The sequence below is a fragment of the Melospiza georgiana genome, chromosome 4 (genome assembly GCF_028018845.1).
Source record: "Melospiza georgiana isolate bMelGeo1 chromosome 4, bMelGeo1.pri, whole genome shotgun sequence".
Taxonomy (NCBI): domain Eukaryota; kingdom Metazoa; phylum Chordata; class Aves; order Passeriformes; family Passerellidae; genus Melospiza; species Melospiza georgiana.
In genome coordinates this window covers 15,612,679-15,756,857 of record NC_080433.1, presented here as the reverse complement: position 1 = coordinate 15,756,857, position 144,179 = coordinate 15,612,679, and the positions used below count along the sequence as shown (strand labels likewise).

At 36.9% G+C, this 144,179-nt stretch overlaps 5 protein-coding genes across 7 annotated transcripts; 2 read left to right on the top strand and 3 right to left on the bottom strand.

Moving 5' to 3' along the window:
* Positions 1 to 2,232: 2,232 nt before the first annotated feature.
* On the top strand, positions 2,233 to 15,320 carry DRAM1 (DNA damage regulated autophagy modulator 1). The gene is made up of 7 exons (XM_058023137.1): positions 2,233 to 2,366; positions 8,624 to 8,691; positions 9,867 to 10,009; positions 11,794 to 11,971; positions 12,523 to 12,581; positions 13,868 to 13,960; positions 15,276 to 15,320. Exons 1-7 carry the CDS (start codon positions 2,233 to 2,235, stop codon positions 15,318 to 15,320), a joined length of 720 nt encoding a protein of 239 aa, XP_057879120.1.
* A 25,895-nt stretch (positions 15,321 to 41,215) lies between these two features.
* On the bottom strand, positions 41,216 to 56,348 carry WASHC3 (WASH complex subunit 3). 3 transcript variants are annotated; one of them, XM_058023023.1, is made up of 7 exons: positions 56,245 to 56,348; positions 54,696 to 54,794; positions 52,389 to 52,454; positions 50,967 to 51,095; positions 49,307 to 49,417; positions 45,963 to 46,027; positions 41,216 to 42,987 (listed from the first exon to the last, which is right to left on the bottom strand). In XM_058023023.1, exons 1-7 carry the CDS (start codon positions 56,293 to 56,295, stop codon positions 42,903 to 42,905), a joined length of 606 nt encoding a protein of 201 aa, XP_057879006.1. In that variant the 5' UTR covers positions 56,296 to 56,348; the 3' UTR covers positions 41,216 to 42,902. The 3 variants fall into 3 exon arrangements, with proteins under 3 accessions (XP_057879006.1, XP_057879007.1, XP_057879008.1); XM_058023024.1 differs by having other exon boundaries at positions 49,307 to 49,414; XM_058023025.1 differs by lacking the exon at positions 41,216 to 42,987 and adding an exon at positions 42,996 to 44,283.
* A 4,205-nt stretch (positions 56,349 to 60,553) lies between these two features.
* Positions 60,554 to 81,735, bottom strand: NUP37 (nucleoporin 37). The gene is made up of 10 exons (XM_058022644.1): positions 81,723 to 81,735; positions 80,024 to 80,243; positions 78,273 to 78,397; positions 77,220 to 77,292; positions 73,524 to 73,618; positions 65,470 to 65,560; positions 63,128 to 63,309; positions 62,189 to 62,239; positions 61,684 to 61,777; positions 60,554 to 60,899 (listed from the first exon to the last, which is right to left on the bottom strand). Exons 2-10 carry the CDS (start codon positions 80,177 to 80,179, stop codon positions 60,786 to 60,788), a joined length of 981 nt encoding a protein of 326 aa, XP_057878627.1. The 5' UTR covers positions 80,180 to 80,243; positions 81,723 to 81,735; the 3' UTR covers positions 60,554 to 60,785.
* Positions 81,736 to 82,783: 1,048 nt separating this feature from the next.
* PARPBP (PARP1 binding protein) lies at positions 82,784 to 119,152 on the top strand. The gene is made up of 10 exons (XM_058022413.1): positions 82,784 to 83,178; positions 88,915 to 89,142; positions 90,013 to 90,120; positions 91,569 to 91,739; positions 93,352 to 93,506; positions 103,756 to 103,939; positions 108,062 to 108,240; positions 109,448 to 109,529; positions 117,988 to 118,129; positions 118,800 to 119,152. Exons 1-10 carry the CDS (start codon positions 83,029 to 83,031, stop codon positions 119,102 to 119,104), a joined length of 1,704 nt encoding a protein of 567 aa, XP_057878396.1. The 5' UTR covers positions 82,784 to 83,028; the 3' UTR covers positions 119,105 to 119,152.
* A 95-nt stretch (positions 119,153 to 119,247) lies between these two features.
* PMCH (pro-melanin concentrating hormone) lies at positions 119,248 to 121,238 on the bottom strand. The gene is made up of 2 exons (XM_058022326.1): positions 120,271 to 121,238; positions 119,248 to 119,945 (listed from the first exon to the last, which is right to left on the bottom strand). The coding sequence occupies exons 1-2, from the start codon at positions 120,681 to 120,683 to the stop codon at positions 119,636 to 119,638; spliced, it is 723 nt and encodes a 240-aa protein (XP_057878309.1). The 5' UTR covers positions 120,684 to 121,238; the 3' UTR covers positions 119,248 to 119,635.
* Positions 121,239 to 144,179: the final 22,941 nt, after the last annotated feature.

Sequence of the window (144,179 nt, the reverse complement as noted above, 5' to 3'; positions counted from 1 at the left end):
ATTGTTAAAAATGCATCATTTAAAAATTATTACAGATCACTGCTCAAATTTTATAATAAAATTATAAAGAAAATGAAACATCAAGTGAGCTGCAATAATTGTTTACATAGCAACGAGAGCCTTTGCTAGTGATCACCAAACAGTCAATTGCCACCTGCTTGAGCCAAACGTATCCATTTCTTTCACTCCAAATAGTGTTCAGGCATTTCAAAAAGTCATGTGAATAATGTAAATACTCAACTCACACTTTAGAGTAATTTATTTACTACTTACAAAACTAAAGGTAGTACAAGGAACTTGCAGAACTGTTGATGGAACATTTTTCCAACAGTGTGACTTAAATGTTGATGCAGTAAAATAAAGTGAATTCTGTCTTATTTTTGCAAGGGACCAAACAAAAACACTAAATTACTGATATACTAAAAATTAAAATTCTACTATTCTATAAATATAATTACCATCAATATGTTTCCGCCATTTATTTACCAGAGAGACTAGATTTCATTTCTGTATGTTATTTCTTTAATTTTCTGTTTCAAGAGGAAAAAACATGAAGATACCTGATATTGAGGCACGATTACATAGAATTTTTTAAACCAGCATATTAAGACAGCTCAAACATTATCTCCCTTCCATTATTTTTGCACCTTTAACATAAAGAGAAATATCCCTGTTTTTCAGTCAGTAATTTCTGTCACTCAGATTTACTAGAAGGCAGATTAGCTGTGGAAATGTGAAGTACGAATTTGGGGCATGGTGTGAACTGTTATGCTCAATTTGTATGTTAAGAGCATGAGCAACTTGCTACTGGCAAGAAGAAGGGCATCAACTACCTCCAGTCTTAGGGGTTGAATAATTTTTTAATTACTTTTCTCTACTTGTATTAAGATATACTATCCCTGGTCCTTTTATGTAATTTCTATCTCCATTCCCAAAGCCTTCAAAGCATGGGAAATACTCACCTTGTGTGCATCCAGCACAGGGAATGTGCACTGAAGGCAAAGCCCTCAATACATGCTCAGGGAGAGGGGCAGAGCATGCACACACACATCTTTGTAGCAGAACAAACTCATGACCTCGAGTTTGGATGTTGGTTTGGAGGGCTGATAACTGCAAACAATCAAAGGAAACAGAAACACCCCTGGCAGAATGTCCGTGGCTTCAGGCTAAACAAAAGTGAAAATGCTGAACGCAGCATGATTTTGAATTAAACTATGGTTCCCTCTAAGCATGTGAGAAGTGAATTTCAGGGGAAATTTCGAGATCAAGGCTACATTAAGTGTTTGAAATGAAAGTCCAGGGCGGGTGAGGTGTGTGCAGGACTCTGGAATGGGATTTGCATGGTTTCTGACTTGGTTTCTATGCCGGTGTGAAAAATGCCAATCACTTGTTTTTAAAGTTTTAAAAGTTTAATAGTAATAAAGTGGTTATAAAAATAGTAATACAATTGGAGTAATAATAATTTGGACAAATTGAATTAGGACAATATGAGACAATAGAGACAAAGAGTTATGGACGTCTGGGTACTTTTTTCTGGGCAGTGTCAACTTCTTCTTCTTAATCTTCACACCGCCTTCGAGGTGGGAAGAAGTTAGTTTCTTCGGATAAGAGGGCAATAAACTATTTTGTTCTGAAAGATATAGGTGTCCTGTGGCTGCTCTCTGGTGCTTTCTTAAAAAATATCCCACTTACAGAGGTCTTATTTTAACTGCAAAAGTTACCTTTTAACTACAAGACTACATTTATCATATTGTCAAGATGTTAATACAGCACTACATTAGTAGTTAATACTACTAATCAATACATCAAAATACATATAGTAAATATCTGCGTAGAGCCATATAATATGCACTTTGCAGCACATACAATATGAGCTGCAAAGAGCCCAATGGACCCATTTTTAGCCCTTTTAAAGAAAACTGAAGGCACGAGCAGTCGGTGAGCCGTCCGGGCAGCATCTCACCGCCCGCCTCCCTGCCCGGACGGGGCGTGTGCGGTGCGAGAGCCGCAGCACCGGGACACGGGGAAAGTTCTGCGGCCGCAAACTCTGCGGATCGCGCAGCGGGGACGGGCGGAGGGGCCGCGGCTCTTCTGGGGGCGGGGAGCGCCGCGGAGAAGCGAAAGTGAAGGGAAGGCAGCGCCCGTCGCGGCGGGGCATCCCCGGGCCGGCGGGGCAGGCAGTCCCCGGTGCCCGGCCGTGAGCGCAGCCCCGCTGCCCCGGCCCCGGGGGCGATGCTCTTGTGCTGCATGCCCGGCGTGGCTTTCGTGCCCACCCTGCTCGTCTGCTGGTCCTCGGCCGCCTTCATCATCTCCTATGTGATCGCCGTGCTGGCGGGCCACGTCGAGCCCTTGGTGCCCTACATCAGGTGAGGCGGGGGAGCTGCGGGGTTCGTGCGTGTGTGAGACCGTGGGAGGTGGCCTGAGGGGCTCCCCGGAGGGAAATTGGGGTCCCCAGGGGCCTCCGTGTGACAGAGGGACACGCTGGGCACCCCCGGCACCCATCACATCTCTGGCAGCTCCAGGAGCCACAGGACACAGACACCATGGAAAGAAAGGACATGGAAGTTTTCTGCTGCAGTCGGCGCAGGCCTGATGCTAGAAAAAGTTTACAATTACGTGGTGGAAGTGTAATTTTGTTTGTATAAGTACAGAACTAGGCCAAAGTGCACCAGATGGTGACTGGACTCAAAGCCCTGTGATGGCTTTTGCAGTAAACACATCCCCACAAACATGCATTTTTTATATTTCATTATAGGACCAATGGGTTTTAAAGACTTCCCAAGAGATGCCTGGCATCCTTTTTTCTCTAACCTTTTCCATTTAAGTGCAATTATGTGTAAATAATTCTTTATGCATACCTTATGTTAACATTTAAATCTAAACTATGAAAATGTTAGTATTTATCTCTCAATAGATTGAAGGTTAACCAGAAATCCAAGACTGTCTCTGATTCTCTTGGAAGATCTAAACAAGGTTATAAAATACATCTTTCAAGATGTGTGACCATGTTCACAAGGGTCAGAGGATGAGGGAAGGAGATGAGAATGTTGACTCCATGTTTCAGAAGGCTTGGTTCATTATTTTGTGATACATATTATGTTAAAACTATACCAAAAGAATAGAAGAAAGGATTTAATCAGAAGGCTAGCTAAGAATAGAAAAAGCAAGAATGAATAAGAAAGGTTTGTGTCTTGGACAGAGTCTGACACAGCTGACTGTGATTGGCCATTAATTAGAAACAACCACATGATACCAATCACAGATGCACCTGTTGCATTCCACAGCAGCAGATAATCATTGTTTGCATTTTGTTCCTGAGGCCTCACAGCTTCTCAGGAGAAAAAATGCTAAGGAAAGGACTTTCCGTAAAAGATGTCTGTGACAAAAAAGCATCTAGACCTAATTCCTTGAAGGACTTTTTGGGCATGCAGAATTTCAGAAGACTGCTAACCTGATTGGCACATAGAAGAAAATGTGATTGAAAATTAGGGTTTGTCATCATAGGCAAGAGAAAATGACACCACAACCCACAAGATAGCTGAGCGTCATTGAAATTGAGCCAGAGAAAGCTGGGCTTTATGTTTATGTTAGCAAAACTTTTTAAGACTCTCTGTACAAATCTGGAAAGCTCTTGGAAAGCCTTGTTCTTGTACTTGAACAAATACCCTACTGCTCATCCTTGATTGCACACAAAGCTTTACTAACACAAAAGTGCTTGCGATCAGTGCAATTTATCCAGTATTAGCTAACAAAAATTAATCATTTGACATAATTATACATGGTTTGTGTTCAGAAATATTTAGAGATCCTGTAGCAAGAAATTTGACAAATTATGTTTCTTATGTTGAAGCCATGTCATAGAATAAAATATATGAGAGAGCGGGATGTGGTTTTTTATGTATAGTTTTGTTTGCAGTTAAGTTTTTGACAGCCCAGGTATCTTAATTGTGTCATTCTTTCTAAAAGGGAGGGACCAAACCTTTAAGTCACAACTCTAAAATTCTAGGGAATGTATCACAGCTGCCACAGTTATATCAACTTAATGGAATAGCTCCCATTAAACATTGTTCTTATCCTTTAGCTATGGAATCACCATAAAAGTCCATATGCCCTAAAAAACCTAAACAAAGCAAAAACATAAGAGGCTGCACCAGTGATTCCCACTCAGTGCCTCTGCATTTACTGGTAAAGCTTTTTAAAAGTCTTGTTTATGTTACATCCTTTTAACACCACATTTGGACTAAGAATATATGTTGACTATTGGTGAAGCACCTGCAACAATTCTAAAGGCATGAGGTCTAAGCATAAGAACTTCATAGAAGATGCATTTGGGAATAATACAAGGTTTTTTCTAGGTACTCAGGATAATAGTCATACCATATTCATATTCTTAATTTGCAGGTCATTGCTTTAGCCTAAGAATATGAATCATGTGATTGAGAATGTGATTTAGTAAAACTAAGAGTGTTAAAAAAAGAGGAAGAATGTTGCAACCTTTCAGTTGTGCAATATCTTAAAATGAAGTATAAAAATTAAATAGAGCTCATATGGGGAAATTCCAGTTACACAAAGGAGAAGAATACTGACATACTTGAGTTCAACATTTCTGTAATTCTTATGCTCATTCTCCAAGTACTCTGTGTATGCCTTGAAGTAACATTAATTTTATTTGCTTACAATGTAGCAGCTGTTACAGGGAGAGACCACACCTAAATTTGTCTTTGAGGCTGTGCTAATGTCCCATCAAACAAACCATATAAAATTCAATTACGAGGAGTCTTTTGGGCCTAAAATATTTATTCCTTGTCTCCTTCACCTTCTTGTCTTTCTACTCTTGAGAAGACTGTTCATTTTTAAAATTTTTCTGCTTGAGATTGGGACACAAATGCTGTCATTTTCATACAGGGTTCCTCATCTTTTCCATGGAGGTTAAGCTCACCTATGCATCAGCTCAAATAAGTGAGCACATTTTTGTTTCAAATATGCAATTTCCTTTTTAATTTTTTCATAAAAACATGGGGACTGTCACTGATACTTTTTTTGCTAATCTTTTTTTTTTCAAAGCAGCAGACTTCAAGAAAAATTAATATGAATCCAAGTATTCATTTAGCTTTTAAAATGCAAAATATAGCATTAAGAAGATTGTGTCCTTAAAAGTCCAGTGCAGTACTTTGTAAATAGATTGTGATATAATATTCCTGGTATGAATTTTCTTTACAACATAATCTAAGATTGAGTTTAAAAATCCCCAACAGCAAAAATCACCTATAAGCCTTTATCTTGAGAAAATACTTTGTTAAAAAATGGAGCTCAGTGCAATTTCAGGTTATTTGGTTTGCTCCTACAATATGTTCCAAGAACTCCAAATGGCTTTCTATGTGTGTGCCAATTCCATTCTCTGCTCACCTAAAGCCCTTCAAAAGCTTTGAAGTGATTACAGTACTGTGCTTACCACAGAGTGGTTTCTGATTTGAAAAAGTCCTTGAAGATTGTCACAAGTGGCCCACATTTTAAATGTGCTCCTTTGTTGTGTTAATAAAAACACTCCAGAAACAAAAGGAAAAGATGAAGTTCAAGGTTAAAAAATGGGCTAAATGAAACACAAATTAAGATGATTTTCAGGTGTGTCAAACAAACAAACAAACAATAAGACACAGTTTACTGTTTTCATCAATTTCACTATCAAAGAGAAACAAGATTAATGCAGACTACCAGCTGGAGCAAGTCTTCAGAAAACATTACAACAAGAAAGTTGAGGTGAATAGGGATTCCCAATGCCTGACAAGTTGTAAAAACTTGTCAAAAAGCTTGGTTCAAACTTTTGTTGTCTGAGAATTTGGAACCAATCTAGTAAAAAGAAATATACGTATTTTCTCTATTTTTTTCCATCAGCTTTCCATCAAATCCTACTTTTATCCTAAGCTTCCTCCTGTTTCTGATAAATCATCTTAGCAACTTTTGTTAAACAAATCCTTCTATAACATAGAAGGGGTTGGAGAGCAAATATGAATTTCTAAAATAATCAAGTCATTTGAGATGGTCATACTCTTCTGTCCTGAACTTCACAAAATTACCAAAATCCTTGAGAGTGATTGCTAAAGTAGAGAGTGCTTTCTCTTTTGCGTGTGGAGAGCATTCATGCTGAGGTCATTTTGGCTGTACTCAGTGGTAGCTTCAGAATCTTAGTGCTGAAACCTAATCCAGCCTCACTGCTGGAATGAAGAGTATTCATCTTATTAAATGACATAAAAAATAGCCCTAGCTAGTACCTACTTGTCTCATTATACACAGAATCACAGAATCAACAAAGGCTGGAAAAGACCTCTGAGGTACTGATTCCACTGTGACTGAACTCCATGTCACCCAGACCATGGCCCTAAGTCCAGGCTTTTCTTGAGCATTTCCAGAGATGGTGACTCCACCACCTCTCTGGGCTGTCCATTCCAGTGTCTAACCACCCCCTCTGTGGGGAAATTTTTCCTAACATCAACTTTAAATCTTCCCTGGCAGAACTTGAGGCCATTTCCTCTTGTCCTATTGCTTGTTACCCAGAGGCCAACCCCCACATGGCTACAGCCTCCTTCCAGGCTAAACACCCCCATCTCCCTCCACTGCTCCTTATCAGACTTGTGCCCCAGACCCTTCCCCAGCTCTGCTGCCCTTCTCTGGACACACCCCAGCCCCTCAATGTCTTCCTTGCAGTGAGGGGCCCAAACTCACAGCAGCACTTGAGCTGCGGCCTCACCAGAGCCAAGAACAGAGGGACTGTCGCTGCCCTGCTCCTGCTGGCCACGCTGTGGCTGACACAAGCCAAGATGCCACTGGCCTTCTTGCCCACCTGGGCACACCCTGGCTCATTTTCAGCTGCTGACAAACAGCACCTCCAGGTTCTTTTCTGCTGGACATTGTTGTGGCCAGTGTTGGACCCAGGCCTTGGTCTTGCTGAACCTCCTTCCACTCATCTTGGCCCATCAATCCACCCTGTCCAGGTCCCTCTGCAGAGCCTTCCTACCCTCCAGCAGATTAACACTCCCACTCCAGGAGAAAGGTTTGTTCTCAGAATCCTTGCTCAGTGTCCACTAAGCTTTGGCATTAGCTAAAACCCTCATGTATTCATATATTGTCACAGACATCTTTTATGAAAATCCTTTCCTTAAGATTTTTCCTCCTGAGAAGCTGAGATGCCTCAGGAACAAAATGTAAACAATGGTTATCTGCTGCTGTGGAATGCAACAGGTGGATCTGTGATTGGTCTCATGTGGTTGCTTCTAATTAATGGCCAATCACAGTCAGCTGGCTCGGACAGAGAGTCCAAGCCACAAGCTTTTGTCATCATTCTTTCTTTTCTATTCTTAGCTAGCTTTCTGATGAAATCTTTTCTTCTATTCTTTTAGTATAGTTTTAGTATAATATATATCATAAAATAATAAATCAAGCCTTCTGAAACATGGAGTCAGATTCTCGTCTATTCCCTCATCCTGGGACCCCTGTGAACATGGTCACAACATATCTGATAGCAGAGTTTTTGGGTGTCTCTGTTCAAACACACTATCCTGCCTCTTGGTACTGCCCAGTAACTGAAAACTTAACTCACACTCAAATTATGTAAAGATTGAAGAACTAGATGTTTTCCATTGGCTTGACCAACACAACTTGATCAAATACATATCAACTGGTTGTATGTTAAGCAAGAAAAAAATGAACATCAGAGAAGAAAAAATAGTAAAAAGAGGTGGCAAGATCATAGTACTGTTCTTTCAATAGAGCACTCACCTTCCATAGAAGAGTTCTGCTTGAGGGTCTTGAGCTCACATACTCCCAGGAGTATTTCTCATGGGATTTCAATTATCTCACTTATGTTTCACAGGTCTCAACTTTCTGTGAGGAAAAGGCATTCTCTGGGGTGGATGTTTGCACTTATGTAGGGAAAAGAGGGGAAAGGACTCTATGGTAAAGGTGTTCTTTTCTCTACAAAACAAATGTTTTGTGTACATTATGTCTTTCATTTATATACATGTGCATATAGATATGTATTTAAATTCTGTAGATATCCTCACACCCTTGCTCCCTCTCTGTCCCAGTGAACTTCTAATTAAAGGGGAAGTGTTTCATCAGAAGAGACTTACAACACCTTGGAGATAGAGTACTCTTAAGCTGTATCTACATTAGTAAATTAAACAGTTCCTAGGAACATTTCTGGGCATGGAACACAATTTCTCTTATAGGGTCAAGTCCTTTTAAAGAAATTATACCAAATTCTCTCACATCTTAAGATAGTGACTGTCATTAGATATATTTTACTCTACCACAGTGTTAATTCAGCAGATAAAAGAAACATTAATTCTGAAATGTTATTTATGTAATTATGTCATTCATGAGAAAGTACAGGTCTGTCACATCTTTGCATATTGCATACAGAAAAAGAAGAAATACAATTCAATGCATATACTCTTAAAATATGCTTTCTTTTTGAAAAGAGGGATTCTCTACTACAATTGGTGCAGCAGAAGGTGAATTACCTTATACACACAGAAGAGGTTCTACTTCTCATGGGATTTCAATTGTCTCATTTATGTTTCACAGGTCTCAATTAACTTTTAATTTGTCTCTCTTCCCGCTTTAGTGACACTGGAACTAAACCTCCTGAGAGCGGTGTCTTTGGTTTTATGATTAATATTTCAGCACTTCTAGGTATGTATAAGGTATTTGGGTTGAACAGAATGAAGAAATGAGAACTAGTGAAAAATTAGTGCCTGCTTTAATTACAGAACTGTATTTAGTATTCTGCAGAAAAACTTCTCCACAGTCAAATGGTAATATCAGATGGATGTAAGTAATACCTGGAGTGTTGGGTCCTTAGGAGCACTTAGTGCAGGCTCAGAGGCACTTGTGTCTCTTCAGAGCACCTTATCAAAGTAGTCAGCACACTGGAAATAAAAATGGAGCAAAGATGACATAATTACTCTTCAAAAACTCTGATGTGGGGAAACTTCAGGTTCTGAGATGCTGCAGTAAAGGGAAGAACAGTGTTGAAGCAACACCTGGTTTTCTCCTCAATGTGCCTCCTTCTCTACAAAATAACTGATGTGAATCAGGAAGTTTGGCATTTTCTATTACCTTTCAGAGGATGGAGGATCAAGAGCTGTGTATCTCTGCATGATGGCCTTAAGGCAAAGTAAACATATTTTACCTTTCATAAGAGCCTCGTTCAGTCACAGTCTTGTAGTGTTTAATGTAACCTCACAGTGCCTGGGCAAAGTTACCTGATTTCTTTTTCCAGCTGTAGATAGGCTGAAACTGTGTTCTGTGTTATGGAACCGGGGAATTCAGTCTACAGTTTATTATATCCCAAAAAAACTCCATGATTTCCTAATTCAGTACAGGTGTTTTCCAGGAGTGAGCTGCATTTTATGCAGTGACTCTACAAAAAGGAATTAATTCTTCAGACCATCCATCAGAAGGAGATGTAGTTCTGGCACAAGACTGCATCTCAGAGCAAAATAAGGCCTCCCACTTGCAGCTTATGGTTCTTATCTCCCTGTAACATCTGTTCCTAATGTGGAATGGCAATGCCTCTGTGCCCAAAACACCCAGGAGAATGGGATTTAAATTTGTGCTTTTCTTGAACTGATGTGCATTCAGTTCAAGATAGAAATAATATGCAATTTTAAGACAAAAATAATGAAGTTCCACCTGAAAGTTCATCTGAATTAACTTCTTCATTCCAGCAGACTTAAAGATGGTATTATTTATTGTATTATGTTTATAATTTTGTTCTGCATGTCCTGTGTTACAGGAAAAGTTTGTTAAAATGTAATCAGTATGTGAACATTGAACATAACTTTTTTTTGTTTTGTTTTTTTCAGCTTCAATTACAATGTACATCAGATATTTATTAATAGAGAAGCAAAATGAATCATCACACTTTGTTAGGTCTTCATGCAATATGTTTACATTATGTGTGGGATTGATGGGCTGCACTGGAATGGGCATAGTTGCAACTTTTCAGGTATGACCATAAATTTCATAACAAAAATGAAAATAAAATAAGATTGCTTTGCCATTAAAAATTTCAACTAGATAACAGTGATTAACATTATCCCCATGTGGACCCTTGAAAAATGGAATAAGAATGCCTTTCTTGTTCTTGCCTTTTTCAATAGTTTTCAGGAAGAGACTTGTTTCCTCCTATACAAGAGTATTTGCTTGTGCAGTTATGCCATTAAGGAGTTTTCTGTGTGCTTGTCTTGTAACAGGTCTGTAATATATGGATTTTTCTGCTGTAAATTTTTTTCTGTGAAAACTTGAATGTAAAAAACTTTGCTATTCCAAGTTTAGTTTGCTTATAATCAGGTAGGGCAGAATAAATCAGACTAACAAAAGCATCAGCATTTTTTGCTGAATGATGGCATACTCACCAGGAGAATTTTCTACAAAATAAATTAATCTTATCTGACAGGTTAGAAAATTGGGCACAATATCAGCCTGTTAAACTTCTGAGTCTGTAGGAAATGGCATAACAACATGTTTTATCTTTTGATAGGGACATGTAGAACTACTGCTTACTTTGCCAGAAGTAAGGATGTCATTACAAACCAAAGTTCCCCCACTCAATGTCTGAAAGAAAATTCAATACGGAGAACTTCAGCCTAGAATCAAGTTAAATTTAATTGGCAGGAGGCTTGAGATGCTGCCTTAAAATCTGTGGAAACAGCTGCATTATTTCTTTTAAAGGATGGTCTACCTTGGAACATTTTTTTAAATACAATTGTGCTTATATAGTGACATGATGACATATACAGAAATTGAAAATAAAAATTGTTGGGCCTTCAACAGCCAGTACAGTTTTACATGTAATGGAAATGGCATTTTCAGACAAAAAAACCTCTCTGTCTTAAGATGTAACTTGCCCTTTTTAGCTTTGCATCCAGGCAGTGTGTGTGGATTGCAAACACCACAGGTACTGTAGTCTATTCTAATCATATTTTACTTTAAAATATCCCTGTTCTTATTGATAAGATTTATATGTGGCACAAAAAATTTTTGGATGATGCCTCACTGAAATAGAAACCAAATTCAGGGAGAAGACAAATCAGGAATGCAAAATAATTAATGAATGGTGTAGTCTCTGTATGTTGCTTCTATGGAATATCTCAAAAGTTGTGTCAGTGCTTTGTGTTTTTAGTAGTCTTCCTTTTAGGCAGCTCCTTCCTAAAAGGAAGATGATGGATGGGATGCAGAAACTTTGATCCTAATGTTTCCAAAGGGATTCCTTGACAGTTATAACACTGGTTCTTATCTAATCTCTGTTGTGTCTCTTTGCCAGTCCATAAAATCCTTCCTCACCTAATTTCTATTTCCTCTGCTTTGAGCCTGCTTTCCATGTTAAGGGCAGTTTGTAGAAAGGGTTCTGAGCATAATAAGGATCTAATCTAGCTAATAAGCATCTGATCTAGCAGATTTTCAAGCATCCTTACTTATCCAAGAAGATGGAAATGGTGGCTTGCAAGCCTTCAGTCTTTTCACTGTATATGCACAACTAATGAACAGTACATTCTGATCCCTATTTGCCAATAGAATAACTGAAACATGAAGAGGATGTGAGATTTGCTCAAGGTCAGGTGATGTTTCAAGTCAGGAGACCAGAGCAAAGCTGGAATTAGAAATTATTCCCTTAGTACTCAGTCTAGTTCCTCTTATCAGTGTGTCGTGCAGAAAATTTACATTCATGTGCACTACCTGCCAGTTTCTTCAGGTCATAGCAGCTAACCATTGTGCTGATTCCCTTTCCAGGAGCTGGCTGTTCCCAGTGTCCATGACATAGGAGCTCTGGTGGCCTTTGGCTCGGGTGTTGTGTACATCACGCTTCAGTCTATAATCTCCTACAAGTCCTGCCCACGATGGAACACTTACTTTGTGTGCCACATAAGGATGGCCATTTCTGCCATATCATGCATTGCTTTCATTCCCAGTATCCTTTGTGGTGCGTCCCATGGTTCTCCCTTTATGTGTTCATGGCTTTCCTTTCTAGTTAAATCATTGCTGATAAAAAATAAAGACGAGGTCACACTCTTTACTTAAGGCTCTCTAATGTGTATAATACAGCATTTTGAGACACCATCAATAGCATTAAGATAAGTTTTGGGAGCTTCTAAAAAGCTTTATCTCTTATTTCAGTGGTATATTTAAAACCAATGTCCCAGTGTTTTTCACAGAATCATGTGAAACCTAAGTTTGGAGTGTCTCCCTTATTGTCTATACTTTAAAAGAACCTACAGAAACCTTAATTCGTGCAGAAATGTGTTTTGATTGCTATTACCACCTGCCTTGTAATAAGGTGATTCATTTAATTATGTTCTTAATACCTTGATTTGATATTCTGGCTGTTCAGGGTCTCCTGTGCTACAGAAGGGGAAGATGGTGTTTTTTTTTTTTTTGTTTTTTTTTTTTTTTTTTTTTAAGCAGACATTTTCATTTTTACTCACTAATATTGCATAGTTTCCTTTACACTGTTTTTCCCAGTGATTGTGTTTGCTTCAAAAATTTCCATGACAAAAATTGATTGGACTCCAGGTGAAAAGGTAAAATCTTACTAGGTAGCCAAATTACCTTGTGTGACATTATTTGGGGAATGCTGTTATATTTATCTTAAAGCACTACAAACATGTCAGAGACTTCAAATAGCACATTATCATGAACAGATCTGTGCAATGCTGGTTTCCAGTCACTTCTTCATTAGGAAGATGTCTGTGGTGTGGGTGAGAAAATTTGTCATAGGTGATCAATCTTGAAAGAGTTAGACTTTCATTTTGACCAGCAATGTGAGAGTTTCCCATAGAAAAAGACTACAAAAAAAAAAAAAAACTGGTAATTAGTTCTACTTACTTTTACAGTCAATTTTCTTGAAAATTAACTTTTCACATGAAACAATAAGTGGACCAATTTAATTCTGTAGTTTTTGAGGTTTTTTTCTCAGCTTTTTTATTATTCTTTATTTAATAATCTTTGATACTGTCACAAATATTTGGACTCTGACCTAAAATATCCTAAAGTTAATTTTAGGTATTTGAATCCATTTCGATGTTTTCAGAATGAAACTATGAAAACGAATTTTTCTTTTTGGGCGAATTTTGCTAAAAGGAGGTATTAAAAAAAAAAAGGTAAATAATGCAGAGAGTATATCCTGCTTGAAGAGCTTAATAATATCACACTTAGCAAATGTACTACAACCAAACAGTGGCAAGGCAGCTGTGAGATAAATCTTTGCAAATTAGACAGTCTTAGTCATATCTTTGGGGGTTTTGTGGGTTTTTATGTGATGCAAAGATGAAAAAATAATTTTACTGAAACAGATGGCATCTTAGGTGATGGCATGTTAAGAAACACTTTGCTTTCTGTTTGTGTCAATTGACACAGGTTTTCAGTGACAGTCTTAAAAACAAAAGTCTTGTCAGGAACTGTCATTAAGGGTGGCTCTCTATTTCAAAACATGGTAAGGACTTGGTCAGAATTGCTGAGCTCAGTGGCTCAGAGTGAAGGCTTGGAGCATGGGCACATCAGTAATCTTAATGCAACAACTGCATGTTTTCAGGTTTATATTACATTCAACCTCTGTTTTGATCCTGTGCTAATTGTGGTTTTCTTCTACTGCCTTCAATGGTACTGCACAAGACAATGTTACACATGCACCTTGATAAATTTACTCACCATTCTATAAAAACAAAATGTGAATTTAATTTTATACAACAGAGATGACCAGTCATAAATCTTACTTGTTGAATTAACAGAAGGAAATGTCTATATCATTTTGCCTTTATTTTATTTAGCTGTTTAATCTGACAATTTGTTATCTATCTCATTCCATCAGGATTATACTTACCATTTTATGAGTGCAATCTGTGAGTGGACAGTGGCCTTTGGTTTCATCTTCTTCTTTTTAACATTCATTAGAGATTTTCAGGTTGGTATCTACATATTTTAGCTGTGACTAAGTGCTGTGAATTATATAACAATGTAATAGAAAATTACCATTCTTTACCTAGATAGATGCATCAAGGCTATACAGAAACAAAGGTTACCAAGCACAGAAATGATCTCTGTCTACATAAGGAATATTCTCCCCCTTGATTATTAAACATAAAATTCAGTTTAATAGTTCGATGTGTTTGATCTTGAAAATTAATAGCAGTCAATTATTACCACTCTTTTTGTAGAAAGAGGCCCTCTAAAGGTGACATAATAACAAAATAAATGATGCAACTAAAATTTAATTTCTTTTTGCCTGAGGGATTTTATATAATAATCCAATCATTGATGTTTTACACATTTTGCTCTATGTTTCCTCACAGTGCAAAAAAATATGAAATAATTTTTGGAAAAGTATTTACACAAGACCCTCTTGGTTTGAGTAGCTGGATTCAGAGTTAACATATATTTTGCTAACCAACAGCAAACATTTCCATGTCTGTTTAGTTTTGACTTAGTACTGAATAGACCATTGCTATAGAGCTTCTCCTTAATTAAAAACAAAAATTAAAAAATAATAAAATAAAATAAGCTAGGTTCACCAGAAAGAAACACTTCTTTCAGAAAAAAAAATATGTTCCAAATTACACAACACATGATCTTAAAGGTTTATAATTGCCTTCTATAACTGATAGAATTATTGAAGAACCATTCCAAAATGTCTGTATCACTTAATGCATGGTTTCTGGGGGGAGGTATTTATTGCCAGTCCATCACTCTCTGAGATCTACCTATATGATGACATCTCTTTCATCAAAGGTCAGACTTTTCCCTTGGAGACAGAGATTTGCAGGACAATGCAGTAATTCTCAGCATATTTATCAACAATCCTTAGTTGAGAATTCTGCTACAGACACATAAAAAACTTTTACTAAATATAAATATTATGAAAATAAGAGACAGTGACGAAATTAAAAAAAAATGGAATTGTGGTCATTTTAAATTACAGGCTATGAAATTAATCCAATGTTAGTGTCTGACAATAACAGAAAGATTTTTTAGATTCTGTTGTCTTTTTGTCATAATCAGTGCTCAGAGAAAACCAAATTATGAATTCAGTAAAAAAGTCCTGCCACACTCAAAGAAAAATAAGATTTTTTCTACTTTTCCTCCAGTATTTATTTCACTTCTACACTTTTGTCTTTTGCTTTGTTTCATCTCCTGTACTTTATATCATAGAACTGTAAAATTAAATTATCTTCCTTTATTTTTCTTTATTTTAAGCTGATCTTCCTTTATTTTTCTTTTAGAGATTTTCTGTAAGGATATCAACAGAAATACATGAAGAATTGTGATAGTGAAAGAACAATATTTTATATCTATGAATATTCTAGGTTTCTTTTCACTTATAGAAAAAGTAAAAGATGCACAAGGATTGATGAGGTTGTGTTAAGAGCCCATGCACTTAACTCTGCACCAGCAACCACTAAAAGATGTTAAAAACTTGGAGCAAGGTTCCTTCCAATTTTTTGCAATATTTTGTAATTTTTATATAGTTTGGTATATTAAAAATACTGTAATAAAAGCAATATTTAGAAACACCAGAAAATCACCCAAGGACTTGATCTCCTCAGCTCTTCCATTTTGGACATATCTGTACTTTTTAATTTGCTTCAGTGTGATCGGTGGCATTAGTTTTAAACTCAAGAAAGTACATTTTGCAAAGAGAGAAGTGTAAAGGCAATGGAAATCACTGGGACTGAATTCCTACACTGTTAAGTTGCAAAGGACTGGAGAAGATGGTGAGAGCAAGAATGAACATCTTTGTTTAAAGAAATTTTAGTTGATGGCAACACTATGCTACATATTTCTGATACTGGGCACTGCAATGCAAATGCAAATCCTAAGAGAAATTTAAACTATATTGCTTGAAAAATGTTTTTTAATCATCACTGCAGTACATGTTGTAAAAATCCACCCCTTTTTCCCTTTTATGCACTGATGGCCACAGGAAACAAAAGATGGAAGTGGGAAGAGAAAGTAAATTTACATTTAAGCGTGATGTAATAAACAGAAATCTTATTGCAATTTTGTTAATATAAAGCAGAATTTTCCAGCCTGTGGTTTAATCTACAATGGAGTGAAGAAGGTGTCAAAAAAAAGTATTGGGAATGAATGGAAAATAAGAAGAGGCAGTAGTTTTTAGGTACTTAGAAATAAATGTATTAGTATTAGATACATAAAAGTAAATTTAAAAACAAACCTGGAGAGCATCTGGAATGAAGATATTTGCTGCTATAGACTTTCTTCTGTAATGAAGGACATGGAAAGGAACTAATTGAGAAGTCAGATGTTACAAGTATCTGCAGGCAAAATGTTCCTTCATGTACTGATTCACCACCTCCATTCAGTGCATTAACCACTTGGTTGTGAATTATGTTCTCTGAAAATGACATTTTCCACACTCTATCACAGTTTATGCAGAAATATTGATGATTTTCAGTTGCTAACATCCACTAACTAATGTGTTTGGAGAGTGATGTTTTAAAATTAGTCATCTGTTAATATTTCTTTTAATGTGTATTTTAAACTATTAAATTCAGCTGTTTCACAACTTAAGGAGTTGATGTTTTGTTTATAAATTCTTCCAGATAAAAACAGTAAAAGTGTTTGTTCTTCACTGAAAGATTTGCTTTCCAATGTATTCAGGTTATTTGCAGAGGTTTATAGCTACAACCAAGTTAAAAATCAAATCTAGTACTGACTAAAGGAAGGATCTTATGTCTTGCTGATTTGGTATCCTGTAAGGGACACACATTCCTTCAACTGAAGATCATAAAGGAAATGTGTATCTACCACAAAAAGTGACATCATGTTATTTTCAAGGCTGTGTTAAGAAAAGACCATATTTCCTAGTGCATTGTGTATTAATTTTTATTCTTAGCTTTCATAAAGTATAAGAGGCAAGAAGTTGTTTTTTTAAATGATAGCCAGCCTTTACAGTGCTTACAGTATCCTAAAGGGAAGAAAAAAAAAAATCAGAGAAAGTGGCTGAATGAAGATCTCCTTAGTCCCTGAAGTCAGGAGGTAAATTTAAGTACTGAATTAAATCCTTCCCATTTTCCTGAGCTTTATTGTGATACATTTTAATGTGAGTTATATTCATGACCAAAAGAATGCACCAATAATGCACCTTTTATTAAATCTGTTAGACCTAACAGACCTCAACTTGCATTGACATGCAGACAGAAGTACTGCACATTTTATTTGTGCAGTGAACAACTGTTGAATACATTTTGATTATTCTCTGGATCCAAGCAGATTTTCAGTCAACTATTTTTTTCAGCTGAAATGTGAGTTGACAAGTTGCAAGCAATTGCCAAAATAATATTCTAGCAAGGTATAATTTAGCTGTGGCTGACTCTTGTTAAATACTACATTTTAAGATTTACAGGCAAGTGATCTCTAGAGGTTAGCACAGATAATGTCACAGCACATTTCTGTTGCTTTGCTATGGGTCCTTTTTTCTATATTTTTATATTTCTTAGCAACAAGAAATTGCTTTTTTTTTTTGTTGGAAGCTATGCTAGAAGTATTTTCATCATCTACTCTGCATGATGTTCTATTTGTCAGCATATCAGGAGTGATTGAGAAATTCCTTTTGCATAAACTCCAGTAAATCACATGATACTTGCTGTTATTTTTAGTGGTTATGCTAAATCATTCTACTGCTTCCAGAAATGCAAAATGGGATTTTTCTAGGTTCTGCAGCTTGATCTGCAGATGAAATACCACTGTTGTGGTATATCTGCAGATATACCACTGTTGTGGTCTCTGTCACAGTTCCAGATCGTGTAAGGATGAAACTCTACCAACTCAAAATACCTAAAACCCCCTTTTTCTTAGGACACTGTTCTTGCTCTGCTTTGCCTTCCAGTGTGCACTAAGCTAGTGATGACCTTGTAATTTTCTCATAAGGCAAACTAAACTTTAATTTCTGGCCTGCTAAGTTTGCATACTGCCTTAACTGTGACAGCAACATCTGTTTGACAGTAGTACAATAATCTTGATGGCAAGGCATTTATTTCTTGATCTTAATACTGGTAGCAAAACTTCCAAGCTGATTAGAGGGACTATGGAAACACATCAGTGAATTTTGGACATTCCAGCATTAATTTTGTAAAGAGGTTCAAGAGCTTGGTGTTTTAAACTCCTCTGTAAATCCTGTCTTAGTGTTAATATTGACCACATTTTCACAAGCCTTCAGGCTTTAGAGCATCTGTTTGAAGACTGCAGAGGGTGTCAGGTTGGTTCCCAATGGTTTACAATGTCCACTGGAAATGCTGTCTCTGGAAGAGGCTGGAAGAGCTGCTCTCCTCTAAGAAACAGTGAAAGGCATATGGTCGTTGTATTTTAAGAAGGGATGATGTTTGTTTCCTTGGAAGATGAGTTAATATCCATTTATTTGGGTGAAATGTGGGCAAGTAGCAATAGGCTTTAATGTATAAAATCTCTGTAGCTTTGACTAAAGATTGTCAGAGCTGGGTCTGTCTTTCACTGCGTTTTTGTGAGTGCCAGTGCCCATATGGTCACACCTGCAGACACAAGCAGTGCTGGCATGATGAGGCCTGGCAGTAGTTGCAATACACAGAAATAAACATACCTGCTGTATTTTATAAACAATCACAGTGATTTAATGAGCTTTGGCTATATCTTGGATTGGTAATATAATTTAGAAAGTGTGTTTCTCCCATCTTAAGGAGAAATTAGGCAAGTCCTACATGTGGTATCTGTATTTTTCCCCGTACACAATAGATGGCACTAGCAGCCCACATGATTTGGGTTTATTTCCCACGTTCAGGCAAGCAAGTGCAGTAGTTTTGTGGGTAGCTTCAGCTGATTTTAATAGTCGTCTGGAGGCCCACTTAAATGAGTTTTGTATTGTGCCTTTGTGGAAAACAAGTCAGATCTAAGTTTCTTTGCCATCCCTCCCTGCCTTCATCTAAGTAAATATGTTTTGCTACTGCCATGTGTAGTCTCATAGCAACTTCAATTTTAAATTAATTTGTCTAAGTCAAAGGAGCCACTGCTGCAGTTGTCACTGGCACAAGCTGACATCCAGTTCTCATTACTACACCACTTCTCCTGGGAAGATTTTCCTACCCTATCACAAAGAGGGTACATTTCACTCAGTTGCTTCAGTAGAATTCTGTCAGTTTGCAGTGGGGCTTTAGAAAACAATATATGTTTTCATGAGACAACAATATAGAGAGAACAAGATTTTAACATCTCAAAATTGCAGCCAGTCTGCACCCAGAAAAGGTGACATGTCTGGTTGTAAAAAAATTCATAGGTAGCTTCTGTATCTATTTAAAAATGCACTTTGTATGTAAAATGTCTTTTCTCAAGTTATTTCCTTGCCTAACAAAACAGCATTGTCTTCTATGAAGTGTAGCAATAATGCAGGCTTTCAAACATTATTTTACCTGGAATGATGCAAGTTTAGCATTCACAGTCTTAAATAAACAATGCTGAGCAGCATGGATGTTTCTCTAGAAACTCCCGCCAAATGTTGTATGGATTTAAAAAAAAATGTATAGAAAGTGCTCTGACAAAGTATAAGTGATTCATTATTGATAGAAATCTTTAACATGGTAGAACTTACTGCACGAGCACTCTCCCAAAACACACTCATAAAATTCATTATAGGTACTTTTCAAAGAAGATTTCTCTGATGAACATTTAGACTTCCATCATGAGACCTGCAGGAACATTCTCTGTAGCTCTGCTTCTATTAGAGATATCAACAGCTGATGGATCTCCATGCAAAGAGGTGTCTTCCCTTCCTCTCACGCTGCATCAAGTGGCTGAAACATATTAGATGGTTTGCAGGGAGGTTTTTCTTCTGGTTTCAATAATTCAAGAGGATTTTTTGATAATAAAATAATTTGTGTGGTTTTTTACCCTTTAAAAAATTATAAATGCAACTTTGTGCTCATTTGAAATTTCTATGGGATTACACATAAAATTTTGTCTACTACTTAGAAAGGATTTTGACATAGGGCTTGCTCTTCAAGCAAAAATGTAATGTTCAGAAAATCCACCAGATGAAATAGCCCTCTTTTCTTATCTATTAGCCTTTTAGATCTATTTAGCTTTTGATGATACAAATTCAACAGGAGATAAGAACCTTCACTTGAAGGAAAAGGGATCTTGACTTTAATCAACTAAAATCAAATTACAAGGCTTCTACCGACTTTAAATGTTGATAGTTCTTTCTCTGCTGAGCAAGTGCAAATGTTGTTCACAGAGTCTGGGGATGTTTTCTGTCTAGATTCTGGTGTCAGCAGAGTAATCTCAGGGATGGATTTGGAAAACAAGTTTTCTCCCTGCAAGCAGTTTGAAGGAGACATCATGCTCACACTCTGCTTGCTCTGCCTCTGCTCCTTAAACCCAGCTTGTTTTTTTACTGAAGAAACACAAATTGAGAGTTCAAAGTGAAGCATTTAGACCTGAGTTCTCAGAACAAATATCACAAGTACAAGAGGATATAGTTCTGATTAAGCCTCCAATGACATATTATTTGAAATTCAGTGCAACTGTGTGCAGATGGCACTGTGACAAGATCTGAGACATCCCCAACTAGCTGTAAGAGTCTTAGAAGCAAGTGAGGAAGCAGGATCCAAGCTTCAGTAAGCACTTGTTTTCTCAGGATTGTGGAAGCTTTCCACTGGCTTGGCTTCCTCTGGGTTTTGGGGGCACGGAGATGGCGCCATTTCTTATTTCTCCCTTTGTCCTCTGTCCTTCTGTGTTACCTAATCCTCAATTCACACAAATTGTGTTGGCAAACAGCTCTCCCAGTATGTTAGTATTAGGATGTGGTTTCTGTGATTCTGTTCCAGAAATCATCTTTCTTCATGACAGTCAACAAATTAGCCTTGCTTTCCTCCATTTTGTGGTCTCAATCTGATGTCTGGGGAATTTGAACATATGCAGGTAGTAAGTCATGGGTGCTCTCTGACCTGACTGCAGACCAAAATCAACTCTCAACTGAGATCCTGCCTACAGCTGGCATGGCTGGTTAGCTTAAAAGTGTTTAAACCAAATATTTGGGGTAATTATAGTATTATAGCAGATTTTAAAGGGTGATTGCCAGTGCTGTCAAAGGGTGAAGCTGACATTTTTTCAGTACCCCTCCTTGCCAAACAGCTTTAAAATTTGAAGACTATTACTGTATCAGCATAGTTCTTTAGTCTTGAACTGAATTTAAAACATGCTTACTGTTTAGGGTAGGCAATACAAAATCCTGATCGCTACTTTCCTGGAATTTCAACCAAAAGGAATGGTACAACATTATATAATCATGTTTTTTAAAAATCAACTTGCAGTTTTACATGGCATCTTGTGTCTGCTCGTGGCAGCCAGAACTGAGCGTTGCCATTGAAAACAGAGAGTCATGGCAGTATATTCACTCCAAAAATACCTTCTGGTTGCAAAAATATTTAACAATGTTAAGACTAAAGAGGAGCGAGAGGAAACTAAAGAAAGACAGGATTGGAAACTGTTCATTGCACTGTCAGATAAAAATTCAGCATGGAAAAATGCACAAACAGACAAATAAAAAACAATTTCTGGAGTAAAAATGCAATCCAGCAGACGACTGATTCTTCTTGAGTAGGGTTGAAGGATGAAAGGGGGTTGACCCTCAAACCACCCAGTTAAATTCAAGACTGGGGACAGATAAGTCTCTCATGGATTTCTAGGAAGAGCAGAAACTCTGCCTTTGCGCCTAACTCTTTTGGAAAAGAGGTTTAGGAAAAAACAGAAGTCTCGGAAACCAAAATCCTCTCAATACCGTGGATGGGTTATTGAAACTATCCCATAAATCACAGTAGCAGTTAGGCAGCAAGGCAAAATAGAAATGAGTGATTCTTTTCCTTCGAGGGCAGCTGGAGATGGGTCTTCATCTGGATTGTGTAATGGTGATGCAGAAGCAGCAGTTCCTGTGTGTTGGGGGCAGTTTTGGCACACAGACTCAGAAACAGGGCAAAAGATTGGAAGCTGAGAGAAAGGGTAAGAAAGAGAAGAGTCCCTGTATAAGAAAAGAGCAACAGGATTTTGCCTCAAAGTCTGTGGAAAAGAACATGATACTTTGGCCTCAGTGGAAATAAAGAAACACAGAGAGACCCCTTTCTTACCCCGTAAAGAATTACATTAAATGACATCAAATTACACAGAGGAATCAGGAAGCACTTTTCTGCCATTTTCTGGACACTAAGGATCAATACTTTGATAGGTTTCTTGGGAGTCAAGTTATATTGAAACCACAGTCCCAAGACCTGGAGAAGAGGTTCCTGCTCACAGATTGCAGCAGGAGGAGTTCCCCTTTCTGTGGATTTTCAGTGTGGAATTTGGAATAACAGGAGGTTGTTCTTGCTTGTAAAGGTCCCCACATAGCTTCTGGTGGGAAGACACCAGATTGTTTGGCAGTCCCACAGGGAACACAGGGGAGATTTTTTGCCAGCAAAATCACAGACTAGAAGAGGAACAGAGTCTCTGTAATGAAACAGTGAGGGGTGAGTGACACAAGATATTTGTGGTTATCTGCTTTTGTCCCCAGGGTGTCACTGTGGGTGCAAGGAGGGTTTGCTTGATTGAGATGGGTCCTCCATTCCCAGCAGCTGAGTGATGGCTGAAATGCATCTCAAAGAAACATGGGAAGACTGAAACCTAAGTGAGGAGCCCCGTGCTTGTCAATGAGATAAAAAAAAAAAGGAAAAAAAAAGAAAGCCAGTGAAACTGGACATATAACAGATGCAGATCTACAAACCTCTGGTCAGTCCAATGGGCAAGTGCTGATCTGGGGACACATAAAGGGAAGAGGACCATGCTGATGCAACAGGAAGACCCTCAAGCTAAGTGATCACCCACCAAATAATATGTAATGAAGCCTTAAAACATCTGTTGATGATCAGGAGGACAGAGATTCCAGCAGAAAAGGGTGAAGACAGCTCTTCTTACCAGTGTTTATACTGGCCTGCATTAGGATCAGTCAAATGTGCAGTGATACTTCATCCAACCAAGCCTATGGATTTAATGCTCATCTTTAATGCTCATCTATGAAATATTCCACACAGGAGACTTTACTGCTAAACCACTGTTTTACAGAAAATATTGCTTATCTGAACCTACTCCCTAGCGTATGTTTGTTGCTGCCCTTATAATTTCTTTTTGGGTTGTTGTGAATTTTCAGTATCATTTTCTTTAAACAAGAGAAGACATTATTCAGAAAGTGCCAAACAACATCTTTATAATGATTATGAAATCTCCTATAGAGAGTTTCCTGTTAATTTTCATAGTGTTTTGAAGAAAATTCTTTTGAAGGCTTTTATAGGCTCTTGTCCAACATATCTGGGGAGTCTGTTTTTCAACATCTAGTTTTACTCTTTAACATTTATTTATGGCCACTTCAGTGCCTTTAACTTCCTAGGATTGTAAAATATTTTTTTAACCACCTTACTGATCTTACATTTGCACAAATTTGGACAAAGGCCAGCTGATTCACTAGTAATTAAGGTATTGTTCCTAAAACAACTTCATTTACTGGTGGTGTTCTGCTTTGCAATGCTGAGTGTGAAGAGGCACACAGAGCTGGCTTTGTTTGGGCTGCCTACAGCTACACCAGATATTCTTTGTGCAGGGTACAGGCAGGAAGCTATAGAGGCTGAAGTTCACAGCAGAAATTGCAAACAGGATGTGAATTCCAGTGCAAGTTCCTTTCAGAAACTTAGTCATTTTGGTCACCTTTTTCCTCACTGTTGTTTTTTTTACATTGTTTTTATACCTGCTTATTTTTAAATAATTCCATTTGGTGTCATCTTTTTCCCCACACCCTTAGCTGTGAGCACTTATTAGGGCTACAATGTAAGATTTAGAACAAACTGGAATGATTTAGGTACTTATGGTAATTCCTGGCTGCTTATAAAAGTCAAAGTAGCTGGGAATTTCTTCTATCTGTATTTACAGTGATGGGAGCAACTGTTTTTATAATGGATCCTCTTAAACTTGAAATACAAATGGAAGTGTCTATTCCCCTGAGATCATGTCCTGTTTGCTGCTGCTTTGCATTCTACATATTGTTCATGGTAATTCTTCTGCTGGTGCAGTAAAAACTGGTTCTCCTTTGCCTTTCTGCACATGACACACTGCTTTGTGCACAGCTCATTATTTCTTCACATCTACTTCTACAAAGGGACAGAGCTGTTTCAAATAGGGCAGGGATGGCTAAGCCCATCATCCTACTGCCCAGGTGTCCTCAAGACAGTGTGTCTTTCTGCAGCTGACATCTGGCATCCCACACAGAAAGAGAGGATTCTTTGGGTGAAATGTTCTCAATCAGTAAATACTTAAAGGTAGCTGGAAATTGGAGGAATATGAGGGGTGTCCTGCTAAGCAGGACATCTGTCTGTGGGATATTCCGAAAGAAGGCCCTAAGAAAGAAAATTATGAAGTGAGAAACTGTTTGTGTAAAGGATGAATTGTTCAAAAATTAGGTATTGTTATTAGTTCTGAATTAGCTCCTCTGATGTTACATCTAGCCTTATTAGCCTTCTTTTAGCAAAAAACTGAGGCTGTTGCTTAACTTTCTGGAACAGGACATGAATTCCTGAATTCCATTGTTTTTCAGAGGCTGTGGTTTGATTCCCAGAACCAAAATGAATCTGATTCTTGAGCTGGCATATACCCTGAAAGCATTCCTAGATCAGGGCTCTGAAAAGAGAGGCTTTGGTTTCAAAACCCCTTCCACATTAATGGGTTCCTTATGCATGATAATGGTGCAATTATGAGAGATGGAGAACCAGGCTGAGCAGTTGCCTTTTTCATGTTCATTGGAGGGGAAGGAGTAGACATTGGGGGTCATGGGGGAGGGAAATTTGGCCTAAGGAGGAAAACAAAAACTTCTGACCATGTTACATGGCATCTACCATGTTAAGAAGGTTGTTTACAAGAGGACTCATTCAACAATATCAAAATCTTGTGGAATCTTCCCATGCTGCTTGAATTTAAACCACATTCTGTTCCTGTCATGCTCATCTGCTCAATGCCTTAGAGGGACATTTGCAGAAAAAGCCCTAATTCTTACTGGTTTGGGTTGAGAGCCACTTGTGAGGCAGGTAATCAGTGGTCACCAACACTACTTTTATCTACTGAGGACTGGAGTTCTCAGTGCACAGTTGTTACTGATGGGGCTGGGCTGTGTAATTCCTGTTTCATGTTTGTCATCACCTGTCAAGCAGTTGAATGCATCAATGAAAATTTGGCTCCAGTTGTACAAATTTATATCGGCTTATCACTGCCCCTGCATGTGTTTGAATGGCTGGCCATGAGTTCTGTACTTTGCTGTGAAACAAAAATAAACATGAGCTTCTCCTGGAAAGAATAAACTACCTGCACTGTACAATGACATAAGAGTGAGGGTATCACAGAGATCAGCTTGGTTGGCACCATGTCCCTGAGCTATTCACCCTGACATGCTGGGTTAATTAGCAAATTACAACTGGCACTTCGTTTATCATTGTATCCAACCTCTTATCCAGAAATGGTGCTCCAGGTACAGCAAGACCAATGACAAGTATTCATGTGCAAGAAGACCCAGAGCCAAAGCCAAAAAAGTTTTGTGTTCACTTACACTCTGCCAAAAACTACAGGCTTCCCTAAAGAGCTTGCTGATATCTTCATGGCAACAGTGTGGAAATGCCCAGCAAAGCTGGCAAGCCAAGGGTTTAGCATTCATAAAGTTGCAGATTTGTAAGTCTGGGACAGCTCTCTTTGCCATTCCAGCTGCACATGTGACTCCTTATTTGACTTGGCTGTTGGAGCAGTGTCAAAAAACATATCTTACCTCATAGGTACCTATCAGAACTATGTAAATATGGGTTGGACCATGTATCCAGATTCAACAGTAAGGACTCCTGTATGGAAAATTTCAAAGCTATTCTTTTTTGTGACTGATACTGCTCCATCAGATGTAATCTAATTAGTAGAAGCTTTTCTTGGTTTCATGAAATGAAATCTCCAAATGGTTGTTTTCTCCCTTTTTTAAGAATTTATTTTAATCAGTCCAGTGTTTAAATTTATGCTGGATGGAGGCAGAAAACTAGAGAACATATAGCCAAAATTCGGTGTATATCAGCTTTGATATACATACCCAAACTGTTTTGGCATACCCAAATTCCGCAGACCAACACTGTGATTGTATTAGATTGGGAAAATTCTTTTATCTGCCAGGATGAAAACTGCTAAGTTCCTGTCTTCTGAAGCCATTTGGGGCAGCAAGTCTTCAATATTCTTGTGGAAGAAGCCCTGGAAGGCTGCTAAGCAGGTGGGCTTCAAATCTTGCCTTTTTTTAGGGGGAATCCTGAAAAGTAGAGCTGTCTTTCTCCTTTACCCAGCACTTAGGCTCTCTTGCAGTCTCAGAACAGAGTCATGAGGCACAGGTATCCCCTGTGAACAGAGTAACTCATGCCCTCATTCAGAAAACAGATCTTGCCGTCTTCTTGCACAAGGGTGGAAGTAGCAGAGAAAAAATTCTCACTGTTGTTGTGTTCCATGTTGTTATGTTGCAATGCCATTCAGTGCCAAACCTTCTGTGCTTGCCACGAAGAAGCAAAATAATGTAGGTGACAAACTTTTCTTGTGAAAATCTGCACCATCAGCCACCAGCATTTTATTTCCCTAGGACAGAAAAGTACTGCATAAAGCTTTTTAATAAAGCCAAGGAAAGTGTTCCCTGGGAATGAGGGAGGATTTTTTGGGGCGATAACTCAAATCTACACCTCATGAGATGAAAAAGGAAAGATGTCCTTACAGGAATCACTTTGGGCTTTTTGAGGAACAAGTGGCACCAATCTGGGCAGAAACATCCATTAATTCTGAGAGAATACACCTAAACCCAAGAACTTTTCTGGAGACAGGCCAGCCAAATGAAGAAAATCAAACTATAACCTCTGTGAACTTTGTATGATGCTGAGATTTGTTTATTTATAACAAAATGGAGAAAAAAGAGGCAGGAACACCTATCTGGTAACATGAACTTCAAAGTGCAAATTAATATAAAGCTAAAAATCAGTCAAGCCCAGGAATCCAAAACAAAGTTTGTTCAAAACGTGAGCAGAGGCACAGCTGTCACAATGCTGACTTAGCATTCTTCAGGTTTCAAAGGAAAGTCAAGCCCATCAATATTTCCATATCCAAGTAAATCCATACCTAGTCTTAGCTGCAGACACCACTCTCATTCACCAGAGAAAAACACAGAATGTCAGTTGTCCTTAGAGATAAAAAAACCCTACAAAACCAAATCAACCAAACAACATGTGAATATTTGCACAGTGATATCATAGTTCTGCCTGCTATATTGAAACCAAATTGGACTTAAAAGTTGTCATAATTTCAGTTATGATTTGGAAAAGTGATTCCCAAGGAGAATTTGTGAACCACCAGTCATCACAGCAATCCTCAGAACCACTGATAGTCCAGGCTCCTGACAAGATCTGCAGTTTGGCAATAATTCATTGCTTTGATTTTTTAAATTATTACTGACTTGGAATATTTTTTTCTCTCAATTTTTTTTCATAAGAGCAATTTTTTTTTCTGCAGTCAGTTAAGTATTTCACTGAGTGTGATCCACAGCATGCAGTTCAGGGATTACATTCTTTTGTCCTTGCTGCCTAATTGACTAGTGCAAATTACCTGCAGGAAACTTAGAGAAATAAGACAGGTTTTTCATAGGTGAGTAATGATTTACCTGGAGAAAGCAGGGGTTTTTTTGCACTGTGTATGTAATTTCTTTTAAAAAGTGGATGACAGTCTACAGAGTGTATTTCTCAAATGTTAATATGCTGACAGATCAGCAAATACAAGAGTTGAGAAATGAGAATTTGAGCGATTCACTCCATTTAACTGGAAAGAGAATTTGCTCCCTGAGTGTCTTTGAAGTTAGAGGTCAGTGGGGTTGTTTTCCACAGGCTTGCTGACACATGGAGCAAGACAGGTGTTTCCATGGCCGGCCAGGCCAGCAGCGGCAGGAAGGATGGAACCACGCTACATTGACTTCGTCTTAGCTCACCCAAACAGGGCTTCAGCTGCGGTTTTGGAGAGGCAGAAAACCTGAATGGCCAGTGTGTTTTGCAGAGATAGCCAAAAACTCCACAACTTTGTGAAAGTTGTAAAACCAGTGTGTTTATTACAGCACTGGATGCATGCGGAGATTGCTCTCCTTAAAAGGCATACGTACCTCTGGGAACTTCAGGTCTCTTTTTATCCCCCTCTCAAATACATATGCATACAGTTTCACAATAGGTTCATACATGTTCATTTTTGTGAATTTCACGTGACATTTGCCGTTAGTTCTTCTTTATCAGAATGAATTCCTAGGTCAGGCTGACCTGCTTTCACAGCAGTCTCTGTCTCTCTTTATCACCCTCTGTCTCCCGTTCCTTATCTCTGTCCTTCATTGAAGCAGTTTCTTTTGAGCCTAGGCCTTGCAGTCAGGCTACACAGACTTAAAGATGTACATTTCACCTAAATCAAAATGGATTTGTACTCTGGAGAATTTCTACTCTGTCTCAAGTGGCAGCAGCAGAGCAGAGAGCAGCCTGCTGTGAGATGGATGGATGGATGGATGGATGGATGGATGGATGGATGGATGGATATGTATACATGGATATGTGGGGCTGTCTCCAGTGGAATCTCATAAAGCTGTGGCTGGGACAGACACCTGTGGGCTCCCAGCTGTCAGAAAGGTTCATGCCACTTGGGAAAGCTGAGCACAGGAAGGACAAACCCCCAGAGAGGAGCCACTCTTGGGCGCCATGAATAAAAAGCCATTCTTCCTCACTGCTGCCTGCATCCTCACTTCAGTTCACCACCATAGCAGTCCTGGCATGGGATGCTGTTACAAGACTTGGCATTTATTGCCCTCTCAGCTCCCATTCTTGCTCCTTGTTGCTGTTTCCAGCATCATCCTGACAACACTCAGCTTAGTAAAGTAGCAAAACTGCTCCATAAATCTCAGGTACAGCTCTGCTGTCTGCAAGTTACACCAAATGGCAGCTCAAAATCTGGCAATTCCCTGCAGCCTGCTTGCAGGAGGACTCCAACTTCTCCTGCCTTTGGTGGATTAAAATCAGTGGGAGGTAATTACTGTTATTTTTAGCAGAAGGCTGAAGTACAGGAACCATAAACTGGCTGGAAAAGTCTGAAATGTGGAAAATCTGAAATTATTCAAAGGCTTGTTTCCAGTCTCCAGTTATTATCATAAAGCAGCAAAATCTGATTCTCTATCACTAAAGTTTCCTTGCTGACTTGTCTGCCACATTTCTGCTGGCACCTCTCAGCACACGTGTCCTTGTTCCAGTGTTTGTATCTCTGATTCAAACAGTAACAAAGGAATGCAAGTATTTAAAATTTGAATTTGCTTGGATTGAATGTGAAGTTTTGAATACTTTTAGACAGATTGCCCTTTAAAAGAAACAACATAGAAACAAGGAGAGAAAAAAACCCAGAAAAGCATCTTTTAAATTCAGTTTTCTGAGGTGGTTGCCTATCCTCCATCCCACTCCCCCAGTCACCCTGTGTATTCACTCTAGTATTTGTAGCACCACTTTGAGAGTAAGTTCCTTATGACTTTGCTTTGTGGAAAACTACATGCCAGTTTTAAAGCTTCTACAGTAAGTTTTTATTTATGAGTCATTTGTACCAAAACCAGACACTTTTGGAACTGAATGCTGCCCAGTTAGGACATTTAAGGAAAACAAAAATGAAAATTTAATATTATAAATTTTTAAATTTCCTAATAATTATCTGACAGCAGGAAAGCCCCTGCCTCACATGACATCTAGAATTTCATATTTTGTCATATACTCACCTAACTACATTGAAGCTGCCAGACGTGGTAATTTCTATTTAGGCAGCATATCTGCACTTCTGCCACAGCTCAGGCATTATTATACTTGCTCTTTTACAACAGGTGATACCAAGAACATTTTTGGAGCAGTCACAGGTGATACCAAAAACGTTTTTGGCCACAGGTCCACAGGTGCTGGTGTAGGACAAAGGTTTGGTCAGCTGGAGCTCACGCTTTCTGCTCCACCCTTACCCTACTGGGGACCTCACAGAACTTTTATCCTGCTGGTCTGGGTTTCTCTCTCTCCTCCTCTCTTGCCATGATGGGTATATGACCAGAGCAAGTGATGAAAAGGATGAAAAAGTACATACCTGCAACACACAGGGCTCCAATTTTTCCTCCAGCCTTTCTCTCCATATGGCAAAAAATCTTCTACATAGATGAGAAAAGGAATGAACACGATATTCAGCAGAACTTTGTCAATCAGAAATGCCTTCCATGTGCAACCCAAGCCATTCTTTTGCAAGTAGAAGCCTTTTTATTTTACTGTAAGGGTGCTGGGGAAGTTAATGAGCAGATATTGCAGATCTTAGGCTGATGGTGTTAACAAAGACTAGAAAGGCTGGCAGCTTTTAAAAGAGGGAAAATCACACGGCACAGCACTTCCATCTCTGGCAGAGTTCAAGGCCAGGCTGGATGGGGCTCTCAGCAACCTGGTCTAGTGAAAGGCATCCCTAACCACAGCAGGGCACTGGAACTGGGTGCTCTTAAACATTCCTTGCAATATATGTCATTTTGTGATTCTGTGACTAGATATTTCCTATATGCATGTTTTAAATACAGGACACACTGTATGGGCTCTCTTGGTCATTCAGTTCCTCTTTGGTAATAAGATGCTTCTGGATTAAATGTGAATTATTACAAAAAGCTACATAGGTAGAACAAATACGACTCTCTACTCCTATTTCTGAATTTAAGACAGGATTGGGATGAAAAAGAAAGACAAACCATCTCATGGTATAGCATAAAGAGAATAAAATCCATGCTATCTTAATAAAATTGATATTAACAGCTTTACACAAATATTTCTGACTGACCATAAAGATTTTCTAAAGGGAATGTGACAAAAATATTCTAAAGGGAATATGGCAAAAGTAATTGTTTTAAATTTTCATACATATCAATTACACCTCCTTGCAAGTAGCTTTAAGTCTTTCAAACCCAGAAAACTGGTTAAAAAGTGGTTTGTTGTTTTTTTTTTCCCAGACCTTTCCATTAAATTTTTCCATCAAATCTTTGAAAGTCACTGAACACAAAATGGCTGCACAAACATAAATGAACATCTTCACAGTTGTGGAACTCAAGTTATTGCAGAGTCATGCTGACAGTTTTTTTGGTAGACCTCTTGTTTGTTTGTGTGTGTGTTTTGTTGTAAGGGAAACACTAATTTCTCATATCTCCATGGTTCCATCTAACCAATTAGAGAAAACTTCCTCCCATATAGGGCATATATCCTAATAATTAACACCATTTCTGTATTTTATTATTTGCTACTATCTCTTTTTCCTCATCAGGAATCCAAGTAACTAACCATGTCAGATGGAAAAGTACAAGTTTACTGAAGGCTGCAACTGAGTTTTGCCTCTGAGGAAATGCAGTTCTAACACATTGCCTCAAATGCCTGCCTATATGTTTGGAGATGGCCAAGATACACAATTTATACCATTCAGGCACTCTCCAGACATTCAGAATGGAATAGAATTTTCTTTAATCCTAAATTTGCCCATTTTTCCACTTCACCAGCCAAAAAAATGCGTTTAGAGGATGCTCTGTAGGTGCCTGTGGTAACTGGGTATATTTATCAGGGCACCTTTTTACTGCTCTTTCAGAAAAATATTTCCTTTTATTACAATTGGAGTTTTCAGTTTTCTGTCAAGAAACCCCTCCAATACTCAGACAGCCTTTCAGAGTGTACTAATAGTGCCAGAAAATAAAGTTTTAGCAGACCTCTTCCCAACATCTAGTTTATATGCATCACTGCCTATTTTTATTAGGTGCTATTTGGTGTCTTTTCCACTGTCCCTGCTCACACAAGAAGAATGAGTCAACCCTTTTCTCTCAGTCTCTGCTGCATATACGTATTATACTTTCAAGCCAAAACTGGGCTTTGAGACCATTATGCATTTTTTCCCCTAAAAATGCAAGCTGGAAATTGTCAGTTTTCAAGCTACCTATGCAACAGTATAATCTGAGATTCCTCTGCAAGTGCAGTGCCATTTGTGCTTTGATTTTGCAGTTGTGCTCTATATTCCCATAGGGAAGCTCCAATTTTTTAATCTTTCCTGGGTTGTGCAGTGCAGTCATTACTTCCACGATTCTTGGACATGGTATTTTGATGTTTTTAAGCTGAGAGGAGCTCAGAAGAAAGAAATGGACAGGGAAATCCCTGCTGTGGGCTGCTGCACAGGTCCTATCCCCCTCTCCCTCTTGCTGCTGTGGGACTACCAGGGGCATCCTGCTCACTGCACAAAGGGAAAAGTGGGGCTTACAAAGATTTTACTGAAGGTTGTAAAGTTCTGGTGGGGCTGGACATCTCTGGGAGGAGAGATACAACTGAGAGGCCAACCACCAGTCTTGAAATTCTTTGAGAAAACCCTCTGGTCTGGTTTTCTAGCTCTGTTCCCTCCACACAACAAGCATGCTTGGTGATCAGTGTGCAATGGCTGGGTGTTCTCTGGGCTGGAGTGTGAATTGCAAAGTCAACTTCACTCCAAACCTTCCTCACCACTATGGATCTGGACTTTTGACTCAACTTGGGCAGGTCTAAAAATCTGCTTTAAGTGGGTCTGAAATTTTTATAAATCCTTTTCTGACCTTTTGCAGGAAGTGGGACGCAGCAAAATGAGGAGAAACATAGAAAGAGGGGAAAGGGCAAGTCAGAGGCAAGTCAGTGAGGCATCAAGAAGGAGCTGGAGGAAGCAAAAGGAGCAGGTCAGTCTTTCCTCTCCAGGGGTTCCAGTCATTCCTATGAATGAAAAAAGAATTGAAAATTGAGTCAAGCTGCTGCAACCAGCTCAGATTCACCACCACAGTGTAAGGGCTGGCAGGAACCACAAGTGGCTTCTTGACCAGCTGTGCTCAGAGCTGACATGCTTTTGGGAAGTATGGACAAAAGCTCTGGTTTAGAGAACTAAATATTATTCCTGCCATTGCCATGGGACTGTTTATGCAAATTAATGTCATGCTGAAAGGGTTTAGAAGGAATGAAGAATATGACAGCCTGTAAGACAAAACACTAAGGGTAGAAAAATAAAAGAGACTCTTAAGTCAGACCCCTGAACTTTAGCCTTTGTTTAATCTTAGTGACTTTAACTATTTGGAAAAGGAAGCTTTTTGCTTCCATTTGCTTGTGATGTACTCTTTATCTTTTGTTGAAAAAGCTTCTACATATAAGACACAAAAACCAGAGTGAAACACAAATAGTAGCACTGGTGTTTCTTATATTTGCAGTCAACTATAAATTCAATTTTTAAGTATGTCATCTTGGGAGTAAAATGGAGCTGATGGTGGTTAAAGCAGCTGTACCTTTCCCCCCTCATACTCTAGAGGACCAGGAACTGGAGATGTCCCTCCTTGAAAATCAAACATTTTCAAAAGTACTGACATTATTGGGTCTTGTTCAACAATTTTTTTTTTGTGATTTTTGTTGTTGTTTTATTTTTTTCCCCCATTTCTTGCTTCCTTGTTTCACATGCAGCACAGACAATTTACAAACATAATTACAGGTGGCTTCTTGAGAATAATGATCCAGGAGAAGAGGAAAGGGATAACAGCCCTAGGATGTTTTACATTTACAAATCCTAACCAAGAAGCTTCTGTTCCCTCTCATGCAACTTTACAAAGCTGTCTTGAAAACAACAACCAAACCACAAAATTATTCTGCTACTGCTTTCCCAACACTACCATGAAGTAATTCAGATATTGAACACCCTAGTGCTTTGGGTCTTGTTTTTTTCTTTTTACTTGTGTTTTGTTAAAGAACAATTTTTGTAAGGCTGACCTAACATATCTGTGATTTCTTCTGGGAATCTTCAATGGAGGAGAAAAGCTTTTAAATTATTTCTTCCCCATTTCTTCTTTCCTGATCTAGAACCATCTATTCTTGGCTTGTGCCTTAAGGCAAATAGACCAAAGCTGTAACTGCAGTGTGATGGTGTCAGTGATTTTACAGAAGGCTTCATCACAATGTACCCCCTTCTTCCCAAATCTTGGGTAAAAAACCAAAGGAAAAACCACTTCAGAGCAAGGTGAGGGGAAGCCAGAAAATGGTTTGTGATGGCAGGAATTATGGAGAATAGTAATGTGCATTGCCATCACTCCCTGGCTTAATGAACTTCAACTGAGTATTGTTAAAGACCCTTGGTACATCAGCAAGAGATTTTCTGATCTCTGAAAACACCAAAGAAGTTTACTGGGAGTGGTTTCCATTAAATTATCAGCTGCTATTGTTAAAAACCAAACCTGCCATAATCTATTTTGTTAATTCTTTGTTTTTAAAGAAAAAGAGTAGTCCTTGTGGACAAAAAACCTCATGTAGGTCACTAAGGTTGCAAAAAAATACTGTGTAAATGCTGTCATAAAACCAAAAAAAGCAAAATTATTCTGCCGTGAATAACCCACAGTTACCATTTGTTTACAATTTAGTCCAGCTATCAAAACAAGCTAAACATTTTGCTGAACAGTTCAGAGTCATTTTTACAAGGAACACAGATTAGGGGAGGTAAATGCAGGGTTTGCACTGCTGAAGCTCTGGTCCCTGAGCCTGGGCATCAGAGGAGGTGTGTGGGCTGATTGTGTTTGCTGCTCACTGCGCTGTCCACCGAGCTGCAGCCACCCCAGCGTCTTAAAGCAAAGGAAAGAAGTGCAAAGAATTCATTCCCTCCTCTTTTCATTTCATTCTTTACAAAAGAAAGGGTCTAGAAAGTGGAGTGGGGTCTGGGGTGGACAACACATCATTTTTTCTTGGTACACAGATGACTTAGGACCAGCAGTTGTAATTTGTCTGGAGGATAAACAGGGAAATGTTTTGCATGAAAGAGCTGTTGGAAGTGATGTGCAGAAGGGGAATGTCTGGTTGCCTGTGGAGGCTGAAGGGAGGCCTGCTTCAAAGCCAAGTTTCAAATATCATCTGTTTTCACTATAACACTATGTAACAAAACAAGCTTTGGTAAAATTTTCATATAAATGGGGGAGAATTAAATTGTTTTGCTTTTTTTCACTGTCATTCCTTCTCTGATTCAGAAACATGTTTGAAGGAATTTTGTTTGCTTGGATCTTGAACATAAATAAAGAATGTGCACTGCTCAGGAACAGATGAAGTGTTACAAATTGGAACTGAAAATATAAACATGTTGGGAAGTTAGGAGTGTGCATGTGAGAATGCACATGTGTGGATGTGTTTTCTTTGTGACGTGAAAAAGCTCATATAATAAAAAATTTCAAAATATGACTATGAATATTCCGTCCATAATGAAGTTAAGCATCAATTAATGTTTTTTTTTCTCCTCAGTTCACTCTGTTTGCTTATGTAAGCTAGACAGAAAAAGATCAAGCAAAACTATTAAGTGAAGACTGCTACTAAAGTGAATTTGCTATGAAATCTAAAATCAGAAATGCTGTTATCCTCTAGCTAAGCTGAGGTGCATTGAAGAAAGGATATGAAATGCACTGGTGAGGACTGCTTGCAACTGACAGATGCAAAACCTGGAACAGATAAGCAAATGACTGCTGATCCTAAATTTCTCTTGTATGACAGGGCATTCCTCTCGGCAGGTGATTCCTGTGTGATAAGGAAGATATCTGCTGGAAAATGGCCAAAGTATGGCATCCAAAATGGCATGGCTCAGCTGATTGTGTGACATTAACTGTGGCACACACACAAACCATAACCTCTTTTCAGAAAGGAAGCCCTTTCAGAGCAAGGTGGGGCTCACAGCTCCTGCAGTGAAGATTTTGGGTCAGCAGAGCCCCATTGTGTGTCATCTGGCACAGCCTGCTCCTGACAGCCTGTCCATTCATTACTTATCACACTGTCCCAGCAAAGGCATTGGACAAAAGAATCCAGTGTCAAATACTTGGGCAAGATTGAGCAATTCAGCCCCCAGGAGAGGTGAGATTAGCAACACAGGGAGCAGCAGCCAGCTGGGGCCAGCCATGGGTAGCTGTGCTTGGTGCTGCTGCTGGCTGAGGCTCACTGCAATGCCAGGACATCCTGTGGAGAGTCACAGCACGGGATGGAGCAAAGGGATGGATGCCCAGGAGGGACAGGTCCTGGAAAAAACAGCTAGTGCAGGGTGGGCTGCTGTGTGTGACGATATGGACACATAACTGAAATGGAAAAAACATCCCTAAGAGCAGAAAGACGAATTCAGTTATGCAACACACTCTGTTTATACGGCAAAAGGAAAGTTTGTACTCCCACCTGATTTCCTGAGGATTGCCTTACACAACACCAGCACAACATGGCCCACTTGTGAGCACAATATAAATAAGTCCCAAAGAGAGCTGTCCTATTGTTCCTGTCCTCCCTGCCAAGGCTTCAGTCACCACAAAAGCATGGCATCTCTTCTGATCCAAGCTGGTCACATTTTGAAATGTTTTCTGGTAACTTAGAGCAAGAAGTTCAGGGAAATGAACAGAATTTGACTTCCTAGGAAGCTTGGGCATGTGCCTGGCTGGCTTTGGTTTCTGAAATGCAAGTTCACCTGGGCATTTCCTACAGCAGGGCTACAGTCCACACAGCCTTATGCTTATAAAACATTACTGGAACAAAGGAAGCTCTGTTTGCTGCACCTCGGGTTCTACCTGCTAGTCAGACCTCACTGTTGATGAATCAGTGTTGGGGTGTTCTGCTGATTGAAACATGGCTTCAATAAAGAAAATCCAGGTGACCATCCTATAGTTGGGCTTAGGGCTGTAACCAGAGGGGTTAAAGGCCCAGTCTCAGGGGAAAAGCATGAATGGGGTACTGGGTAACACCTCTTGTGGCATGGACCACTTGGGGTACAAGAAGGCTTCAGCTAGGGATGTTTCAGCTCAAATGCTGTTACACCATCTCTCCTTTTTACTTGGTTATTTTTTATCAAATCCATAAGAACCCCACTCTTTGGGATGCCTTCCTCTCATCCCTACCCAAATGTGACTGAAACTAGCCAACAGGTTCTGCAAGTTGAGGGAAACTAAGGACAGATGTGTATAAAGTGATGGTTTTTCCGCAATAAATCAAGCTAAACACTTTTCACAATTGAAATATGCAGAAAGCATCAGAGTTATCCTGTAAAATGGGAGAGCTCAAAAGACAGCTTGGTTACAAATATGGCAATAGGCCAGCTCAACAATGATTGAAGAGCAAGGATGCCAGGAGGCTAAAAGAACAGCAACAAAGCCTCACACTACAACAGAAGAGGAAACAAATACAAAAGCCAAGTAAGAGGCAGAGAGAAGCTACAGCAACAAAAATACTACTAATAAACTCCCACCGTTGATAATCTAACTGAATTCAGCTGTTTTGAAATTATCTTCTTGACATATGCTTTTGTGCAGGCAGGCAAGCTTCTAACATCAGTCTCCTAAATTACAACAAACACATGATAAAGCATTATGAACCATGTTTCACCTAATCCATTTTTTACAAAAATACTGGCAGTCCCCTGAGGGAAAAGCAAATGATGAAACAGCTGAGAAAAAGACAACTCATTTGCTTTGCTTATTTCCCTCCCTACTTCTGATCTACTTTAAAAATAGGTGAACTGGATCCAGAAGACCAAAGGATCACCTCAGCACGCTGAATTGTTCTTTTTTCAAAGAGTTGTTGGGAAGTAGTAAAGAGAAATCAATAAAATCAATTGTGAACAGTTGGTTCTCACTGAGGAAGGATTCCCCAGGTCCTGGATTGAGATATAGAAAATCACATCAGGATTATGCAATCTGCTGGGAGCATGGACTGAACACTAGAGATTGTTTGCTCGAGAGCAAAAAGGATCATCACAGTTTTTAGGAGAGCTATTATTTATAACAGGCATTGGAAGTTTATTTCCACTGTCCAATTCTTCACAGCAGGTTGGTTCACATGTACTCAACTTCTCACCATTACAAGTGGCATTAAGGATAAGGTTTACCAAACAGTTGATGGTAATATAAAAATAACTGGTAATATAAATGTAAAAAATTACTCTCAGATCCCTTTGTTCTGCCTTGTATTTTCAGCGCTTGGATACATGCTCCTTCCAATGAAAGACTGGGCTAGCATTTTACTACAAATTCTGATTCTACAGACCAGGGCATGAGGCCATAATGAAACCCAGGAAGGGATTTCTAGTCCATATTCTAGAATACATAAGAGTTTGAGAGGCAAAGGGTGTACTACCTAAATCAGAGAATACTATTATTTACAATGTCATTCCTTCAGGGAGAAGACACCAGTTTTGAAATCTGAAGCAAAGAAAACCAACTGTCTGCAAAGTGAATGTTTATTCAGAATTTTCCTTTCCACCCATTAACCTGAAAATGGGAAATATCATGAATGAGAAAACAATCCATTTGTTTAAGGTCAAAAAACAGACTTTTTAAAAAAAAAAAGTAAATAAAAGGGGAGTGCTTTGTGCTTCATCTGTCCTTGCCCAATGACGTGCATTTGAATTTATGGGTATTCAGACTTGTTTCTTCAGAATGTGACATATCCAATGCTAAGCTTGTTTTTGTCACTCAGTTTTTGTATGGCATGAGGAATATTATTTCAATTTTTTGCTTCATTACCCTCATAATGAACAAGCCCATGGAACTCCCTTAAAACAATATTGTATTAGCAACGTTAGTGAGTCAAACACTAGGCAGGAATATCCACAGCTTCCCAAATTAACGAAATTATTTTTGGAAGCACCAACAAACTTGAAATATTGTACTGAACATCAATCTCTGCTTGTGGCTGGAGCAAAGTCTTGGTGGCAGGAGAAGGGACTGCAGGAACACTGTGGTGCTCCTCACATCTTTCCTTAAGGCACTCAGTACTGACTTGTAGCACAGACAGAACTGCACAATTAGAAAAGCCAGGGCCCCAGTTAATGTGGCAGTTCCTGTTTGGCTTGTGCTTTGCAAAGTGCCCTGAATGGAGACACCATCACATGAAGCATCAGGAGAGTAACACTCTGGACACCAGTGCAGGCATTTCAGACAGCAGGATGCCAAATTTTCAGAAGCATAAGAAAATACATGTCCTGTTCTGCAGACAAACCCATTGTAAGACTGTTTCCTCTGTTTGGCTTTCAGAGAGAAAACTGGATCTCCAGACAGACTGAGCCCACAATGAATTTAAGCTTCTTGCTATGTATGGAAAGCAAAACTGACTTGATCAGACACAGCTAAAGTGCTGATCTTAGTGATATTCTCTTTTTCCAAGTACAGGCTATAGTTTGTTACATTTTTTTTTTCACAGAACGTCAAACTATACACTTACTCACTGGTGTAAATAACACACACTGGAAAGAAAAACATGAGTGAGGAAGAGACTCAGCTTGGAAAAAGAACCACCAATTTTCGTTTCAAATGTAGCTGAACAGAAGACTTGAGAGGGAACAGATTAATGATTACAACTGCTAAACCAGGACTTCACTATAAAGTTATCATGTCCAGATGTTCTTTTTGCCTTTGATAGGTTTTGAGGTTTTACTTACAAAAATACAGACATGCATCTGGTCTAAGGGCATCTACATGCATTTAAAATGCCTGTAATACCATTAAGAAACTGACCTTTATGCATTCTGCACTCCTATTCACCTGCAAAATGAGGAATATGGTGATAAAAATGTTTGTTTAAACAAAGAATATATAGTTTACCAGTAGTATTAACATATGCATTCAGTTTATGCATTATAGTTTACAAGTAGTATTAACAGATGCATTCAGTGGTTATTCCAGCAACACTGCAGTAGATTTTTTGCCTACAAGTTGTAATACTGTCCCAGATGATGAGTTCAAATCCATGCAAAATTGGTGTATATTAGATGTGTATTACTGACGCTTCTTAGTGTATACCGTATCTTTTAAAAGTTCATTGCTGTTGGAAGCTTTTAAAAATAAAAGTCTTAAAAATGGACTTTTTCCCTTGAAAGTATTACACGTATCTGATTACTGTGCTGCCAAGCTGAAATACTCCCTCCATCTTCTATTCCAAAACAGATGGCAAATAACGAGCACCTTGGAATATTCTCCGCTTGCGGTATTCAGCTTGCGGTTCAGGACTTTCCAGCCTTCTGGGTTAGCACACAACTCTAGAAAACTGCTATAGATCAAGGAGCACCAGCACAGCTGACATAATTCAGCCTCAAACCAACCTTCTCACACTTAAAAGCTCCTCGTGTCAGCTGAAACATCTGAGATTTCAATTTGGCTTAAGAGCAAAGGGATGTGTTTAGGAGCAGAAGAGCCTAAAGTGTTCAGAGGTTCAAAGGTAGCAGAAGCACTATGGATGCTGAGGCACTGCATGTAAAAAGGGATGGTTTCAGCTTTTTTCCCCCCCAGTTCCTCACAATTCAGACATTTAGATTTAGTTATCACTCAGCTGGGAGAGGAGACAAAGTGGCGAGATTTTTCTTAATGTATCTGCAAGTTTACCAACACTGCAGTACTCTACAGTAAACGTCGACCCTGAAAAGATAATCCAATTCCTAAGCAGTTAAATTCACAATCCCTTTAAATGAAACTGTTATTCTGTGACATACATAATTACTGATTAATTATCCCTCATTTTAACAAGTGTCTGTAGGCCAGGGGCTTTCTTTTCCATTCCACATAAAAGTGTATCTGCAGTGGTGTAAAAGACAATTAATTTTAGGGTTACTTTTTCAAACTAAAATTATTTTATACAAAAATTTTCTTCAGAATGTTAAACTGAAGCTATACCTTCTTTAATGTCTTTTGCTAACCTTGCTTGTTTCTTCAGAAAAATAATAAACTACTGTCTCAATTCAACTCTTTAAATCATGCTACTTCCTTACATAGGTCCACCTCAGTTCAAAAGGATCAAAACATATAATACACATTAATTTCAGTCCTCTTTAAATTTGCTTCTTAGAACAGTGGCTATGGGGTACTCAGTTCTCCAGTAGTCAGAGCGCCATCATGGGTTAACTTTAACTCCAAACCCCAATTTCTAAAACTCTCCCCTTAGGCTAGCAGGGTGATATAACTTCAGCAAAGTTAATTCTGGAGAAAACATGAATTTCAGAGACTTTGGAGGAATTGTCATTGTCTTGTTTAGAAGAAGATACAGGAATAAAACAAAACCATAACTTTGGTTTACAAAGTATAGCTTTTATTTTACAGACTGCTTAAATGAGTTTTCAAATATAGATTTTAAAAAGTCATGAGTCTTTCAATATATACATTCTGAAATAACATTATCACATTTACATTTGAAATACTTATTGCTAATATGTTAATATTTTTTGTATTTTACCAAGTGTTACCTATTAAGAACATTTTTAAGTGTTCAATAGTAATTAACCCATCATTGAAATACCATCTCTCAACATTCTCTAGTGCATATATGCTTTTGTAGGGGTTCAGGAATTATTCTGATTTACAGGTTATGGAGAGCATAAGTATGTCTGCTAGGCTGAAATGGGAGCCATGTTTAAGTCACAGGAAAAAAAAAGCATTAACCTAATTAACCTACTGAAGTGGCACAAATAACTAAGAGAGAAGGTATTGATTCAGTCATAAAGACTAACAAACTTATACACTTGGAGATTCAGTTTTAGTCTTCTCTTAGTCACAGCAAGAATGTGAAACACCAGAAAGTTAATGAGTGCATGGCACACAGCATTCTGGTATAATCACAACAATCTGGGGAATTCAAACAGATTGCAAAGGATTTCATGTGGAACAAACTGCATTAATGAAATGTAATTTTTGAGTCACGGAGTATATCAAGTAATTTTGAGGAGAGTCTTCAGGGCACATCAGGCATTTCTTTATATTGTTCCTCAATGAGTGCCTCAAGAGGTGCCAAGGTAGTTTTATCCTTATACAACCTGAATTTTAGCTTCTCTTCTGAAATTATCAGCAAAGGCACCAAACTGGAGGTGACTTCTCATCCTAAGCAAACTGTTCAGCCAAAGCTTCTTTTGAGTAAGGCCAATAAAGTCAGAAAATGGTTTCAACTGACCCACATAGCAGAATCTCACAATCTCACACTCCATTAATGATCTCCCAGTCCCTTGCTTTTTTTTCCCCAGTGTCATTTTCAAACCAACCTTGCCACTTTTGTACCTTTCTACAACACTGCAACCTGAACTGGATAAATCAACCCTTCAAGAGCAGGAGTTCCTTTAACAGCTTCATACAGACTCTAATGTGGCACTGAATAGCAGTATATGCTTTGAAAACAGATTAAAAATGGGTTTTAATATATTTTTACATGTATTTTAGTTCTTCTCAATCTGAGTATTACTGATTTGCAATCACCATAAGAGAGCTGACTTATATGTAATTCTTGCTGCATCACTGCAAACACAGGATATTGCAAAAAAGGTACAGTTTATCAGTGAAACACTTTCATTTTCCAAAGGTAATTTACCTTTAAGTTATGAGGCAGAAAGAAGGCAAAGAAGGTAGGTTAAATGTGTTACACAGAAAATATAACAATGACCAGAATGCAGTTTTAGAGACATGGAGGTTTAGAGGAGTGGAATTCTTAGAGCCCTGTGGAGTAATTTCAGCAGAACCAGAAATGAATCTGATATGATGCAGCATAAAAACTGCAAGGATCTCATGATTCATTTTCATGGGGGAAGGGTGCAGGTTGAAACATGCTGCCTGTTCAAACTTTCCAGAACAGAACATGGAGGATCTTAGTTCTTAAAAACGCCATCAGACAAACCATGTCATCCGTGTGATCCACACAAAACCATTGTCTGCCAAAGCTCCAAACACATGAGCACTTAACAAAGGCTTCCAAAGGCTGGAATCAGTCTCTTCAGTCACTGAATGAAGATTCACTATCAGAACTCTCTTCTGCTTTGCCATCATCTCCCCAGGCAGGCACAGGGGCATCTGGGGTCCTGCAGGAACAAAAACATTCTGCGCTGTAAATCCAGCTGAGAGCACAAGCGGCTCAGCACGTAACACCACCGTCCTTGCACGACAACTGCAGGCACTTTATTGCCACAACATTAAACACATCACTGTTTATGGCTCACAAACTCACACCTTGGTGGAATTGCTTCACCTACAACTGGAAGGCAAACACTAGAAACTGTAACTCACTGGACATCAAAACTCTGCAGACACCAGAGTGAATGCACGCCTTTGATGCCATCAGAAATGATGACAGATCGTTAAGAAGTGGCAAACACTTGTAGAAAGAATTGAAAGCAGGCAATAATGATTAATTCAATTTTTTTTTCAATCTTCAGAGGTTGTTGGGCTGAAAGGAACATTCTGTACACCATTGAGCAGTGTAAATAGTACATGAAAAAAATAAGACAGGAAATGAACAATATTGTATCCAACTAAAACTGCAGGGATAATTTACTGAAGCAAAAAAGAATTACTCAGAGTGGAATTTGGCTAGAACATTGGGTTAAATTTGCAAGAGCAGCCATGGGATTTTTATTGACTACAAATGATCAGACCTCTTGTATTTAGTTTTAAAGAGATTGTTTAGGATGGATCTTAACACTGTGGCAAAATGTTTGCTTGAGGAATCTACTAGAAATGAAGGTGAGAGAAGCAAGCCATCCAAAGACTAACATTACTGCCTGAAGATGCTGGCTCTCCGTGGACTCTCCCTCCTAAGTATGTAATGAATTTGACATTCAAGCAATACAGAGCCTGATAAAGGCTGAAAGAGAGGTATAAAATACAAACATAATTATACTTGGGGGAAAATGACATTCAGAGAACCTCACTTCCTGTATGATAGTTAACATCTCTTGGATAAAATATTGCATTTTAAAGTAAGCTGACAGTTGTATTAATCATCCTGTTCTTATTTATGTTGGAGTATAGAATTTCTTTTCCAACATTAGTCCTGTTTAGTATAATTTCTCTGTTGGGAATCCCTAAGGTAACTTTAAAGTGTTCCTAAACATTTTTGGTGCACAGATGAGAAGTGTGTGAAAGAACTGCAGAAGAGCCTTCTCCCTCCCCACTGCACACCTCTAAAACAAATGAAGAAAGCATTTGCTTTCTCATGCAAATACCACTTCACAATATTATTCCTTGTTGCTGTGGTAATGACAAAACAGAAGAGCTGTGCAAAGACGTGATCTGCAGAGACCAGGGCAAAACCTCTCATTTATCAAGAGGAAGATGATGCTGAGTTCCTTTAGCTCATGAGAGCGGGACAAACTCTTCTGAAAGTGAAGACAGGCAAGAGAGGAAGAAACAAAAGAAGAAATAACAAAAGAAGAAACAAAAGTTAAAGATAGGTAAATTGGGAGCTTGATAGAACAGGCAGTTACCAAACGCTGTAGAAAGTTGAGAGGTGGAAAAGCCAAGAGGAGAGTGTAGAAACAATATTGTATCACTAGAATTAGCACGCCTACAGCCACAAATAACCCATGCTCAGCCAATGGCAAGGAGCTGGGGGAGTCTGCAGTGAGTGACTGAGCACACAGCCATGTGCACATTTTCCTAGTTTTCCCTGGGACTGAGTGAGCAGACCCAAGGAAGCTGAAGACCCAAGAAATGCAGTGTGAATGGCAAGACACACATGAAAAAAGAAGCCTACAGCATCATGACAAGCAAGGAAATTGAAAAGTCACCCCTGATACCTTAACACGTTCCACATTATGCAACTTGCCAAATAATTAGCTTTCTGTAACTAGTTTTCAAACCAGTAACATTTAAAAGAAAATTTGACTAAGCATTACTGTTGCACAGATCTTTGAAGACGGATTTTGAGATCTAACCCCAAACATATTCTGTGAGCCTCAATCCACAGTAGTAACATTTCTGTTTCACTGCAAAATAGGCAATCCAAAAGCACACACTTTTTAAAAAACAGCTTTTGAAATTTTAACCTATTATTTTTTTGCTTTATCTACTATAAAAATCCACCCAAACATGAAGAAATAGCAGCATTTATAGAAAGGTATGAACTTGAAAGCACAGCAAAAAATACAATACATTTAACACACATATAGAAAACTCATATTTGCTAAACCTATCTCCAACTTGCACAGGGTCTTTTTTTTTTTATTTCTCATTCAATCAGTAAAGAAAACAACTGAGGAATAACTACTTTAGGCTTATCTAGACCAGGAAGTAACTGGGAGCTAAAGTGACTCATGATATGATGATACTTCAGGTTTATTTTATTTAACAAGTAGCTAGTTTCAGAATAAGCCTTTACAAAATGTAAAAGGATTTCATTGGAAATGAAAAATGGACTTTTTAATACCTTGACAGTTTCTGAAAATAATGCAAAAATACTTCAAACATTTTGGTGTCTATAATGTAAAAATGATAGCTAATACTTTAATCAGTTTAACAAATTCTGTGAAATAATATAGAACTAAATTAAATGTCAACTATAAAGTAAGACTGAAATTAACGTCTATGGCCAGACAAGAAGCTTTGAAAGTTACTATCTGTTCTTAGTATAGTATTCTTTACATCAGATTAACTCAATCAACAGCCAAAATTCTGAACTGCTGACTTCAATATACGCTGTCAATTTTGAAGTCAAGGTGTACACTACTCTACTGAGGGAATCTGGAAACAGCTGTGTTGTCCCTCAAGCATTCCGCAAAATAAGACTGAGTTTGTTCTTACTACTCTACAATATGACATTTTCTTATTGGAGTGTTGAAAGCAAGTACCGGGGAAAAACCTCACAGTCTACACAGGGCACTGCTAATGGCTATTGACCTTTTATTTGAGTCCTCATTGCTAAATGCACACTGTCAGATGCTAGATTGTCACTGCTATAGCCCAGAACACCATGAACAACCTTTTCTAAGCACGTTTTTCCAAGTTTTTTAAACACACAGTTGCACTGCAGCCCTACTGGGAGTCACAAATTACTTACTCGAGAAGATCCGGATTCAGCCCCTCGGAAATCATTTTGTTTCTTATTGCCATCACAGGAACACCCTGTGTAGCAGGAGGAAGAATAATATAAAACTACTGGACACAAACAGGTGAGATAAATAACACAGGTACTTTTAAACCACACTTTCATATAAATTTATGCATGTCACTTGTCAAACAACAGCATGAAACATTAATCTCAGTTCCCATCAATATGAACCTAGAAGCAAGAGATGATTGAGATTAAAAGCTCATTTAATCCATCTTATATTTATGGCAAAACATCTAGAGAAAGTTGCAGGGAGAGAAGAATCAAGACTGGATAGATATACCTGCAATTTGTGCACACAAAATTATGCAGCTGACATTATCTAAATGGATAAGAATGTGGAGAAAGCACAAAGTAGCACAAAGACAGCAGAGAAATTGTGCTAGGAAAGACTTGGGCATGCTGAAGGTATATCCAAGATAGTGGAGAAAACCAGGGAAGTGTATCTGCTACCCCTCCAGAAGGATGTCATAAGGTAGTGCTAAAAGCTGGAGAAGTCCAAAAAGCATGGAGAAAAAGGCAGACAGGACATGAGAACAGAAGCACAATTCAAAAGTGATTTCTCTGAATACTGCTTGTACAGTCAGGCTTGAATCTGCTGTGACTTGTGGACAGATTTCAGCCAAATATGTACGTGTTAAAAAAATTCCTTCCCTTCACTGCAAGTCCTTCCACAGCTTCTGCACTTTATTTTATTCATCAACACCTAAACATCCTCTTATCTTGGATCACATATCCAAGACCCACGTCCTGTCAGGAGGTCCATTCCAACAAACTGCTCCTATGTTTCCACTATAGTTGCTCAAAGGCAACTTGTTGCTTTGCCATCTCCTGTTGGAAACCATCAGAAATACCATCTGGATAACTCCATGCCAATATAGGATATGGGAAAAAAACCCCAAACCAAATGAGGATACAATTTCTGATTCAAAAGGAACAAAGTTACTGGTGGTCTAAGAAATTCTAAATGGAAAGTGGTGTAGGGCTAGTATCTTTTGTCCAAAAGCAAGTAAAATAGTGCTAAAATAAAGGGCAGGCATGACTAATGTTCCAGAGAAAGATGTGATTCTAGTGATTCTAGTGAATATTGTTGTTAATTTTTAAAAGCTCCAAGGTAAGAACCACAATTAAGGATTGTGCATGAGCACTGTGGAACAGCACACACACAGGTACATAGCTGCAGCAATCTATCAGAAATAATATCAAAAAAGGTCATTCAAGCAGCTGCAATGTAATACCTTGAAATAAAAGAATATCTCTTTACTTCACAACTAATGTGCATTACACAGGTGAATATTTTGAATATTTATTTGAGTATTTCAAGACAGTTTAAAAATTGAGTTATTCTAGTATAGATCTGGACACCAGGGATTGTGTGTCTACACACCGTCTTGTACTAATGTACTAACTTTTCCCCTGCTTCACTGCTCTTAGGATACTTTTCCCCACCTCAGAAGTCACTGATGAGTTGTTTATCCATCAATTCAAACTACGTGAAAACAGAATTGAGTCAGATCAGGCAAGGCAGAATTCATATTTGATTTCAATCAAAGGGAATTTGGTACAGGACTTCTAAGAATGGGTTGTTTATATGTTCACACCTGGTGTATGTTTTATTCCAACACTGTGTGCATTAAAATCTTTGAGAAAAAAAAATCCTCTCAGTACCCTCATATATCACACATTCACAAAACTAATCTGAAGTTTAATCAAAATGCTCTTAGGCTTCTTATGTGAAGGAAAACAATTAAGATTGTACCTATATCTATTTATAATACAATCAGGGCAATACAATTACTTTACCTTTCATGCTTCCTAAATTTTAATCTGCAAATACGGTACTGCTTTTGTGTAATTTCTTGGAATATTGTTGTAAATTTTAAAAAGTAAGAATTTAGTATCCTCAATTGCACTCCACCAAATGAGTTTGTCACAATTTCATGGAAGAGCTACTTTTAGTTCAGAATGGTGCTCTTTTATACTACAAACATTGTGAGTAATAAATAATTTATCAGTTCAAACAAATCTTCACCTAGAAACTTAATTTGGGCAAATAAATGACACTAACTGAAATACTTGACCGGACAAGGAGACAAATTTGGCAAATACAAAAACACACATTAATTTGTAGTATGTTAGTTTGACTTTCCTACCACACTGTTTACAACTGGCAGAGGAGTCTCCAGGAACTGCCAGTACACAGGAGAAATGTGGAAAGTGAGATCTCACTCCTCTAGCAGTCATAAAAAAAATAAAATTCAAAGTAATTAGACCATCCAGCACTTTCAAATCCACTTTGAAGTCTGGCATTAAATCAATACAGTAACGTAGTGTTCTACTCTCTGCTACTATCCCACTGCTAGGTTTTCCAAATGGTTTGTAATGAGCTACCCATAAAGTTCCAATTTGTGATTCAAGTGAAAAATAAGGTTTGGAACACCATTCAAGGGATGAAGCAGACCAATTGTAACAATTTCTCTGAAGACTGAGTGAAACCATGAAGTTAGTTTTTACATAAGCAACATTTAATTAATACTATGACATAGTCATACTTTCCAGAATTATAGTATGTATTTAAGAGGAAAATTTCTCCTGACAAATTGAAAATTAATGGAAAGAAACTCTTTGTTTCCAATCTTATTTTTATGTTTGTGGATGTGAAACGACCTCTTAAAAATATCACAAATAGTCTCCTATTCAACTTCTCATTCCTTCATTAGATTTCACACATGTTAATATTGAGATTACAATAATTTAGTTTCTATTTAACTGTAGCACAGACCACAGATAAAGATGTAAACATAACCTGCATCATGAACAACAGGAAACTGGAGTGGAACCAGATAGTGAAGTAATCCTTGTATTTCTATTTTGGTCCTTACAGAAATATCAAGTACTCCTGTTCTGGACTATACTTGCAAAGCTGTATTTAGTACCCTCCAGTAAAATCAGGCTGTAATCAGTCTGTATGCAGGGAATGACTCCAATTTGCCAGGACAACTCCACTTTCAGCGGCATCTTCTGTGCCTCCGGCTAATATCACTTTGCCTTTACACATTTCACACTTCACTTCACAAGTCTACCAGCAGAATTCTGTAGGAAGATCCTGCCAGAAGCTGTCTGAGGGAATATATTACATTAATTCATTTATTAGAGAAGATGTGCTAGAATATTATGATGTTATCCTACCTTAAAGATTACTGTTGCAATATATATCTTCAGATATTTAAGGTTCACTTACAGCTGTGTGGTGCATTCCACCAAAAAATAACATAACATGAGAACTGACTTACCACTTGTACCATTTTCAGGTATCTGGCATATCTTGGATCCTTGGCCACAGTTGTGACATTTTCTGTTACTACCTCCGTTTTCTGCAAACCTTCCTCTTGTGTATTGTTCTGCTGCATGTGAAGAACAAACCCTTTAATGGTTAGGTGCACACACCACAGCCATGGAGAGATTCCAAACAATAAAACTGGTATTTCAGGGTAAAGTGCAACTCTTCCTCATCAAGATTATTCTGATCTACACTCACAAAATTAGAGGTTTCCTAGATGTAAGAAATCACAAATCCAGCTCTTTTGTTGTTCACTGTTACAAGAGTGTCTTTCTACTTCTAGATACAATTTAAAGTTACTGAACAGCACATAAAAAACCAGAAAGGCCCTAACAACCCTGTTAAGTTGCATTTAATAAATAACACAGTAATAAATATAAATGGTCTTTTAATAAAAAATATTTATAAGAAGTATATCAATAAATCTCCCCCAGTAGTCCAATGCCTTTTTTCCTCAAAGTATTTGATTCCCTGACAAAGGTTTCATACATATCATGCAACTTCTAAACTATACTTTTGAGTATAAATCATTACTCAAAGGATAATATAATGAAATCAAAGATTCCTTGAAAGTATTTAATTTAAATGAAATGAAAAATGACAAGAAGTTTCTAGTACTTTCAAAAGAACACAGAAAACTGTGTTCTAATTTTTTCTACAAAACTAACCACCTTAAAGTGTGAAATAGATGAACTTTATATACTTAAATATACTTTATATACTTCCATATCTGAGAGGAGGAACATTTTAAGGAACATGAACTCATGGTGAGTCATTCTCTAACGTGGCTGGAACATGCAATGCTGTCCAGTGTCTCCCCTGCTGCAAATGAGAGTTACAATCTCTGACAGGCAGGCAAAAGCAGCAGAGTGCTCCAGCTACTGCTCTCCCACAGCAATTTCCACCAAATAAGGGAATGAGCAGAAATCAGAATTGAGGATTCCATGAGAAGAAACTGTAAGGGGAAAGTGGGAAAAGAACTCCATCTACAAATGGGCCTGAAAGCCTCACTTAGTTAAGTAGTGATCATGGGATTCAAATGTCTAGGTTAAAAAATCAACCAACCACACACATTAAATTCCCCCAAATGACAAGAAGTTAGTTGCAGGGGTAGTATTTTAATGCTGATTGCTAGTAATAAGCTGGCCTTTACTGTAAGTGGAGGATAATATACAGAAAACCTTCAGTGTAATAAACTCTTTAGAATTAAGCATGCTAGAAATTCCAATTTGAGCTAAAAGCTCACATTCTGAAGAAAGGAGAAAAGAGTTGCAATGATGTGATTTGAACTGTTATTTTCATTCATGACCGTCCCAGCACCCTGATGCAATTCCTGTTCATAGTTTAGTGTGATTGAAAAGGAAGAAGAAATTTAGAACTAGATTTGAGTTAGTTCTAATTATTTAAGTCACACAGTTAATAAAGGGTATAGCCTTTTTTGTTTTAAGTCACTTGTTAAAACAGTGCCAGTAGAGAAAATCCTACTCTTAGACTTTTACAGTTGATTGCTCACTTCCAATAGAATTGCTCCTTCTATCTACTGCAAATGACATTTAAAACTTGATCTGGAGAGCTCTATTCCTCCAAGGTATGAGTTATGCTGCATTACTTACTCCAGGCTGAGGTGATCCAGCTGTCTGTGGATCTGCAGCAGCCTGTGCCACAGGACCATTTGTAACACTGTTCACATTTGCACTGGACACTTCAAATTTGACATCTTCTAGGCCAGGAATTGAGGATAACTGAAGGCAAAAAACATCATCAAATAAGCAATGAGCACTTCATAAGACTACATGTGCAACAAAATCTGCAGCACCCTGCTTATCACTTATTATCCAGGTAAGTTTTAGATTAGTAAAATTGTAATTTTCTGCCCCTAGTTTTCATATTTTGATTGAGGAAAAAAATCTTTCCATCCAGCTGCCTTCTACAATAAAAACTTTCACTGTTAACACAGGGCTGCAGAGCAGGAAGGGCTTCCACACCTTCCCAGCATTTTGCTACTGCATTTATGAACCACATGAGAGCCATGCAATCTCTGCTGCTTCTCCTACAGTGAAAGAAATCATGGCAAGAACAGCTCTATCACCTAACAGATGGGAGACTGGTTACAAATTTTTGGATTTTCTACATCTTTCACTTTTTTAAAGGAAATGATGTGAAAGGATATTAAACACACCAGAAATCTATTTGAAGGAAATTCTGTTTAACATGATTATGAAGAATTCTGCAAAAATTCTTCATCAATTCAGATCATTCCTAAACATTTTTAAATAAATAAGAGTTAGTAAGCTCTGTTTTGTGTTATTACACTATTTTTCCCCACAAAGATCTTAATGAACGCTTTCAAAATATCTCCCCCCTTGCTCCCAGAAAAGCCAACTGAAATTGCCTCCACCATTATTGAAAGTAGAACTTACTAAAATTTTATGGTGGGTGATTGATTGACTTTGGGATCTTGTTGGGTTTTTTTTTTTTTTTCCTAGTAAATGATATACTGTATTTTCTATCTAAGACCACAGATTGTATCTTTTTGTCGTTTCAGCTGAAGAAGATAAACTAATTTACATTAGCTTAGATCCAGTTCAGGTCACATTTCAATATCAAAAGGATTTACAAGGCTTCTCCCTAGTTACTTATATCAGCTGAAATCCTTAGAGTCCAGTAACATACAAAGATACTTTTGTTTTACAAAGGGGGAAAGAATTTCCTTATTACCGTTTGTATGGCAAAAAAGTGTTCCTTTCCTGTTACACATGCTTAACAAACTCAAATTTTCCACTAGGTATTGTTGTTTCCTTTCTTCTGTATCAACTACCTATTCAAATGTTACACAGTATAAGTAGTAAGACATTAACTAGGGAAGAGAGTTAAAGAATTTTTGGTATCAGGATTTGATATCAGGATTTTGACATCAGACTCCTTCAAATCATTATGAAAATTTATTTGCTCAATTCAGACTCTAGAAAGGAAGCTAGTTCACATAACCTAGGAGGCTGTCCCTGTTAGAAGATGAAGTCTATATCCATACAAACCTTTGCATCCAGAATATTGAGCGTGGTTTCAATTTGTTGGATACGGAGAGACAGTGCTGACAATTTCTACAACAGAAAACAATTAGGATGTGAAAACACTCTCCTGTGCACTTGGACATATAAAAGAGTTTGCAGCTAGTTTAAAAAAATCACTTCTTTTAGCTTCTCCCTGCAGAAGGCAAAGTCAGTGTAAATGAGATTATCACATTATGAAATGAATGAAGAAATGACAATCCTTTGTAGAACAGTAGCTACAGCGGTACAAATTTTAAATTTTTTAATTTCACTCTGCAGTTGGTTTTCCCATATAATGACAGAAATGAAGACAGACTATTTAGAAAAGAAAGCCAAAGTAAATAGGATATTACTTTGGGCAACTGGAGAATAATGGTAGACACATTGTACTCTCCCAGTTACTGAAAGATCTTTCTTCAAAGCTTTTTCCAAATGTGGAAGATGAAAAGAGATGATGTGTGTGTATGTAACTGAGCAAATACAAAGAGAAAATCTGATAATTAATACAGCAGGTGATTCAATAGTCCTATACAGTCAAAATCCACAATGAATTAGAACTAACCAGACACTTTATATGCTCCAGGTGCACCTCAATCAAATTCTGACTTTTTTTTTTTAAATTAAAACAACTTAAGTTTTTCTAAATTACTCCATAAGAACTGCCAGTCTTTTAACTAATCACTACCATACTCCACCAGACCTGTCCAAGTGAAGTTGGCTAGAGTGCTGGCTGGCAGATACGTACCATTCTGACAGCTTTCTGGCACCTTGGCAAGATTCTGCCTGGCTCTGAAGCAGAACTTTAACACCCTAAGAAAATGGCAGTTCTGCCAATATGCTAGAAAAAGCAGGAGACTGACAGGAGTTAGTCTTTTTGGATAGAGCACTGACTTGTTTACAGATGGTCCTTTGTTCACCGAGTCAGCTCCTATTGGAAGGAACTATGTGTTCTACATTTAACTGGATAAGGGGGAGGAAAGATGTACAAAAGACAATTATGCAATTTTATGGGTCTATTTGACTAGACAAGAGCCAAGAAATTTAGAGTTAAGGATGGTGTCAGCTCTGATTTTGAGTTTCTTGGCTTCTGTTGACTTACACTGCGACCTTTCACATTAAAAACACTTCTGTAGTTCATGAATATGAAAAACTTCTCAAGGAGCATATAAAGCAACTATTTAGTCTCTTGAGTAACAGCACATTTTGGTTAACTAATAGCTGTTTTATTAGGCAGACTTCACAGTGCTGCTGTGTGCTCAAGGTGGCTTTGAATATATGTGTTCTGATTTCCACAGGGCCCGTGGAAGAGGGAATTCTGATATCAGGTGACAACTGACTCTTGGACAACTGACAACAGCATCATCAGGCGGTCACACTGTCCCACCTATCAAGTTACAAGAAGTACAAAAACCTAGGAAAAATGACTTTTTTTCCTCTAAAGCTCCATATATTCTTGTAATATCCAAATCTTATACTTGTCACGCGTCTGGCTCTAAACTTCACCAACAAATAACAGAATTTCTCAGATTACATGGCTTAGTCTAATTGGATTTGACTGCTGCTCTGGCTCAGCTGGCTAGAGCTGTATGGCATTCTTTGTTGAATAAACTAATGAAAAAGTACAAAAAACCTCTAAAGACAAAAAGGTTACCCTCAAAGCCACATTAGAAAACACCCTTTTTGCAAGGAGGACTCTTGTCCTGTTCAGCGGACAATTCTAATCTTGCTGGTCTGGTGTATTTCCATTGACTCTAAAGTCACATAAACTTACTAATCCTAAATATTTTTATTTTTCTCTCTTTTTGCAGGAAACTGAAATTAAAGGCTTCATGTTCTATACTAATCACTTGCCAAAAATGTCCTTTTTTCAACATAAAAACTATTTACATTCAGCACTTAGCGTAGGACTCTCTTAAATTAAAGGTGATAAAATCTGAAAGTAAGTCTTGATGGACCACAAAAACATGGCATCCTGCTTTCATAACAACACCAGAGCCAGAGATGAAGCTGCTCAGAATAAATTCCCTGTATCAAGAAGTTCAAAGACTGTTCCAAATGCAAAAGTTTAAGAAAACAGGAGAGTGTGGCACAATCAGGAGTTCATGTGGATCCCTTGGGGAAAAAATTTCTGTCTTGAGCACTTACTAAAGAGAAACCTTCAACGGAAAGCAGACTACATTTTTGGTTTAGGCTACCAGTATTACTGCATCAAAAACGTTTAAATGAATGGTTCCCATTTCTTGAATTTCTTTTAATTGTATCAAGGGCCAGCTGGGAAAATAATAAACATACCTCTTCACAAACAGTAGAAAAGCGGTTGAGAAACTGCACTGTGTGAACCACAAACTGGTTTAGAAATGCTACAGTTCTTTTCTGCTGAATAGCAGGAACCTGCATTAAAAAAGGTAAGGAAATTAGGTTACACATCAATGTCAAGTTTCACATTTGAATTGAAGTATATGCTCAAATGCACATTTTTTAGAAGAAATTATTTGGAAATCTGTCTTAAGTGTGCCTGCTATGAATGCATACACACACACACCATTTTCCAATACACATATGCATTCATACAAAACCTTTGCCACTACAAATGTACTAACACGACCGCTGAGAATTTACAGGACGCATAGAAAAGGCAACAAGACCCAAGAAATGAAGGATTGTTATCTTAAAGAAAACACCTTCAGATGAAATTGTGAATATTCCTGAAAATCAGAAGGAAAAACAAACTTGGCCAGCCATACTAATACTCATTTACAACTAATGCCATGATGAAAACTGAAGTCTAGTGATGTTGCCATCTAAGTATTTAGTGGCTGCCCTACTGGTTCTCATTTGCACACCCAGACTATCCTTAAATGACCAAAAGTTATCCTCCAAATCAGTTTTGATGCTCACATCCTTTTCAGACTAAAATGTAGAATGTTATGTTTGCCAAAAAAAATAGTGGTCATCTTGTAACACAGAGTTGGGATTTTTATTTAAACCATTACAGAAGACTGGATTCGGGAATTTGCACACAAAAGTTTATGTATAAAATTTTAGTTTATGTATAAAAACTTAGTGACAATGTTAATAACCTTGGACAACTGGTTTAAGTTTTAACATTCCCAATGGAAATCAGCCTATGAAATTGTCATTGATTTAAGTGGAAGGTTTACAAGGAATATTATTGGCAGCCAAGATTCTGCTGCACTTTTTTGGTGAATACAGCGACCCTCTGGTCTTCACCTCTTCTTTAGCTGCTGATTTATCAGTGCATTCAATTCACAATCCACTATGGCCATCTTAAAGTATCCTGACTTTATGTGAGACTTTTGTTGCCACTACCTCGAGCCTTCATCCTGTGCACTGTACAACAGCATCTGCTGAAGTTCAATTCTGTGGTTCCAAAATTTGCCAAGCAGAAATTTGCATTTGCTTATGACTTCAGCAGAAATCTGTGGGGTGGCACAGAGCATGGAAGAATCATGGGTGAACTGGAGCTGTCCTGTCTTTACGCTCTCTATTGAGAAAACTAAGTTTAAAAAGAAAGTTTCTGCAACATTTAAAGAAATGAGCACACAGCTTTGCACAGGATTTGCCTCCCAGATCGATGTCTGAGACGGCTTAGTCTTTAAATAAGAAGTTACCGCAGAACTTGCAGGAGACAGAGGTAAGGACCAGAGGCCGCTCTTTCCCGGTGCGAGGGCGGCACCGTCCCCGCACGGGGAGCTCCCCTCGCCCGCTGCCACCGGGCCGGGCCGGGCCGGGGGGACGCGGAGCTCTCCCAGCACCAGGGCCAGCGCAGCCGGGCAGGAGCAGCGCCAGCCGCGGAGCGCCGGGCGAGCGCAGCCCGTACCTTAGTGAGGTCAATGCCGGAGCCCACGATGGGCAGCCCGTCCTCGTCCATGCTGCTGGGCCGAGCCGAGCCGAGCCGGGCCGGGCCGGGCCGGGCGCTGCCCCGCTCCGCAGCTCGGCCGCGCTCCGCAGCCTCGGCCCGGAAACAAACGCCGAGCGCCGCGGGGCGGGGCGCGCCCGCTGCCCGCGCTTCCTCCTGGGAAACGCAGTCCCGGAACGGAGCCCTGTTCCCCGGAATAAACCCCGGGAATAAACCCCGAGCTCCTGGGCTGCCTTCTTGGGCACCCGCTTTTGTGCATTTTTTTTTTGCATTTTGCGATGCAAGTGTTGCCAGCCGCTGAGGGGCCCGGCCATGCCCCTCTCTCCCCCACACTGACACCCAGCCCTCCACAGGCCTCAGGACAGGGCCTTGCGTGGTGGTGTTAGGGAAGTGTCGTCCCCTGCAGTAAAATGTCAAGGAAATAATGAGAAAAGCCAGTGAAGGAACTGTTCCTGTACTCATATGCATAATTTGAGTGGAGAAGTGCTATGCTTTGGATGTGGGGAGTCAAAATAAGGAGCGCTGAATGCCTCTGGGTTCTTCCGAAATAGACAAATTTGGGGTGATCTGGAGTCCTTGTTTACAGCAGTAAATCCAAAGAGACTGTGGTGGATTTCCATATTTAGTGGAAATTCTTCATGGTTACATCTAAATACCGCTGCATTTAATGAACCCTCCTAAATTCAGGCCAGTTAAGAAACCGTCTTAGTCTGAGGATGTCAGGTGGAAACTTCTTTTGTGATGAGATGAATAAAGACTCACTAATTACTGCAATACTTTGAAGACTAGATCCTAAATGTAATATACTAATTTTGGTTTAAAATTTACCAAAATTCTCATTTTACCTCCAAATCATCAGTTTGCCAAAACATTCTACAAATCCATATACAGAATCAATGGTAGCTTACTCCAGTTGCCATAAAATTGTCAATTATTTACTGAAACAGCTTTTTTGGCTTTATTACTTTCACAATGTTTTTATGACTAACCTGCTGTCATATGCACATCATTATTACATTATTACAAGATAGTATAGCAAAGTTTTTTTTGTCCATGCGAATTGAATTATTGAACATCTTCTGATTCATACTCAGCTTTGGAGCAGTGATGTTGTTGGCTCAATTTCTCACCTCTCCCAAAGGATGAGCTGCAGACTAACCTACAAAATTCAGTGGGTTTAGCTTTCAATCCATAGCTTACAGGAGTTGTTCAAACTTGTGTCGGGCAACAGAGCTGTTTATTTAACTAAGAGTTATTTTGCACTAATTTGAGTTATTTGTTTATAATTACCTTAAAATTCCAACTAAATATATTCAAGAAGAATTAATCTTGTTTATCATTAAGTGTCTATAATAAATTTTTTTCAGGCAATGGCACTGAAAATTAATGTAAATGCATAGCCAGATCTTATCTGAATGTCTTGGTCTGGATAAGAAATCTCCCAAGAATATGCTATTTTATGAACTTTCTGGTACTTCCTGCTTTTAATTTGCCCAAAAATACTACATAGAAAAGTGCAACACAGCACTTTTTCCTCCCAGCTGGAGTTAGGAAATGCGGGGTATGAAAAGTGAAAAACAGAAAGGAGGAAGTGATCCAAATTTTCCAAAACCTCTTAAAAAAGTTTAAATTGAACTATCTTTTTAGCTGTAAATATAAATGCCTGAACTTCCAAGGAGAGGATTTATAAAAAAATAATTGAGTGATAATATCCAGATTTATAGTGTGTACAATTTGAAAATGTATTTTTTACCAGCACCCATGCTGGATGATAAATGTCAGACTGAGGAATAAGTGCTGTACAGGATGTGACTGCTGGCAGTTTATACCCTATGCATGTGTACATATATATAGTTTGATTTAAAGACCCTGTTCTGTAGCTCCACCTTCCAGTGAAGGAAAAGAGATTAAAGAGTGTTTAAGAGTTATCAAAATGTAGTTTGGTTGAACATTAGTATTTTGAAGATGTCAGCTTTCCAGATGCTGAGGTAGCTTGGAGTGGAAAAGCTGTGTGTACAGAAAACTGATCAGAGCTGTATCTTCATCATTGGTAAAAAATACCTGACTTGTGATTAGGGTACACAGAAAAGTAAAAGCAAAAATATGGGTTTCAAAGCATTGAAACTGATCTGCTCCATGTATTGCACAGAATCAGAGCCTCAGATCAACAGCAAAACAAAACTGCACAAGCTGAGAAAAACTGGCAAGTGCTACTGAAGCTTCCAATGCTCATATGCATCTTGTGTGCTTATATTCTGTTACAGGTCCCAGGACACCACATTCAGGTTAGAATCAGCCCAGAACTCAAATAGCTCTACAACTGAGAGAGACAAGTTAAACAGAAACAAAAAGCTGATCCAAAAAAATTTCCAGACATGGTGTCACCTGATCCTCCACAAGGGGCAATAGTTGTTTTTAATAAGGTGGTCCAATGAACAGCTGAAAAGATCAGTGTGGATTGAACATTTGCTTGATTTCCTGTGGAGTCTTCTAAATCCATGCTTGCAAAGGGTATTCTAGTAAAATTTTCTCTATGGAACCAATATTGCATCAATAATTTTTCTCTATGGTGAATTTAAGCAATGTCCCCTCCAATCTCAATAATCTAAGTATGCCAGAATTTGTACAATCCTTGCAAACAGTTCAGAAAATTATCAACCCTTCACAGTTAAATAGACTGAGAAATACAAATGTTAGGTATTATGTAGGTTTCTTAAAAAAAAAAAAAAAGAAAATGGAAACTAAATGATAAATGTTTTGCAGTTCTCTGAAAATGGTTTGTCAAGTTTCAGTTTTCCAAGTACTGTGCTGAGGCAACATGACTATATAATATATTATAACATGACTATAATAACTAATTATTTTGTTCTGTACAAAAGAGCATGGAGAGCATGCAAAAGACATTAGCTGCTTTCTTATTTATTTATTAATTTAAATATCCATAGTACTTCTTTCCAGTATAAAATGAAGAGCCTTGAACTTGGCAAGATCATTCCTGGGTAAACAGTTTTAAGTAGTCCTTAAAAACAGAGTATGAAAAGCAAACATCCTGGTTTCTGAATTAACTACAGAACAAAAGAATTTCTGTTCTTTGCTCTCCTGGGTCTTAAGCAATTCTAAACCCAAAAAGTCTGACTCAAGAGTGCACCTGCACGTACCCTTGCATATTGCCCTCGTCTGTATGGGTCCTGAGTATAGTGGATATATATTCTGCACGGGCAGGAGCTGTGTGAAGTTTGCCCTGAGGACAGAAAACCTCATGTCTGTTTCAATTCCATTACACACCAGAAGGATAACAGTGCCTCAGGCCAATCCTTCCTCCCAGAGCCACGAAGATTTTTAGCTACAAGTGAAGTAAACTTCCCCTTAAGCTGCTATCTCTGCTCAGACAATGGATAAAAGATAAACAGAGCACTGTTACCTTGAAACACCTGCTTATTTTACAGTTTAGGCACACACCAGTCCACTGGAACTTATAAGGAACTTCATATTTGTTTTAGGTAAATTTTGGTGCCAGCTGGAAAGCAAAAGTTCCCAAGGATAAAGGATTATGAGAAATATAATATGGTCTCAGGTTTCAAAAGGTGACTGTAATTTCACTTATTGATGTCCTACTTCTGAACTGGTTTTATGTGTCCCACATAATTAGGAACAACCAAATGAATATTTTAAAATCTAACTACAGCTAAAAAGGAGGGCTAAAATGCTGTAAGGAGCTGTTACACTAGTGAAACATCCTGACATCCCTTCACTTGCAAAAGTATGCAAAAAAGATACTTAAGACAGGAGTTGTCTCTGTCATCTTCTTTTACTTCTCTTCTGAGTCTTGTATAGGAATGACAGGAAAAATATGTTTCTAGAAAGCAGAATGCCTTTGATATTCCTGTAAAGTAAAGTTTCCTGGAAGTAAAAGGCTGTAAGCAGAAAAAAACCTCACTATCCTGTTTGACAGGCCTAAAGTTGTCTTTAGAGAAATAAAACTGCTTCAAATTATCATTCTGATTTTACCATTAGCTTCTTCACTGGCAGTGGTAACTAGTTTATTCAAAAACATCCAAGAACAACATTTTATCACGGTACACTTCTGCTTTTTTTTTTTTCTTATAAGATAGTCATGTTTGGCTAAGTTAATATAGAGAGGTGTTCTTTCTGCAGGTACTCTGCACAATATCAGGTATTTGAGCTCTATGAACTGAGTGAGATTATCAGAATGACATGCTGGGACACAAAATCTCTTTAAAACTCCTGAAAAAAAAATTCACACCAAATACCACGTTTAAAAAGTACATTTTATTTGAATAGAAATAACCAAGATGTATGATAACCAATTTTTCAAAAGCTCTGGTACTTGCAAGCTAAAAATCAAACACAAGTGATTTATATCTTGCTTTCTTCTTTCTTCTGTTGTCCAAGTGAAAACCATCACAAAGAGTAAATTTCAACATTTTACTAGAAAAAAGGCATTATGTTGTCAGGCTTCATATTGAAGGCAAATGCTTATTTTACATTTCAGTAACCCAGAAGAAAATTTTATGGTCTCCTCCAACTGCACATAATGGAAGAGTTCTGTGCCATGTCAAACCAGATCCTACAGCTGCAGTTCCAGTAAGAATGGGCTGTAAAAAACAAAGAGAGAGATAGAAAAATATCAATTCAACTTTCCTTAAAAATGATTTCTAAACTGCAAATATCAAGTTGCATAGACAAAAAACCAGCACAGATTACATACTCTTTAACAAATATAGTTAAAATACAACAGAAATTTTACTGAAAAATGTGAATCCCTGCTACACAGCTCCAGTAGCTGCTTATAGCAAAATATTCCTTAATAACAAATAGTTTCAACTCTTTACATTAGCATAAACACTATTATTATAAAGGCATGATACCAAACTTAAAAACTTTTTAAAATGAAATTACTTCTGTCATTTCATTGTATTCATAACTAGTATGTTTGGAGGTAATATTTTTACTGTAAGCATTGCAAATATATACTGACTCCAGCAAAATCAAAATATTTCCTATGCTTTGCATTTTCATTAATGATTTAAAATATAATTATAAAATTATATATAAAAATATACCACTAGGTGTTTTTAGCCTCCTAAGAACTAGGAATATTGTCAGATTAATTACATATCAGGTTAAAGGTGTTTTTCTTCCCCTCAGAACTGATATGGCAAATCAAGCTAAAACATCTAGATCAAGCAGCTTCTAAACTAGGAGTTTAAGTATGCACCAATTTTTTTTTTCCTTAGCATGAATGCCACAAACCAAAATAAAATAAAATGGGTACACCAAGCAGCAGTTCTGAATTGTTTGGGCTAGTTTTAAATTGTAGTTTTTAATAACATGAGTCTGATTTGAGGAGAACAGATGCAACTCCAGTCAAAAATTTACCTGGGGGTGTCCTAAATGATGAACCAGCAATTGAGTAGTTGTCTTTCCTGGATATCCAGTGGTTGCAAACAGATTTTCATTCACTCGGGACCACCTATGAGTAAAATGAATCCACCCATGAATAAAATGAATGTTCTTTCCAGATACCCCTGTCATAGCAGCAGAAATGCACACAAAATGGAGTTCTCTCCCTTGGGACTAACTATGAAGATGTCATGTATTCTACTAACAGCAGAGTAACACATTTAGTGAATTAGTTTGAATATTATTCCCTACCCACAGCTCCACATGCACAGTGTTGTAAAACAAACAAACAAAAAAGTATCACATGAATGCTACACATATATACTAAATGTGGGTCATTCACAAATTTCACAAAGTTTATACACCCAGTCCCCCTAAAAATGACTTAAGTGAGATACAACCAGTTTACTAAACTCATAACTGTTTGCATAGATATAGATTTAAATAGATAAACCCCATAAAATCAAGACAACTTTTATACCTGAATAATCTGGCTCGGTCAACATGGACAGGTCTCTTATCCTGTGGATAACTAAAAGAGACATTCAGGGTAAAAAACTGTTCTGCAAACAGCTACAGCTCATACTGTAAGCAATAAAAGTACAGTGAAGGGGACACATTGTCTATGCTCTGTGAAGCAGCTGAGGGAAAACCAGAGCATCTCAATTTGGAGTAGGAAAATTGAAGTAGTTGTCCAGTTCATTATGGATCAACAGTTATCTACTTATGACTTGGAATGAAATTTTAACGAACACATACAGTAAGAGGCAAACAGTAGTGAGATACTATCTCAAATGGACAAAATGATAGACAGTGTTACATTTTTAACATAAAGTATTGGTAAAGATGAAACAAGGAATACCAGGGAATGGTTTGTATCAATATCATAATTCCTGATAAATGTTTATGTATTTAGCTTATGCATTGGGCCTACAAAGATGAGTAAGGGGCTGGAGCATCTCTTACAAGGAAAGGCTGGAGGAGCTGTGCCTGATCAGCCTCAAGAAGAGATGACTGAGAGGGGACCTCATCAAGGTCCATCAGTATCTGGAGAGGGTGTCAAGGGGATGGAGCCAGGCTCTGCTCCGTGCTGCAAGCAATAGGATGAGAGGCAGTGGGCACAAACTGATGCACAGGAAGTTCCTGAACACGAGGAAGAACTTCTTTACTCTGCATGTGACCAAGCACTGGAACAGTGCCTAGAGAGGGTGTGGAGTCTCCCTCACTGAAGATATTCACAATCCTGTGCCTTGTGCTCTAGGATGACCCTGCTTAGCAGGGAGGTCAGACCAGCTGACACACTGTGGTCCCTTCCAACCTGACCCATTTGTGATTCTGTCACTGCCACGCTTTTTTAGCCAAGTACCTGCAGTTCCTCATGAGGAGAATAAAGACATCTATGCCATGGGCATAAAAATACCTGGAGCGAGTGATATCCCAGATCAGCCAATCACTTCCAGCAACTGCTCCAATTTTAAGTGTATTTTTTAAACACCAGTCTGCTGACATCAGTGGTGTTTGTTCACACTCCAGGGAGAGAATGGCCTGCTGTGTAATCAGGTCATAGAATCGTATTGTCCCGTTCTTCTCTGCCACCATCAGCTGTTAAAAGAAATTCATAGAATGTGGTAAACTCAGCATGAAATGGAAATTAATTTTTTTCTACTCTATAAAAACCTAGAATACATTAAAATAAATGTTAATAACACTAAATGAAGTACAGTTCTTCACTTCATACCAGAAAACTTTCTCTTGGACACTCTGTAACCAATGAATAAAAACCACAATACTCCTGCTACACTGTTACACATAATGATTACATTAATTCATTTCTATATGTCTATAGATATCTATGTGTATAATTTTTGTGGTTAGAAATACCAGTTCACAACCACCAAATCCCTGTGCTTTCACACAGCAAAAAGTTATTATTTTAACATTTGGCAGCTTCTGTTCTGAGCACAAAGAACCAACTGACACACAGTGCTGTAAAAAATAAAGGGTTGTCAAGCTGGAACAGAGCTGCCTGGAGAAGTGGTGGAGTCACCATCCCTGAAGGTGTTCAAGAAATTACTGTATATGGCAATTAGTGCTGTGGTTTATTTGATATCGTGGTGTTCAATCAAAGGTTGGACTTGAGGATCTTAAGAGGTCTTTTCGAACCTAAATGATTCTAGCATTCTAAGCAAATTATTAATTAGTGTGGCCGTAGAATCTGTAGAACCACTCTTACTGATTTTATATAACAACTCTTACTTCATCATATAACAGTTTGCAACATATTTTATTTAAACTTTTTCCATTACAGCAGTACACTCAAGCAGTTGTTTTTGAAGTATTGCAGAAAGAGCTTCCTGATTCAATTATAGAATCACAGAAGGATTGGGTTGGAAGGGAAATTAAAAATCCTCTAGTTCCAATCCTCTGCCATGGGCAGGGACACTCTCTGCAAGGCCAGATCACTCAGGGCTCCATCCAACCTGGTCTTGAACACTTTGGGCAACCCGTTCCAATGCCCAGATGATGACATAAGATTTTTCTTAATGAGGAGAAATGGTTTTCAGACAGTCATAAACAATAATTAAGAAAGGCAAAGAAGCATAAAAAAACCACTCCAGTAATACCAGTTTGTTGGAAAAACAGAACTGTCACCAAAACATGCTTTCCTGCAAACTAAAGGTCATGGTGAGTAAGCATTTTGATCTGCAATAAGCTTTTCAGCAAGAACTAAATCTAGCAAATTTTATGAGTGTTTGGAATGGGCTTTTCTTTAAAAAAAAACAAAAAACAAAAACAAAAACAAAAAACCCCAGTGTCTGTCTCGGATAATGGTCAAAGAAAAGACATGTTAATAATATCTAAGACTGTCATACTATTGCAGTATTTTTGGGAAAATCTGTTAATTTTCTTGTGCTAACAAAGTTGCCCAGTAGCAAACAGCAGCTAACCCATTAAATTCTGACACCACCTGAATCAACAGTTTTCCTAGTTAACAGTTTCCTTTCTTGGTAAGGACAGATATTGATATTGGTGGAAAGTGTGATGAGATTAGAGATCCTCCTTCCCTGCTGCTGTGTAAATATTTTGATATCTTATTTGACTGCTTTTCTCTGTTTTAAGTATGTGTTTTTGTGGTAACTGGAACAACCATTTGTAGCTGCTTAAGGCAGTTATTGATAGGCACAACAGGAATAATAAATCCAAGACTGCAGGGACTAGACCATTAATGAAACTGGATATTTGGGTACTTACCAGCTGATTAATCCTCCTCAGTACAATAATGAGATAAGTATAAAATCACAGTCTATTGATTTGATTTTTCAGAACATATTTCATACACTTCAAGCAAGAGCAACAACAAAAATGTCTCTTGTTAACTTCAAACAGATACTTTTCAAAGCTTGGCATGTTCTATAAAGAGTCTGTATTATTGGTGAACTGTGTTACCATGATTGAGAAAACTTGAGCTCTTCTCTGGTAAGTGTCAGTTAATAAGCAATCAGCAGAATAGTTATCAACAACTGATGTACCTAATCAAGAAGGAATATTTCTGATGGGAGGAGTAAGGGACTGAGGGTAAAATGACAAGAATGGCAATGAGAATTCATTCACAGTCCCTTCACATTAGCAGATCCAACCAATATCCAGTTACAGTGTAAACTAGGTCCTAAAACTTTAATGTTACTACAGCATCAAAGATTCACACTTTAGGTGTGTCCCCCCTCTTGTTATTTTAAAGGTGTTGAGGGAGAAAACCACAACCTTAAAAGCCTCCTCAGGATGCCAGCAAACACTCATTCCAGAAGAACGTAAAACAAAATGGGCCTTCTCATTTCCTTCCAAATCCCAGACCCTGGGGAGAAGACAGAAAGAAAAAAAGAGTAAAGTACTAAACTATTGCCATTTGACTGCAAATACATTAACTTTCAGTGTCTCAATATGTTCACAGAGGAAGTAACCAAATGAAATAGTGTTCATGGTCTATCATTTGAAGAAGTCATTGGAAGTGGCCAGTGCTGCAGATAATGTATTTTAACACTGATGAGTGAGGCAGAGCGTCTCTTTAGCTATTCAAATGATTTGACATTTTAAGTTATCTAGACATGAAATCTCAGTGAGATGTTCCCATTTTTTCATAAGACAACACTACAGCCTTTGTACTATACCATAAATAGCAGTGGGGCAGTACAAAGCAGGAATGTCAGTGTTGGTCCAGTTGATACAAGGAACCTAAAATGAGGCACCAAACAAATCATCCATGTTGCCATGTAAAGGGCAAGACCCTTTATTAAAGTATTTTGGCTGCCTAATCTAAGAGTTTCCAGTATTTCCTGGTAAAACAAGATTGAGTAATGGAAATATAAGAAACCAGAAATGAAGCTAAGGCAAACAGAAGGATCTGTGGCAGAGGTAACACTAACCAAGAAAGGGTCTTGGAGAGCTTTCCACAGGTAAATCGCATGTGCCAGTTTTACCTTTTCCTTTAGAAACACCTGCAGTACCTATCTGGCAACTATAAAAAAAATTAAAGAATCAACAGTATTTGGCCAATATGGAGGGACAGGAAAGTGTAGTGCTGAAACACCAAAACTAGGTTAGGTGATGGGTGAGTTTTCTTTGGATGTGTTCAGTAAGAGTGGTAATGAGCCATGGAGCTACTTTGTTTCTAAAATGCAACAAAACCAAAACTGAGACCGTTTTACCTCATAGCCACTGCTCAACTCCCTCTTTTCCTACCAAATCCATATTTGGTTGTAGGACAAAGACATCACAGTTGTGAACATCAGTCTGAACCACAAGGCTACATGTTATTTATATACATTTGGACACTGAAACATACACATATATCCTTCCTCTCTGACATGCAAAACTTGAGAAACAGCCAATTTTTAAAGTAGTGTTCTGCCCAGTCTTTTGAGCTAGATGAGTGGCTATGTACTATTATTGTTTATTCTAGAGGATTTTTGCTGACTTCCTCCAGACTTTTTCAGTTTATATCTCACCAGGGTGCTTAGAGGCTTATATTTCAGAGATTTAAAAAAACTTTTAACCAATACATCATAAGTCTAGACAAAATATATGGGAATAAAGTAAATATATTTAATGAACAATGTTGTTTTCTTATGCCAAACCACAACAGATCAAATATTTGTTCTCCCTGCAGAAAACACAGGGTCTCTAATCTTGAAGAATCAGTGTGCTTACTAAAAAAAGTCAAAACAAAAACCTGACAAGTGTTTAAAAAATGAAATATCTACTTGATTAGGTAATTTAGAAACATACAATACTTTCTTCTACTGCCAAAAATTTTGCCTTGTAGATTTGTCCAAGTCAAATCAACACTCCCCATGTGTATTTACTGTGCAGGGAGAAAATTATGATACAAGAGAAGATGGTGAATCATTTTGGCAGAAGGAATATGCCATTATGTTTCCTTCCCTGAAGTGAGTGATGTTATTAGGTGTTGAGACAGAAATTTATGGTTTTTACCTTCATAACTTTGTTATTTATAAAGTTACCAAATTTGTAGTTTTTACTTTGTAAGAATGGCAGGACTGTTAGTAACAAACAGTATGGGGAGGAGAAGGTCTAAAAGCCTCTTTTATATTTTCTTTATTGATACAAAAGAAAATATTATTTAGTTTTGGGAAAAAAACCCCATAACCCCCAAAACACAAACCAAGCAATACATATCAAGATAGATTCTTGTCTGAATGCATCATGTCTATACAATTACATGTGTGTTCAATTAACACTTTTCACTATTTCTTTGTGAAAAAACCTAAGTAAAAAACCTGCAAACCCCAACAATTTAGCCAAACTGATTTTCAACTCCTAAATTACTCAGTAATCATAACCAAATCAACTACAGATGCTGTCTCCCCATTTTGTCCACATTCCTATCACGTAAATCAATCCAAAAAGACTGAGGATTTTGTCTCCCATTCAAAGCTCTTGAAACTTTACTAACACTACCATGATTTTATACCAAACTAAAATAACTGTCTGTTTTTCTCCAAGCATCTTTTTTTAACCCTGCAATGTGTCCCTCTCTTACTTCTCTTCTAACCAACTATCATGGTAGTATTAGTAAAGTTTGTCACTGAGTATTATGTAAAGCTTGTCACTGAGCTTGTGGTATTTTTTTCTGGTGTTTAAAAAAAATTCCACAAAAAATATATTGGAGAAAAGTTTGAATAAACACAGTTGAAATAAGTTTGATTAATGTATAGTCTCAAAAATAACATCTAATCTTCTCAGTAAAATAATTCTTTTTTGAGTAACTAAGGACTGAGAAATTGTTTACTGCAGTACTCAGAAAACTCAAACCAACTCAAATACAGATAGTTGCAAATGCTGTTAAAGAAAATTCTTGAGATACTAGTAGCTTTCCCTTGTCACTCAAATCCTGTGACTAACAAACAAAGGAAAACTGCAGTTATCTCATAGCTTGAAGATATAAAAATTTCATAAACCCAGCTATATAACATCTTGTATGCCTGAAAATGGATGCATATGTGCAGCAATATCATCATACAATGAACTTCTATTACAGCTGGCAAAGTACCTCATTAGAATTCTGAAAACTTGTGGCAATGGAGATGATCCCAATTTTATCTTCTAATTTTCTGAATTATGAATAATTCTAACTATCAGAACCAACTGCTAATTGGATAAAAATCATCATTTGCAATAGCGAAAGAACTAAACCAGATTACAATCTTCAGGAATTTCTCAAAACCCCAGAAGATGGAATTAAAAATGGGAATTCTTCCAACAAAAGATTTCTAACAATTTTAGTGAGTGGTGGGGGCTAGAAGAAACCTTGACATCTGATTCCAACAAAGCATGATCAACTATACTTGGTCCATTACCCAAAGATTACTCCTGTCCAACATGGTTTTGTTGGTTTTTTTTAATATCTAACTTTAATACATTTCTTTATATCTCCATCAGACATATTTCATGTGCAAGTAAAATCCTATCACTCTTGAAAAGCCAAGAGGACAATGGAGAAGGGCAAGATTCCTGTTTCTGAGATCACACAGAGTTGAAGTTATTCCTCACTGAGCACAAGTAGTGAGAACATCTCAGAAAAGGAACATGAAAGTGCAGAGATTAGGAAATGCTGCAGAGAATACAACCAACACTGGCTTTCTCTATGGTCTTCTGCCAACTCCATATGGATTTGGCTATCACACATCTGGAGGCACCAGGCAGGACATGAAAGGCTGAAGCAGAACTGTAGAGATTTCTCTGTCTGGTCAGAACAAGAGAAAGGTGTAATGTTTAAGTTTTTATGAAGTCTTTTCACAGAGGAAATGTACAAACATTCCTGCAGAAAGCTGACCCATGTTCACCATTTTCTTCTGGGATCAAAGGAAATTCACTGCTTCTAAAGAATTAGTGTTTAGAGTATTTCAGATCTTGGCATGAAAAAACATGTTATCTCTAGCTTCTTGTAATATCTACTTGGATGTGCAATCAATAGATTGGTATATTTCTCACTGCTGACTGTGGGCTGCAATTACACCCTGCAGTGTTGGTAGAGGCAGGAGAAGCAGTGCAGAATCTCCTCTTCACTAATACACATTTCAGGCCATGCACACGTAGAACAAAGTCCAAGAAAGACAAATTTCTACTACTACTACTGAAATACCTTTAAAGTTATCTAAATCAACGCCAGAGACCATGCAGCATTTTTGAACAAAAAAAGTGACACTTCAGTTCTGTCCTTTCAACCAGAGCAAAAAATGTCTGTTGAGAGCTACCAGCTAATTGTTCCCCATGTGGATATAACATAAATGCTTCTGTGGTAGGACTGCTACTGAGAAACTCAACTACCAATTCTGCTGATGGCTTTCTAAAATATAAAAAAACTTCTAAACAAATCTAAGGCAATGATTTCTATTTAAAAACAATTTATAGACTAGACTACATTCTAGGGCTCTGTTACTCTTAACATAAGCCATAATGTGTCACAAAGGAAATTACTTCATCAAACTCATATTTTGAAGACTTCCTAATGAAAAGTTTATTAAGATCACACTGAAATAATGTTCCAAACATTTGATCCAGAAAGCTTTTTTTTTTTTTTTTTTTTTTTTTAAAGCTGACAGGAGACCAGTTAATTCTTGCACTGTCCAAAATCAATTGGTTAATGCATTGTGGCTGTACAATGCAACAGAATTGGGTAAGACTACATACAGGGATGCATACAAGTGTGCAAAATCAAAGACTGGACTCTGAAAACAATTCAAGACTTGTTTATTTTCATAAATTGTCATGCAGAACTAGCTTGATAAAATGTAACCAGCATACCTCAGAAAGAAGTAGTATTTTGATATGACAACTTTCATAAAAATTTTGACAGAAATCCATATTTGACTGCACTAGGAATGGGAAAATGCAAATAGAACATAGTTTTGGAGGCAGAAATAAGTGATAATGACCACTTTTCAATGTAGCCAAAAACTGAAATATTTATTGAATAATCAAGGTAAGATTCAAGTGCAATGTGTGCTGGCAATAAATTAAAGAACAAAAAAAAAAAAATAACCCAAACAAACAAACAAAAAGAAAAAGAAAAAAGAAAAACCCAGGAGTTACCATTAACTTTCCTTCATATTGTCTAGAGAAAAATCTACAAAAAATACCTAGGGCATGAGAGTACCATGTAAAAAATATGCTACACATAAACCCCTTTAAAACCAGATGAAACACTACAAGGCATTCTAAAACTATAGTTAATTTAGCTTTCAGTGACATCAAACCTTGCCCCCTAATCCCTGGTTAGAGAACAAAACTAATCCTCTCATGGTCTGGCATTTATTCTACATGCAACAGAGAAGGCTGAACATCAGAGTGACTGATGAATTCACAAAGTTCTCTATGAAGCGATGTTCTCTATGAAGCCATGGCTTAAGGAAATGAACAGAAATCAGAAAGGAATCAGAAAGCAAGTATGGTCACAGATAACGTGGAAGATAATTCAACTATACACTCTTTTGCACTCAAAAAGAGAGGAAAAGGATGTAGTTTAAGACTAAGAGAGAGTGAGGGAGAGAAAGGGATGGATGAGTCTTTTTCAGCTTTTCAAAATACAAGCCATTCCAGCACTCCATGACCAGAAGAAATTGCCATGCTAGTATTTTTAAGGGTCTGACCTGTCAGACCTTTCAGTTCCACCTGAGGAGGGAGTATGAGATGATTACCAATCAGACTGAATTAACCTTTTGAGAGTCAAGAGGTTCATTTTTAGCATGGATATGAGATTAGTGGGTTTTGATAAGATGGCATTTTGCATTAAGTAATTCCAGAAACACCAGGTCTTTAACCACCAATAGTGAGTGGAGTGTGTCAGTTGAACTCGTGGCGTTTTCCAAACATTCCCCAGAATTTTTTGGTTTCATTAAGTATCAGAACGAAATCATTTGCACATCTGAATCTGTGCAGGCTACTAGACTGTTGGGAAGGATGAAAGTTTGACAAGGAAATTTAACAGATATGTATGCTTGGCAGAAAAATTTTTTAATATAGAATCTCAAGGAGGAATAGAAATGAAAGCAAGTTTTGATATAGAAGAATTGCTGAACCAGTCTTACTGGATAACTAAGAAGGCAAAGGGTGTGTTAGTTAGAAGGGGTATTTATGGCTTAGAGCAAAGGATAAACCCACCTCAAACAAGATGCTTTTACCAAGCAGAAAGATAGCACAGGCAAACAAGCCTGCCGATGTGGCAAGTAGAAAAATGGCCTCAGAATTCTTCCACTGCAAGAAAACTGAAAAAACAACTTCTAGCTTAAACTGTAATGTACTAACTTTTAGTGACTGGAGAATAGTAACATGAATATGGTAATTATAGTATACTGCCTTATCATTTCAAGAAGTTAGATGGAATATTCCTTAAAGCTACCCTAACACAGACGACCACTGCAATTATTTTTAGCGCAGTTCTACTTCACAGCTGCAAAAAAGTTGTTTTGAGTTGTGAGATCAAGGCAAATAAAGACCTCATGCAAGAAACAAGAATTGCTGAGTGACACAGCAGCAACTTAAAGTAAGAACAGTATCCAATTTACACTGTCTGTCCTCCAGCCAAAATGACTGAACTCCACTCAGAGATGTCACAGTTGCAGCAGCTTGGGGCAAGACTATTTAGTGGGTGAAAACTGAAAATCTTACTTCCCTAGAGAGTTCTGATGAACTTAAACCTAAAATTTCTCTTGAGTGAAAACCAGGGAAGACCTAACCATGCTTGTATATAGTCAGTAAAAACTGAGAAGTTTTAAAAATTTATTAAGACTTAAAAGTGGAACTCAAGACTTGTACTAATTGTTCTAGAACTTTATTCCACAGGCATTAGCAGATTTTGTTTCCTAAGAACAATCAGGACAGAAATTCAGTTCAGACAGAAGAATTATTCCTCTTCTTACATTACTACTGAAGCAAATTACAGAGTAAGTAAAGAATGATTTTGGTAAGTCCCAAGGAATGCATTTCCCATTAGTTTTGAAAGTGTAACCTTTAAATTCAATAGAAAAACTCTTCATGCCCCACATGCATGAATGGAAAAAATAAGAACTCAAGAAGCCAAAAAAAAATCCTACTTATTTCCCATGGCTTTTAACCAAAGGCTTTATGGTTTATGGCATAAAATGTCTTTCATAGGTACTAAGCTGCAATCTTGTTAGTATACATTAATTACATACATTTTAATTCCCTTTAAATTAGTATCAATTAGACAACTGGCTTTAAAACACTTTTCTTTCATCCCAGGAAAGCTGAGCATTTCCTAAAAGAAACAGGAAAAGGCCACAGAGTCAAACAGTTTTTTACTGAATAAGCCAAATATGAGTTTAGATTTAACAAAGAAATCAAGGATAGGAAATCAATGAGAAGAAGATACAGCTAAGTCATACATTTCTACTATTCATTCCTAATGATTTTGTTGGAAATACTGACTAGCCATCCATGGGAAAACTGCCTACTCATCAGAGTAAAGGAAGTCAAAGATGATGATGCTTTGCCAACTCTCTTGCTGCCCTACTGCAATGACCTGAAAGCCTGCACAGCCCTCCTGACCTCGCCAGCTGCACTGGAGGGGTAAGAGGAGCAGCTTGACAGATTCTTGCACATTACTAGAACATGGGCGACCTTCTGACAGGGACAAACTCCTGCATCAAAAACCTTTACCCAGCAGGCTTCAAAGCATTCAGCCATGCTACCCTCCTACTTCCTGTTGTAAGTATCCAAATTCCTGGGTTTGAAGCAGCTGTAATCATGGTATTTTGAGCTGCCAGTACCACTGCATTAGGATGGTGCTGTCTTCAGGCAATGTCATCCCACCCCCTGGTAAGGCTAATACATTTGGGTAGATGGACAAGTTCACATTCTGACTCTCACTGACTTTAAACTTGACCCACCTGATGACAGAATGCATAGAGAACGTCTGTACCATTCGGCACTGAGATTTGCGTGTCTGATCTCTCCTATTCTCATTTTATTCCTATTCCAGAAGGGGGAAAACAGTGTATGCAAATGCAAGACAAAGGTTTTCTTCATTTTGAATCTAGCTGATTCAAAATATTGCTTTGAAAAAAAGACAACCCACAAATCACAACAAAAAGCCAGCCTACAATTTAAGTTAACAAGAATAGTCCATTTCTTATCTTGTTAATGGACTAGTCTTGTTAGAGGGCCATGAAGGCACACTAAAAATAAGTACTTATTTATTTAAGTGGACATATAAAACATTCACAGATAGAAAAAGTCCAATACTAGTTTTTCAATAGTGTTTTGAACAAAATGCATACCTGCAGGTGTGATCATCACTTACACTTGCAATTTCTTGACCTTCGTTGGGAGCAAAGACCAGATCATTAATGTAATCTGTGTGGCCATCAAATGTCTGCCAAGCAGAAAAGAGAATTACTTTTACCTTAGAGCTGACTGTTCCACCAATGTATTTAACAGACCTGCTAATGGAAAGATATGTGTTAAGATAAAACTATAATTTTAGTACAAGGTAAAAACAGTTTTTATCAGTAACTGGATTTCTTTAAAGTATCTAATTCGTGTGTAGATTCATACTGCAGGTGAAAAGATCCCTCCCCACTACTCCTTGTAGGTCAGTTTGATGCTTTTGTTTGACAGAGATCTGTGATTCACACTAGAGCTTTTTATAATTTCTTCAACCACTGAATTTAAAAGGTAGAAGATAGTAAATCTCAGAATGGAAGAGGAGAATGACCAGGCAATGAATGCATGATCTACCTACATGAAAGAACTCTGATTACTGGTAAGTAAATCTGATCTCTGAATCTCTCATTAAATACACCTATGGTGGTTTTGAAAGAAATCTCACAAAATTTTAAGCCAGGCAAATTTCCATGTGTAGATATATCTGTTACTGTTCCACCCTCTTCTATTCAGTCTCACTGATTAAGTCTCAAGGCACAGCTGCTTTTGTTTTGCCCAGCAAGGTATCATAAAAGTGAGACAAAAATATCCCCTCTATAACAGCATGAGACTGAGAGATTGCAGAGGAAAACAAGGTCGAATGAAAACAAGTTGCACAGTTTTCTCAAAGAAAAACACACCATCTTTAAGTGTAGCTATTCTGAGGAACAAATGCAGAACAGATAAAAAAAAAAGAAAATCTCAAGCATGCACAATAACTAAATCCCCCTCTCTAAAAGTATTAAGAATGCCTCATCAATTCAATACAGAAACATTTTCAGCAGCCAACTTATTTTTTTTTCCAATATTTTTTTCCATTATTTTATTAAAGCCTAATGGATTATACTAGAACTAATAGGTCCTAAGATGATGCTAAACTATTTAGACAGAATGCCAAGTCTTTTGACAATTTTCAGCATTCTGAATTCAAATATCCTGCCTCATTTTACTTCTACAGTTCTGATGAAATATGCTTTTTATTAAGCAAAATTTGAAACAGGACAAGGAAGCCATAATTCATTTCCAAATGAAAACCTCAAAAGAAGAAAAAGGTTTCACGAAGATCCATCAGTCATATTTTACCTTTTGTTTTTTTGTTCTGGGCTTGATCCAACCCATAAATTTTGGATTAGTTGTGTCGACAGAGTAATGGAAAACTCAAGTGTGCTTCAAGTTCCTTGCTGATAATTACATCAAGACAGTTTTTCCATGGGGAAAACAGAGTAAGGTTACTCTGTCTATCCCTCCAGAAGCAACACGTACTAATTGTTTACTATAAAAGACAAAATGTTCAGAGATTACATCCTGAACGTAGTCACATACTTCCTTCAGCTGTGTTTCCATGGTCTGGACCTCTCCTGAAGATCCCATGTGTCACAAGTGTGCACCATATAATAGATCAAAATTTTCCACATGTTCATCATGAGCTCAACCTCAGGTTTATGAAATAGGTTTTCTGAGGTATCAGTTAACTGTTAATAAGAGGCCACTGTATCAAACTTTATTGAAAGCCAGACCAGCATAGCTCACCCAGAATTTGTGAACATCTGGGATTTTGCATGTGCTTTAAATCAGTTAGGTGTTACTTTTCCTGACAAGAAATCTAGAGTACAATAATTGTCCAGATATAAAAAATTAATTGATTGCCAGAAAGGGCTTTCCACACTTTATATCAAAAAACCCAGAAGAGAGTCCCAAAGACAACTTTTACTGACATAAACACACTAGTCCACATTCTTTCTTTTTGTTAATGAGTTCCTCACTAACAGGTAAAAATATGTATTCTTAGCTGTTTTCTGATTATTTTTAACATTAGACCAAGTCTGACCCATATAAAATACAGTATGTATTTTTACTTTTTCCTCAGCCAGAGTACATCTTTACTAAAGTTCTTGGACAGCTAATTTCAGTGGTGGAGCTGGCATAAACAAAGCAAATAGCTTTACTGTTAAATTCAAGCCAACACTTCTCATTTGTATTGCATATGCACCACACAATCATAGAATCATTAAGGTTGGAAAAGACTTCTGAGATCTTTCTGAGATCACTGAGTCCAAACACGAATTTAACACTGCCAGGGCCATCCCCAAGCACCACATCTCTAAGGTGAACACAGAGATCACACAGCTTCCCTGGGCAGCCTGTTCCAATACTAGACCACCCTTTTACAGAAGAATTGTTTACTAATAGCCAATCTGAACCTCCTCTGGCATGACTTGGGGCCATTTCCTCTTGTCCTATCACTTGTTGGGTGGGACACTGGCCCCCACCTGGCTACAGCCTCCTTTCAGGTGGTTGTAGAGGATATATAGTTCCTCCCAAGCCTTCTTTTCTCCATGTTGAACAACCCCAACTGGACTTTCCCTCATAGGATTTTTGCTCCAGGCCCCTCACCAGCTCCACTGCCTTCTCTGGACATGCTCCAGCACCTCCATGTCTTCTCTGTCCTGAGTGGCACAAAACTGAAGAGAGGATTCAAGGTGTCAGGTACAGAGGGATAAACACCTCCTTCCTCCTGCTGACCACACTATTTCTTGTGGCCTTATTAACCAAAAATAAATTAAAAAATTAGAACTTAGATGTTGAATTTAGCTCACTAGAGTTTGTAGTACCAAATTTATCCCATTGTTTCATTATTTCAACTTATTTTCGATCCATTAACTAATATTAAAGAAACTTTACATTCTGCTAAGTCAAAGGATTTAATTCACAGCTTAACATTAAAGCTTCTGAAATTCACAAAAATGTAGATATTATACAAATAGATGACTTTAATATGGAATGACAGACATCAACTCAAAAGCAAACATCATAAAGAACTTTTACAACTATTTTGTCAGAAATCCCACCAAGCTGACTATGTCAGTTATCCCACTGCTCAGTGGCAAAATCATGTATGACCAACACTAAAAGAAGGAAATAAAAAGTATGTGCCTGCATGAAGCAACACAAAAAGCATTTTCTTTCAAGACATTTAGTAGCATCCATCTTTACTTCTTATGCATTGCCTTTACTCATTCTATTATCAGCATGGCCACATAACTGACATCCACAATTTCCTTAATTTCTGAATGACAAATCTCTCTCAAATTATATTGTCTTACCAATATAAATTAACACACCAAAAATAAAAATCTGGTTTTTTCTCCTTTATACCCAATAAGCCACTCTCATCAAAGAGGCATTATCATATTCTAAAGCAGTAAAAGCAAAGGAATACTCTCTCACATTTTTTTAATTAATTAGCTTTGCTTATTGTTAGCTAAGACCTCACCAAAAATCTTTACACTGGATAGCACAAACACCTAATTAACAGTAGTACCTGTATTGGGACATTGTTTCAAAGGAAGAATTTTGAAGAAAATCAGAAGATCATGTGGGTGATAATTACAGAAATTCCCACTTTGAAGACAGAAAGGTACTTACAATACAATTATTACCCTAGAGATGATGGTCCTAAGATCTCTCACAAGTGGAGTAGAAGGATAGTTAAAGATTAGACTTTACTAAAAATTAAATAATCCTTTAAAAATCACATTTGCTGCCCTTACCTTAAATTCATTCTTGTCCTGCAGGTCTGAAGTAAACAGCCTTAACTTCCTATCAGAAGCTGCAGTACAAAACCTACACTCAACAGACAAAATAAAGGCTTGTCAGTCAATCAACATGGCAATGGTTGCCTATTAATCAATCAAAGATGCCTTTTCCTTCATCTTAAAAATGCAAAGAAAAAAAAAAAGATTTTGAAACACCCAAAAGCATCTATCTTAACTTTTCTGCTTTGACAACAAGCAGAGTTACAACTGGAGCTTATCTGTAAAATAGGGTGCATCAGTTGCCAAGAATACTTATTCAGATATTTTTACAAAGCAAAATCTGGATCAATTACTAATTACCTGAAATATCTCTCATAAATGCTGCTGAAACTTTCCTTTGAATAAGTTAAGTGGTAAGGCACAAAAACCAACCCTCATTATCAGTATTTTAAAATACTGAAATATAAAATTCAGAAACCAATTTCTATTTAACATATTTTAATCTAAAAGACTGTATGAAAATTGAGCAGTAAGCAACTATGGTAATTTTGAAGAATCAAACAAACTACTGAGTACATTTTAATTCAGAAGTTTACACTTAATAGCTAACTATCTTTCTAGATTTTCTAGATTTACACCTCAAAGGCTTTCACAATTAGTAACTAACCTACACTGAAACACAGCACATGTGATGCAAATCAGTGCAAATAGCTTTATAAAGGGGGCCATTCAAATGATCTCACATTTACTAAAACTCTTAAAAGAAATAATTCCTCAGAGGTGTACAAAGAAAGAAATTATGTCTGAGGTCTATAAAAATAATGAAAACAATATTATTTACAGCTTGTTCAGTAGGGAGAGGGTCAAGGGGCACAACAAGGAGGACAAAAACCAAGCAAATGAACAAAAAAAAAGGCTACAAGAATAAATACTCTACTGAAGAATTCAGAGATTCATCAGTGATTTCTAAGGAGTTAGAATTCACTCATAAGCTTAGAACAGTCCAATATTAAAGACTTAGGGAAAACAGGTAAGAGACAAGGAATCACTGTAGTTTATTGTTAATACCTTATCTGGGGAGGTATAGCATCAAGTCTAGTTTCAGGACTCCATGCTATGGCATCAACTCTGATTCCATGGTGAAATGTTCTTAGTGTCTTATATTGCATGCCTTCCACTTCTGCATCCTCCTCCTACAGAAATATTGCAGTTAGCTGATTCAGAACAAGGTCTTGGTGACTTCTAACAAATCAGATAACCACAAAATGAAAGGGCTTTCAAAATTACACATATTGGGATCTTTTCAGATCATAGCACCTGCAAAGTGAAAACCTGGAACATACAGAAAGCATTAACTTCAAATATTTAAGTACTTAGAAATACATTAAAGTATGAGTAAATTATGACTGATTGCAGTCTCAAGCCAGAGGCCAATGAAGAGCAGAAAAATCAGAACTGAGCTATGAAGATGCTGAGCTCATTGTCTGTACAACTAAGGCCACTTAGAACAGCATGGCCATTTAATTTAGCACACACTGCAGTGAGAAGAAGCAATGGGAACAAAAGCAAACATGCAATTTCATCTGTCGTCTTTCCGAGTTGTTTTTACACCATGGAAAAATGCTGTCACTTCCAGAGCATCTCTTTTCAAACAGCAGGAGATAAAAAGGTGTCCTCTGTCATCTAATCCTAAATACAAGCTTGCTTATTCTTACTGCTGGTGTCAGAACACCAGGTTACAGGAAAAATGAAACAAGAGTTGGGATTATGGACTCTGTCAATAAGCTGACCTCTAAAAAGCTTTTAAAAGTTTTCAGAACATCCAATGGGCCACCTCAAAGGATTTTCCTACACAATTTTCTCTATGTCACAATTCTGCTTTAAGTTAAAGAACCTCTCTACATACTGTAGAGGCCAAGCAGAACCCAGCTGAGGATGCATGAAATTACCCACAGTTTTTCAATGCTTCTCAACAGGAAGAAAGAATAACATTTTCCTCTCCTACTCTGAAATACTCATTGACTCCACATGTGGAAGGGAAGGGAGGATATGAAAATTATAGAAAAAACACCTTGTGTCAGTGGTTGTCAAAATGTTAATTAGTTCCTTTTCAAGGCCTACACCAGAAACAAGGTAGTAAACAACACAAATGTCAGTATGTTTTTGTGGTTAGCACTAGGTGCTCTTCAGAAAATTTCCAACAGTATTACCATGGGGAATAACAACAACAATAATAATAATAAAAATATCAGCTACACTATCAATCACAGTAGACAAATTACAAAAATAATATTGTATAATAAAGAAGCAAGATGGAGGAAAAAAGCTTAGAAATTCCAAGCAATTGTCTTCAATTGATTGTCAAGCATGTAGGCAAAAAACCCCATCTAATGAAAAACATTTTATCCAGTGTAAAAATATACAATACTCAGTGTTTTCCATTTAAAAATTTTCCACAATATAACGGTAAATAACTTGAAGGTAAGAAATTTTACTGTTTTCAACAGTCTGTAAGGGAGATCCAGTAAAAACAATTGTGAGAAAAAAAAAAATTAGGTAAGTATTTCTACAGTTCATCCCTAAAAAGAAATACCTACAAAATTAGCACAAATATATTAGTATGTATTTTACATATATATATATTTATATTTACCTGAAAAGCAAGTATCCTAGACTTGTTAGTGTAATAAACAAGTAAAATTCTCCCTTGTTTACCACAGGGAGAGGAGGAAACAGGAAAGTGACCAGGGTCTTCCTGCAGTAGATGTGCAAAGTCAGTTTCAATGACATGTTAGTTTCATCTGACAAAAACAACGAACCTGAAATCTGCAACTCCCAACAACCACATAATGGTTGCCACCATAAGCAATGAGGGAACACGAATCTCCACTGTCAAATGGATTGAATTTTACCACGTGCACATAATCCTCACAATCCACAGTGTAAGAAGTGTTTCTTGTAGAATCTTGCTTCATTTTCAGTCAACTAAGTCAAGGTATCACGGAAGCGATGTCTTCTCCAGGACGAAATTCCACATTCCTACAAAAAAATTTTAAAAAATTGCATGAATAAAAATCGTAAACTATTTGTGGCAGAGCAAATAAACATTTCCTATAACATGTTCAAGAACACAAAAGCTGCACTTAAGCTTATTAGATGTAGTCTGTTTGTTTCGTCAATCAAAATATTTACTACACTAACATACATTCAGAACTCTCTTACAGACTTCAGCAATAACTGGACTTCAGCAATAACTGCAGATCTTGTGCTACCCTTGGCAAACCAACACCAATACAAAAAACCAAATAATGCACACACTCCAGAAAAGTCACACACAGCATTTTAGCATTTTCAACCAAATGAGAAGAAACAATATGTTGCTACCTTCAAATTCTCTTTACTTCTCTACCTCTTTACAGACTGTGTCTAACTAAAAACTGAGTTAACCAAGGTTGCAAAACTGTAAATGAAAATACTGTCATGCATTCAACCAGTTTTCATGAAAACCAGGATTCTGTGCTAGAACACAAGAGGCCAAGATGCACAATTGATTTCAGAATCAATTCCTTTTGGTCTCAGTACAGATTTGATGTTAGTTTATGTCTTTTTGGTAAATCAGATCTCTAACTATACACCACGTGGAAAACCAGCTTGAAATCTCAGACCTTTGACAGATTTTGGTGTGTAAAGGATTGGAAGATCTCAACATCCAAGACTGAATGTTTTGCTTGGGCGCCAGCCAGGTCTGACAGAGGAATCACTCAAACACAGAGAGGCTCTCCATAGTTGTGTTTTTGTGTATTAATTCATACAACAGTCCACTATAGTACTGTAAAATACTTCAGCCATGTAACCTGCATAGCTTTGCTCCTAAAGCCAAATGCAAGTTTTAATTCCACCAAAAGTTTTCTTCCTCCAAGGCTTCCCATGAACACAAGCCATAAGAGAATCTTACAGTGTTAAGGGGTTGGAATGGACCTTTAGTCCCAAACTCTGCTGCCATGAGCAGGGATATCTTCCCCTAGATAAGGCTGTCAATGCCTCATCCAACCTGAACAATGCCAGGACTGGGACATTCACATCCTCCCCAGGCAACCTGTTCCAGGGGCTAACCCTTCTCACCGGAAAGAATTTCTTCCTCTCATGTAAATAAAGTTTCCACTCTTTCAGTTTGTACCCACAGCTCCTCGTCCTACCAGTACAGTTCCTGACAAAGTCTCACTCCAGCTTTCCTGCAGAGCCACTAGAGATGGTGAAAGGTGCTCCACTCAAACTCTTCTCCAAGCTTTCTCAGCCTGAATTATCGGCCACCAGACCAGCTTGAAACCACCAAGAGTATCATTACCTTCATTTCTTTAGGAAGCACGATTAGGGCAAACAGACCGCGTGGATGCGCTTTACCTCCCCCCATCCCTGCGCATCCTTTGCCCTCCCACTCCCTCCTTTTCCCTCCGGGGCCCAGCCAGGCTGCCCGAGTTTCCCCGGGCTGGGGGTGCCCCAACCCCGCTCCACACGCACCTCGGCGTCCCCGTTCCCGCACGGTTCCCCAGCAGCGCCCGCCCCGGCCGGCGGCGGCGGCAGCGATGCGGCTGCTTCCGGGGCAGCGGCCCCGCGCCCATTGGGCCGCGCGGCGGATTTGAACGCGGCCGCCGCGCCCTGGCCCGGCCACAGCGGCAGCGCCGAGGGCACCGCGCCGAGGGCACCGCGCCGAGGGGCACGGCAGCGGTCAGGACATGGCTGCAGGACCTGGGGTGGCCCAGCCGGACCGCTCGGCCGCAATGGTAATGCCCATTCCGGCTTCTGGGTGTTAGCAACGGCTCCGTGGGGATTTGGTCTCGTTCGGGCTGTTTCGGTGTAAGAGACAGGTATGGTCCCCCTCCGAAAGCTCGCAGGGTGGTGAGAAAAAAAAAGCCTTCTGAGAGGTTTTACTCTGCCCCACGCTGACTTTCTCCGTGACCCCCCCCGTGTCGTTTTCACACTGTCAAGTCAAGTGTCCCCTTCAAGCGTTTTGGAGAGTGGGAAGTTGCTGTTGCAGTCGTGCTTGTTTCCCGATGTCTCCTGTACTCCCTTGGCCATGCTTCCTCATTTTGGTACATTTCGTGCCAATAACAAAAAACAAACGCGCTGTGGGCTCTGCCTCAGCTGTATGGGAAAAGGTCAAAAGTTGTGTTTTGTCTTCTGGAAGTCAATGGAATGGGTATTGCTCCTGTAGTGCTAGGAAACTTTGTTTCAGAAAAGAACAAGTTTAAAGGCGAACTTCTATTACATTGTCATGTACCTTGTCTTGACAAATGTGAGACCAAAGCATGAAGTATTCCAATTATTGCTAGAGAAGATAATGGCTTATAGAATTAATTTTTTTTTTAAGGATAAGACTATATTGGCAACAAAAGTGTTTAGAATCGTCTGTGTTAGTAACTCTTACAAATATTAAATCTCTTTTTTTCCAGGTTTAAAACCTCCTCGTAGACACTCATCCAAATGTATAGCAAATGCAGAAAGTACTGAAGACACTCTGAGGCTGCTTTTGGAGACAGAGACTCATATTTGTGATAACATTCCTTTATGTTGGCATAATGTACAAGGAAAGTAAGGGCTTCGTGAAGGCGTGACATGCATAAGCACTTTTAACCCCTTATCTTCATAGTTGCTCTGTTACAGTGAGGCAAGTCTGGTTTAATTGGAAGAGTTTATTCTGGGAACTTGGCCTTTAAGAAGATACAAAAGGGTTTGCACAGCTTGTAGGGAAGTGAAGACCTGCATATTCCTCTGGCATAGTTATATTTGTTTTTCTCTTGATTATATCAGTCTTCTAGTCTAGACAATGGTTTCATTCCAGCAAAAAATTTTACACTTGGTGAAGTGTTTCAGAAGACGATGGCCTTTATTTTCCAACTCTGAAAGGACTACTGTATGTGGAGCAGACTGCATGTTGATGGCATTACAACTGTCCATGGCTGAAGTCAATAAACAGGTTAGCATTCTTTTCAGTATCTTCCAACCATAGGCACCAACTTGAAATAACATTTTGGTTGTTTCATTGCTGCTTGTTAAAACAAGGTGTGTCTGAGAGCCAGATGCAACAAGGCAAGAAAATGAATATGGTCAAGTACACTATTGAAGCAGGGTTTAGAAAAAGGAACTGTGAGACAGATGGAAGGATGGAAGTGCTTTATGTGCGTATTTGAGCTCCAAACTTTAAACACTAGTATATTTCTGCTGGCCATGTCACTTCTGTTTATTTCCATCCTATGTTTCTTTTGTGCTATAGACCAGCGTGGGAGAGCTATGGTATTCGGGGTGCATTTTTTTTTTTTTCTGAGTGCTCCAAAAATATTTCTGAATGAATTTCTGTAGGTACCTGTAAGTTGTGAGTATGTGCCCAGTACCAGTAGGGATTTTATGGCTTTCTGTGTTTGTGTACATGAAATGTCAAACGGTGAAGAGGAATTGTAACCCTAAAGTGTCTCTGAAAGAAGCGTTATGGCTTGTCAGAGCTGGAGGATGTCTGAAACATACCAGAAACAGTTGCAATATACAATCAGGCCTTTTCCTGTGTCTCATCTAAGGAGAACTATTGCAATACTTGTTTTAATAACCTAAAGATACCTTTTTAGGCTAATTAACCTAATTATTGGTGAAAACAATACTGACTGTTTTTGGAAGACTTACTCCAGTGGTGCATAGTAAGTCAAATGTGTAGCACAAGGCTTTAGTGTAAGAAAACCAAAACAAAAATAACAAATCAACAAACATACCAGAAACAAGAGAACCACATCAAAGTGAAATCCCTAAGCCAATAAAAAACCCAATCAAACAGAAAACCTGCTTCAGTTTCTGCATCAGAAAAAAATTTGGAGTCCAAAATGTGCAGACTTGGGGGTATCTCCTGTCTAAACATTAAGTATAAAACTGGTTAAGTCATCCCCATTGTTAGAAACAGTAAGGATACTAGAATGCCAAGATACTAAATTTGTCCTTGTTGGAATGTAACATATTCCAGCCAGGAGCCTGGTGTCCTCACAACATCTGTGTAGGTTAAAATGAGAAAATCAGTGTGCATCAACATTAACTCTTGGAAAACTGGTAACAGACATTAATGCAAAACTACATGTGGAGGTGATTGCTGTTTGTCATGTTTGTTGTGATTCTCAAGGGAAAGCTGCAAACAGTTTTCCAAAGCCACCTCTAAAATAGGAGCTAAAATGTGTTGTTCTACTGTATGCCAAAACTTACAGACATGAAAAGTTATGGTTCATTGCTCCCTGTTTTCCTTACAGTAAGTTTTCTTCCACTAGAGGTAATTAGTTTATTCTACTTTATCCTTTTTTTTCCTCTTCCAGATAATATTCTTCTCTTCCAGAAATATATTTTCTTTCAGAGATGCTCTAACAAAAATTATAGCACTTATTTTCAGCTAATTTAATTTTGAAATGTTTAGCCTCTCCTTCAGATCTGAAGAAAGAACAAGTTTTCAAAACCCTGATATGTTTTTTCTGATTATACTAGTTGGTCTAATTAGACAAACCTTGGCTTACATATGTGGATTAAAATTGTTTTAGCATTTGGCTGTTCTGCCTCTGAAGCACAACTTCTTTAGATGGTATCCATTTTGAAGTTCACAATCTTAAAGCAAAATCTGTCTGTATCCATCATTGAAACTTCAAACTAAGATGCAGAGTATTACAGTTGTAGGCATGTCCCTTGTTAGGTTTCTGATTTAAATACAATAATTTTGAATTGTTAGCACCTGTAGAATGGAAATCTATTTTGGTAAAGTCAATTACTGCAATAAAAATAACTTCATTAACAGGTGATTGTGGGGCTATATTGAGAAAAACCCAACACATCCAACCTATCACAAACAACCAAATTACATTTCTCTTCCTTTAGGAGCCTGGACAATTTTAATGGATTTTGTGTTTTAACTAGCATCTGTATTCACAGTGGAAATGAAAAATAACAAAGCTTTTAGGAGAACTTGACGTTTAAAAGCTTTATAATCTATTAATCTTAAATTTCACCAGAATAAGAGTTGCAAAAAGTGTGATAAACCCTGATCAAACAGCAGGGATGAAGGGAAAAAAAAAAAATCTATGCTCTGAATCCCTCTGAAAATACTTTGGTTTGTGGCACAGTTGTAGCCATGTGGCATAAAGACAAGTGCGATAAGATCTGTGATGGAAGCAAGTACCTTCCACCTAGATTGATTAGTACAGATCTAAAATCTAGGAACATTTTCAAGAAGAACCTTCCTCAAGGTTTGAAACTGTAATAACAATTTTCAAGATGAAATTCAACTGAGAGCAATTGCTTTAAGTTGTTTGGTTGTACCTGTGGATCAGCAGGGGTAAAAGATGAGTTGTTAGGTCAAATAATCACCTGTCATTTTCAGTCTATGGCTGTTTTAGCTACTGGGATGGGGAACTGAAGTGTATAAAACAATTATTTCTCCAGAATCTGTGAGTTTAAGTTCTTAGACTTAAATGTGTTGTAAATCTCTTCTAGAATGAGAACTTTGATACTGGAGGAAAAACCACTTCATTGTTTATTTTAGAAATATCTCTTCCCTTTTGAAATTTGTATTTCTCTATTTCTGATTTTGCATAAAAGCAGTTTTGGTATGTGGTTTAGTTTTTTTTCTGTGCTTCCATGAGTGCATTTTGCGTGCTGACTGAAGAATATTGTGTTCTGTTTGATGTCTTGTATTTCTTCAAATAATTTCCCTAATTATCCTGTTTCCATGTTGGCAAATGCAGAAAAATGTGGGATTTTGAAGTGTTACTCCCTTAAACTGTTCTGTCTCCCTTTTGGTAATGAGATAGTCCTAACTAACTTTGTAGCAATTTTATGTGATATGTTGCTTGTAATATGTTGTGATGAGGCTGCTAAGAGGGGAAAGCCAGGTGTCTGCTAAGGAAGGCAGGAGCCTCCCCTGAATGGAAACTGTAAACCTCCTCCCTCCAAATTGTTATAAATTTGAAATTAAGTGGGGCTCTCAGGCAAAGGTATGAGAGCAGGAATAACAGATCTTTATTAGGGAAGAAAATAAAATAAATGATGCAGTAAACTAAAACAATGTTGACAGAGTCAGAACACAACCTGACACCCTGTGGGTCAGGGTGTTGGTAGCAGTCCCATTGGAATTGTGGCTGCAGAACTCCTGGAGTGTCAGGTGTGGTTCTGCTGGAGCAGGGATCCTGTAGAGAAGGGTGTAACCTTCCTCTAAACATCCAGTGGAAGAAGAGGCTGCTGTTCCTCTGGGAAATCCAGTGGAGAACCGTGCTGGTGTTCCAGAATCTCCAGATTATATCCAGTTAGGAATGCTGGGCTCCTCCCTCTGGGCTCACATCTCCCAATGGGATTCTGTAATTCTTATCAATCATGCAGTGACATTCAATGGCCCCTTATCAGCAGATGTCTCCCCAAAGGGAGGAGTGCTTGTGGAAGAGATAAGAAAAACTGCCCAATTAACAAGACAACTGCCCTACCTGTAACAGAGAGTAAATAGAATACAATTTGCTTGGCAATCAAAGACACCCAACTCAAGGACAAAGCCAGAAAATAATGCTGCAGTCTGTGAGTATGTCTAGAAAGAATTGACCCAACACAGAGGTGGTGCTTAAAGCAGATTTTTACACACGTATTCCTAAAAGAGTTGGTGAGCCTTTGTTTGGGGAAGGTGGAAGCCAAAATTTTGGTGCTGAAATGCACAACTTTCTGGTTTTTGAAACAATTTGCTGTCAAAATAGATATTGATTTGCTATGCAGTTAGCTCTAGAAAGCTTACAATACCTTCAAAATAGTAAAAAATTGTGTCTTTAAGCATGAAATGATGGTACTGGATTTCAGACATTCTAAAACCAGAGTCCCCAGGTAACTTAATATGATGTATTACCAGGAAGTGGGGATACTTTATAATACGGTATTGGTTCTATTCCTATGAAATGAAATACTTTTTCTGCCTATAACAGAATGAAAACATGGGACTTTTTGAACTTCCTTAAGCTATTAGCCAGTTGAGAAATGCTTACTGCAAAACACCACAGTATTTTTAAAATTAATTTTAAAACCAGAGACAAAATGACTGTGTAAGTTATGGAATATGCAATCACAGTAAATGCTTAATCACAAAGGTTAATATCTGGAATGCAATATTTGGATTTAAAATATTTTTGCAGCACTAACATAAACTTTGCTAATCTCTGCAGGCCCTTGATCTGGTGAGGAAAGGTTTTGATTTATTAGATACCTTATGAAGTTGTACTTTAACTTGGTACTCCTGAAGGATTTTGATTCAAAATAAAGTGAGAAAACAACATTTTTCCCCCATCTACTGCTGCTTTGATCTGTTTAAATTGAGTTATAATATGATTGTGTGTTTAATTTTTTTGAGGGGCTGAAATGAAAATCAGGTGCTTTTCAGAAAACACATATGCAGTTTTAATGGTAATATGCAAGTTCATAGTGCTGATTTGTCATAACCCATGCACAAATGAGAAGGCAGAAAAGTGCTCTGAAGCTAATATGTGTGAATGTTCTTTAATTTACTCTCCCTGTTCTTCACCTAGGCAATATCAAAATAGTTGACTTTCAGGATTTTGGAGTTGTGTATTTAATGAGGTCTATTGAGAAAGTCGTGCTAAATGTGTTAGAACCCAAAGGAGGGATCATTTGGGCTGGAACAACGTAAATTTTTAGAATTCCTCATGTTTTCATATTTAATGTGTTCTGTTGCTAATGGTGTTTATAAGTAATTAATTAATTTGCTTAATGTGGAAATGTCATGAAATAGAATAAAACCTTTGCTGTAGGAGCCATCTGCCACTATGGACAGTTCAAAGCAGGGCTTGTTACTTGGTCACAGGGCATTTCTCTCACATTACATGGTGAAAACCACCTTTTTTTGCTGCCACATACTGGGGAGTGCTTTAGATACCAGAAGTGTGGACAAAAGTTTACCAGCAGGAGCTGGGAACTGGTACTCAGTTTAAAGAGCAGCGTGTGGACAAAAATGAGGAGGACAAGTTGTGAAAGAGAAGGTGGTAAAAGCAAGTGGTTGGAGGAGATGGCAGAGGGGCATATGGAACGAAATCTGATATTTTTCACCAAAATAATGTAGTCTATAATGCATAGTTAATTACAGTAGTGGTAACAGAGGGATGTGCACAGCTTTAATTCATTTATTAGAACTGTCTAGCAGCACTATCAATGTTATGATAAAGTATAACTGTATTAGCACAAGAAAGAAAAGCTCCTTTTTAAAAATTGATGTGTGTTTTCCTAGTTTACTGCTTGAAACAAAGTAAGGGAGCCATACTTACTCCCTTTGGGAAGTAAAAGCCTGCCATGCTGAAAACTATTTCTGCAAATAAAGAACTTTATGTAATAAGTAGTCCTGCAGCATTCAGTGTATTTTCTCATGAGTGTAGTTTAATATACATGGTATATTATATATGCCTTTATATATATATTATACATGGTATATATAATATATGCCTGGTATTTTAAAGATCAGGAACAAATACTGACAGACTATAACAATATTCAGCTGTCAATGCAAAGCTGTGAGACTGTTTCTGATCAATTTAAATTATAATGGTTTTCAAATATATGTTTGTTTATATATTTGCAGCTTGCTTTAAATTTGTTTTCAAAACTATGCTGAATATGAAACTCTTTTTTTTGCCTTTTTTTTTTGTTCTGTTAGCATCATGGAGACTTCACAGTATCACTTAGTGATGTGTTGGAAACATGGAACTATTTGTTACATGACAAACTTGGATTGTATGAAAACATGAAAGAACCTGAAAATTATGCTGATGTGAAAAAAGCCTATCATGCCTTCTTAGCAAGAAGCAATATGTTAGATTTAATAGACATATATCAGAAGTGCTGTAGTCTTGGACTTTTAGCTGAAGATGAAAGCATATACCCTGTGAGTATTATGTTTGTTTGACCTCTTTTGTTGTTTTGACACATTTTTGATTCCAGTTATGGATTTATGGCACTTCTAATTATACACAGGAGCTCTGGATTATTCACAACTTTAGGGAAGTCCTTGAGTTTAAATTACTAAATTTTGTAAAGGGATTTTAAAGTCATTCAAAAATTATTTCTCTATTGTCCTGCTGGGTAGTGAGGTACCACAACTCTTCTATGAATAAATGAATCCTTGCCATAAATTGGAATGAGAAATAAACTGTAGAGATTTGATAAAACTGGAACAAAGCTTAGTAATTAACATGCCATGGAGTTTTGGTTGTATGTTGATGTGCAGGCAAAATATTTTCAATTATTACAGTTTTGAAAACACCATGCTCTTTAAACAAAACTTCTGTATAATGTATGTATTTGCATGTAAGGGTTTTTTCCAGAAGTTCCAGTTCAGCCATTCAGTTACAGTTCTGTTGTAGTTTATTGCAGGTCTTTTGTTTATTTGGGAGTTTTAATGTGTTTTGCTTTTCCTCCTGGTTTTCATAGGGAAGATAGAGAGCTTAGATGGGTTAATGAGCTCTTCCTGAACTTGGCATAACATATTAATGTTCTCCAAAATGCAAGCAGTGGGTTTTAGTGCAAGTGTATAACATAACATAACTGTTTGAGATAATTTCTAAGTTAATTTTAATCTTGCACTTCATTTCTGTACTAGAACAGTTGTATTTCAGAAGACTAAAACTAAAAGTAGACTGTAAGGGCTGTGCTGACCTCAAACACTAGCAAAGTGACAGGTTTACACCAGGTTTTAAACCCACTTTTCTTTCTAGTAATCTCCATATTTAAGTTTATTATTATCTTTTTATTAAAGGTTCAACTGTTGGAATTTATTTCTGGTGTAATGAACGCACAAGAAAATAATGGTTCTGTTGTTTCTACTCCTACACGAATCAACAGACAGGGCCAGGAGCATGTGAAGGTAAAAATTATTTTTGTCTCTTGTGATGTTCTGTATCTATTGAAAAGATGAAATATAACACAGTTTTCTTTTCCCATGATTGTTATTCACATGTGGCTGGCTTGAAAAAAGATCAACCTGCATATCCAACTTCTGTATCACTTGAGTTTATTGTAGGTGTGTATGGGGCTGTGTGCTGAAATTTATATTCTGGAAGGCAGTCCAGCATGACAGGCACTTGATGCAGAACAAATTTTTCTACAAATACACCATCACTCAAACATTGTTTTGACTGCACATTAAATAACAGAACTACTCTCCTTCGATTTCATTTTATTAGCTTGTAGTCCCTAACATTTGGAAGAAATCTGAACAGCCACTGTAGTGGTAGCTGGAGCAAAGCAAACAAGGTTTGGCTGTCCCAACAGAGGACTTCAGGGCTCTCTCCCTTTACCCTTTCAACCACTAAAATAAGAATCTCTGGGTACTTTCTCACAGTATTTGAAATGCTGGAGCTTTAGTAATTTCCAAACTTGCTGTTCTTATAATAAATGGCAATTTTAAAGCAATCTTTGGGTACAACTCAAAATATTTCGGGACAAGAAAATATTTTCTGAACTGAGATTGTCCCCTAAACATCACTTCTACCACTAACACAGTGGCTTTCTTACTGCTTTGACTGGTGCGGTAAAAATATTCTTTGCTCTTTTTTCCTCCTCTGGGGACTGTCTTTGCAGACTGTCACATGTACATGCTGGGTTTTGTAACTATTTTTTGTTGTGTATGTACTGTGGTATGAGAAGATATTCCATAGCAGGTGTAAATTTTCTTGTTATATGTTCTTCTGTTAATGGCCTCTTTTTTTGATTTATTTTTTTCTTTGCTTGCAACAAAACTGCACATTCTTCTGTTCTGGGGCTGATGTTCTCACAGGATCTTGAACAGTGCTGCAATATTAGCAATTACAGTGTTATATATTGGTTATGTGGGTGGGGCTGGATCACAATTTATGTCCAAACTCAGTCAGTGGAGTTTCTTTGATTCAAATCCCCTGGAAGCCAAAAGAAAAAATTACTGAATCTATGGCAGAGCTGGCAAGTAGTTTAAAATCTTAGTCTTTTTGAAGTTGGTGACAAACTCTTACATGGTTTAATGGTGCTAGTATTTGCTTTGAGATAGAAAAGGGATGTCTGTGAGGAGGTTTCTAAACAGAAATTTATAACCAATTTTAATAACCCTCAAACACCCTGTGAATATTCAAGCACCATGTATGCAATTCTAACTTATCATGTTTGTTTTCATCAAGACTTCCAGAATCCTCATGCATAAAGTAGCATTTTGAAATTATGCAAGGTGAATTAATATTCTTCCAAAAACTACACCAGTACATGTCTAATTATCTTTAAAATAAAATGAAACATTGTTTTCAGCAGCAGGAGGACCAATTTGTGTGGTGTTTTCTCATGCAGGTGGCAGTCCTGGCAAAGAAGTCTGTCTGTTCATATTTAAGCCTTTTGGTGAATTCTAAGGATGATCTGGCATTGGCTCATATTTTAAATATTCCTGACAGAGGACTTGGTAGAGAAGCCTTCACTAACCTCAAACATGCCTCACAGGAGAGAAAAATGTCCATTTTTCTGGTATGTGTGTCAAAGGAATCTTCCTGGAAGTCAGGGCCAATAAATTAGATCTCTAAAGAGAGAATTTGGCTTTAATCTAATAAGCAACACTGATGTTTGCAAGCTGAGTCAAGTACCACCAGGAAAAGGATTTTAAAGCTAAAAAGACGATAGATTCTGTGGGGAGAAACAGTTTCTTGTTTGGTCATGGGATCTCAAGGTGGACAGTAAAAATAGTTTGTGTGTATCTCAGGAGTTCTAAAAGGGGATCCTTCTTTAGTTGTCAGCAAAGAACCACCTCAAAAATAGTTGAAGTAAGGTAAATAAAAATTCTTTCTCCAAAGAACCACTGTAGTCCCTCACACTCAAAATAGTCATTAAATTTTGCATGCAGTGTAACCCCAGTGCACACAACAGCAGTCTGAGTTAAAAACAGTATGGCTATGTAGTCACTGAAGCAGCTGCATTCTCAAACTTTTATGGGTGAATAAATATGGAAAAGTTGTGAAATCTCAGTTGCAGGTTTAATTATTTTAGCTCCTAATGCTCTGTGAACATTTTATAAAAAAGCTGTATGTGTTTGGACTGGATTTACCATGTCTTCTTCACAGTTGCCAGAGGGGAAACTGCTCTACTGTGTAAAGAAGTCATCTTTTCTGGCATCTCTGTCATGTAGAAATCCTGAAAATGAGAGTATTTTCCATTGGGAAGGCAAAGTCCTGTGAATTGTGTCCTTGATCCATAGGTAATCTTGAGCACAAAGACAGGAATACTGGCAGGTTTACTTTCTGTGCTAGAGTAATTCCAGTTTTTCTCTTTCCAGCCCTTAGAGCTTTATGATTTAGCTCTGTACTCTGACATTAAAATTTGTGTGTAGAATTAACATTACTGCATCTGTGTGAAATGCATTGGATTATTATCCTTACTTTCACCTTCCTGGACAACTGCTAGGGGTTTGTTCTTACTGTTGCCTTAAAATTTTGGGGGTTGTACTCTAAGGTATGATTTTGGCAAATCTTCATTATCTTACAGCATATAAAAATATATTGACACTTTCAGAATGACAGAAGCCTTAGCTGTCATTATTTCTGATAAGATTTAAATATACATTATTTGCATCTCTGAAAATTGTTATAAGCTGAAGTCAACGTTCACATGCTTATTTTAAATTGTCCTTGGGTCATAGAGAGCCCTCTGAATATAAGAGCAGTTTTTGTGAGGCCAGCAGGAGCATTTGAACAGCCACAACAACAAAAGAGTTTTGTTTGATGATTTAATAAGTTTTTTGTCCTAAGCTTTCAAAAGGCCAATGTAAACATGAAATTAGTTTGAGTTATTTTTACTTTGTCTTGTGGGTTTTTTTTTAAATACTATTGTTCAATTTAAGTTTTGACCTTGCAAATATTGAGATGTACAGAGCTTGCAAATAGGAGCTGTTGTTTGATTTCAGGGAAGTTATTCCCTGAAATCAAACTTCTAGTTATTATCAGCCACTATAACTTCTAGTTTTATCTTCTAGTTATTATCAGCCAGTTTTTGCACAATTTGCAGACCTGTAGGAAAGGCTCATTTCAGTGTAGGTACAGTCCATGTCTGTCTGTAGTTTCATATTTCTGGCTATTTCTCCTAATAGATGGCAACATCTTTTATCCGGACCATAGAACTTGGAGGAAGAGACTCTGCATCTTCTTTGTATGATCCTTTAAGACCCCATGTAAAAGGGCTTTCCAGCTTTGTTAATTTTATTGACAAGCTGCAGGAAATTGTTGGTGAAATCTTAAATACAAGGTAATAGATTTTTGTCTTGGTGAGCCCCTCCTTTTCTTGTGCTTGAACAAAATTTTTAAATTAAGAGTAAATTTAAAAAAAATTAATACCCTATTTGAAAATATAATTGAAAAACAATTGGGGTAAGCTTATGAATTTGAGATTTTTTTTTGGTATTCAATTTTTATCAAATCTATGTATGAATGGTGGTTTGGTTACTTCCCTGGTTGTAAATGAAATTACAAAACTTTCCAACTTGTGAGTCTGGTAAGTAATAAACTAATATGTGCTTTACTTCTTGCTGCTTAATTCCTTCCTTTCGGTCATTTCATTCTGTTTACCCTTCTGTAAAGGAGTCTTTATTGCTGCTAACAAATGACAATGTTGCTTATTTAGCCTTTTGTATGTTCCATTTTAGCTATATAAATGAAGCATAAGAATTATTTCTTAGGGAGACTCTGGTGGAGTTGCTGATTTTGATTGTGTGTGAAGAGCTGAAGTTAGTGTTTTGGGCAGGCTTATAAATCTGTGATTAATTAGAGAAGTGTAGATGTAATACAGGAGTTTCAATTGGTAAGTACTGGCATTCTTACAGGGAGAAGAGCTATTTTCTTAAGCTTCATGGAAATTAATAATTTTGTCATTTATAATCAGTAATTTTTCCATACAAAACTTTGGCAAATCAGCTATAATAGTTCTGTCCTTGATACTAAAGAATCTTTTTTTTTTTTTTCAAGTTTGAATTGAGTCTAATCCTCACAGTGGAAAACAAAATATTATAAGTAAGCATTATTTAAGTTAATGTTCAGTTTCCATTGACGCTGGAAGTAGGAAGTATTTCTGAAGTTGTTTTGCAGTTTTGTCTTTTTTATTCTGTTTTTTATTCTTTCATTTCCACATCCTGTATGCCAGAGACATACTGTCTCTGCTGATGATTAAAGAAAACTATTTGCTCAACATATACTATATGCTGTTTTTCCTTTCTTTAAATCATATCTGGCACTGTATATTGATAAAAAATGAGAAATGGAAAAATATGTATATGCATGAACTTTTTAGGATGAAAAGACTGTATCAGGTGAATACAGTTCAGAAAAGTGTAGCATAAAATGCTGTATCTTGTTAATTACTGCTCTATGTAAAAGAGAATGTTTAAATGTGAGAAAAATCATAGTGAGATAGTTGCTGGGAGTTATCAGCTTCTCAATGGGTGAATTCTCTAGAGCTTGGAAATGCTTCTTAGCATTCAGATATTTATTGTGTAGCTTTCCCTGCTGCACCTGCTGTGCCATTTATTGTGGGGTGTAAATCTTGTTAAATTGCCTGTACACATTTAAGTATTGCTGTTTGTCTTGCTGACCAGGAGTGGAAGGTGGCTGTACTGTGCTGTTTGTAGCACCTCTTGTACTCCACGTGGCCTTTGTACCCTGGCAATATAAAGTATGTTTTTCATCTGTGTATCTATAGATGTTTTCAAGTGTTTGCTGTGTCACATGGATGAGGACTGTGTGTCCTGCCTGTCATGGGCCAGTTGTTGGGAGTTCCAGAGGATCCAGTTCTGTGCAAAAAATTTTCTCTAGTTCTGTTACTGCTTCAAAGTAAAGACCAGAGGGGGTAAAAAGGCAGCAATGCAGCAGAATCCTGAGTTACCTAATCTATAGAAACCCACTGAGAAATCCAAGGGCAAACTAGACAACCTGTCAGCAGCATTGCTCTTTGATGCAGAGATTAGCCAACCTGCATTAACCAGGTCTCTGTATTGGCTATGCCACAAGAAAAATGCTGTGTTTTTTACTTAATTATTAGAAATCTGTTATATAGGTTTAATTCTGTTACAGTGGACATCTTATGAAACTTGTAATTGCACAAAGTAGCCAAATAAATGGTGGGTCACTGTGGGGATGCATGTTGAAAAGAGGCTTTCTTCATCTGCCTGATTCCTTTGCTTTGGGAATCTAGAAACCAAATTGAAGATCTTGGACGGTGGTGGGAAGTGCTTGATATATTTCAAACTTGGGAGATATTGTGCAACCAAGTATCTGCTAACCTATGGAGAGTAACAAAAAAGTGTTTCTCATCTCCCCATCATTCAGCTAAGAAAGTGAATGGTAGATCGGATGAACAAAGGGAAGTCTGTCAAACAGAGTGGAAGTTTAATGAAACTATGATGGTTTGGTTCAAATATGGCACTCCTGATAGCGGGAAAATGGAAAGACAAAATGAAATTTGGTAGTTTCAAGGTGTATTCACTGAAGCCAACATTCCTAAAAATCTCTGGCATGTTGAAACTGTTTGCCTCTCCTCATTCTCTAGATGTCCAATACTAGAAGACATCACTAATCTTTCAAGAATCAGTAGTATGAGTATTCGTAACATTGGGGGTGCTGTAAAACTTGTAATGCTAAAACTATTAATAGATTTGTACATATAAGACTTGGACATTGGAAAACTTGGATATTCTACTTTTTTACACCTGCTTCTTGACAAGGAGCATATCAATGTTGTATTTGTCAGCGAAATGGATGATTATTATACACTTTAAGATCTGAAAACTCTTTCCTGCTGGTATAAATGAGAAGCTACACTTCTAATCCATCATTCTGGAAACCCTTTTTTTTTAGAACTCCAGAAGAACTCCCGAAATGACTTTTCCCAGGTTTGTTTAAAAATTATGACTTAAAATTGGAGGACAGAAGCTGTCATGCTGGTTACTGTGCTTGATGGTTGCTACAGGGGGATGTGTGTACACATACATACACGTTAAAATCCCCATTCATTTTGTAGGGTGGCAGAGTTGGGAGGTTGGCAGCGTGTTTTCCCCTCAGCTGGGCGCTGCCCTCGGCGCAGGCAGCGGCCGCTGGGTGTCACCATCGCCCAGCTCACACCGGAGCCGGGGCCCGCTCGCCCCGGAGCGGCTCCGCATCCCGGGCCCCTGCAGCATCCGCAGCCCTCCGGAGCATCGCACAGCTCGCCTCCACCGTCAGGGTTTGTGCTCTCTGCTTCCCCTCGACAGGGAAAATGCTGTTTCTCATCTGCTTCTTTTGGGAAGGTGATTGCATCTCGAGGTGCGGTAGTGTTCAGGGAGAGAAAACAAACTGAACTCTATCTAGGCTTGTGCTGAATGTTTGAGTTAATTGGACAGTGTTCACACAGCCCTGGAGGTTTGTGGTCTAAAGTTGCTGGAAAGTTGTGCAAGCATATGCAAAACATTGTATATAGGATTGCTTAAACTTGGGATTATAGAATAATTCAGGTTGGAAGGAACATCAGAAAGTTTTTGGTCCAACATCCCGCTCAAAGCAGGGTCAGTTATGGAGTCAGCTCAGGTTAATCAGGGTTTTGTCCAGACAAGTTTTGTACAGTCTCCATTCTTGGAGGTTTTTAATCTCCCTCTTGGCAGCCTATTCCAACTGCTTTTGTCCTCACGGTGAAAAATTGTGGGGTTTTTTAATTATATTGAGTTGGGACCTCTCTTGTTTCAGTTTATGCCTATTGTCTTTTTTCACTGTCTGTCAACATGAGTCTGGCTCCATGTTCTTGCTTGCCACCCTGTAGGTATTGGAAAGCTGCTAGTAAATCCCCCTGAAGCCTTCCCTTCTGCAGCCTGAACAAGCTGTTCCCGAAGCTGCTTCACACAGGGCATGTCTGCCTGACCAGCTTGGCAGCCCTCTGCTGAACTTGCTCCAGTTTATCAGTGTCTTTCCTGGACTGGGGGCCCAAAACTGGACACAGTATTCTAAATTTGGTCCAACGAGTGCTGATTAGAGAGGGATAATCACATTCCTCAGACTACTGGCTACGCTACTGTTGATGCAGCCAAGATACTGTAGGCCTTCTTTGCTGCCAAGGCATGCTCCTGGCTTGCAGCTCGCTTGCTGAACATGCACCAAGGTTTTTTACACAGAGCTGCTCCCCAGCCTGTATCATTGCAAGGGGTTATTCCTTTCCAAGGCTTTGCATGTCTTGTTGAATTTCATGTGGTTCCTGTCAGCCTGTTCCTCTTGTCTGTTCAGGTATCTTTGCGTGGCAGCTCTGCCCTCAAGAGCATTGACTGTTCCATCCAATTTGGTGTCATCTGCAAACTTGATGAGCATGTAATTTTAGAGAGTCACTGCCAAAGATAATAGGAAAAAAACAGGTTTTAGTTAGGGTAGGCTCTTATGTTACTCCATTGTTACATTGTGTTTGCTAGCTTCTAAGCATGATGATCCAACCAGTTGTTAACTCCTCTAATTGTCCATCCATTCAGGCTGTAACATCAATACTCCTATGTTGAGAGTATTCTCTGACAGTATTGATAAGCCTTGCTACAGTCAAGGGAAATGGCACCCACCCTTCTGCCCTGGTCTGCAAATCCAGTCATTTTGTTAAAGGGAAAAACAGATTAGTCAGGCATAATTTACATTTGATAACTACATCCTTATAGTTACTGGCTATCACCAAATGTTTCATATGTCCAGATATGTGGTCTTAGAAGACTTTGCATTATTTTCTTGAGGAACAAAGTGAGTCTGATGAACTTGTGATCTCCCAAACTGTCCTTATGGGGTTTTTTAAGGTGGTTTTTTTTTGTTGATTTTTTTGCAGTTGCTTGCTGTTCTCCATTTGTCACCCTGGTCACCCTGACTTTTCAAAGATGATATAAAGTTCTCTTATGAGGGCATTTGCGAGTTCTATTAAGGCTGTTGGATGCAGTCCATTTGGTTCAATGTTCTTGAACATAGTACTGTCAAGTGAAGCCTGATTTCATCTTCCACTGCTGGCAGCTCTTTTCTGAAAAAAATTCTCTAATCAGAGTGTTGGTAAAGACTGAGGTGAAGAAGGCACAGAGTACTTCTGTTTTATCTGTGCCTCCACTGTTACAAAATCTACCTTTCAGCAAAGGTCCCTCATTTACTTTGTTCAGCAGGTGAAGCTCCTTTATCATTCCTCATAATTGTCAACTCCAGCTGAGCTTTGGTTTTCCAGATAACATCCCTAAATGCCCAGGTGATGTTTCTAGATCATTTATAATCTGTCCCTTCTTCACCATTCTTTGTGAAGCCCTTTTGCATTCAAGCTCTGTCATCAGTTCACTGTTTAGCCAAGCTGTCTGCTGATATTTCTGCATATTTTCCTAAGTGTTGTGATGGAATGGTCCTGTGCTCATAATATTATTATAGTATAATATAATTTATGTTATTATGATTAATAACAGCTTGCCTGAGCGCCTTTGCCTTTTAGAACTTTCTCACAGGGAATTCAATGGCTGCTCATCAAGACTTATTCTAGGAAGAATACTGTTTACTTTTATAGCAACTTTGTCACCAGACTTGGGTAGCAAAGCTTGGGATGGAGAATATGAAAAGTCTCTCTAATTTCTTCCAACGAGCTGAATGAGAAATTTTAGCCAATACAGCAAAAGTAGCAGCAGCAAGATGGAAAAATACTCTGCAACAGGTTTCTTTTTTTGCTGTGTTTTTTTTTTATGGATAGAATAATCTGTGAAGCTCCAAAGGCTCTAAGGAATTCACTTAATTTTGGTATCTGTCAGAAAATTAGATTAATACATGCATTGCTGGAGGTAGAATTTTTAAGTACTGTGAGTGCTTTGTTATAGTTTTTCCTTTACAGATACATTTAAAATCTATGACTTTATGTTGATTAACATAAAATCATATCTGTGATAGGATTTTATTGTTGAAATTTTGAAATCTAAATGAACATGAACTACTAATTTTTAAAATCTTATGCTTATAAGAAATAAGCCTTTAGATTTGCTTTAAAAGTACAGTTAGTGCTCCTTTAGAAACATTTGTATAGTATTTCTTCCTAGACACATTTTGTCTCATTCTTCTACCCAGGTAAATGGAGCTCTAGTTGACATCTTGCTGCTTTGTGTTTGAGAATGGAATTACTGCTGCTCTCTTTCTATAGCTCTAAATTAAAAAATTGGAGAACTGAGCAGTTGTCAAGTTCTAAAGCATCTTTTAAGTCCATAACAAGGAAAAAAGGCTGTGATCTCCTACCACCCTGTGATTACTGGGTGTTTGTGATTTCTTTTAAGACACTTGTTCCCACTACCTAAGTCAGATTGCTGTATATTTGTCATCTGTTTTTTATCTGTGTTGAAGTTGAAATGAATGAATGACAATGTTGACCTTAGTAAAATAGAATTTTGAAATATTCTTTTCTGTTCTTGGAATAGACTTCAGGACTCTGCTTTTTATCAGGTTTTGAATATTGTCCATATCCTCAACATTTTTTATCCATGTTTTTGCTATTTTAGTCTTATCCAAAAAAGATGTATTTTCAGAAAATAAATAAAAGTGTTTCTGCATTGTAACTTTTCACACCAAGTCCTGAGTTCTGGAGGGAGAGCTCTTGCCATTGTAATTTAGATTTTTGGTCAGCAGAGGAGCTTGTTTATATGACAAGCTCAGTAGGAACAAAACAGACAAAGTGTGCTATTAGTTTCTTATAAATTAGTTACTTCTACATAAGGAAAGATGGTTTGATAAGAAAAATGAGATAGAAAAAGGTAAGGTTGGGACTGAGATGATGTAAGGCAAAAAGGGTTCAGGGGGGCACAAGATCTGTCAATTTTTTTAGTAGAAGGAACTGGTGACGCAAGATCAGATTTGCCAGTGCCTGTGTAACAAATGGAATTTTACATTGCACTATTTTTTTAAGCTCTTTAGAAGCCCTGGTGCAAATAATGGATTTTTAACATATGATTCATTTTATCTATATGTAGACAATTGTTTTTCTCTAGCTATGAGACAGGTGAATTCTGCTTGAGCTGTCTATTCTTTTAGTGCTCCAAAAGCTGAAGAAGGTAAGCCACTCCTTCTGTCAGTTGATCTAAAATCAACTGTGTTGTGAATTTTCATGCTTATGGTCACATTTGGACTTGACTGGATCCATTCATTTGACAATTGCCTCTGTACTACTGACTTCAGGCATCTGTGTTTAAACATTCTGTTGGATGGTGTAAGGTGGGTGTTTCTAAAGTGTTTGGGTTTTTCTTCCATTTATAATAACACTGATAAATTTCCTTTGGTTATTTCTATCATAGAAAAAAAATTGGTTTTCTGGTTGAGTTTTCTTTCAGTTTGTACCTTTTGAACAAAGAAATGTTGCATGTGACTGAACAGAATCATATTACTAGCTCTTAAAAAAGTGTTCTTTTACAACCTCTGTCATAGTGGCAACTGATGACTGGATTTGATGAGAGTCCTCCATCAGTTTAGGCTGTGGATGGGATGATACTGAAGCACTTTATTCTAGAGTAGCTTATCTCAGTAACCTGTGATCTGAGTGGAACGTCACAGAAAACCTTTTAGCAGGAGCGCTGACTAGAAGGGATAAGGTCTTCCCAATTGCCTTAGGCAAATGGCATTGCTTTGTTTAATATATCAAGTTCATTCCTGAACTCAAATAGTTTTTTTGCTTCTCTTTCAGAATGAAAAAGAATGAAAGTTCATTTTCTGCTGTAAAAATTATCCTAAGGCATGCCCATGTAATTCCATATTTAAAACAAACTTTTGTGGTCCTTCTAGCTGTTTAGGATTTGCAAAGTCGATAATGTTTCCAACTTTATTTTATTCCTATAAATATATTTTAGTGCAACATCAGGTATTTTAAAGTTCATTCAAGTTCAACTGATCTTCTGAGTAATATAAATCTATAAAAGAGTAATAACAGAGCAATCTATAATAGGGTGTTATCTTTGTAAAATAAACAAAATCCCAAACACCCCAGGTGCTTTTTTACCACATTGTCCTTTTATCATGCTTTTAATCTTTTTGAACCTCACTAGAAGTGGATCTAATAACTAGATTCAGCATTTTATAGTTATATCTATATGAATATATATCTATAAAGATATATGTGTCTAATGACACAACACAACTTGTGTTCTGGTGTAAATTGGCATAATCTGTGGCAGGGCATTTTAGTGCTAATCCACACACATTGAATCAGCCTTTTATGTCTTGGCCTGTTGATATAAATTCTAGTTGAAATATAAATAAACTTTTTCTTGCTCCAGTTAGTACTCTGTATATCTGATAGGAGACTGGAGCTCTTTCCTGGAAAGGAAGGAATATGGGGAGAAGAAGAGATAAAATGAACTTTGTTTCTACTAGCCAATATCTTTAGTTGGCATTGGGCAGTAGAGGCAAAAAAATAACCTTTCACAAAAATATTTTGTTTATTTTTTCCCATTGAAAATCTATGAATCTGTAATTGAGTTACATGCAGAGCAAAGCATTTAAATTAAGGGCAGGCTTATGTTAATTAACTGTTGTATAATAGTTGTATAATATTTTTTTTTTCCAGGATACATATGGGTATAAATGTGTGGAAATGATAAATTTATTGCTTATTTACAAATAAGTTCAACATATCTGTAGACAGAAATAACTGAATCAGATTTTAACAGGGAATTTAAGTCAATCCCTGCACCTGCTTATTTGTCTTGAAGCTCTAAGTTTAGTTCTCATTTAATACAATACTTTTCTTATTTGAGGATATGATTTTGGAAAATATAAGTTTAGGATTGAGGAAAACAGATCAGTCTGGCAAGAATCATCAGGAGACTTGGCTGCAGTTCCTATATGCATCTCTGAAACAGAACTCTTCTTCAACATTTCTCTCCCCTTACCTTTTGACAACTTGCAGTGGATTTTTTTCCCTCCCTTTGAACTTTTAATTCTTTTGTGGTTGAATTGTGGGGTTTGGAGAAGTGGTACAATAGATTTTTTTTTAATATTTTTTAAACTGTTGTTTCCAAGATCTGGATGGGTCTTGACATGCCTACAGAGAGACTGGACATGGTGATTTTTCTTCTGGCCAAGTGCATACACAGTGCTTAAATTTCTTCAAAGCATAAGTTTTTCTGTTTAATGAAGCCTGCAAATCTAATGTGAATTGTATAATCTTTAGTCTGTAAAAGTTGAAGTTGAGAATTGTGTGGAAATATTTGGTTTTTTCCTGTTTAAAAAAACCCAACAACAATTCCCCCCTAAAGTTTCATGTTAATGTCAGGTTTTTCAAGTTATTTAGAGGAGTCTTTTTCAGCCAGAATAAGCCAAAACAGTAAGATCTCTTGTCCAGTTCCCTCCATGTATTTTAAGTGGAAACAATATAAACAAACTATTTTTCCTCTGACTCAATTCTTATTTTTATCTAGTTCTGCCCAATTATTTTGTATTTTATATGAATTTAAACATGAAGAGTTTCATTTGATGAAGGTTCTCCCAACTGGAATTCTAAAATTTATCTTCAGAATTTAATGTGTACAAAATACATCTTCATTTACAGTTGCAAGGTTACATTTTTGGGGAAGCTGGCAGGAGCATGAAGGAAACCAATAAGGATGAAGGAAGTTGAAAACTGAGGTCATAACACTCTTGGCTATATGACCTGAAGTAATGAAGCCATTGCTTTGGGGTATTGACAGAACTGTCATTTGCAGCATCATGAATTTACTAATGTACACAAATGTACTAAAAAGTCTACTGTAGGTGCCAATAACAGCTCAAAACAGCTCATTTCTGCTTTGATGTCAACTGCAAATGTTATTTAGAAAAAAAAAAAACTTTGGGGAAGAGATGCATTATTCTATAGGAGAGCTGAGTGGTTCTTGTAATGCTTTATTTTCTTTACCCAAGACAAAGCAATGGTAGAACATACATAGTGTTTTGTTTAGGTACTGGAAAAAAATGGTTAAGCTTTTAACTCAAGGAGCTTATTCTCTTTTTCACAAAATCTTAATTAAAGTGGTCAGACACATGTGCTGAAGAAAGAGATTAATGGAGTGTGCCTTTATAGCTAATAGGGAAGTTCATGTGGTCTAATCACTGTCTATTTAAATAAAACTGAAAGAAGATTGGGATTTTGAAGCACCTTCACAAAGCACAGAAACTCAAATCTAATGGGATATTAAACAGGAATGCATATTTCAGTGAAAAATTTTGTTTACACTTAACAGTTTGAGCAAAACTGTACATACAGGTTTAAAGAAAGTACTTTTTTTTGAACCTCTAAGGAGGATCATTAGTTTTGTATTGCAGCTCAGAGTATTACTAAATGCTGAATTCATTACCTTATAATTATTTTTTTTAGCAAACTATTGTGTTAAACAATACATCTATGGTGCTGTTTGATTTGAAAGATCAAAGCTGCTCTCTCTGATGAGTAGGGAAGGCTGGCAATGTTCAGCATTAATAGGTGTACTCAAGTGTTGCCAAGATTAATGTGGAGATGACCCTGTGCCTATTTTCAGAATTGCAGGGGGGCGAATTCTGTCAACAGTGAAGATGCATTTGATAAAAGGCCGAAGCAATGGGGATCCTTTCTGTCAGGCAGTAGAGGAAGCTGTACAAGACTTGGATTTGAAGATTAAAAATATTATCGATTCACAACAGGAAACCTCAACTGCTAGCACTACTGGAGTCAGTCCAGCACGGGTAATGGGACTTCTTTTGTTCTTTTTGCTGTTTGGCTTTATAAGAAAGCAAAAATCTTTTGCCTGTTTTGTTTCTTTTACATTTTTAAAAGACTATCTATAGAGTGTAATCTTTTTCTTAACTGTATAAAAGTAGTCATTTCCTCTACACTGTTGTTGAAAGACTTACACTTGAGGATTACACTGTGGATATCAAAGAACTGATTTACATAAACTAAATTTCTTACCTTAAAATTGCAAGTAAAATACTCTTCAAAGCTTAATTTGGTTGTGCAGTTATGATAAATTTAGATACTTAGAAGTGTCAGATTTGCCATTAATTTCAAAGCAGTAAATCTATAACAAATTTCCAAACAAAAGAACCTCATGAAAGTAGAACTAAGATGGGAGAACATGTATCAGTAATTTTTTATTAAAATACACAGTTTTTAATTAGCATAGCATCAAGTATTTCAAAGGGTAAGGCCTTCAAGGTCAGGTTAAATAGGTAAGAAATCTAAAGCATGGTAGAATGTGGGGTGGGAAGGGAATTAAAGCCCCAACAATGATATGTAAGCTTTTCTCGTTTAGTGTTTCAAGACAGTAATGAAACTATTAATGACTTTGTTTTCATGGAAGGAATCAGGATATTTGAAGTTCTGTAAGTCAGGTGTTGAGGGCATAATACAAGATTTCTGTTTGTGGTTCATGTACTGTGAATCTACTCAGTTTTAGATTATAATCTTTTTATGATGAAAAAATCAACCAACTTTAATTATTTTATTTTATATAATTGATGTATAAGATATCTAATGTCATTTGTTTTTCTAGCAAATTAGAAAAAAATTATAGACACCTTCAATGTGTTTAGAATTGTTAGGATGCTTTGTTTCGTGAAGTCATTGGATTTATGCCATGGTAGCAAAAGATTTTTAACAAATTTTAATCAAACCTTCAGTATCCTTTTTCTTTTTTAAGACAGGTAAAACCAGCCAGACCCTATTGGCTAGTTAATCTGGTTTAAATGTGTGTTTCCACTGAGTGTGTTGGATATATATTTCATCCTCATTTTCCTCTTTGCTATGAATATTTATTCAGTGTATTGCTGTGTTTCTCTTCCATGTCCTTCTATTTTTTTCTCTTTCCCATATGAGAAAATTATAACTATCATCAGGTCTGTCTTTATTTAGCTACTTGTGTTACCAACAAAATTTTAAAAAATCACGTAGATCATAAGCCAGGTAAAAGCATTTTATTAAAACTTCATTCTTCAGAGAAATTCACCATTGCTTTTCCAAAATATTTATTTGTTACTGTTCTCCAGAAATTCATAGCCTGATGAATCTGTAGGAATGTTTAGCAGTATCCTTGTAGAGGCAGAAGATGGCAAAGATGGTTGTATCCTGATGATGTGGGGAGGGCCTGCAGTGGAGAAGTTCATGAAGGGCTGAATCCTCAGGGAGGTATTCCACAATGAGGAGAAGAGGAAGAGTGTAAGGAAGAAGCAGCAGAAGGGACAAAGTGTTAGGAACTGGCTGCAATCCTCATTCCCCATCCATCCCCCTGTGCCATTTGAGGGAAGGAGTTAGAAAAGTTGAGCATGCAGAAGAAGGGAAGAAGAAAGGGATCCCATTATGATTAAATGTCAATAAATGAATTTCATAAAGTCAAATCTCTTTTGTTTATGATTTGTAAGTGAACAATCTGTCCTCATCTTACTTCCATTTGATGTTTTCAAGATTTTTTCACTTCCTCTTCTGTTCAGGAGGAGGAAGGATAGAGCAGCTTGGTGAGCACTGGCAGCTAACCAGGGTCAGCCAGCACAGTCCTTTGTGGGGCCTGAGGAATTAGAAATAAGGACAATAGTTGAGAGAGGTAATGGGCAAATGTGGATTGAACATTGGTAGAGAACAGAATAACTGTGGGGAGACTTATTTTTTTTGTAATTGTGGAGGGATGAGGGGTAGCATGTGTGTAAATTGTTTGCCTTTGTCAGCATCGTGTTTGTTATTTTGGTGTGGGGAGTTCTTTTACTTGATTTAAGTGAAGTCTGTGAAAATTGTGACGAATTTCTGTTTTAACAATTATCCTTAAGCATATGATTCAGAGAGCTGAGGAGTGGAAAAGGGAGCTTAGACAAATGCTAAGATAGTGATACCAAATGGCATATTTTAGTGGAACTTGGTGTGGAGGAACCACTTGATGTGGATGTTACTAAACATATGGAGGGGCAAGTTACCTTTTGTAATGAAAAGAGAAAGCAAAATTTAGAAAGTCCAATAAGTTTTCCAAATTAATTCAAACTCTATTAGATGTTAGAGCATCTGTATTGTTCTGTTAAGATCTCTGGACAACAAAGATTAATGCTTTGTTCTGATTCTTACATAGAACTTGGGGGTTTTGTTTTGATTTCACTTAATAAGAAAGCCCCCTGATGCTATAGTTTTTCAGAAAAAATTATCTATATTCAGTTTAAGTTGGTTTGGTAGGATGTTGGACTTTTTTTCTTATGCAAGAGATTAAATAATTTCTTTGAGTGCAAATTTAAAATACGCTCTTAAGTGTAGAAGTGAAAATTATGCCTCCACTATCTCCTGGTAAAGCTGCTTCCTCATAAAATGTACCTGAAAAGTGTAACTTTGTTAGAAAAATATTTGCATTTCTCCTGGCAGTGGCAGTTTTCTTCCATCATTGCTCAGTTTTCCTCCAAGTACCTGGTTTATAAGAATCTAGAGCTCCAGGAGATCTTATTATTTTATGCAGCAGGAAGAACTATTTTTTGTTGAAGACTGTACGAGTGATTAATGGGAATTATTATTTATTTCTTCCTAAGAAAATTACTACTGGAATCTGGCTGTAACTATGTTATTTAAAAAAAATAATTTGATTCATGATTAGACTCATAAGCATGATTTTTTTTTTGTCTTACTGAGATCTTTTTGTTGTCTTACCTAGAATTCTTATTTTGCCTTGGACTTTTATCCATGGTTAGTATAGAGTGAGCCTCTGGTGTTGTAGTACTTGAGATTTCTGAAATTTATTTCTAAAGATTTTTTTTTTTTCTTTGTGTATCATCAGTCAAGATGATGCCAAGTTTGTACTTCTTTCATTAAGACAAATTCACAATGGCACATGTGACATTTAATAAAAATCTGTTATGGTGATGTAATCACTGAAGAGGTTCAGAATACATTTTGAGGAAATTAAATGGTACTGAAATAGGCCAATTCTGTAAAGCCAAGTAACATCCATTTCTGTAATTGCTATTTCTAGCTATTGATTATAACTTATAGTAGCTGACTGACATGTGTTGCTATGGTTTCTTGAAAGCTACATACACTAATTGATGTAATCAAATAGAGAGAAAAATAGAATTTGATCTTTTCAAGACTGTGTTTAAAAGCAGTTAACTGATTAGATAAATGCAGTTCATTGCTTGTCTTGCCCTTCAGAATAAAGTCAGAGTATTCAATGTTTCTGTGTATTAGTGAATAAGAGAGCCTATAGTTTTTAAATAACTACCACTGTGTATTAAGGCCTAAATTTCTCTGTGGAATTCCTAGTACCTTTAAAGAAAAATATAGCAACTTTCAAGATATTTTAAGTCCCACAGTGGCTATGGATTTCTCCATCTGTACTGCTGACTGTTGCATTGAGCACTTCCAGATGCGGATTGGTTTTTTCTGTAAGGAATTCTTTATTCTAGTGGAAAATTATGGGGAATTCACCCAAACAACAGGAAATTGTGCCACGTACCTCTGTTGCCAAATCTTGATGGAAATCTCACTTTTAACCAACTGCTTTAGCAGATTGTTAGTCAGAGTGGTTGGAGTTCACCAGGATGTGTTTGTGTACCAGAAAATAGGAGGTTCATTTCTGCTGCGCAGTTTCAGCATAGATTTATATATTTTTGTGTGACTTACTCATAAGTGCATACATGTAGCTGTCAATGATCTAAACTTCACTAACTACTTGGGATGAGAAAAATTTTCCCATGGAGTAATTCTGCATAAATTCCACTTACTGTAAAAGGGAAGGAGGGGATTCTCACACCTTGTGCTGATGTAGATTGATTTTGGAGCTGAGCTATTGGTCTGGCTTGATGAACTTTGCTGTTTTATGTTCCTTTTTTGTTTACTTTCAGCCAAAATTGCATTCCATAAATCATGGCACTGCTTATTGTGGCAGGGATACTATAAAAGTCTTGCTAGTTCTTCTGGATGAAGAAGCTGTCAGTCCTCCTACCCAGAACAAAGCAGACCTGTTGTGTGACAATGAAAACTTAAATTTGTGTGGCATCACCTCTGTTTTGACGCTCTTCAGGTAAGTATTAGGAGGTTTCTTTTGTTGTGCTACTTTGTTTGTGCTTTTTTTAAGGATCCGAGTCTAACAAAGCATTGATGTTACTTAGACGAAGCAAATAACCAACGTGCAGTCTGCTGTGAGATTAGGTGTAAAGGGAAAGCAATTTTAGAACAGTTTTGAATTTTCAAAAGTTTTCTGAATCTTCATTAGTATTTTCTAGATACTTTTGTAACATGGATTTTTTGATACAGTGCATTTCTGGGCTGCACAAACTCTATGAAGGACACCCAAAAACCCATTTCTGTGGGCACTGACCAGGAAACTCACCTGTCCATGCACTGAAGAAACAGGATGATTGATTTGGTCATAGGTCCTGAGGAATCATTAGCTGTTGACAAAACAGGATGCTGAGAATTTGGTTACAAAGAATTATTGGTTACAAAGAGGATTCATGAACCAGAACAATAGTGTAGACAGTGACATGATGAGGCTATTTTGAAGCTACGTATTTTGGCAATTAAGATACGAGAACCATTGCAAGGATGGCAGAAATTTTGCACCAGAGACAGCTAGAAATAACTAAAATTTGGCTTATATTGTTCTTTATTTTATTTATGAAAAATTGGATAAAATTAGCTAAATAATCAATGAATTATTGTTGAAGAACCTGTCCTCATATGCACATTGATCTGCCATGACCTTAAACAGAAGTAATTACTTACAAATGCATAGATTAGTTACTATTTCAAGACCAAAAAAATCCCCTTTATATGCATCATTAATTTTTTTCATCATAGGCATCAAGTTTTTTCCTTGATGTATATAACTACTTACATAATGATGTGTAAGAGAGTGGAAACATTTTGTGTGAAATATGTGAAAAACTATATTGAATGTTAACCAGATGCTATTCAGGAGGGTGGAAGTAGAATGGTGGCTTAGATGATCATCACTAGAATTACAAATAATAGTAATAACATTGTGTCTGCAGAACTACAATATTGGAAACTGCAAAATGAGTAGCAGAAATTGGAACTGTAGGTTTGGTTTCTTTGTGCTCTTTTGAGTTGTCACAGTGTATGTTGTTCCTTAAGAAAGTAGAAAATAAGGTAAAGCTTGGAGAGTAAAGGTATTTGCCTTTCTGTTTCTGAGGAACTTTGTATGGCAACAGTTTTTATTAATGAATTGCTTTTACATATCCTAAATACTTCTCTTTTTAATATAGATCTCCAGCACGATCCAGTGGCTCTTCTCCAAAACCTCTCAGACAACGTATTCTAAAATCTATGGATGAAAAAGTAATTAAGGTACTCTATAGGAATTGCTATGCAATTGTAGAGGCATTGTAATAATAGTGATAAAATAATAGTAGCAGTGTTACAATTCAATCAGGTATCTGAGATTTTGATCCCATAGCTAAAGAAATTTAATTGTGATGAGCCTGTGGAAATGGCCCAACTAGAGCAGTATTGTAATATGAATAGAAATACCTAAAACTCCAGAAGAGAGTGGCTTTAAACTAAAAAGTAAACATGTACTGAATTAATCTGTCTTCATTTACCTATCTGTGTATTCCAGGACCATAGAATTAAACCAAGCTATCGGAAAGCAGAGATTAAACTGAATACAGGCACCTGATTTTAGTTCTGATGAAATAGACATTGAAAAAGTGTAATAGTGATGGTTTCATTGCTTTTTTCCTTTGGATGCTTTTTATTTGTACCAATCTGAGGACATTTCTATAACATTGCTTTGTGAGCAATAAAATAAAGATGCTAATGTTTGCTTTTGTACATGAAAAGGAACTTTACAGGAGCACATTGATATTGTGAGGGGTTCTATTCAAAAGAACAATGTTTCTGAAAATTGCTGTCTTTCAATGCACTGCATTTTACAAAGTATTTTTCCTTAAAATTGGCAAACTTGAATGTTGGGACTATGGATGGAGGCAGAACTTCTCTTCTGCAGTATTTCAACAGAAAGCTAAATAAAAGTAATGGCATAATATTTTTACAGATTTAGTCCTGATATGTAAAAACACAAATCTAATTAGCATGTTAGGAAGAGGTGTTCTAAGCCATCAGTACTGGTTTTAGAACAGCACAATGGAAAAATATCTTTCACTGGATATTAGATAAACTTGAACAATAGTGCATGTCTAAGAAGTAGAGAGACATCAAAATGAAAAGTACTATTGGTATTTTCACCATGCATTTTAAATATGCTCCAACTTGATTCTGAGTCTTTTTCTCTGGATTGGGTCAATGATGAGCATTTTGGATACATGCACTAATTGGGGTGAAATTTAGTTTAAAATTTATAGGCAAATTATGAAAAAAAAAAGTCTGCTTTATTTAATGTAAACAACACATTTAAATTGCAGCTGTACTCATCAAATAGCAAAAATATCATGATGTTTGTATAAAATGTTGAAATACTTAATTCTCTTATCCTGATGAAACCTTTGTAATTGGATACATGAACAGTTGTGTTCAATATCAAAGTGCAAAAATTATTATCTAAAAGTAATTACCTGTCACATTTGAGACATTTGCTGGTTTGACGTGTTTTTGACAGAAACAAGCAAAAATGAGTCAACTAAAATGGTTGTTGCTGATCAACTAATGACTTTTATAACTAAGACTCACTTCTCTGCCATCCATTTTGATTTCCACCCTCTCATATCAAATCCTACTTCTTTCTTAAAATGTTGATATTTCATTTTATTTTTTTCTCTCTACGTCTCTAACAACTTCTGCAGTGTCTTTTGCATGTTTCTACTTCTCTGTATTCTAAGTCCATATCTTTCTCTTCTTATCTCTTTCTGTACCTTCTTTGTGGCTACATACATCTACAAACAAAACTTCAACTGTCACCAGTTTGCAGATTGAGTGACCTAAGTGTCCCTCTTGTCAAAATTGGTATCTTCTGTTAATTTTACACTATCCTGTGGATACCCAGCTCTTGATCTTGAGGTGGTAGGTCTGTCTTTTCTGGTGTAACACTGAAGAAGATATTCTACATGCTTTCTTTTCACTCCATGGCATTTCTGGAATATTTTTTTCTATATCTACTCAAGTATAATTCACTAGGTGTTCATTTTACTTTTTGATGTGCTGCTGTATGTTTTTCTTAGACTTGATAGTTGCAACTTTAGCCCATGTTCCTTCACTGAGATTACTGTTCAGAAGATTGTTATCAAAGTGATTAGATGCCATCCTATTGTTTCCATCTCAGTCTGTTCCTTAAAATTGTAGTACATATAAGCTACTTGTTTTAGCCTGTCTGAATTCACTCATTATTTGATTTGTTGTTTTGCTCTGTCCTTGCTTACATTCACCCTGCAGTACCAGTCTTTGTTGTTCATTTGTTAATTTTCAGCTGAACCCTTTTAGCTTTTATACAGTTTCTTATGGCTGAAGAGATGTCCTATACATATCTGCAGAACTCATTATACTCCTTTCAAACCTTTTTCAGTACCTTTAAATCAACCTCTCCCCACATCTTAGTAGTGCTTTTTGTTGAGATAAATGCCCATTACAGTGACTAATTTCAGTTCCTTTTGCTGTGAATCCATATATTTCTTGTCTAGGATTGTAATGTCTCTTGGTAGAAATAAATTTTGCTCCATCCTTACTGTACAGCACATAGCACAGAGAATTCCTTCTCCATAGCTGTAGATTTCAAGTGCTGGAATAATATTTACCGCCTTCTTACAGTGTCAGTCTTCATTATTATTCCATGCAGACATCTTGAAATGTGTACAGGTTGCTTGTAAAATTCGAAGTTATAAATTTTGTTATGCATAGTGTTAGTCATTGATTCAGGAGATACTAGATTTTTTTTGAAGTAAGGGAGTAGCCATACGATGTTTCTTCTCAATATCTGTGATCCTTCAGAAAGTTTCTTTTGCCATATATGTGATGGTAACTTTAGTTCCAAAAGACTGTCCTAAGTGCCTTTTTACCATGCTGCCTCTGATAGGTGTTAGGTGGTTAGTCTACATTATAAGTTTAGGATGTCTCATTAGGACTTATCCCATAAAAGTTATCTTTTCCATGATATTTGAGAAGGGAAGAAAAATACAGTAGTGGTGTTTAGTTTGGTTGTATGCTCAGTCCCTATATCTAAATGAAGAAGTTTAGGCAAATTTAGAAAGAAAAAAGAGAAATACCTTAATTAAAAATAAAATTTTAAAGAAGCAAGAGGTAAAAATTTGTTTTCCCCTCTTTCCTTAAGAGGGTCTGAGTTCTCAACTTCTGTGGAATTATATGGAGGAATGCAGATTGATAATATTTAGACCTAGGGCACATCATCACTATGTGTTTTAGTATCTAAAAATAAGGACAGTGGATAAAATAAACAGGTAGCTATGAATTGGAATTGGTGTTCAGAAATAAAATAAATCTTGTGGATGTTTCCATTGTGCCAAAACAAATTCCTGGCAACAGTGAACGACGAAGAAATATTTTTCGTCTTTCAATCCTCATTAAATACTGGGAGAAACACAGAAATATCACCCAACTATATTGGCATTTGTTGGGAAGCAAAGCTGTTGCTCTTATTGCTTGATGAGAAAGAAGTCTGGGGAACAAGCATGTTGCATTGTTTCATTTCCTCTTGCAGAAGTAGGTAAGAATATGAAACTTGGTTTTTCTTTTGGGAGCCAATTTAGTTTCTAGTTTATCTGTTGTTTAAGTGAAGTGTCTTCTGGTGAATGGTGTTTTGTAGAAGGAGTCTTTAATTCAGAAAGGTCTGTGGAACATGTATTGAGTTATGTCTCTTGTCAGCTATCCTTGTTATGTCACTTGTCTGCTTTATTGAAATACACAAGCAGCTTAATTGGACAGGAGAGAATTGTTTTATCTGAAAAGGATTCATCCAGCCTTATGTCTGCTTTTTTGACTCATATTTCTGCTTATGTGAAATGAGTAGAAACCCTGTTGTTGACTAGTTATTTTGTAGATATCAATGGATTATTAAAGCTTTGCTTAGTGGTGTGAGAGGGGAATGAACAGGCTGTTACAATAACCTGCTTTGTTTAGCCTCAGGAGCAACTTAGGAGAAAAAAAAGTTGCATAATAAGATTTTCATCTGTGTTCTGCACTGCAAAATATTGAGACCTTCAAGTTGTAGGTGAAATCTGTTCCTGAACTAATGGGATTGAGTGGAACTGAGAACTTCAGAACTGAAAACTGAAGAATCAAAGTTATTAGGCTGTAAGCATGCAATATATGAGAGTGTAACAGATCTTTTTTTTCAAAGTTAAGATTGTTTTGGCCTTTTGATATATTGTTTTAGAAAGCCTGCTGCACTGTTAGCAGACTTACCCTGAAACAGCTGCAAGGACTTTCAGTAGTTTGGTGTGGTTTTCTTTCTTAATGTAACCGGAGACAACCTTTCCTATATGAGGCACTATTTCCCTCCAGTTGGGAACATAGCTGCAGATCTAGTTTTAAGAAGAATTTGTGGCTGAAGAACTCTAACAAATCTTGGCATGCTTGAAGTTCATTGTAATTTTACTGTGTATAGAAATCCTTCCAAGAAAAAAGCAAAAATCTTGGTTTGCCTTTCTCATGTGACTTTTTCATGTCTCTATAAAATGACTTAATATCTAGCTTCATGCACTGCTGTTATTTTTCATAGCTTAGTTCTCTAAATGCTGTTACTTGAGAGAATTGTTTTGCCTATTTGTGATTCCAGTACAAATAAACTGTGACTTGGAAAACTATTAACAGGAAGTTATCAAGAGTTTTCCTGTATGCCCACTGTAATTGTGAGCAGAAGAGTCATAGTAATAGAGAAAACAATATTCACGTAGTAGTCTCATCTATTGTTGCAAGAAATGTCAATTTCCTTAGTGCAATATAATTATGGAGAACACCAAAGTTGATTGGTAGCTTAGTAGAGAAGGGAAGTAAATAGCATGAAAAGGTTACATGTTCAGCACAAAATCTGAGGAAAGACTTGGTGTCAGTTGATAAACCACATTTGTGTAGAAAATACCACTTTCATTTCTATAAGACCCCTAAACTACTTTGTTTAGTATCCATAGCTGTGAGTTTTGTTTGAAAGCCAATAATGAGGTGATTTGGGGTTTATGTTCTCAAAACAGTAGCAGGTTATTTTGGGATAGCAAAAGGCTGGTACAATATCGTGCTAAAAAAAATAAATTGATTGTTGCAGAACAATAAAAGCTTTCTACTACCTGACATATCCAGGATATTTTTTAATAATATACCTTTGTTTGGCAAAGATATAATTTATTATTTTGTTACTTCTCCTTTTTTACTCCTTTCCCTTTTTCAACTTCCTCTTTCAACTTACCTTGAATATTTTTTTTCTCAGAGGACAAGGGTAAGGATGGAGAAAATAAATTTTCTTTTCATCTCTTTTTCCCTTCCAAATAGTACTCTAGTTGTTTGGCTAGAAAATAAAAACATGTGTTTGTTGTTACTGATGTAGGTTTTCAAATTCTATTATGCCATTCCAGTGCATAAAAACCAAATCTCAACATTCTTAGTGACTAAATATTGGCAGTACTGTCTGTATGCAGATGCTGGAAGGAGATCTGGAACAGATTATAATGTAACTTTTAGAAATAAATAGAGCATGCACCATTAATATTTCACATAAAAGCAAATGTTTTATATGGGCATCTTGAACAACTGAAAGCTTTCTCTAGATACAGATGTTAAGGTGGGAGAATGTACTGCTTTATCTGCCTATTAGGACTTCTAATTGGCCTACCTGTGCTGAAACAGTTGTAAATTCTATCCTACTTTGTCCCAGCTGAAGAAGGGTAACAGTGAACCTTTTCTTCTGAAGTGCAGCAGAACTTTTCTTCTCATGGGGATAAGAGCAACATCTGACTTGTTTGTGAAGAGGAGAAGGAATAGTAAGGCTGAGTTCATTGTGTGCCATTTGTGTGCAGCAGACTGATCTCCCAACATTTTTTCTCTCCCAGAGCTGTGGGTCATTGGAGTGGTGCTCTTAAAGTAGTGATTTTTAGGGAATTTAATATAAAAGAACTTAAAAAGATTTTTTTCTATGAGCTTTTTCAAGCTGTTGACAGGTTTCATTGTGTGCTTCAAGTAAATTTTAGGTTGATCTTTGTTCTTAAAAACATTCCAGTGAAGCTCTACTTTGTAATTCAATGCTAGACTTGTGTTCCTTTGTGCTGCCTTCAGGCTGTTAAAATGTGCTTATTGCTACTTCAACCAATGTAATACAGTATGGAACTGTAGCACAGTTCTTTATACTACTGAATCTATGTTCCTAGACTAGTTGAGAAGTTTGACTGCTTCAACAAAGGTGTCTTACACTATGTATGCACCCTCTAGATTAGTTCTAGCATCCAGTCTGATTTGGTAGAGCTTTGTGTGTCCTGTTTGCAAATGCCTGACTGGTATGTGATGCAATAGACATATTTCAAGCTTCAGTGAAGTTGAAACACAGATGGGTTTATGTTGTGAGTTTTTCAGTGTTTGAGCTTGACTTCTGTCTGTTGACTGCACATATTTTATCCCTACAAACTGAATTAGTGAAGTGAAAGATGGGAGCGGTAAAAAGAAGCACTGTTGTTCATAAAAAAAATCATTGCACTTCTTGTTGGTTATAGAATGGTAACTGTCAGGCTTTCTTGCTCAAATTTTATGTTCTTCATGCTGTATTTATTATAGATTAATCAACTTTGCAAAATTGTAGTTTATTTGCCTCTTGCAATATGAATGTGACAGAAAGCCATTGAAGTTGCATAATTTTTGATGTGTGTCATTTACTGAATAGTAATTCAGAATTGAGGAATTTGTAAAGGATTAAAATGAAGTTTTTTCAAAAACATATCAAGTACTGGAAAATATTTTTCATTAATATTACAATAACCTGGAGCTGAAAGGAAATGCAAGTCCTGTATCTCCTTAATATTATAATTGTACAATATAATGTTCACTAAATTTAAATTGGACAGGTGCTCTATCCTTCAAAACACTTTCTGAAAAGAATATAATGACATAGACAGTCTAGAGCTTCCTCACAAGAGAAAAGGAGGTGCAGACTCTGATCTCTACTCTCAGATGGCCAGCAATAGGACACAAAGGAATGGCATGAAGCTTTTTGAGGAGTTTAGGTTGGATATTAGGAAAAAGATGTTCGCCTGAATGTTGATTGGGCACTGGAACAGGCTCCCTAGGGTAATGGTTGCACTACCAAGCCTGACAGAATTCAAGAAGTGTTTGGACAATGCTCTCTGGCATGTGGTGTGATTCTTGGGGTGTCCTGTGCAGGGCCAGGAGCTGGACTTGATGGTTCTTGTGGGTCCCTTCCAATTTAGCATATTCTATAATTCTACTTACAGTCAGTGAGCTGAGGCATAATCTTGAAGCATACGAACCTTGTAAATATCTCTGTATGTAGTCTTATTTTGTGGTAAATATTTTAAAGTACAAAGCAGATTAACACTAGGAAGATATTTGAGTTTTTGAGAGTCAGTCTTGCTAGCTTGCCCTGTTAAATCTCCTTTTCTTTCCCAGTCTGTTATCTGGCCCAAACAAATTGCAGTTTGGGAGCGATAGACAACAGGGAAAACTTGGTATTTTTGACTCTTGAAGGGAATACTGAGGATTAAATTAAAACTATCTATGTCCAGGTGTATTGAACCAGAAAGAATAACTTGTTTCTGTAAATGAATGAGGTATTTTTTTCCAAATACTCAGTGTATTCACTTGGCCAACAGCAGTACCATGAAGAGATATCTAGGTTGCATCTCAGTGATAAGCTCTAGTCTGTTACCTTGTATGTAGGAAAGCAGGATCTCATCAAAGTGGCATCAATTGTGACTGAATTTTGTGGATAATGTCCTCTGGGAAAGGATGTTTCTGGGAACATTATTCTCTTTCCTTCTATCTAAATCTGAGAATTAAAATTAGAAGAAAAGTATATCTCTAAGGGTCAAATCTGAACTGCAGGTTTAATCTTGCTTGTGCTAAGAGGAAAAGTAGACTTGATTAATGCAAACCTTTTAATCAGAAAAGTGTCTGTAAACCTCTTATTCAACAAATCACTCCTGCTATCTATTTATGTATTAATATTTATTTTCTGACAGTGCTTATTACTTGTTCTTTTCTCTAATGCTTTTACTGAAGCACCTGTTCAGCTCAAATTGATTTAAATTTGCCTGTGCTGTTGTGATGGAATTATTAGCTAAAAATCCACTTATATTGTAGATATCTGCTTTGTGCTATGTCTTTCAATATAATTCCTATAATCCAGTGCACTTTGAAATGGAAGTGAGGGCAGAGTTTGTCTTGCAGAACCTATAACATTTATTGTCAATTGTACAGAAAGTACAATGCTTGACCCAAAATTCTTAGCTGATGTGAAACTGTAACTTAAGAATAAGCTGAGGAAATTTTACCTGAGGCTTGAGCTAAATGGGCATGTTTTGGCAAATGAGGAGTTAGACATTGGCATTCAGTGGTGAAGTGGCTTTGTTTGAAGATCAAGAATTAATGTGTACCTTTCTGAAGGTGCTGAAAAAATAGTTTTGAATTATTTTAGTACTTTTAATAGAATAATAAATTATTATTCTTGAAAGCCCTTATGCTTTTAAAATTAATATCTAATTTTCATTTTTAATGTAAGCATATCCATTGTTCTGGTATTTTATGTGAAAAGAATGGTAAAGCTAATTATTATACAAGTCTTGCTGGTGTTGTCTTTCACTTTTTTAAATTATAGAAGCTAATAGCAGATTGGTATTTGCAGATGAAGCAATCTTCAATTAAATCCCAGTTTGCCTGTACGTATAAAAATGATTTGAGTGAAATGAGTGACCAGCATTCCCGTGCAATTCCAACCTGCAAACATTCTGTACCAAAGCAACATTTAAAAGCTGGAAAGCCCACAGGTAAGCTGTGGTAGGATTCAATAAATAAATGTGTGATGGTAATACTTTAAATGCTATCCAAAAAGCCTTTAGCATAACTCAAATATTTTCAAGAAAAGGAACAAAAATGTCTCATTGTTCTCCATGTTGCATATGCCAGTTAAATCTTTTTGCAATAAAATTGTAGTGCCAATGCTTTGAAATTATAAATGTTTGAAGAGTATGTTGATGCTATCTTGCAGTAAAAAAGTGATATATATTGCATATATGACATATCTGTTCTTATTCTACAAAAGTAAGCCAAGTGCAATTTATATTTTTGCCATTAAAAGGGGGGAAAATTTGTTTTACTGCAGTACAAACTATGTAATATATAAAATTTTTATGCCCTTTAATCCTCTCTTCCAATATCTTAAAGTTATAAATCCACTTCCCTAAGTTAGTTCTTACATGTTTTTGAGCAATGTAATTTTAAATTGGCAATGCACTTATGAGCACATAGCAAATTTAATAGCAATGACAAGCATAGCTTTGTTTTATTGGTAATACATTATTTTTTATTAAAAAAAAAATAACATGGCAGTCCTTATAGAAAAAGGATGTGTGTTCCCAGGTAACTTTTTATTTCATCACATATGTTTTTGATATTCTTACATGACAGAAGGTCCAAATTCATGTCTTGATGTACCAGGGCTTGGAACTATTTCTGAAAGTGTTCACCAGACTAGAAGTTATACAGAAATGGGAAAGCTGAGTTGTCAGCCAAGGAACAAGAACTCTGAGAATGAACAGATGGATCTGAATAATGACAAAATAATCTGTGACAAGGAAAGTGAACCATCTTTGCAAAAAAATACTAAAAGACTGAAGACTTCAAGCAGCTCTAAGAAGGATTTGGACAGCAAAATTGGTGGAAAAAGAAAACAGACCAAAAGTGCAAGTAAGAATAAGTTGATTGCTGGTCAGGCAAAATTAACTCGCTTTTTTCAACTCTAAGTTTTTGTTTTCACATACATGTATGTTGGCAGATGTAAAATTATGCAAGAAAACAGGTGAAATTTATGAATTACTTCCTTTCATATGTAAATAATTGAAAGTATCTTGTGTATTATAGTAGACAATTACTTAGAAGCCTGGATCATGCTGAAGTATTTTATTTTTTAATAACAGTACATTGTTAATGATTACACTGTTATTTTTGGTAATGAATTATGTATCTCTCTACAATGCAATGGGAAATTAAGTTTGGATGTGTATGTACAGTTACACTAACACTCAGTAACTTCAAATTACATTAAATTCAGAATAAAATGTTTAATCTTCAGAGAAGGTGGTGGAGATCAGTAGTTTTCACACTTGCCAACAAGGTCGATAGACTCTTCCCAGCATACACCTGAGGACTACAGGAGAGAAGAAGAGCTTGAAAATTTAAATCATCAAAGAACCAGAATTCTTATGGCTTCTGGAAATATTAATTTAAGAAATGCTCCCTCCCCTGTGCACCAAATCATAACAGTCATGTAGTCTCTAAATGAACATATAACAAATTGTTATATTGACATTGTAGTGTACTTTACCAAAATGAAATAATTTTCTGTGTAAAAATAAAATATATTTACTGTCAAAATCTCTTCTTCCAATAGGTAATTTAGCTGAATTTTCTTCATCTGTGGTCTCTCTTTCCTGTATCGACTCAATATTTTGAATTTCAGTGTCAGCTGGAAAAGCCATGGCTCCCTTCAGTGCAGGATAAGGTAGTTGCTTTCTACCTAAGTTGATTGGCATAACATGATTGAAGAAATCATGCCTGGAACCTCTGTCCTGTTTTGCGGGAAGACAAGAGGTTTATCTTCATTTAAAGTCAATTGTATCACATTTTGTTCTTTATATTCCAACAGGGTAGTTATTTTATGTTTCAAAATCATACCTTAATAGTTATGACCTGTATTGCATCCTTGGCCAAAATGGTGTAATGAGCATAATTAAATAATGAGTCCCATGTTTGGCAAAGTTAAAAACCTGTTGCTGCATATAGGGACATCATCAAATATAAATATCAGTTTCTTCTTACCCCCCCCAACCCCCATCCTCCAAGTTTTGGCTACTGTCTGTGAAAATCAGATTTAATTCAACTGTCTGAGTTACACATTTAGAATCTTGGCATTAGATATATAGACTTGAACTTTTTTTTCTTGACTATGTTGCGTTGAACTGGTATGCTAATATATTTACCTGGTTGATTTAAATTGTTGCACTTGTTTTCTAAAGGGGTGTAAATGAATTTCAATATTTCAATTAAGCCAAAATTTAAAACTGAACTCACCAAAACCTTCGTGTTTCCAGCATTCTTATCATTGAAAACACTGCTGTCTTCAGTCTTGTAGTACTTCAGCAAAGGTATAGCTCCTCTGTTCATACTTTTATCTCCATTTTGTAGAGTTTTTCCTAGATTTAATGCGGCAAGCAACATATCTTCATCTTCTACCTCTTGCAGAGACTTTGAAACTGAGAGTAGAAAACCTTGAGAAAAAAGAGAGAGAAGGGAGAGAATTAGGAGATATGATGAGATGCACATTTTTTAGTCATTTAATGCTTGCATAAAGGTTTGGCACTTCTCAAATTCTAAGAAATCTTTCCCAGTGGTAAATAATTGTGTTTTCCATTTCTGGAATGGCACACTTTATATATTTTACAGATTGAATGGAAACTACTTCAATGGCTGATGAGTTCATGCTTTTAAAATGACTCATATTAAAGTGTAACCTTTTCTATAATCCTTCTAATCCCATCTGTTTAGAACTAAAACATTTCTTTGTCATACCTAATTTGTTTCTTTGTATGTTTTTAGAAGAGATTAGTTTCTTTTGGTGGATCAATATGGCAAAGTTCACAGAAAAAGTGATGTCCATTTGAGTTGTTTATAAAGCCTTACCTCTGGTTAAGGCAATTTAAGAAGAGTAACTAATCTACATAAGTAAGAGGGATTCTTGTGTGATGCGTCATGGTTGTGAATCTGGATTCACAAAAGAGCTGAAATTCTGGAAATTTGATGATGGCTTAGACTGCTACCATGTAAAAGCTGAAATAATTAATTTGTGTTTTGATGTCTGTTATGTCAGGTTGCATTATACCAAAGAGCTAATGGCTAGAAATGTTTATTAGTACCTAATTACCTGTGTTTTTGTTTTCTTACTGAAAGTGGACCTTTCTCTGCTACAAATATAACATAGTCAAATATGCTTGCTAAGAATGTAGAAAGAAAAGTAAACTTCAGTTTTTCATTTGAAATGTATTTATTACCCTGGAAGCAAATATAAATGTTTCTGCACACTACTGTTGCATGGTTGTTGTGTGGGGCTGGCTTTTGTTTTTGTTGTTGGCTGTTTTTGTTTGGTTTGGGGTTTTCTGCCTTATCTGGAAAGCAAATAGGGCAAGCTGAAATTTAGCTCATCTCTTAATGTCAGTGATAGAAACCACACATCCACTGGCTGTGTGCCTCTTAGCTAGTGCTTCATGTTTTATCCTTTAGCTTAGTGCAGGGGACCATGCTGCTATTCAAGACAAAGCACCAGGAAATTGGCCACTGTTCCCTGCTGAACTTCCTGGAAAACCACCTGCCTTGCCAAAGCAACTTCTTGGTAAGACATTTCATGGGAAAAAATGTCATGCTAGACTAAGCAGATTTTGACTAAGAAACTTTTTTGGTGTTCTCTCTTTTCTCCAAATGAGAAAAGTGCATTTCTGGGCAAAGCATCTCTCACAAACAGAATTGTTGCTTATCATTTTTTTCATTTCCTTGCTGTAGAGCTGGTACTTGCCTTTGGCTAATTGAAGTGTTTTCTTTCCTTTGACTTTAACTGCCTGTCTACAGAGGAGACAAATTTGAGAGTTGATTGTATGGGGTTCAATACTTATCATCCAATAATTTTTATTTTTCCCTCACATTAAGTATTTGTACAGTTTTTTCAATTAATTAAGCAAAAGCCATATATGCTCTCTTGCAGGTACTTTTCATTTAGCTCAGCCTCGACAGAACAGGAGTGCTCTGGAGCTGTGGTGGCAGAAAACTGTTCTTTTTCATATGTTGGTCTAAGAGTTGGAAAACAAGCTATCAACCCAGTAGTTTGGGTAGGTGGCAGGAGCTTCTGCTTCTCTGGAGCTCTGGCACCCCCAGGTGTGCAGCATCTCACACAGGGCTCACTTTTTAATGCTTCTATCATTTAATACAAAACACAGCTGACCTGGATCATTCAGTTTGTCTGTCTGCAGCATCTGGCTAGTTTTCTACTATGAGACACAAGCTGATGTCAGTGAAGGAATGTTTGTCAGGGCAAACTTATGGTACTTGCCCCAGGATTTTCTACTGCTTCTTGCAGTAGTTAATTTTTAAGGTTTGTTGAAGATCCAAGGTGATTGTGAGTGATACTGAGTAGAAGCTTCTAACTAGGCTGCCAAGAAATCCAGAGCACATGTCTGTAGATTCAATGTCTTATCAACTGCTCTGAACAAGCAGAAAACATTTTGTACACCTGCAGATATGCAATGTGTGTGTTGTGTACAGCTCTTCATAATGCCTTGGAAATCCTAGCACTCTGACATCTACATTTTTATTTATTCCTCCTGCAACTAGAATTTTAGTAAAAATCTAAAACGTTTTAATGCATAATTTTCTATTTTTTTTCCATTATTTGGACTTAAAAAAGTTATAAATAGTATTATTAACCCAGTAGTGCTTTCAGAACAATAACCATTCCTTCGAGAAATTCTTCTTGGTTCTATTTTGTTACAACAAAATATGAACTCTTAACATCAGAAATCTCATGTGGTATATGTATAAATATAAATTTATATATGTATCTATATATAAATATATATATAAATAAATATACATTTATATATGTATCTATATAAAATCTAGATGATAACATATCTGGACTTTCTCTGTACTCATTTTGAATTCTATGAATGGGTTACAAAACAATTGCAGTAGTTTCATTTGGTCTTGTAACTGCTGTAATTGCTGTGTACAAGTGCTCAATTCCTAATTCCTAATCCTATTGAGTGAAGAATAAATGAAGCAGTATGTATTGTATAAATTCAATTATTTTCTATTATCAGAATTGAAAAACTTCACAATACAAGAGATACTATTTAAGTAACCTTAATAAATCATTTTAGTCAATCTTAAAATAGCACAAAACCAATTGGTCAATGTTAATTTGCCCAGTGGCTTACTACTTCTGATTTTAAAAGGTGATTTGTTTTATTTTTAGTTTGGATCTTGCACATTTTATACAAACAGCTGTATTTTACTCTGATTTGTGGAAATACTAATCCCTTCTTATGTGTTCTATCTAAATGCCTCAGTGTTTTAGTTCCAAACCCTTCCCACCAAACCAAACAAGCATGTGTTAAAATGGAGATTCTCTGTGCTAAAAATGGACAGAGCGTGTCAGCAGTTCACAGGGCAGATAAGAGGTAATTAGCACACTTCATTATTGACTGTAGGAAATTAAGACTCTTGCCTATCACTGTTTTGTTGTTCCTCCTGCTGAATTGGTAGTCACCTGGAATCAGTAAATTGATTTAGCATGAAATAGGCACAATGTTGCAATAAGAGATCAGCTCTGGACTTGTGCAGGAGCACAGCTCTAAATATTTGGAGAACCTAAAAGTCATCTTCTATAAATGTGTCAGGAGAATGTACAAGAAAAGGGTGGGGGTGAAACCCCACAAACTAAATTATCTTTACCAAATTTCTGCCCAAGATCTGAGGTATCCATTTCAGTCCTCTGTTGACTTACAGTCTGTGTATTTATAGAATGAAATGTTACATTTGTTTGTGTTACAAATTAATTTCACAGTTGGGAAGACTTGAAAAATATTTTCTGCTGTTTGTTTTGAAAGGCATTTCAGAATTTCATTTGAAGCAAGTACATAAAAATGTGAGTATTTCTTAAGGAATTGTGCAGCAGCAGCAGAGAACAATTTATGCATAGTTTCTTCCAGCAAAGTTAGTGATAAACATATTGGTCACCGTGTCTGGCCTTTTTTAGAATTATTTCTATTATATAAAATGGTCTGTTCTTGTAGGAAAAATTTGCCAATCCACTATGTTTAGAATTAACTGATTCACTGTTTAAAAACAAATTAACCCCCCCGAAATATATCCCTGCCTCCCTAAGTTTCTTCTTCTCAAGAACCTTTTGCAAAGCAATCCATGTGTAAGTCTATTAAGGGTGCCCAATTAATCAGTGAAGTGGAAAGAGGAAAAGAGGGAGATTGCTCAAGCCATAGTAGCTTCTTAATTAAGAAAAAAACAGTGGTGATAGTGAAATATTCTGTTTTCATGTAAAAACAAGGCACACTCAATTATTCTGTAACCAACAGCAGGAACTTCCTTATGAGAACAATAAAGAGAAAAAAAAAGACTGGGCCCCTGTGCTTTGCAGGCATATGAGAGGATTTCAGCCAAGAAAAAAAATACAGGAAAAAGCAGGAGGTGCAACTGCAATTTTGAGCTTCATTTGAGCACAGGATGTCTGTGAGAGGCTTTGAAGCTGCCTATCCAGTGCAAGCCTGCTAAAATTCCTGTGATTTCTACTCTTCGCCATTACTGTTCATATGGTTTTGATAGTGCTGAGGGGAGTAATTTATTTTGCATAACTAACATGAAGGCAGGAAAACTTTTTTAGGAATATTGATTATTGTCAGCTCTTTACCAATGGTGCAGGAACCATTGTTGAATTAAGCTCCCTAAAGGGCAGTGAATGCCCTTGCTGGTACACAGTGATGACCACAGCTGGTGTTTCAGAGGAGCAGAGCAGCAGTTCTTCTCTTTGCTATTATCTGAAAGGGGTCTGGATAAGGTAGATGAATGTTGCTATCAATATAGTTCCTATTATCCATGAATCCTATTGATGATGTAGTTGTGTCCTACACGTCAGTCCAGGTTCTTTTACTGAGCTGGATCCTCTGAGTCAGTTTGTGTGATAAGATGCAGCTCTCATGTAGAAAGAGGAATGAATCCAACTCAGCTCAATTTCTTTTTAGCAGAGCAATTGTTTAGTAAATTGGCTCTTCATTAAAATCAAAATGATTTACTGTTTTTCACCTGCGGTTTTTTACCAAAAATGTCATTTTTTTGGTCTATTTTTTGTTTCTATTTTTATTTTTACATTTCAGTCTCTTTTAAACACAATTGCATTTTCATCTGAATTTTTTCTACTAATGCTTTTTTCTTATGACAGAGTATAAGCCTCAGTTGTTTGGAATCTTGGTAGTTATGAAATAATAATGCTGCATTATGGGTCCATGAAATATTTTTACACTGTTTTGGATGTCAGGTACATTTTTGAGATATGCTATTTTGTAAGATATTCCTTAAATAAACACAGAAGTCGGAGGTGTTTACGCACAGAAATGTTCTTGTATAGTTTTCACATGGTAAGCTGAGCCACATACCTAAGGTGTGGGTCTGGGTTTCTCCTCGTGAATTCTGGAAAAAGAATCAGTTATTTTTTAATTCTGTTATAGTGAAGTAAATTCTAAAACCTACAAGGACCCACCAGGTATTCTCTCTCTGGTGTAAACAAGCCATGCCAGTCTGTGATTTTGGCTCTTTACTGTTTACTCTAGCAACAAGGGGTTGGAACCAGATAATCTTTGAGGTCCTTTCCAAGCCAAACCATTGTGTGATGCTACTCCTGCCATTCATATGGTATTAGCACAATGGTGTAGAGAATGGGACAATATGTGTGTGTTGCCTTAATTGTTGCAATGCTTGTGGTTGTTGTCCAAGGACTGGGAGTCACGTTATGATTTAGTGACTCTCGTATCCTTGAATGTATTTTCTTTATTATCTGTGCTAACAATCTAACCAAATTGTACCTGCTTCTGTTATATCAATTCCAGTCATGGCTTTTTCATCCCGAGTATGTGCACTTTGTGTATGAGTGAAACATCTGTCTCGCAGACTCTGAGGAAGAGGAATTGCAGGCTGTTAATCATACAGTTTCTACTGTGTGTTACCTTTGTCTGCAGAAGAGGCTGTGCTACCACTGATACTCAAAAGTACAGCCAGATACTTATAAAAGCTCTCAAGAGTTCCTGCACAGAATGGCAGTCACACTGGAGATTCTGATGGAAGCTGTCCAGGAGAAATCAACTAAGTTTCTGGACATACCATGTCCCTCTATGCCAGCATGCCTGGTAATTCCCATAAATGAGGGCCTGTTGGAGTCAGCCAAATTACTCTGGCAGATGTCTGCTTCTTTGGTGTTGACAATCCAGATGGGTGGATTGTTGTTATCCAGTCTTTCTGCAGGCTTTGAACAAGTCAGTGTACACTGGCGCCAGGACTGCTAGCCGTGGCAGCAGTTCACTGGACAGACGAGCATCAAGGTCTGCAAAGAACAATGCCACAAGGTGAAGAATTACACCAGATGTTATTTAATTAGAAGCAAAACCAGCCTGCTTTAAATTATCTTATTCTAGCTATGATCTGGTGCTCTGTTTTAATCAGAGATGTCTTTTATGGAAGATAGCACTGCTGTCAGTGAAATATCAATCATAATTTTCATTGATATAGGATCGTGAAAGGTTTACCTTAGCCAGAGTTTTGTATTTTACAAGACTCAGTTATTTCCAAGCAAAAAATTAAAATGGTTAGACTAGGATATCCCTATGTTTAGCACTTGTTTTACATGCCCCATATCTTGAATATTAAGTGTTATTTTCCCAAAGGTAATCAACAAGAACTGTGGAGGGATAGAATGTAAGAAAATAAAGATAGTGCAGAAGGCAGTCTCACACCTGAGGAGTTGCAGCTGTGCTAATCACCAAAGATTAGGAACAGCCCTGCCCTTAACAGGCCACAGCTGTGTCCAATAATGGTGAGTGCTACAAAAGAGTGGGTTAGCTGGGTGAGGAGAGGTTTGCAGTTTATTGGTTGTGCTGGGAAGAGAGATGGAGTTTGTTGGCTGTGCTGTGAAGAAGGAGTCAGTGCTATGAGGAGCAGCACGTGAGAAATCACTGAGAAGGTGTGGAACTTTTGCAATAAGATGACAACAAAGAACTGTCTTCTTTGCTAAATGTAGTGCTACAATGACCTTTTCCAAACATTAGGACTTCATCTTGGTCATTCATTTTGTAGCTAGGTTTTGGTTAGAAGTATTATTTGCAGCTGAAATTATTCTGTCTCACCATTTTGGTGGATGCTGTCTGCCATTCATCCTTGCATCCACATTGACTCATGTTCAAAGAATAATCATTTGCTGACAGCATGACTGATCCTCTGACGTATTATCAGCACACTTCCCATATCATACTCTGTTCTCACTTCTGCTGGCACAGCCTGCTGTGGACATTGAGTTGTGAGTGATAAAGTGAGCAAGGGTTCCTGCCCTTTATGCTCTACCTACCAGTATGAGGCAGCTGAGTACTTATGATGGTTCTATGCCAGATGATGATTTTTATAGGTGGAAGTGCTACATGTATGCAAAGAATTAATGAGGGTTACAGTTTCAGCCAGAAGACTTCTTGCTACTTTGCATGGAACCTTATAGATCTGTTGTGATTTGCCGCTGTTGTTGTACTTAGGATCTGAATGTTTCTTACCATGTATTGAAGACTTGTTTACAGTATCACACTGCAAACCAACTAGCCCTTCAAAATAATGGGACTATTGAGGGGAAAAACCCCACCCCACCATTGTCTTAATTATGTAGGGATATATTATGTAGTTACAGTCTTGAAATCTCATGTATATTTTTGACAAATGTTTTTCTTGACCAAAGCATGAGGCAAAGATTACATTTACCCATTGCTTACCTATAGTGTAAGCATGTAAAAAGTAAAAATGTGTAAACTTGAGCTACTAATAATTATAAATTTTGTGTATAAATATTGGTGTATATTGGATCTTCAGCTGTTAGCTATTTTTCTGAACTGCTAAGATTTGATTCAGTTGAGCTAGTTTACAACTTGTAAGATATTACTAATATGCAGTCGCAATCAAGTTTGGTGACCACTACCTGTTGGTTCAGAGTTGCCATCTGTAATTGCAAGCATTCATTTTAAATATACATGTTAGGCAATTTCTGGCAAGGAACAATCAGGTTTTAAGATTGGATTTTATGTAAAATTATAAATTTCTTCCTCCTGGAAGGACAACAGAGCAAGTCACACACATTCCAGGAGACATTGGGAGTGCAGTGATGATGACTTGACACAAGTTGACTTAAGGCCTGATGAGGCAAAGCACTCCTCTAATGGACTTGGTGTCAAAAATTAGGAACTGGATATGAAGATTGTCTTAGGTTTGTCTGCAATGACCATAAAATGGTGTTCAGGACCCTGGAAGAAAAGAGCCAGGCAAATAAGATCACAACTTTGAATTTCTGAGGAATAAACTTTGCTCTGGTTAGAGTTCTGCTTGGGACAAACCCATGTGATAGTCTGGGAAAGAAGAGGAATCCAGAATTGCTGAATTCACTTTTACACCACAGGGGAGTATGTTTGCTAAATTTAGATTTTCCTAAACATTAGTATGCCATTAGTTTAACTTTCATTTATATCTCCTGTTTCAGCAGATATCTATTTAACCTGCATTGTCTATCTGATTTATTACTTCATCTAGCAAATAATCTATAATATTCAACAAAAACACTTCAGAGTGTAAAAGTGAGTAGAAACAAGTTTAATAACATTATCTGTAAGTGATCAGAATGAATTGTTTTTCTTTCTGTTCTTTTATCACTAGTGAAAATTATTCTAGTTCATTTAATGAATGTCTGAGTTTAACATTTAGCATAAGTATTTTTACCTTAAGTGATAAACTAACTTTGTCTTGCAAGTAAAAAATCTGTCTTGCAATATCACCACTTTCTGCACAAATAGTTTTGACCATTAACTTTTCTCAGCATTTATTTGTTGGTTCTAATTGATACACATTTATCATGTTTATTTTAAAATGTAATTGCATTAACATACTTTGTTAGTATATTTAATAAAGCTATAGAACATTCCAGAAAATGTAACATAAGGCTTTTGACTGTGGAAACATTATATTTGTTGGTGGGAAATGCAGTGCCACATATTTAGCTATATATTCATTGGTGGAAAGTGGTGAAGAGTGGTTTTAAAATTTATTTCATATTTAATGAATGTACAGCAAGTTCGTATTTATTACATTCTGTGGAGTTGAGTATGAATAGAAACAGAAGTTGAAGAAAATAAAGAGAATTTAATTCATATGGCATAGTTCTATGCTTCTGGGCAATTTTGTATGAAGAATATGCCATAATTGATTTAAGAATCTGACTTTACACATTCCACTAAATCAGAAATAATATTGTCTCTAAACTGAATATTTTTGTTCTCAAAGTCATGGGGTAATATGTTAAAAATTTTGTGTTAAGATATGAAAATTTCCAGGTTAGATGCCAAGCTGTTTTATTTACCTCCTCCTTGCATATGTAAGTTGAAAGAGGAAAAAAGGTTTTTAAGCATTATTGTGATACTTTGATAGTAAGCTGCTGCTCAAGCACAATTACGTATTAGTCCTTTTCTGGCCCTCTCCTTGCACTATTATTTCTGATTACATAATCTCTTGAGTATTTTTGTAGATGAAGTCACAGATAATCCAAAAAACCAACAGTGTTTTTATGTTAGGAAAATGTGTCAGTTGCAATCATCTAGATTTTTTCCTGTTGTCGAGTTTTCTTTCATAAACAGTCAAACATTTCTAGAATGGTAAGGAAATTGTTTATCATCAGCATCCTAAAATGGGTACAAAAGCTAAACAGTTACATATGACATTGATTATATTGAATAAGATAATCCCTGCAGTATTTTCCACATGATGATTATGCAAAATCATGCTTCCGATGACTTAATTGCAGTTCTTTACATAATTTTTCATTAGAAATAATCAAGCTCTACATTTTGCTAGGTATTGTCATTAACTTTACATATTTTTGTGAGAGCTGTAGTGCTTAATGAAAAATTGGTTTTAATTATCAAGAGAAGCTGAGTAATGTTTCCTTCCAATTTTAAACACTAGCTTCTTTCTTCTTATAATAATTTAGAGATGAAGCTTGTCAAATCAGTTTGCATTTTATCAACCAGAAGAGATGACTGAAGTTAAACTCACAATTAGACCTAGACATATATGCCTGCTCTAGGAAACAGTAGAATTTGACTATCAGGTATTGAACTATGAAAGTGAAAAGGTAGAGAAATAGTAGAGACTATTAATTTTAAAAGTAATTGTGAATTATAGTTTAAAATAAAAATATAAGAAATTTATGTGAATGATGTATTTCATGGTTTACTTTGAAAAGCATGATAAATATTTAATTAAGTCTGCAAATGAAAATGCAGTGTTTTGTAACCTGTGTGTCTGTGCCAAGATTTACAATAATTTGCAAACATGGAGGGGTCTCTGTCATATAGAAATTTCATGTGTTGGAGGCTGAGGTCTTAGGGTCTCACAAATGTCAAATCCATGCTATACATAAGTGGGGTTATAGAAAGCATTCCCTATACACCATTTGCTATAGAACAATTGTTTTAAGAATTAAAAGGTCTGAATTCATCTTTCTTCTATTCCTTGGTCAAAAAGCCAACAGAATATTTAATTAGTAGTAGTCCGAAAGACTTCATAGGTAGAAAATGAATATAAATCCAAAATACTTCTTGTACTGATCAGCAATAGCTTTTCATTAAAGTAGAACCATCTGTGTACAAGTACATGTACTAAAATCATAATAACATTAGTTTTCTTTGAGTATTCTGGGACTGAAAAATGAGTCTCATTGAGGTTTTTTGCCCTGACATTTCTAGCTTAGTCAGACAATGAAATGTCTCATCCTGCATGTTAAAATGTCACAGGCTTAATAAACAAATATTGTTGGCATGTGATGGAATAGAACTCAGGCTAGAGTCAGAGTGTTTGGGGGGCAATTCACATGGAGAAATGTCATGTAGTTTATGAAATTAGGAACAGCAATTCTTGGAATCCCCAAATGCTGAGCACATTAGTGTTGACAAAGTGTGTCCAAAAATAGATAATGCAGTCAAAGGTCAGTAATAAATTTTGTTATGTTGCATCTCCTGTGTCTGGCAATACTGGCTCTTGGAGACAGCTGGCCACTTTTCTAAAAGGCAAGTAAGATACCAGGTAAGTGTGTAAGTGTTGATTGTAATTGTGAGCACTCTGGTTTGTAGGAAAGGGTTGTGTTCACTACTCTGGGCACAAGAACACAAGTCCTTGGGGGGTTCCAAAGGGAAGGCCTAGAAGGTCTCTTCTGCCAGCTGCTGCTGAGTGAGAGCATCAAGGCAGGAGCTTGTAAGGTTACTGTGTGATTTAGAGAGGCTTGCAGACCTTGCTGATGAGGAAAGGATTTACTGTGAAGTAAATGTAGCTTTTTCCCTTTCAAGCTGATCATATGCTTTGTCCTATTTGCAGAAGAGTGCTTATATTTTTTTTTCTTGTTTGACTAAGTGTTTCTTTTAATTTCTGCGAATTTTTTTCTGTTCATCTCTAAGTCCTTTCTTGATGGGACCCTTGCATGCTGAGAAAACAGAACCTCTCTGTACTTACTGATAGTATTTCGTGCCTGCATATCTGACGTTATTTTTGTAGGTTCAAAGAGGACCATAGCTTCTTTCTTCTTCACCTTCACAAAAATTGTCCTCCTTAATTTTTATAGGAGCGTTTCTTATGAACACAGCTTGCTTTTAAATGGTGTGCTTTTCCCTAATATTTCTGGGTAGTCTTTAAATTAAAATAAAGAGTGCTGGAACTGTATCTTCTTTAATGATATTTTGTTTGCAGAACCTAGGAAAGAAATACACTTTTCAAATTGATGTTGAGTTGAAAATGCAAGATAAATCTGGAAGTTCATGGAATTGAACTCAGGAAGTTCATGGCCCTGTGCTTTTGGGAATAAGTGAGACATCAGTGCTTTCTTTGATAGATAAATCAAAGTTTAATCAGAGGTCCATATAAACACCTATGGTAAATGGCATGCTTTCTGTTCCTGTAGATTTTCCAACTAGGAAGGAGATTTCATTTGCAAATCATTTTAAGCATCGAAGATAAAAGTAAATGCAGAAATATTTTTTTTTCTCTGTTTTGCCATATAAAGCTTGGGTCAGCATGAAGTATGTCATATAGTTTTTCATGTGGTGCTTGATATTCACAAAACTAATGAGAAATCAACCCTCTGCAGTCTGTGCAGTCCCTGTATTTGTCTGGTGAGGTGTCCCAATGGCTGCACTAAGGCAAGAAGCTGAACTGCAGTAACTGCCTGACAATCCTCTTTTAGCAGGACTGTCTGCATATTCACCCACTGGAAAATGTGTCCTGTAAACAGAGAAATACCTGCAAAGGCAATTAGGTGCATGCACAACATATCTGAGAGTGTGTCTGCAGCCCAGTATTTGATTTTTTTGTATATAGGCAAAACTCCTTGGAGTGAATAGACGCTATATTTTTAAATTTTAGCAGTAATAACTAGAACTCTGCTGTTTTTTCATTTGCCATAGGTAGGTATGCAAGAGGTATTACATTTGATTTTGTTTCTGGCATACAACATACAAAATTATATTTCCAGATGCTAAGAACCATTCTTTCACTTCTACAGCCTAGGCTTTCTTAATGTCTATTGTCATTTTTTCATTAGTGTAACATGTTCCACTGCTTGCGTATTGTTTATTCCTAGAATTGGGATGTTCTCTTCAATACAGAATTCTTGCATTTTTCATAAGAAGCATTGTAGTCTTAAGGTTTCCTGATAATTTCTGGCAGTTTTGTTTGGTTTTTTTCTCTGTATGTGTAATAAAGCTTGTAAATTCTCTGTGTAGTTTCTGTATCTGTTCTAGTAATTTGCCATTATTCTACCATATTTCAAATTCACTTTCAAAAGTGTTAAAATAGATATTAGATTGTTTTAGTTTTAGGCTAGTAAAGAAACACTGGGTTTTATAGTTGCCCATATATACAACACCTATTTTTAAGTTAAATGGGTTACAAATACTAAGGTAGTTTTAAGATTATGAATTAAAAGGTTAAAAAGGGATATGTGGGGATAAATTTGCAAAGAAGAAATACTAGGAAATTATAGAATGCATTTTGTTCTTTTGAAATTCATTTTTCTATCACATAATGTATCTAAAATCCTTGAAAATATTATTAGTTTGGAGAATTATGCCTTCTAAACTAATAAGGCATTGAGTAACTCAGTAGTAGGAGTTTAAGCTATGAGTGGCCAAGTTTAAAAGTGGAGCTGTGCCTGTATTTAGCTAGTAAAAGAAGCTTTGAGGTAAATAATGTAATTTAATTATTTTATTCTTCTCTGAGGTGTACAGTGGTGTGGGTGAGGTAAATAAGGTAACTGGATTTTGTGTAATTTACTCATGGGGTTCATTTGTCACTTTGAGAGGTGAAATGTGTTAGTTAAGCGCTAAATAAAAAAAATCAAAATCAGGTCTGTCTGAAGCATTCACAGATATACAATTATCACTTTTTGAAGTAGAACACTTGCTATAGTGTGATGTTTCATGTAAAATACATGTAAACACAGCCATAAAAATTTTTGTTTAGAATTTTTTCTGTATTTGTGCTAAGTGCTTCTGAAAGTGAGAAACTACAGTAGCAGAAATACTATTTATGAAAAGAGTGACAAAGAACTGCTGCAAATGAGATTGTAAATAATCACATTTGCTTCATCCTGTTTAGAGAATAAAAAGCGAAGCGGATTTATAACAACAAAACACTTAACCCCATTTCTAACACTCCTGGCAACAGTAGAACCAGTGATTAACTCTGGTAACTCCTGCCTTTTGCAGCAGTGCTGCTGTGTTAACACTCCATGTTACAAGGATTACGCTATTCTATTGCCATCAAGGTCCCTAAAAATGGTTTTTAATGTCAGTGTGCATCTGCTCATCAACTGCTGTTTTGTGGCTGGGACAGGTAATATAGTACAGTGGTATTGACAGCAGAATTATAACAGACCTTTTTCTATTCCAGTTTAATAATTTCATTATTATGAAATATGAAATAATAAGGGAAATTTAATAGAGTGAGGGTGAATGGTAGTTCCTGTCACTGGCATTTAATTTTACCCTCAAAAGAAAAAAATGCATTAATGTAATACTACTTAACATTGATTTGAAAAATCCATTATTATTTAGCAGAAGGCTGGGGAACATGTACTTCTCTCTGGCACCCACCATGCTGTTCAGTTCTTAGGTTTATATCTGTCTGGCTCCAAAAACTGATGAGAAGTGAGCACATTTGCACTGCATATTTTACATGTGCCTCACTAGACCTAAGTAATTTATTCACCTGTAGATTATTCACTGAGAAATGTACTTGTGGTTTGACATTGTACCTAAATAGAAACTGAATGCATTACCTAACCTTGTCTGATCTGAAAATAGTGGGGAAAAGGCAGAAAATTAGTGGAATGCTAGTCTTTCACCTGTGGTCTAAGGGTGAGGTGATCTGCATGCTGTTTAATCTTGTTGGAATATCTTTTACTTTTCACTGAGTGAAAATAGTACTTCTGATCAGAGTTCTTGTTCTAGCTGTCAGCAGATCTCGTGTGCTTGTTTTTCCTTGCCTGGTGTCCTGGAGCAGACATCCAGTGTAAGGTCAGCCACACTGGGCTGCCCTTTAATGCTCTCAGTGGCCTCCTTGTGTTCCAAATGTTCTGTCACATAAAGGACATCTCCACTGCCTCATCTTCATGGCTTGTCCTTTGTAAAGAGCCTGTTTCCATCTGTTTCAACACTGTGGATGTATGAGACACCATACCATGTCTCCATGAGTATAGCAACATCAAAGTCCTGCAACTACACACAGAGCTCTTAATTCCTCATGTTCATTCCCAGTTCAACAGGTATCGGGTATTCTGGCTGATTTCCCAGAAATTGTTGCTCATAATAAGGCAAATACTTTAAAATGATTGAGTCTTAAAAATAATAGAAATCTATTTAGAAAGGGAAAGCATTTGTTGTGTTCTACTGATACCCATTCAAGTATATAAAAGGTATGTTAACTCTGTGAAGCAGTGTTCCTTATGAAAGAATGCTAATGCTCTTTTCCAAAGATTATATCATAGCTATTCAGTATGACAATAGCTTTAGGCATGAGATAAAACTTTGAGTGCCATTAGCTTAAACTATTGTGCAAAGATGTTTATGGCACTGCTGGAAATACTGCATTGAATTGCACTTGTTTCCTAGGTTTATATTGGGCTAAAAGAAGTCATTAGCAATTTGCATTTTGAGTGCATTGTTGGTACAATATGGTGGTGTGAGTCACCAGAAGCTTAGTGGCATGAAGAATAGCAGCCTGAAGGCAAAAACAATAATAGTTGGCCTAGAGTACTGCCTCTCATTTAGCATATTATAGTCATTGCCTTTTTATGTCTTGTTTTTTCCAAATATGAATTTAGTGCTGGTAAAAGGTACTGAGTCAGTTCTGAAACTTTTCCTCTGTCCTTGAACAGACACAGCACAGGCAGCAGAACTGTGGCCTTCCCCCCACAGTTCAGCCCTATACCTTGAATATGGCTTTAGGTTGGTGATAAATGCACATTTGCCTCTGGGCTGGGTTACAAGTCAGAGTTGTCATGTGTAAATAGGATCAAGTGATGCCTCTGCTGCTGCTGTGTCAGTCCACTTTTCCATTTTCTGTTGCTTTAATGGGCTGAATGGACTGGTATGATCATGGTGGCAATACTGTTAGGTGGTTAAATAAAGTTAGTCCTCAGTTAACCCTGAGTTCCTTTATGTGACAAGGTACCATTTTAAGGAGACTGGGCATACCTCCATTTCTGACTTAGTGTTTGCTTTTTTAGGCAGTCTTAACTGGGAATATGAGAAGTGTAACCTCGGCTTTCTGATGTACACAGGTCTTTCCATAGACTTCACTATGTATATAGTTTTCCACATGAGATAATTTAAAAGAAAACAAGCATTAATTTTCAAGTGAAGAAGAAAGACTGTGATTTCACTTATTGGGAGCAAATTAAAAAAAAAAAATTAGAGTCCATCCCATTGAAATATAGGTTTTGTAAATTGAGTAAGTTCCAATACTTTGGCCAAATACAGGTAAAAATTCTTTTGGCAAAGTTATAAGCTTTGATTATCCTACACTGAAATTGATGCAACAGCCCCATATATTATGATTTTTTTTCTAGATGGGATATGTTCAATATAAATATATTACTTATATATATAATACTTATATATACTTATATAAAATATTTATATTATATATAGTATATGTAATAATCAGTATAAATAGATGTGAACTTGATTTAGCAGCTGATAGTTCAGGATCTTGAATCTTGATAAAGTTGCATCTAGAGTTTTGTTTACTGAAAGCTGTTACATAAGAATATATTTCAGATTCATGTCTTGTGAAAAGCTGAAAGGATATCCCCACACTGATTTCAACCTCTCAGTTCTTTTTACTCTAAACTTCGTAAACTCTTGTTCTGCCTGGTGTTCATAACACTATCATGGTTAGTTCTTCTTTTCCTGGAGACTTCTTCATGCAGCCAAATAGAGCATGAAATAAGGAATATGTCAGCCTTTTTACCTTAGCCTAAACACTTTAAAACATGTCATTCTAGCATCTCTTATAACATGCTTATTTTCTGATTTCTTTTAAAAACTATTTTAATTTGTTAAACAGGAAAACAAAAATTGTGACCCAGCCCCCCAAAACACAACCTTTACTACATCAGCCTGAATCAGTGTAGCTTGGGTAGGCCAGAGCTGCTTAAATCTAAATTTAGACTGGATCAAAACTGGACTCCAAATCTTGTTTAAAAGTGCTCAAGTATAGTCCAAAAATAGGTCTTTGGAACTTGAGTAAACTCACAGAACTTGGAAGCATAAATAATTACTCCTACTGAAGTTACTATGACTTTTAAATATATTATTTTTACAAGAAAGGATACGAACGTCTCTGTAGCTACTTGCTGCTGCTATGTACTGGTGAGTTTGGATGACTGTCAAAAATCTAGAAAGTTACTAGAAGTCTAAGAAAGAAAAAAGCATTCTTAAAATACTGAGTTTTTCAGATGAATAGCTGCTGAAACAGAAAATCCACACCAGTTTTTTTGTGGGTTCTAAATGTGACTTATGAGTGTGAGACTACTTGATCTCAGTGATGAAACTACTTTTCTTCATGGACTGTTTTTTTGCTTCTTATCACTTAACTTTGTCATGGTAGCATGATAGCAAAAAAAAGAGCATTTTCTTTATTTGATGATGATGAGAAATGTATTTAATTGAGAGTAAGAGGTTTATTTTCTTTCCCCCTTTTTTTTGTTGAGAGCTAAATTTTTTTCCTGTTTAACAATAAAGAGCTAGTCAGAAGAGATGACATTTGCACCGAGTATGGCTATTTTGTACTTAGTAGAATAATATATTTGTTTTCTTGCTGTAATGTGGACTTCAGTGTGATGGAAAAACACTGAAAAAGATTTCAGGGGAAGGATTGTCTGAGATTTAGAATTTTTTGTGCCAGAGACATTAATATCTCTTTTCCAGATGAATGCATAGTTATGACAAATAATAAATAATATATTTAGCCATATTTTGTGCCAAAATAATTCAAATAACTCTAGTTAGAATTTAGACCCAACTACTAGATTTAGTTTCTTGCATTATCTCATAATTCTGACTCATTACATCCTCCTTTTTTAAATTTTGGATGCAGGCATTAGAGGTCTATCTTGTCTGCCCATAATAACCTTTGCTAAGCAAATGGCTTAAAATTTAAAGAATCGATTGAAGCAGCAAACAATTCCAGATACAATAACAAAATTATGTATGTATGCATATATATATAGAGAGAGAGAGAGTGAACTTTTGTTATTGAAATCTTGACTTTTATGAAAATGTACTAAGGAACTTGCAGTTGGGGAAGTATTTGAAAGCATTTTAAAATTGACCATCATAAGGAAAAAAAGCCTACCTTTGAAAGTTTCTTTTAGAGTTGCTGTGTGTGACTTTGTCAGAGCAGTTCTTTGTTTCTGCTGAGAGCCAGCTGCTTCTACTTCATGGTCTGGTTTTGGATGGTAGCATGAGAATTTGGGTCCCCAGGCAGGAGGCAGGATCTGCAGTTATAATACATGTAAAAAAGAATTCTATGGAAATGCCAATTAAATAATGGAAAGCAGGTAATGGGTTTGAAAAACAGAGTTCATTGTTTTTAATCAGCCTTTTTTCCTTTTAGAATTTAGGAACCAATTTCCCCCTGTGAACAGCTAAATCAACAAGAAGGAGCTCATGCTTTGGAACCCTTCAGCTGGTGGGTGTATGTAGCTACCAAGGTGGAATTTTCCTGAGAGAAGCAAAATTATTTAAGGTCACTGAAGTTGAAGTTTGCATCTCATATACAATCAGCAAATGGAAAAAAAAAAAAAAAAAAGATTGTCAGGAAAAGAGGATTATAAGGTCAAGTGACCCCCTCAAAGAGTATCCAGTACAGTGTGACAGCCAAGTACAGTCCTTGGCTACTGAGAGGCAGAAGAAAGTTAAAAGACTTTAAATCAAGCCTCAGATTCTGTCTGCGTCTGCCAAGGTCTTTAGAAACTCTGGCAGCACCTTTGGGCTTGGTGATAATGGAAATATACCTGCAGAACCACCAAAACTGATCTAATTTTGGGAGGTTCATATAATATTGACCTATCCAAAACCAGGCACAGACAGCACAGAGAGGTGGTGTTTCTCTCATAAAGAGTAGAGTTTTACCCCAAAGGTTCACCCTGATCTTTAGCTATTATCAGAGTCAGTGAATTAAGCATTAAGAGATTGAAACTGCCCCACCTGTGACATAACTCAGTCACAACAAGGTTGAGGAGTTCTTTTCTTGATTTGGCATTCAACTACTACAGTAATTGCATTTTGGACTCCAATAAGCTTTAAAAAGACAACCTGTCAGGTTTGTCACTAATCTCAATTTTTTTTTTTGACAGAAAATGTTTTTCTTCCCTTCTTATCACCTTGATTCTTCTTGAATAGATTAGACCCAGTGAGGATGTTGCTCAATCTTGTAGATGATTTCATCAGGTTTGTGCAATATCAACTGCATTAAATATACATTCAGAAATGAAAAATTCCATAGTTTGTATTAGGGTTCTAGGAGCCCAAGAAATAGGCAGATAAATTTCTTTACATGCCCTTTGGTGGCACGATTTTGTTCTTGATATTTGAGTTTGTCTGAAATAAGTGTTCAGTTACTCCCAATTTTTGCCCTCCCATTTTGTTATATATGTGTTTCTTTGTAGATTAGCCAATGGTCCTTGACTATTCAGAGATGGTACAAACTTTGTCATCATCTATCATCAAGGAAAGTGAATTTCTCTTCTATAAAATGATTTACCTACCTACTCTATCAATTCCAAAAGTCCATTTTCCTTTTTACAGAATATAAGATCTATGTTTGTTAGCAACTCACCATTCCCAGTTTGTTATATAATTCTACAGAGAGCTGTCACTTAGGTAGTAACCCTTTCCATGTTTACCTTTGTAAAAATGTATGTTTACCTTATAAAAATGTAATAAATTTTGAGAGGCTTCACAAAGGAGTCAGTGTAAATAGTGTTTTTTAAAAGATGTTAATTGTTATTGTCAGTGTTAGTATTTTCCACGTCTGTAAAATTTGACAAAGAGATTAAATTACTTGGTTCTCCTAAGATGGCTAACATCTTGTATTTCCTCCAAGGTTTTAGGATGACTTCATTCTTCACCATGTCAAATTATGTTTTTAGTCTGGGCAGACAAACAGTCTGTAAGAAAACTTTTTTCTTTACTGAAAAACTGAAATATAGTCTAATTAATTCTTGATTGGTATTTATATTGTTCTTACCCTGGATTTTTATTTTCCTGGGTTTTCTGGTTTGGTGGTGTGGGGTTTGTTTTGTTTTGGACTTTGTTTTTTGATGCTAGCATTTTCTGGGCAGCAGAAAACCTCCAGTTTTCAATCAAATATCCTTGTATGTTTTAATGTTTTAAGAGAAATTAATGTGTCTTCTAAGACACAGAAAAGTAAGTAAGATTTGTAGCTGTCAGTAGAAAAGAATCTCAAGCAAAAGTTAAGGAAAATAAAATAACTTTAGTAAATTAACTTAAATTTAAGAAATCTGTACTTGGATGTTGTCTGATTGCAATTCCCATGTCCTACTAGCTAACTGAAAGCTTTATATAATTTCCACTAACACTGGAGTCTCAGCTCATATTGTTTGGCCCTTAGCTGGATTTCTAATTTCTTTTCAATTTTAGTCAGAAACCCTGTTGGCTTTTTAAGAGATTTGCAATCTGTAGCAGTCATATTGTACAGAACAAGAGGAAGAGTCTGTGCTTGGTCTTCTGTTTAACAGGAAGGCTGTCTTCAACAGAAGTGCTCCACTGCTATTGCTTTTGCAACATATCATTACAATCAGTATCATTTGTTCCATGCTTTTTCAGCATCTGTGAAGCAGCAGCTGGTTACTGCTTTCTTCATCACCAAAGTGCTTTCAAGGACATTGGACTAGAAACTTGCAGGAGAATTTTATTAATTTGCAAACACGGGAATATGAGCATTGCAATGTTGGTTTTAAATGTAGGTCAAGTAAGATGTTAAAAGCTATTGGGAAAGGCTCATCCACAGTGGGAATGTGTGTGTTAATCCAAATATGAAGCATCCTCTTGGAAGCAATGGAATATTCTTCTTGTCATTTTGATGTTTCTCCATTACATTGATAGTTTTAATTTTCTTCTTTATAATTACTTTTTATTTTGCTAGGGATACCAGAAAAAATATTGGTTCCTTTAAATCTTTGTGTTGACATAAGATGTCTACTTTTGATACACTTCACTCTGGGGATTTACATGGATGTAACACAAGTAAATGTTCTTTAAAGAGACATCTTGGCACATTTTAGCCACCTATAATTGTTCTGCAATATTGAGCATCTACAAATTGTGCTTAATTGTTAGCTACCCATCTACATATCTGTGAAGTTTGACAATAAATCCAAAAAGATGTGGACATTCCCATGTAGAAGGCATCATGCTGTTGGCATTTCCTTTGCTTATTTGTTCTTATGTTAGAGTGGGATCCCATTTTTATGGCAAGGACATCAAGATATGTATCATGAAGACGCAGTTGCTGTCTTAGCTAATCAGTAACCTTTTTTTAATAATTCAGCTGGGGAAGTTCAGGTACAAAATGGCCAAAAGTTAATGCTTTAAAATAGCTAAGAAACTGTAATGGAGACCTTATGGGACAAAGGAATGTTAGATTATCTCAATGCTCTGTCATATTCTTCATTTAGCTAAGGCAAACCCATTGCAGATAGTGTTGAATAACACCATCAAATGTAGTAAAATTGCTTTGAACTTACTGTAAGGTGACATGTCTGTGCAAATTGTTAGACCTAGAAATTAAAAATAATTCTTGCTTTTATAGCTGTTGTAGAATGAGTGAGGCTGGTCATTTTGGAAAGAGGCACAGCAAACTTTGCTGTTGGGGTTTGTCCACCTATCCACTTCTTGCTGAGGTGTCAATACTTCTACCGTCATTCATTTGGTAAATATAAATTCAAATCATTAATTAGCTAATATAACTGCTAATTAGCTACTATAATTTTTAAAGAAACCTCATTTATTCTATTCTGTCATTACAAAAGCATAGATTCATTGAGGTTGGGATGGGATCAACTTTCTTGCCCAAAGCACCATCAGCTACAGCACAGTGTTTTGGAGGCCAAGCCCATTTGCAGGTGAGCTCAACACCTTCAAGGATCCTTGGAGACTTTACAACTTCTCTGGGCAACCTGTTCTGATGTTCAACTCTCTGACATTTTAAAAGGGATTTTGCTACATATGAGACCAATTTCCTTTATTTTATGTTCCCTCTTTAACTTTCAGTGCTTACTATTGAAAATTGCCTGGCTCAGTCTTCTGTAGTGCCTTGCATCTGAGATTTATGCACATTCTCCCTTGAATCTTTCTTCTCATGGATAAATGATCCTAGCTCTTTCACTCTTTCTTCCCATTTCAAAAATTGGAAATTATTTTTATTTAAGTGAGGAAACTATGTTTTAAATGTTTTAAATACAATTCTAAAGTTTATCCCAAATTCCTTTTTGATGTATTTCTGATAATTTTATTATAGATATGCTGATTATAACTTTATTGTGGATATGCTTATCCTAAAATCATCACATTCTTCCCTCTCCCCATTAAAATATTTCCTAAGACTTCTGCATGTTATTTTAGTGCCTAAAGTGTACATAATAATCAAATATTTCACATTACAGATTAAAAAATGAAAAAAATTACAATAAATGTCTGCAGTTGTGTAATATTTAAGGTGCAGTGGTTTAATTAATATTGTGGAATACCAAAGTACATTTATTTCAAAGGTATTTAGATTTCTGCCATCAGGAGGTGTGTGTCCTTTCACATAAACAACACTAGAAAAACCTTATCTTAGTTCACCCTGTTCATATGATCATTTACTTTTGATTGACAGACTGTCCTTCACTCCCTGAAAATGGCCAAAAAGCATTTGCTCTCTGTGCCCTTTCCAGCATGTCAGCATTACCTTGGAAAATAAATAATAAAAATGTCCAATTTAACCTTTCTGAACTGCAAAACCACTGACAGTAGCTACCTATGTTTTTTCCTAACTTTTTTTCAGTAAGACAAGATTCCTAATTAGACTTCCTTCTTCAAAATTTCTTTCCCCTGAATTAATTTGTAACTTCTAAGGATAAATATTTTCCAGTTGCAAATTTGCACTAATATCTAGTCCTCTCCATGCACTGTCTTTCAGTAAAGGTCAGTGAGGGACAAGAAATGTGACTTCAAATAAAAAAGATCAGTAAAATTCTTTTCACGGAGCTTACATAGAGTAACAAGAGCTAAATGTTAAGGTTTTTTTAACTCTAGTTCGGGTTCTTTCTTACTTGGAGACATCTCACTCTGGTCAAGCATCTTAGAATCCCATTCTGCAGAAATGTGTGTAAGGCTTTGAGTTTATTTCTTGCAAAATTTTACACAAATGAAAACACCAAAAAGAATCATTAGTAGCACACTTTTTTCTCATTGAAGTATGAATTAAAAGAATCATAATTTAATATGAATAGTAGGATATAAAAGTAAGTAATCAAACACCTTACTCTGAAATATATCAAGGTATCAATCAAGTGCTCAGGATGAGGGATACAGCATCCTCACTGTTTGTTCAGATTGATTTGAAAATGAAGAGACATGAATTCCATTTAGGTGTTAAGAAGAACTTCACTGTGAGAATGGTGAGGCACTGGAGCAGGTTTCCAGAGAAATTGTGGATGTCCCATGCTTGGGAAGGTTCAAGGTCAGGTTGGATTGGGCCCTGATCTACCTGGTTTAGTGGAAGGTATCCCTGCCCTTGGACAGGAACCAGATCATCCTTAAGGTCCCTTCCAACCCAAACCATTCTAGGATTAGCTATGGAAATAGAGGGTTTTTTCCTATCTTATTTGTTGATCCCGTGTGCTCTTCTTATTGTTCACTTTTAGGTAACATTTTCATTTATCAAATATAGCTTCACTTAGAAACCCACTCAAGTTAATGGCTAAAATTCTAAAATCCCTTTCCCCTCCTTCCCTTTTCCCATTCCCTATATGTTTATGGGCTTAGTGATTATGGGAAATGTTAGGCCATCCATATAAAATTTTCATTAAATGCATGATATTACAGGTCTTGTCTTGCACCAATCATATTGAGCCAAAATGTATGATTTATAATCAGTAAATTTCTTGACTGAAGTGAGATTTTTGCTTAGTTTAAGACCTTCAGAATATGGTCTGTAGTTTTCTCTGTACTAAAAGAACTTGATCATGTTTTCATGAAATAAATCTAGTATTTTTTTTTCTATTGGTTTCTCCCTTCCAGGTTCTCATTTCCTCTAAGACATCTGGCATGTAAAATTGGCTGACAGGAATGTTGCCTGGTGCATGAGCCTTGGAATGTTAGCACTCTAAAGCTCAGTGCCATATCATGA

Coding starts and splice junctions, on each gene's coding strand:
- DRAM1 (XM_058023137.1), top strand. CDS start 2,233: ATGCTCTTGTGCTGCATGCCCGGCGTGGCTTTCGTGCCCACCCTGCTC. Junction 2,367..8,623: donor CCCTTGGTGCCCTACATCAG/GTGAGGCGGGGG, acceptor TTCCCGCTTTAG/TGACACTGGAACTAAACCTC. Junction 13,961..15,275: donor CATTCATTAGAGATTTTCAG/GTTGGTATCTAC, acceptor TTTTTCTTTTAG/AGATTTTCTGTAAGGATATC.
- WASHC3 (XM_058023023.1), bottom strand. CDS start 56,295: ATGGACGAGGACGGGCTGCCCATCGTGGGCTCCGGCATTGACCTCACT. Junction 54,795..56,244: donor CCGGCATTGACCTCACTAAG/GTACGGGCTGCG, acceptor TTTTTAATGCAG/GTTCCTGCTATTCAGCAGAA. Junction 46,028..49,306: donor ACCTGAAAATGGTACAAGTG/GTAAGTCAGTTC, acceptor CCTGCTACACAG/GGTGTTCCTGTGATGGCAAT.
- NUP37 (XM_058022644.1), bottom strand. CDS start 80,179: ATGAAGCAAGATTCTACAAGAAACACTTCTTACACTGTGGATTGTGAG. Junction 62,240..63,127: donor TGGGATATCACTCGCTCCAG/GTATTTTTATGC, acceptor TGTCTCTTTTAG/TTATCCACAGGATAAGAGAC. Junction 60,900..61,683: donor ATCATTTAGGACACCCCCAG/GTAAATTTTTGA, acceptor TGTTTTTTACAG/CCCATTCTTACTGGAACTGC.
- PARPBP (XM_058022413.1), top strand. CDS start 83,029: ATGGTTTCATTCCAGCAAAAAATTTTACACTTGGTGAAGTGTTTCAGA. Junction 91,740..93,351: donor GAAAAATGTCCATTTTTCTG/GTATGTGTGTCA, acceptor TTCTCCTAATAG/ATGGCAACATCTTTTATCCG. Junction 109,530..117,987: donor TGGATGAAAAAGTAATTAAG/GTACTCTATAGG, acceptor TGGTATTTGCAG/ATGAAGCAATCTTCAATTAA.
- PMCH (XM_058022326.1), bottom strand. CDS start 120,683: ATGTGCATCTCATCATATCTCCTAATTCTCTCCCTTCTCTCTCTTTTT. Junction 119,946..120,270: donor TTCAAGTCTATATATCTAAT/GCCAAGATTCTA, acceptor ATAAACCTCTTG/TCTTCCCGCAAAACAGGACA.